The following is a 144,179-nucleotide window of genomic DNA, read 5'->3' as shown; positions in this document are numbered from 1 at the left end:
AGACTGGTGTAAATAGTAACGGTTGGCCTACCTGAAAACCATCCATAGAGACATAGAAACATAGAATATAGGCCATTTGGCCCTTCGAGCCTGCAACACCATTCAATATGATCATGGATGATCATGCAACTTTAATACCCCATCCCTGCTTTCTCTCCATACCGCTTGATCCCTTTAGCCGTAAGGGCCACATCTAACTCCCTTTAATTTGCTCTGCCCAGCGGCCAGCCGAGATGATGATGCCTTCTCTTCCTGCCGTTGTTCATGCCCAGGGATAGAGCAGGGGGTGAGGAGCAATTTCACATCCTGGGTGGTAACGTGGCACTGCGCACCTTATGACATCATGATCTGCGAGGCGCTAGAGGCCCCGGCAGTAAGAGTTAGACGTCCCCCAGGCCCTAACGGGAGGCGTTAAACAGCCAAATTTATCCCCCGTATGTCCCATTGAGAGGGCAGACACGACTTCGGAGAACACCCCTGCTCCTTTTTGAAATGAGAAGTTACTGCGATCTTCAAACAAATGTAAATGAAATAAAGCCTATGAACTCACGTACACGCAGGTTTCCTGGTGACACAGGGACAAGTTGAATGTCAGGTTAATGTTTGAGAAGGTGCTAGTCCTTTTACTGCCCACCTCACACCGTGTTAAAACTATCTCGTTCGATATGTGGTGTGGACTGTATATTAATGTCCTTTCCTGATGCATCATTACATGTATCCTTTCTTAAAAAAAATAAGATCGGAAAAACATCCGAATCCCTTCCAAATACAATTCAGTACATTTTGGATGGACTGGAGTATATAATTTGTTTAACTGTACATCCCTAATTTCTATTTGCTGAAATATTTTGGCTGAACACAGTCAGATATTGTGACAAATTGGTCGCAGGCTTTGCAGAAAATTACTGTATCGTGCTGCTTTTTGAGTCACTGCCTTCTTTATTTAGCTGCATGTGTGTCTAATCTATCCAACCAGTTTATCAAGTTTACGGTTCTGGTAAAATACAGATATTAATCACATAATAGAGCTACAAACAACATACTTTATCCTGTAGGGCAAGCGCATATTTCATGCCTTGTGAACTGACCCAGAGTCAATCTTCAGGGATGTCTGAATGATAGCTGAGCTCACATTCAGCAGCGATGTCAGTTATCTATCATTTTTATTATCCATTCTCTGGATATAGGCGTTGCTGGCAAGGCCGGCATTTATTTCCCATCCCTTAATTGCCCTGTGAAGGAGGCGGTGAGTCTCGCCCTTAAACTGTTTATATCGAGTCACATCGTGTCTGCAAAAGGACATAGACAGGCTAAGCGAGTGGGCAAAAATTTGGAAAAGTGTGAGGTCATGCACTTTGGTGAAAAAAAATCAAAGAGCAAGTTATTATTTAAATGGAGAAAGATTGCAAAGTGCCGCAGTGCAGCGGGACCTGGGGTTACTTGTGCATGAAACACAAAAGGAAAGTATGCAGGTACAGCAAGTGATCAGGAAGGCCAATGGAATCTTGGCCTTTATTGCAAAGGGGATGGAGTATAAAAGCAGGGAAGTCTTGCTACAGCTATATAAGGTATTGGTGAGGCCACACCTGGAATACTGCATGCAGTTTTTGTCATGTTTGTAACCTTCACATAACTGTAACTAATATGTAACAACACTGTATACTGTATACAACTGTGAAATACGCACCTTGACCACAGGGGGTGAACTTGTGGGAGACACTCCTTACCTCGTCAGACAGGTACTTAAAGGGAGGTTCCACGCAGGCTCAGCACTCCTTGGTCCAGTGAATAAAGGTGCAGGTCATGAGTGACCTTGTCTGCAGTATATGCCTCGTGTAAATATGTTCTAGAGTTGAGTAGTCTACATCTGGCGACGAGAAACGGGAATCACTGAACCACAAGGATGGCCAGTGGTAGCACAGAGGAACGTTACTGTGTGGGTGAGGACTGGGACGATTTTGTGGAGCGACTCCAGCAGACCTTTGTCACAAAGGACTGGCTGGGAGTGGAAGTGGCTGACAAGCGGAGGGCGCATCTACTGACAAGCTGCGGGACAAAAACGTACGCGCTGATGAAAGACCTGCTTGCACCTCTCAAGCCGGCCGACAAGTCCTTCGAAGACTTCAGCCAGCATATCAGCGAACATCTGAAACCGGCGAGCAGCGTACACATGGCCCGGCACCGGTTCTACACACACAGGCGTCGGGAAGGGCAAAACATCTCGGACTTCATTGCAGACCTGAGGCGCTTGGCCAGCTTCCGTAAGTTTACAGACGCCTGCAGGGGGGAGATGTTAAGGGATTTTTCATTGAGAACATTAGTCATGCCGGTATTTTCAGGAAGCTTATTGAGGACAAGGACTTGACTTTGGAAAGGGCAGCTTTGATAGCTCAGACCTTCTTGGCAGGGGAAGAGGAGACCAAGGTAATTTACGCAAGCAGCCCTGATAGTAAAGTTGCGATGTACCAGGGAGTTAATGTTGTAAAAGTGATGCAGAACCCCGCAGGCAGGCAAGGGCAATTCGACACCGCCCAGGCAGCAACAGACTCTAGGGTGGGACAGCAACAGAGACAATGGCAGGAGGATCGGCAGTTCATGCCATCAAGAGGAACAATGCGTCCCGTGAAAGGGACCACTGACACTCAGCAACAGAGTGCTTAGAAACAACCAAGGGGACAATCAGAGAGGAATGCCTCGTAACAACCCCTTTGTGAACAACAATCTCAGCCAATGCTGGAGGTGCGGGGGTAGACATACTGCTAAAAGCTGCAAGTTCCAGCAGTTCACCTGCAGGAAGTGTAATGCCAGAGGACATTTGGCTAGAACGTGCCAAAAGGCTGCAGCGAGGCTAATCTATGAAAGAGAGGACTCAGATGAGGGGTCTGCAATGCAGGATGACGCCTGGGGCCAAGCCATGGATGCTGAGGTTCAGAGGGTTCATGTGGCTGACGTCCATAGATCATACACTAAAACGCCACCCATGATGATGAAAGTTTTATTGAATGACCCAGCCAGCCTTATGAGCGTCCAACCCTTTGAGGGACTATGGCCACACAGAGCTAGCAGGCCCAAACTGGAACGCATTGACACGCAGCTACGCACGTACGCCAAAGAAATCATCCCAGTGCTGGGCAGTGCAAACCTGGTGGTAACACACAATGGATCACAGAACCGCCTGCCACTCTGGGTTGTTCCGGGAAACGGCCCCGCGCTTTTGGGAAGGACCTGGCGAGTCAAGATGAACTGGAAATGGGGAGAAGTGCACGCCATTTCGTCTGTGGAGCGAAGTTCATGCTCGCAGGTCCTACAAAAATTTGGGTCACTGTTTCAACCCGGTGTTGGAACGTTCAAGGGCACCAAAGTAGTGATACACATCATCCCGGACGCCAGATCAGTGCACCACAAAGCCAGAGCGGTGCCGTATGTGATGCGTGAGCAAATAGAGAGTGAATTGGACAGGCTGCTCAGAGAGGGCATAATTTCGCCCGTTGAATTCTGTGACTGGGCAAGTCCCATCGTTCCTGTCCTTAAAGTGGATGGCTCGGTCAGGATCTGCGGCGACTATAAAGCCACCATCAACCGAGTGTCGCTGCAGGACCAATACCCGCTCCCAAGAGTGGAGGACCTCTTTGCCACGTTGGCAGGTGGTAAGCTGTTCACTAAGTTGGACCTCACTTCGGCCTACCTGACTCAGGAACTGGCTGAAGAATCTAAGCTTCTGACCACCATCACGACGCACAAGGGATGATTCATCTACAACTGGTGTCCATTTGGCATTCTTTCAGCGGCCGCAGTCATCCAGAGGAACATGGAAAGCTTGCTCAAATCTATATCCGGCACAATCATATTCCAAGACGACATCCTAATAACGGGTCGAGACACCGAGGAACACCTCCACAATCTGGAGGAGGTGCTATGCCGACTGGACCGGGTAGGCCTGCGGCTGCAAAAGGCCAAATGTATGTTTTTGGCCCCAGAGGTCACGTTTTTGGGCAGGAGAGTTGCCGCAGACGGGATCCGGCCTACCGAATCCAAAATGGATGTGATCCATCGTGCGCCCCAGCCCAGCAACACGTCGGAGTTGCGATTGTTCCTGGGACTTTTGGACTATTTCGGGAACTTCCTGCCTAACTTAAACACATTGTTGGAGCCGTTATGTGTGCTCCTGCATAAGGGTTGTGACTGGTTCGGGGGGGGGTCTGTCAGGAACGGGCTTTCAACAGGGCGTGGAACCTGCTTTGTTCTAACAAACTGTTGACTTTGTATGACCCCTGTAAAAAAACTAGTTTTAACATGCGATGCATCATCATACGGGGCTGGGTGTGTGTTGCAGCAGGGAAATGATGACAGCCGATTAAACCGGTGGCTTATGCCTCCAGGTCACTCTCCCAGGCAGAGCGTGGGTACGGCATGGTCGAAAAGGAAGCACTCGCTTGCGTTTATGGTGTGAAAAAGATGCACCAGTAACTTTTCGGCAGACCGTTCGAGTTAGAGACGGACCAAAAGCCGTTAACATCCCTGTTGTCTGACAGCAAGCCTGTCAATGCCAATGCGTCAGCTCACATACAGCGATGGGCTCTCATGCTGGCTGCGTATGACTACACCATACGGCACCGGCGAGGCACTGAAAATTGCGCTGACGCGCTCAGCAGGCTTTCGCTGGCCACCACCGAGGGGGCAGCGGAGGAAAGTGCTGAGATGGTCATGGACGTTGAGGTTTTTGACACCGCAGGCTCCCCCATCACAGCCCGCCAAATCAAACTCTGGACCAACAGGGACCCCCTCCTATCCATGATAAAGAAATGCGTCCTGACTGGGGATTGGGCGCCCACACACGGGGCGTGCCCCGAGGAGGTCAGGCCGTTTCACAGACGGATGGATGAACTCTCCATCCAAGCCGACTGCCTGCTATGGGGCAGCCGGGTGGTCATGCCCCTGAAAGGAAGGGAAGCATTCATCAGGGAACTCCACAGCGAGCACCCTGGCATTGTGTTAATGAAGGCCATTGTCCGGTCCCATGTATAGTGGCCGGGGATTGACTCAGACCTGGAACACTGGGTTCGCAGGTGCACGACGTGTGCCCAACTGGGCAATGCCCCCAGGGAGGCCCCGCTCAGCTCGTGGCCCTGGCCAACCAGGCCATGGTCACGCATTCACGTAGACTATGCGGGGCTGTTCATGGGAAAAATGTTCTTGATTGTAGTCGATGCATACTCGAAATGGATCGAGTGCATCATATTAAACTCATGCATGACATCCATCACCGTGGAGAGTCTGCGCACTGTTTTCGCGACCCACGGCTTGCCGGACATTCTGGTCAACGACAATGGCCCGTGTTTCACCAGCCATGAATTCCAGGAGTTTATGTCGGGTAATGACATTAAACACGTCCGGACGGTGCCGTTCATGCCGGCTTCCAATGGCCAGGCAGAACGTGCAGTCCAAGTCATAAAACAAGGCATGCTCCGTATCCAGGGACCATCTCTTCAGTACCGCCTATTGCGCCTCCTACTGGCCTATAGGTCCCGCCCGCACTCGCTCATGAGAGTCCCGCCAGCGGAACTCCTCATGAAACGCACACTCAAAACGCGGCTGTCCCTCATTCACCTAAGCCTGGCAGACATTGTTGAGGGCAAGCGCCAGTCCCAAACCGAGCTCCATGACCGAAACTCAAGGGGGAGGTGTATAGAAATAGATGACCCGGTATTTGTTCTTAACCATGCTTTGGGACTCAAGTGGCTTGAGGGCACCGTAATTGGTAAAGTGGGAAATAGGTTCATAGTGGTCAGACTAAACAATGAGCAGATATGCTGCAAACATCTGGACCAGGTAAAGAAAAGGTTCAGCATGGACACTGAGGAACCTGAAATAGACCATGGGATGTCAACCACACCACTGCCAGTGAACGAGCAACAAGGACAGTCAACAGCATGCACAGTCCCTGTGGCCAGCCCGGACAGGCCGGAACCAACTCAGGCAACAGAGACGCAAGCCACGGCTCAACCACCAGAGCCACAACTGCGGCGCTCCACGAGAGAGCGTCGACCACCTGAAAGACTCAATCTTTGACCCAAAGACATTGGGGGGAGGTGATGTTATGTTTGTAACCTTCACATAACTGTAACCAATATGTAACAAAACTGTACACTGTATACAACTGTGAAATACACACCTTGACCACACGGGATGAACTTGTGGGAGACACTCCTTACCTGGTCTGCCAGGTACTTAAAGGGAGGTTCCACACAGGCTCAGCACTCCTTGGTCCAGGGAATAAAGTTGCAGGTCATGAGTGACCTTGTCTGCAGTATATGCCTCGTGTGAATATGTTCTAGAGTTGAGAACTCTACAGTTTTGGTTTCCATATTTACGAAAGGATATACTTGCTTTGGAGGCAGTTCAGAAAAGGTTCACAAGGTTGATTCCGGGGATGAGGGGGTTGACTTATGAGGAAAGGTTGAGTTGGTTGGGTCTCTACTCATTGGAATTCAGAAGAATGAGAGGTGATCTTATTGAAACGTATATGATTATGAGGGGGCTTGACAAGGTGGATGCAGAGAGGATGTTTCCACTGATGGGAGAGACTAGAACTAGAAACAGGCCATTCGGCCCATTTGGTTCTTGCTGACGTTAATGCTCCACATGAGCTTCCTTCAATCCCTCTTCATCTCCACCCACAAGAACATAAGAACTTAAGAAATAGGAGCAGGAGTAGGCCATACAGCCCCTCGAGCCTGCTCCGCCATTTAATACGATCATGACTGATCCGATCATGGACTCAGGTCCACATCCCTGCCCGCTCCCCATAACCCTGTATTCCCTTATCGGTTAAGAAACTGTTTAACTCTGTCTTAACTTTATTCAATGACCCAGCTTCCATAGCTCTCTGAGGCAGTGATTTCCACAGATTTACAACCCTCTGAGAGAAAAAATTCCTCCTCATCTCAGTTTTAAATAGACGACCCCTTAGTCTAAGATTATGCCCCCTAGTTCTAGTCTCCCCTGTGAGTGGAAATATCCTCTCTGCATCCACCTTGACAAGCCCCTTCATAACTATTTTGCGTTTCGATAAGATCACCTCTCATTCTTCAGAATTCCAATGAGTAGAGGCCCAACCTACTCAACCTTTCCTCGTAATTCATCCCCCTCATCTCCGGGACCAACCGAGTGAACCTTCTTTGAACTGCCTCCAAAGCAAGTTTCTCCCTCATATATTTATCCAGCTTCCCCTTAAATGCACTGATATTATTCGCCTCAACTATTCCATGCGGTAGTGAGTTCCACATTCTAACCGTTCTCTGGGTAAATATGTTTCTCCTGAATTTCCTATTGGGTTTATCAGTGATGGTCTTATACTGACGGCACGTAGTTTTGGTCTTCCCAAAATGGAATAATTTCCTCCATATATATATATCCTATCACACCCTTTCATTGTCTTCAAGACATCAGAATAATTATGCATTTCGAAGAGTTTCAAGGCACCTCCTTCACATCAGGAGAAATTTGCTGCAAATCAAAATTAGGGCGAGAGTCTTTAAATAAATGAAATCCAAACAATTTCATTGATTACACACCCAACGCTGGGAAAATGGAAGATATGATGAAAGACTTGCATTTATATAGCGCCTCTCATGACCACCGGACGTCTCAAAGTGCTTTACAGCCAATGAAGTACTTTTAGAGTGTGGTCACTGTTGCAATGTGGGAAATACGTTTCCCAACTTGCGCGCAGCAAGCTCCCACAAACAGCAATGTGATAATGATCAGATCATCTGTTGATTGAGGGATAAATATTGGCCTGGACACCGTGGATAACTCCCCTGCTTTTCTTCAAAATAGTGCCATGGCATCTTTTACCTGAGAGGGCAGATGGGACCTTGGTTTAATGTCTCATCTGACAGTACAGCACTCCATCAGCACTGCACTGGAGTGTCAATCTAGAGGAGGCACCTACAAATTTCAACACAATATATGACGTAAACTCCATTGCATTAAAACGTCCATGCAGTGAACGTTATTCGCTCTACGTATATATGATCCATGGATTAAATATCCATGTTTATTTTAAACAACCTGTTTTGTTCATTTTTCTCTCTTGAGAGCAGCTGACTTGTGCTAGTTCCGTTCACTCATCACCCCTGTGCTCGCTGACCTACATTGGCTCCCAGTCCAGCAACGGCTCGATTTAAAAATTCTCATCCTTGTGTTCAAATCCCTCCATGGCCTCGCCTCTCCAAATCTCTGTAACCTCCTCCATCCGTACAATCCTCTTGGATCTCTGCGCTCTGGCAGTTGTAGCCTCTTGTGCATCCCTGATTTTCATCGCCCCACCGTTGGTGGACTTGCCTTCAGCTCCCAAGGCCCTGAGCTCTGGAATTCTCTCCCTGAGCCTGTCTGTCTCTCTACCATCCTCTTCTCCTTGAAGACGCTCCTTAAAATCTACCCTTTTCACCAAGCTTTTGGTCACCTATCCGAATATCTCCTTATTTGTCTCAGTGTTCAATTTTTTTGATAACGCTCCTGTGAAACGCTTTGGGGCATTTTACTATGTTAAAGGCGCTATATAAATGCAAGTTGTCGTTGTTGTTTAAACCCTCCTTCCCCCCATAATACTGCAACCCTGGCTGAGACTGAACACAGATAGTCTTCCCTGGTCTATATGGCTGCGTATCACATCAGACAGCATAGTGCACCACGAGCCATTCAGGATGATATCTTTTGATGTATTATGAATATATCCCATAATGCCGGAATTGAGGGCCCATGGTTAATTCTGTTGCTTCTCTCGCTGTTTCTTTCTTTGGTGACGAAGAGAAAAAAAAAACTACCAATTAAGATTAAGCATTTTGCAGCCTTCCTGCCTCAAAATCATAGAACCATAGGGCTAGACTTTCCACTTTCAGGCTAAGGCCCAAAAAAATGGGCCTTGTTCCAGCGATGCGGGAACTATTGCCCATGCTAATCGCCAGCTCAAGGCCCATTTATTTTTTGTTGCAATTTTCTACTCGGCCTTAGCCCAGCGATGTCAAATGGGCAATGTCATTTCTCGCTGATCTCCTGATCGCCCAAAGAAAACGGAAGTGAATGAAAAAAAAAGCTTCCCGAGCAATGCATTACGGCGCATGTGCAGCTTGATTTTTTTTTCAGGTTGATGCTTCTTCCCGCATTTTGAGAGGTCAAGGGTCTTCACACATGCTCAGAAGCTCTAGGTGGGTCTGGGAGAGAGAGAGAGAGAGAGAGGAGAAAGGAAGCAGGTCAGAAAGTCTTATCCAAATTACAGATAAATTTAAAGAATGGAGGGAGGTGCAGAAAAGAGAAGGGCCAAATCCTTCAGCGAAGAGGCAAATGAGGCCCTCGTAAATGCTGTCAGCTCCAGGTGGGAGGATCTGACACAGGGTAAGCAGGGGAAACCTCCACCCCGTGCAGATCGCAGGATTTGATCCGAAATAGCCGACGTAGTCACATCGGCCTCCAATGAAACGCGCACACCGGACCAGTGCTGCAAACGGTGGAACAGCCTACTGGCAGCTGCGAGAGTAAGTTGAAATTTATATTTATATATTATTTAATGATCTAAATAGTAACTAGAATCTGCAATGTTATTGGGTTACATTTAAACATAACTAAATTTTAAGCAACCCAGCATAAATTTAAATGTTGTAGTGCGAAATATGCAACGTAATGCTAATTTGTAACAGAGCATTTAAATCTGTCAGTCTTCAATGTCTTCAATGTCTTAAATTGCCTGATCCATTTGCTTATGCCATGCAATGTTATCGTATCATTTACAGAAGGGTGGGGGTGTTGCCATGATGCACACACTAAGCCAGTACGAGGAGCTCGCGGTGTCCTTGGTGGAGCCAGAAAACCGTTTGGTCACATCCCATGGTGTGGCCGAACCCACCCTTGAGACATGTGAGTAATGAGAAATGTGCATTGTGCAATGTGTGAATCATTAGTAAATATTGAAAATATCATAGTTACGCATGTAATGTTATGCAATTATAATATAATCTGATATATAATTGTGATGTACTATAGATCTTCGAATGAGGTCATTTTAGGTCATGTTAAACCTTGTGATCACTTGTGCATATGGGGTAATGGAAAGCATTGCAATGTTTTCAGTTGGAGAAAAATTGTAATGCAATGATTTGAATTGTTAAACGTTGTTTTATCAAATTAAAGGTCAAGTGGTCGTCGAGTTGGTGAAATCCATTACCACCACCACAGAGACTTCGCCGAGATCGCAGGAGACTGAGGAGAAGGGGAGCCACTGCGGACTCCTGCTGCTGTGGTATTTCAACAGGCGGAGGAGGAGATTGACGAGACGGAAGAAGAGGAAGAGATTTTTGTGGGCGGGGGGGGGGGGGAACAACCTGCGGCCATATCAGTCGAGATGGAAGGAGCACCGGGACCAAGGCACGTCATATTGCAAACGCCGACCCCACGGAGGTCCGGTCAGCATGGCGAGCAATCGCCTACCATGGAGGGCCAGGCAGAGAGCTTGATTTCCCTGTGCGGGGAGACGGTCACGATAGGTCGCAACCTTATCCAGGGGTTCGCCGGGTTCTCTGCGAACTGGAGCCAGTTCTCTGTGAACTGGAGCGATGTTCTGCCAGAACTTCTCAAACTGGTCTTCCGAGCAGTCACAGACCGGTCGGGAGACATTGGAGGCCATTCGGCAGCAGACAGCTGCAACCAATGCCCTACGGCATGCGTTGCTGGCTGGACACGGCGCTGCGCCCCAAGGCGTGTGTCTGCTCGCAGCGAGACCCCAAGCACGCAAGCGAGCACGGAGGACACAGTTCCTCCGGACTCGGAAGGAGCCTCAGGCTTCCACTTCCTCTCCGTTGCCTCCACCACGGCAGGAAGTCTTGACATCCCACTCTGCACGACGTCTTGGTGTCGGTCTGCGTAGATCAAAACGGGCGGGTGGGATGCGAACACCGGGTGGGATAGGATCTGGAGGGAAACGTGGCCGCAGGTAGGGAGGGGGGAGCGCTTCTCTATAGTTCACCTGTTTTAAAATGTTCACTTGTTATTACCAATTTATTATACTCTGGTTATTGTAATTGTTATTGTTACTAAATTGGCCAATTGTATTCAATAGTTAAATGTTCACTTGTTATCATTACTTAACTGTTCCCTTTTCATTCTTTCTGAAATAGTCACTTGTTATCATCACTGAAATGATCACTTGTTAGCATCACTGAAATGGTCACTTGTTATCATCACTGAAATAGTCACTTGTTAGCATCACTGAAATGGTCACTTGTTATCATCACTGAAATAGTCACTTGTTAGCATCACTGAAATGGTCACTTGTTATCATCACTGAAATGATCACTTGTTAGCATCACTGAAATGGTCACTTGTTATCATCACTGAAATAGTCACTTGTTAGCATCACTGAAATGGTCACTTGTTAGCATCACTGAAATAGTCACTTGTTAGCATCACTGAAATAGTCACTTGTTAGCATCACTGAAATGGTCACTTGTTATCATCACTGAAATGATCACTTGTTAGCATCACTGAAATGGTCACTTGTTATCATCACTAAAATGGTCACTTGTTATCACCTCTGGTTGCGATACTGGCGTGAGTTTTGACCCTTGTCCGACTATTATGCCTGGAAGCATGCCCCACAGTGAACGCCTGGGAAATCAGGGTGGCCCAACAGTGCCGACTGCAGAGGTAAGCCATGGACTCCGAAGGTGTGTGTGATTCGTTTTTCTTTTAATTTTTTTTGTTGCGATTTGTGTTGTGGTGGCGTGGGGAATGTTTTGGGAAAGTTTTTGTGGCTTTGTAAAAAGTTGCCCCCCCCCTCCCCCAACTGCCCAGGCGTCTCTCGGAGTGCTCCGATCCGGCTCTTTAGCTCGGGAGCTTCCCGTGCTAGTGCCCAAGAGAGGTGTATAAAGCCTCCCTTAGTGCTGCGCTCCCTGACCCAGGGCCCAGCTGCCCAATGTTACTCATTGAGGCGCAAACTGTTCCCGGGCGCTAACTTTACCGCCCCATCGCCATTAACGCTGAAAACCCAGGCCACAGGATGGGCCGAACGGCCTCCTTGTGTGCAGTACGATTCCGTACTTCACAAGTGAGCGCTCTTCACCCAGATGGACCTCACATTAATTCTACACAGTTCATGGAGCTGATGTCTGGGGGTTCTGCATATGATCCCAGGCTCCATTAGCGGTTTTGACTGACCTAATTGCTCATTGAGCATGCAGACTTCAGCTCGAAATGGCAGCGCTAATTATCCCTTCACTGAAATGAAATACTCACCCCCGCTGTGAAAAGGGTTCCGACTGCTCCTGGTTGGAAAGGTTTCTGAAAACCGCTGTCAAAAAACAACCCACAGTTTGCTTTTCGCGAGGGTCTGATTAGAAATTCTAATCGACAGAAGTTTTAAATAATTGGTTTATTAAAACTTGCCTGGGTGACAGAGGGAGAGAGACGAAAGCGGCAAGTGTGACAGCGAAAAATATTTCAGGCGAATATTCAGATCCGCAGATGGCTGCTGACTATCTGTTCGCAGCACAAGGGCTGCAGCGTATTTTTCGGGGGCATTTTGTTCATTGACTAGGTTAATCGACATCTGCATTGGCTTCAGTGTGGGGAGATTAACATACTGCTGCTATGCAAGACAATGAACATACGTTTAATTAGGCATTGCTGTCGGGTTAAATGTGCTGTAAGGTACATTGTCAGGTCTGTGAAAGGATGTGTGTGCAATCATTTAGGCGAGGCAACAATCACACAAGCCTCTACAAGCTGGTCCTTTCTATGTTTGCAGGTATTGTACCAACAACAACAATCTGCCTTTGTATACGGCAACAGCTTGGATTTATATAGCACCTTTACCGCAGTCAAATGTCCCAAGGTGCTTCACAGGAGCGTTAGCAAACAAAATTAGACACTGATCGAGATAAATGTACACACCCTCCACTATCGGCGCACCGCAAGATGCACTGCAGCAACTCGCCAAGGTTTCTTCTGCAGCGCCTCCCAAACCCATGACTTCTACCACCTGGAAGGACACGGGCAGCAGGTGCACGGGAACACCACCGCCTCCACATTCCCCTCCAAGTCACACATCATCCAGACCTAGAAATATATTGGCCGCTCCTTCATTGTCGCTGGGTAAAAATCCCGGAACTCCCTCCTTAGCAGCAATGTGGGAGTACCCTCAACGCACGGACTGCAGCGGTTCAAGAATGCGGCACACTACCACCTTCTCAAGGGCAATTAGGGATGGGCAATAAATGCTGGCCTTGCCAGCGACGCTCACATCCCGAGAATGAATAAACAGCAAAAAGGAGATATTAGGATAGGTGACCAAAAGCTTGGTAAAAGAAATAGCTTTTAAGGAGCATCTTAAAAAAAGGAGAGAGGTAGAGAGGTGGAGAGGTTTAGGGAAGGAATTCTAGAGTTTAGGGCCTAGGTAGCCAAAAGCTCGACCACCAATGGTGGGGCGATGAAAATCACAGATGCGCAAGAGGCCAGAGTTGAAGCAAACCAACAGAGATCATCGAAGGCTGTAAGGCTGGAGGAGATTACAGAGGTAGGGAGGGGTGAGGCCATGGAGGGATTTGAACACAAGGATGAGAATTTTAAATTCCGACCAGGAGCCAATGTAGTTCCACGAGCACAGGGCTGTAGGGCGAACTTGATTCTGGCACCTGCTTTAGGGTGGCGGTGAGAGTTATACTGCCAGCTGCGGTTCATCGTTCCCTTGGCCGACCTGGAGCTCTTTGCATGCTTGTGCAAAGGCCATGTGCGGAGGCCCACTGAGGGAGCTTTTAAGGTTAGTGGCGAGCTGGCTGTCTTGTTGGTGCTTTGAAAATGTACAGGCACCTTCCCTGGACGGTCAGTGAGGTTAGTCAGGAAATAGCCAGGCTGTGTGGCCCTGGAAGGCCCAAGCCTCAATCTCCAGACTATGCTGATATCAAAGCTGACAGGAGGGGATCTACAACTGGCCTCAGTGCCACTGGATTGGGGGAGGGAGAATTCAGTCAGGGATGTTCCTGGTTCTGATTGATAGCCAATGCATCCTTATGCAGGGGTGCGTGTGTGCATGTGCTTGCATGCATGTGTGTTTTTGTGTGTGTACATGTGTGTGCTCGTGTGTGTGCACATGTGAGCGTGTCCATATTTGCATGCGTTTTTGCATGCATCTGTGTGTCTGTATGTGTGTGTGTACATGTGTGTGTGTGCGTGTGTGTGTCCGTGTGTGTTTTTTTGCATGCGGGTGTGTGTGTGTGTGCGCGGGTGTGGGGGTGTGTGTGTGGCAGGTGTGTGACCATGTGTGTGTGTACGGGCGAGGGCAGGATCACACTCAGTTCAGATATCTCCCTTGCTCCCCTCACCCCACCAAGCCCCAATAGCCCATCTGCACTCGCTGTCCAGGCTGCCGTATACAAGGCCCAGCGGGGATGGCATCGTAGCCCAGCATGAAGAGCATAAAAGTGCCCCCACTCCGCAGTACCCTTAAGCTTTAGTATTAGAGTTTAATGAGCTGGCTTTGTAACTGTTGCAGCCGTTATAAAGTCCAAGAAGTGCAAAGCTTTTCCTTGAAGCAAGCCCATTCAGAGCAGCTTCCGATTGATGCAGTCGTCGTTACGCTGCACAGACCTCATTTATCCTGCAGTGTCAATAGAATAACTGGTGTTATATCAACTTGAAACTGCAGAAGAACTGACTTCATTGGCTTCATAGATAACTGAGCCCCCCGCGCCGCCCCCCCCCCCCGCCCTCTCCTCACCACACCTGAAAAATAGAAGGCAGATCATGCTGCAAATGCTTATTCACTCCATAAAAAGAATCGTAGGATCATACAGCACAGAAAGAGGCCATTTGGCCCATCGTGCCTGTGCCGGCTCTTTGAAAGAGCTATCCAATTAGTCCCACTCACCCCGCTCTTTCCGCATAGCCCTGCACATTTTCTCCACTTCAAGTATTTATCCGTTGAAACTATGTAGGCACCTTCCCTGGACGGTGGGTGTGTGTGTCTGTGTGTGCAACTCGTCAAGGCTTCTTCGATAGCATCTTCCAAACCCGCGACCTCTACCACCCAGAAGGACAAGGGCAGCAGGCGCATGGGAACACCACCACCTGCACCTTCCCCTCCAAGTTACACACCATCTTGACTTGGAAATATATCGCTGTTCCTTCATCGTTGTTGGCACAAAATCCTGGGTCTCCCTCCCTTCAGACATTACAACAATGACTACAGTCGAAGGGCTGGATTTCCGGCACCCTAGCGCCTGTGTTACCATCCCAGAGGGGCAGCAAAGGTGTTCCTAGGCGTTACAGCGGGCGTCCAGCTTTTATCACCCGGTTGGCAAATTCGGCTCATGGTTTGCTGCGCCGCAAAAACTTACCATCCCGCCCTTTAGTTTCACTGAGATCATGACGTCAATCGTTGTGCGGTGCTCCACTAGTGACCTGAACGCCTCATTAAACGCCCGCTCCTGGAAAAACCTGAAAAAACAGGCATTCCCAGGGTGCAGCAGGCGGTATTGGCGGCGTATTCAAATGGAGACAGGAGGATCTTACATCGCAGGTCACATCGACTGCAACGGTTGCGTGAAGCTCCGACTTTAAAGCAGCAGTTTTATCTCCCATTAAAGTGTCCTTACAACAGTGAGAGAGTTTAATGGGGGCATTACTAGTTCGCCAGCATATCATGCTGCATGCTATTGCCAGGTGGCATCAAGCTAGAAGAAGGGCTCTTGGCCATGTCGGCCCACGGATGAGGAAAGGCCAAAGACATCTGGGGAGGAGGTCTTACAACCCACGGGTTTACAGGCATCAACGCTGATACCTCCAGCTCTCTGAGGAGCAGTGTGTATGAAGGCTGCGCTTCCAAAAGGAAATGCTGACAGAGATATGCCATCTCCTTTAAACAGAGCTACAGCCTTCCAGCGCCAACAGCACTGCATTGCCCGTCGCAATGAAGGTCACTGTGGCGCTGGCCTTCTATGCCTCTGGCTCCTACCAGGCTGCAGCAGGGGACATATGCACCATCTCTCAATACGCTGCACATCGCTGCATTCAGCATGTGACAAATGCTATGTACTCCCACACAATGGACTTTATAAAACTCCCAATGAGCAGGGACATCCAGATTGATTGGGCATGTGGGTTTGGCAGGATTGCAGACTTCGCGAGGGTTCAAGGAGCCATTGACTGCACACACGTGGCCTTGCGAGCACCATTGCACAATGCAGACGTATTCAGAAATCGAAAGGGTTACCACTCCCTAAACGTCCAGCTGGTGTGCGACCACACGCAGCGTATCCTCGCAGTGAATGCACATGATGCATTTATGTGAGAGCACTGTGCCACACAAATGTTTCAGCGACAAAGGGAAGGGCGTGGCTGGCTGCTCGGGAACAAAGGATACGGCCTAGACCCCTTCAACATGATTCCCCTCGCAACCCCACCACAAAAGCCGAGCAGGGCCACAATGAGAGCCAAGCGGCCACCCGCAATATCATCAAACAGACAATTGGGGTGCTCGAGCAACATTTCTGGTGCCAGGACCGCTCTGGAGGCAGCCTTCAATACTCCCCTCAATATGTTTCCTCATTCATTGTGGTGTGCTGCATGCTAGACAACTTGGCCATCATGAAGGGCCAGGCATTGCCACTGGGGATTGCAGGCCCACCTCAGGAGAAGGAGGACGACAAAGAGGAGCCTGGTGAGGTCCCGATTGGATCGTCACACCATCCGTGGGGAAGGCCGCATTCAGATGCTGATGGACCAAGAGCCGCATGTCGGCAGCTCACAATGGACCAGATCTCTTGAATGGAGGAAGCTGAGGGATGCAGCGAAAACTGGCCATGCTATGTGCAACCATAAAGGCACATCTGTGGTGAACTTATAATGATACACACAACACCAATGGCAAATAGTCAAAGTGAAAATTTACTCCCACAAAGTAACAAACAGTCACCACCGCCGGCCCTCCGCCCCCCCCAACCCTGCCAACAAAACAAAACAGTGCAATAGACAGCCTTCTGCTGCAAGGCAGTCAAGAACAATGCATTTGATTACTTCAACTGAACTATTTACAAGCATCATCACAATACGTGAGGGCATCGACACAACATTCTCACACCCCTTAAAGGGACATGCCCTGAGATTTTCCATCCTTTCCCTTCATCCGCCTCCCACGCCTGCTGCTCCTCCTCAATGAGGGCTCAGTGCCTGCAGCAAGGCTGCTCGAGGGCTGCTGTGTTGGTGGGCCAGACATTGCAGGCAGTCTGGGAGGATGCCTTGGACCAGCCCTGGGCCTGGAAGGCCCGGCTACGTACTGCTGCGCCGCAGCATCGGCGGAAGCAGTCTCCGATGGCTGGGGTGTGGACCGCGTAAGGTGCACGGTGGGAGGGTCAGTGGTGGGAGCCGGAATGTTGTCACCCTGAGGAAGGATAGCACCTATGCATTTCCTGGTCACCACGGACACTCACACGGGGCTGGGCCTCAGCATCCGGAGTACGATGTGTCAACACAACTTGTTGGCCTGCTTCGGCACTGTCACTTCCCCGTTGGACAGTGGGGAAGACAGAGAGGATGGCAGCAGTCAGTGACTGCATGATATCACTAAGCTGGAGCACGGCTTGTGCCTGTGGCACGTGCCACACACTCTGGCACGCCACTGTTGCTGCTGGTGGCCACCTGCCTCGGTGAGCGGGCAAGGATGGCTGGCGTCCTCAGATGCAGGGACAATGCATGAGGCATCCTCCACAACACTCGCAGCAAGTTTGTCGATGCTCTCATAGGTCCTACCCAATGCACCCATGAGCTCGCGTCGCATTTCCGTCTTCTCCCTGGACATTGCCGCCAAGTCCAAGTCTACGTCTGCCTGTTATTCAGCAGGACTACTGTGCTGACTCACCCACCGGGGAGCTGGCCTCCGAGGTTCCTCTCCTGCTCGACGCTGCTGTGGGCCACTGGGGCCAGGAGCCTGAGAGTCCTTAAACTCATGTAAGTCTCCTTCTTCCCCCGATGGTATGACTGGTGGGCCCTGACGCTCAGGCAGCAGACTGTCGTCCCCTCCCCCATCATCTCCCCCCGGCCAGATGTCGATGGCTTATGGGAAGGCTGCCGCACTTCTGGCTGCTCATCTGTGGGCCAAAAGCAACAGACGTTTGGTTCGCAGTAGGGGAGCGGGCAGGGTGATAGCAGAAAGGTGGCATTTGACATGTATATTTAAAGGGGCTACGCCACTTCATATTAGGGGTCAATGAAGTCACATCAGTCGCAAGTTCCATTCACATACCCCCACTACCTGAATGGGGCTCAGCATCGCCCCCGGCCACTGTGCAAACTGGGGTGCCGATAAAGGTCGACGCTCGCTGCTCCATCTCGATGAGCTCCAGCACTCTGGCTGTCCTCCTCCTGTTCGACGTTGTTCCCATCCGTTATGGGAAAACTTGGCCTGCAATAAGAGCAAGAAAAAGGATTCAGCGAGGGTCCATCTCCTCTTGTGCCACATCTGCCTTCCATGGTTCAATAGCTGCCACTGTATGGGTGTGCAAATGTTGTTCAATCTGTGTGGCTGGTGACTGAGGTTTTTCGAAGAGTGGGAGGAGGTGAGAGGTAGATAGCATAGCAGCTCAGGGTGATGTTTGGAAAACACATATCAACAGAGGGAGTGAAGCGCGAGAAGGCTTGACAATGATTAGGGGACAAAAGGGTATGTGTCGCCTGGAGAAGTGAGCCTCCAGTTTGCTGCTGGGTTCACCAACCTACACCATGGCCTGCAACGCATTGAGAAGGGCAGTTTCATCAAAGGCTTAACATTGTGTGAGACATTGATCCTACATATATGTGAAGGGTACTCACCCTGATGATTCTCGTGAGGTCATTGAACTTCTTGCGGCATTGTGTGCCTGTTCATCCCACCGTGTCTATCGCTGACACCTCCTGGGCAATCTCCCTCCAAATACTCCGCAAGATACTGGACACGAGCCTCCTTCCTCCCCCAGATGGAGTGCAGGCCACCTCCTATCAATGCCCTGCACTCTCACCTCAGCAACCACTGGAGAGTGTCGCCTAGCTCGCTGTCTGCCCACTCACTGCGCCATCTCTCCTGCTGTGCTGTAAGTACATAAGGACATAAGAACATAAGGAATAGGAACAGGAATAGGCCATACGGCCCCTTGTGCCTGCTCCGCCATTCAATAAGATCATGGCTGATCTGATCCTGGACTCAGCTCCACTTCCCACCCGCTCCCCATAACCCCTTGTTCCATTTATCATTTAAGAAACTGTCTATTTCTAGCTTAAATTTATTCAATGTCCCAGCTTCCATAGCTCTCTGAGGCAGTGAATTCCACAGATTTGCAACCATCTGAGAGAAGAAATTTCTCCTTATCTCAGTTTTAAATGGGCGGTCACTGATTCTAAGATCATGCCCTCTAGTTCTCGTCTCCTCCATCAGTGGAAACGTCCTCTCTGCATCCACCTTGTCAAGCCCCCTCATAATCTTATATGTTTCGATAAGATCACCTATCATTCTTCTGAATTCCAATGAGTAGAGGCTCAACCTACTCACCTTTCCTCATAAGTCAACCCCTCATCCCCGGAATCAACCTTGTGAAACTTCTCTGAACTGCCTCCAAAGCAAGTATATCCTTTCATAAATATGGAAAACAAAACTGCATGCAGTATTCCAGGTGTGGCTTCACCAATACCTTATATAGCTGCAGTAAGACTTCCCTGCTTTTATACTCCATCCCCTTTGCAATAAAGGCCTTGATACCATTGGCCTTCCTGATCACTTGCTGTACCTGCATACTATCCTTTTGTGTTTCATGTACAAGTACCTCCAGGCCCCGCTGTATTGCGGCACTTTGCAATCTTTCTCCATTTAAATAATAACTTGCTCTTTGATCTTTTCTGCCAAAGTGCATGACTTAATTATACTCCAACATTATACTTCATCTGCAAAATTTTTGCCCACTTACTTAGCCTGTCTATGTCCTTTTGCAGATTTTTTGTGTCCTCCTCACACATTGCTTTTCCTCCAATCTTTGTATCGTCAGCAAACTTGGCTACGTTACACTCAGTCCCTTCTTCCAAGTCGTTAATATAGATTGTAAATAGTTGGGGTTCTAGTACTGATCCCTGTGGCACCCACTAGTTACTGGTTGCCAACCAGAGAATGAACCATTTATCCCGACTCTCTGTTCTCTGTTAGTTAGCCAATCCTCTATCAATGCTAATATATTACCCCCAACCCCATGAACTGTTATCTTGTGCAGTAACCTGTTCTGTGGCACTTTGTCAAATGCCTTCTGGAAGTCCAAATACACCACATCCACTATTCCCCTTTATCCACCCTGTTCATTGCATCCTCAAAGAACTCCAGCAAATTTGTCAAACATGACTTCCCCTTCATAAATCCATGCTGACTCTGCCTGACCGAATTATGCTTTTCCAAATGTACTGCAACTGCTTCTTTAATAATGGACTCCAACATTTTCCCAACCACAGATGTTAGGCTAACTGGTCTATTGTTTTATGGTTTTTGTCTGCCTCCTTTTTTAAATAGGGGCGTTACATTTGCAGTTTTCCAATCTGCTGGGACCTCCCCAAAGTCCAGAGAATTTTGGTAAATTACAACCAATGTATTTACTATCCCTGATGCTACTTCTCTTAAGACCCTAGCATGCAAGCCATCAGGTCCAGGGGATTCATTTGCCTTTAGTCCCATTATCTTACTGAGTACCATCTCCTTAGTGATTGTGATTGTGTTAAGTTCCTCCCCCCCCCCCCCCCTAGAGCCCTTTGACTATCCACTGTCAGAATATTGTTAGTGTCCTCTATTGTAAAGACTGATACAAAATATTTGTTTAGAGTTTCTGCCACTTCCATGTTCCCCAAAACTAATTCTCCAGTCTCATCCTCTAAAGGACCAACATTTACTTTAGCCACCCTTTTCCTTGTTATATACCTACAGAAACTCTTGCGATCTGTTTTTATATTTTGTGCTAGTTTACTTTCATAGTCTATCTTCCCTTTCTTAATCATATATTTAGTCATTCTTTGCTGGCTTTTAAAAGCTTCCCAGTCTTCCGTCCACCCACTAATTTTGGCCACTTTGTATGCCCTTGTTTTTAATTGGATACCATCCTTTATTGTTTTAGTTAGCCACGGATGGCTATCTTTTCTCTTACACCCTCTCCTCCTCACTGGAATATATTTTGCTTGAGTGGACCGGGTCATCTGCGCATGCGCGAAGGGAACCGCTGTATCCTGAAGTACCACCTGCACCTGGACAAATTTAAACGCGTCTGCGCATGCGCTAATTTTTTTAACTGTTTTACAGCTATGATTTTCGGCTGGGGCACAAAAACGTCCTTGTGCAACGCCTCATTTAGTGTCCCTGATCATCGAATCTCATTTCCTGCCCAATTTTTCAGATGAGGGTGCAAACTTTTTCCAGGTGGTATCAGGACCGCCCCGCCTCCATTACCGCCCCGAAATCATAAAAACCAAAAATCCAGCCACATAAGTACTTCATTGTCTGCAAAGTGCTTTGAGACATCCGGTGGTCATGAAAGGCACTATACAAATGCAAGTAATTCTTCTAACAGCACATGGACTGCAGCGGTTCAAGAAGGTGGCTCACCATCACCTTCTTAAGGGCAATTAGGGATGGGCAATAAATGCTGGCCTTCCCAGTGATGCCCTCATCCCACGAACTAATGAAAAAAAAAGTATTTATCCAATTCGCTCTCGAAAGTTACCATTGCATCTGCTTCCACTACCCTTTCAGGCAGTGCGTTCCAGATCTTAATGATTACATCATACCTATTTGTGAGCCAATCCCAGCAAGTGTCAGGACAATATATTGAGACGGGTTGCTTTATAATTATTTTAATGATGACTTTATATATCCGAACATCCAATTCATCATTTTGATTAGCAAAATAATTGACCAGCACAACCCCAGTTTGTTAAAAAAAATATATAGTGGTAATGCATTATTTTAATGAGAATACTTAATAACATTCTAATGATCCCACCAAAATTATCAAGTAATTTCGTGCTAATGTGACATAACAAATGATCATTGTATTAATAAAAAAATATTGTCATTGTAAATTCTCTCTGTTTTTCAATCCCCCGCTGTACGATCCACACCCCACCCAAATCTTTTATACTTTACCAGAAACTGGAGCACATTATCTTGGCAGACATGCCAGTGCAGTACTGAGGGAGTTCTGCACTGTCGGAGGTGCCGTATTTGAGAAGAGACGTTAAACCGAGACCCCGTTTCACCTCTCAGCTGGACATAAAAGATCAGGGGCGTTGTCCCCTAGTCTCCTGGACAATATTTATCCCTCAACCAACATCACCAAAACAGATCATCTGGTCATTATTGTATTGTTGTTTGTGTGAACTTGTGTGCAAATTGGCTGCTGTGTTTCATACATTACAATCCTATGAGGTCAGATCAAGTGGATTAGGGCTATACTCTCTGGAGTTTGGAAGGATGAATGGTGATTTCATTGAAACACAGAAGATTCTGAGGGGGATTTATAGGGTAGAAACTGAGAGAATGTTTCCCCTGGAGAGTCTATAAACTAGGGGCATAGTCTCTGGATAAGGTGTCGACCATTTAAGATTGAGATGAGGAGGAATTTCTTCACTCAGAGTTGTGAATCTTTGAAATTCACTACCTCAATGGGCTGAGGATGCTGAGTCATTGAATATATTCAAGGCTGAGATCGCTAGATTTTTGGACTCTAGGGGAATCAAGGGATATGGGGATCGAGCAGGAAAGTGAAGTTGAGGTCGAAGATCAGCCATGATCTTATTGAAAGGCAGAGCAGGCTCGAAGGGCCGTATGACCTACTCCTGCTCCTATTTCTTAAGTTCTTATGTTCTTATGTACAGCATTGACTGTACTTCAAAAGTACTTCATTGGATGTAAAGCACTTTGGGACATCCTGAGTATGTGTCACATCATAGGCGGTCCCTCGAAACGAGGATGAACTTGCTTCCATGCCAAAAAAAAGGATGAGTTCACAGGTGTTTCGAAAGAAGAACCCGAACTACATCCTCAAGGGTGGAAGATGCCTGTGCGTGGAACTTTTAACGTGTAGTGGCCGTTGCACACCAGCCACCATATGGGCTTGACAGAGCTAGGTCTTGTTCCAGTGGCAAGGATTACCCACGACAACTGGAGACCTGCTCTGCTGCACGGACCCAGTGTGCACACATTTCACAGTGTGGGCTGGCCTGTGCTGCCCCTGGGCCCCTGACCCCGACTGAGTATGTGTAAGGCGCAATAGAATTGCCAGTTTTTTTCTTTTTCTCCTGAAGGTGCTGACTCTAGCCAGTGTTAAGATCCACAGACAGTGCCAATGGTCTAGTACCTCACCCAAGCATCCACACATCATGAGGGAGCCTGGACTATGAACCTTGTCCTCACCTAAAGTTCACACACACACACACACACACATACACTTTTCTGGATTGCGATCAGGAGCGGGAACCCTGTCCAATTTCTTCCCCTTTCCTACTCCAGGGGAGTAGGGACCAATTCTAGTGTCTCTAGAAGCTGCCTCGGCTGAGATCTGCGAACTCAACACAGACCAGGGAGCAACTCTGGGACTTTCAAACTCACTATAACACCAACCAAGGGCTAGGCCACTAGGGGATGTTCTCTGTGATTTTGAGTTCATCGCTTTTATGTTTTTTAAGCTGAAATAGACGGTGAGAGGTGGAATTAAAACTGAAGATGTTACGGATAAGAGAGGAAATAAAACACAGAAATACTGGGAATCTGAGATTAATTCTTCCTCTGGAAACAATCTAGCTCAATTAGCTCCCAAACTCATAGGCAGTCCCTCAAATCGAGGAAGACTCTAAAAATGAATTGTTAGGTGACTGAACAGTCCAATACGGCAATTACAGTATCTGTCACAGGTGGGGCAGACAGTCGTTGAAGGAAAGCTCCCAAACTAGAGAAGAGAGGTTGACGTTTCTCCCGGACTAGTTTTGACCGTTTAACATAGAAACATAGAAACATAGAAAATAGGTGCAGGAGTAGGGCATTCGGCCCTTCGAGCCTGCACCGCCATTCAATGAGTTCATGGCTGAACATGCAAATTCAGCACCCCATTCCTGCTTTCTCACCATACCCCTTGATCCCCCTAGTAGTAAGGACTACATCTAACTCCTTTTTGAATATATTTAGTGAATTGGCCTCAACAACTTCCTGTGGTAGAGAATTCCACAGGTTCACCACTCTCTGGGTGAAGAAGTTTCTCCTCATCTCGGTCCTAAATGGCTTACCCCTTATCCTTAGACTGTGACCCCTGGTTCTGGATTTTCCCAACATTGGGAACATTCTTCATGCATCTAACCTGTCTAACCCCGTCAGAATTTTAAACGTTTCTATGAGGTCCCCTCTCATTCTTCTGAACTCCAGTGAATACAAGCCCAGTTGATCCAGTCTTTCTTGATAGGTCAGTCCTGCCATCCCGGGAATGTCTGGTGAACCTTCGCTGCACTCCCTCAATAGCAAGAATGTCCTTCCTCAGGTTAGGAGACCAAAACTGTACACAATACTCCAGGTGTGGCCTCACCAAGGCCCTGTACAACTGTAGCAACACCTCCCTGCCCCTGTATTACAATCCCCTCGCTATGAAGGCCAACATGGCATTTGCTTTCTTAACTGCTTGCTGTACCTGCATGCCAACCTTCAATGACTGATGTACCATGACACCCAGGTCTCGTTGCACCTCCACTTTTCCTAATCTGTCACTATTCAGATAATAGTTTGTCTCTCTGTTTTTACCACCAAAGTGGATAACCTCACATTTATTCACATTATACTTCATCTGCCATGCAATTGCCCACTCACCTAACCTATCCAAGTCATTCTGCAGCCTCAAAGCATGCTCCTCGCAGCTCGCACTGCCACCCAACTTTGTGTCATCCGCAAATTTGAAGAGACTACATTTAATCCCCTCGTCTAAATCATTAATGTACAATGTAAACAGCTGGGGCCCCAGCACAGAACCTTGCGGTACCCCACTACCTGCCATTCTGAAAAATACCCATTTACTCCTACTCTATGCTTCCTGTCTGCCAACCAGTTCTCAATCCATGTCAACATACTACCCCCAATCCCATGTGCTTTAACTTTTCACATTAATCTCTTGTGTGGGACCTTGTCGAAAGCCTTCTGAAAGTCCAAATATACCACATCAACTGGTTCTCCCTTGTCTACTCTACTGGAAGCATCCTCAAAAAATTACAGAAGATTTGTCAAGCATGATTTCCCTTTCACAAATCCATGCTGACTTGGACCTATCATGTCACTTCTTTCCAATGCGCTGCTATTACATCTTTAATAATTGATTCCATCATTTTACCCACTACCAATGTCAGGCCGACCGGTCTATAATTCCCTGTTTTCTCTCTCCCTTTCTTTTTAAAAAAATGAGGTTACATTGGCTACCCTTCATTCCATAGGAATTGATCCAGAGTCAAAGCAATGTTGGAAAATGACTGTCAATGCATCCGCTATTTCCAAGGCCACCTCCTTAAGTACTCTGGGATGCAGACCATCAGGCCCTAGGGATTTATCAGCTTTCAATCCCATCAATTTGCCAAACACAATTTCCCGACTAATAAGGACTTCCCTCAGTTCCTCCTTTTTACTAGACACTCTGACCCCTTTTATATCCGGAAGGTTGTTTGTGTCCTCCTTTGTGAATACTGAACCAAAGTACTTGTTTAATTGGTCTGCCATTTCTTTGTTCCCAGTTATGACTTCCCCTGATTCTGACTGCAGGGGACCTACGTTTGTCATTATTAACCTTTTTCTCTTTACATATCTATCGAAGCTTTTGCAGTCCGTCTTAATGTTCCCTGCAAGCTTCCTCTTGTACTCTATTTTCCCTGCCCTAATCAAACCCTTTGTCCTCCTCTGCTGAGTTCTAAATTTCTCCCAGTCCCCGGGTTCGCTGCTATTTCTGGCCATTTGTATGCCACTTCCTTGGCTTTAATACTATCCCTGATTTCCCTTGATAGCCACGGTTGAGCCACCTTCCCTTTTTTATTTTTTACGCCAGACAGGGATAACGGGGTATGAGAGGAATTTCCCAAATGTTTCCCCAATTGGAATGGGTTTTCACTGGTCTTTGCGCCTCCCCCAGGAGATCACATGGCTTTTGGGTGGGGTGAGGAGTCTATGGGGTAGAAAATCATCTTAAGCAGCAGCACTTAGCAGGCGGTATCAAATCCCCCACCCCCATGTACAGCCTGCCCGATATTCAGTTCGATTGGCTTCAGAGCAACTGAACTTCGGACGAGGCATATAACAGGCGGTCAATGCAGAACTGTCTGCTTTGGGCTTCCACCCAGGGTGAAATCTGTCCCAATATGTGGCGATGCACAAGCTATTTTGCAGCTGTGGGTGAGACAGGCCGGATGAACCGGGGGGTCTTTTCCTGTCCATCATCGCTCGTGTATGTTGCTGTTTAACCCTTCAGAATGGATGACGGATCGTACTAAAAACATTAACGGGGACCGATTTTCATCAGCTCACCGCCCGCTGCCGTCGACTGCTGCCCACTGCCACTGACATTCCTCCTGAAGATCCGCCCAGTGCCACTTTCAGGGTGGCCTGGAGCGGGCGCAAGGGGAGAGCCGCTGGGAACCGCCCGCTGATGTTGGCGGATGGCCGAGTGGCGCAACTGAGCTCCCGCCCGCTGACATCACAGATTCCTGCGGGCGGGAGTCGGCGGCAGAATGGGCGTGGAGCGCTGGCTGCAGGCTGGTCTGTCCCCGACGGTGAGAGTGAAGAACTGGAAAAAAAAGGTAAGTGAAGATTTTAATACTTTTTTTCAACAGCGACTTACCTGGATGGGGTCCCCTGAAGGTCTTCGGTTACGTTTTTTTATTTTTTGCTGTTGTTTTTTTTTCTTCTGCACTTCGACCCTCCGTGGGCCCGACTCCATCCTCGGCGGCACTTGGGCAGCAAGCGCCTCTGCCGCCGAGGATGTGACCTCCCGCCCGCTGCCGCCCAGATTGGCGGCATACGTCGTCCATTTGCCGCTCGCCGACCTTCGAGGGACCTCGGCGATGAATATCCCGCCTAAAGTACCGTCCGGTACTTCAGTGGCCATCAGCGGCACTTTGGGCAGAGGGAGACCTTGCTGAAAATTGGCCCCCATGTATCATAAAATCATTGAAACTTGCAGCCCAGATTGGAGGCTATTCAGCCCATGGTGCCTCTGTTAGCTCTTTGAAAGGGCAGTCGTCCTTAGTCCCACAACCCCTGCTTTTTGTCTGTAACCCTGTAGACTCCTCATTCTAAAGCTCCCCTTTTACAATGAATTAGGGAATCAACCTCCAGCACCGAACATATCTTTCTTTTCCAGATGCAGATCAACATGCAATTCTTATTTTTTTAGAAAGTAACCACAGTGAGTGGGAGGGATTGGACCAGCAGTCGCTGTGTAATAATGTCACCCTGTGCAGGTCCCTTGCAAGAGTCGCTGTCAAACATAACATTTTGAGCGAATTCAGGGAAGAACTGTCAGAGATTGAGCGTTCCTTGCATTCGCACACTGTGGCTTATCAGGTGCAGCAATCAATTGTGGATTGTTCTGACAGACTGAGAAAGGACGCTGAAATAAAAAAACAGAAAATGCTGGAAATACTCAGTGGGTCAGGCAGCATCTGTGGAAAGAGAGAGAAACAGAGTTAACGGTTCGGGTCAGTGACCCTTCGTCAGAACTGGGTTCCAACGGAGCCATTTCTGACAAAGGGTCGCCGACCTGAAACATTAACTCTGTTCCTCTCTCGAAAGATGCTGACCGATCTACTGAACATGTCCCCCGTTTTCTGCTTTTATTTCATATTCCAGCATCCGCAGTATTCTGCTTTTGTATTTGTGTGCGAAAGGACTCTGCTGTGGTCAATGCACCACCTTGAAATTATCCTCTCTGGCTTCTTCTAAACTCCAAATATTCATCCTGAGTGTTAATGTTAGGCTGTTCAGCGACATTGTCAGGAAGCGCTTCTTCACACCAAGGGTAGTGGATCTCTGGAACTCTCTCCCCCCACCCCCAAAAAGCTGTCGAGGTTGGGGGGGCGTCAATTGAAAATGTCAAAATTGAGATTCTGGAATGGAGAAACATAGAAACATAGAAACATAGAAAATAGGTGCAGGAGTAGGCCATTCGGCCCTTCGAGCCTGCACCGCCATTCAATGAGTTCATGGCTGAACATGCAACTTCAGTACCCCATTCCTGTTTTCTCGCCATACCCCTTGATCCCCCTAGTAGTAAGGACTACATCTTAACTCCGTTTTGAATATATTTAGTGAATTGGCCTCAACAACTTTCTGTGGTAGAGAATTCCACAGGTTCACCACTCTCTGGGTAAAGAAGTTTCTCCTCATCTCGGTCCTAAATGGCTTACCCCTTATCCTTAGACTGTGACCCCTGGTTCTGGACTTCCCCAACATTGGGAACATTCTTCCTGCATCTAACCTGTCTAAACGCGTCAGAATTTTAAACGTTCTTCTGAACTCGAGTAAATACAAGCCCAGTTGATCCAGTCTTTCTTGATATGTCAATCCCGCCATCCTGAAAGAAGTACTTTTGGAGAGCCAACTTGTGGGAATGTGGGGAAGAGTGAGAGGCCTTCAATATAAGACAGTGACCAAGAAATTTAATAGGGAATTCAGAAGAAACTTCTTTACCCAGAGAGTGGTGAGAATGTGGAACTCGCTCCCACAGGGAATGGTTGAGGCGAGTAGTATAGATGCATTTAAGTGGAGGCGAGACCAGCATATGAGAGAGAAAGGAATAGAGGGTTATACTGATTGAGTTGGATGAGAAAGGATAGGAGGAGGCTCGAGTGCAGCATAAATGCCGGGATGGGCTGGTTGGGCCGAATGGCCTGGTCCTGCGCTGTATATTCTCAGTAACATAGAGACATAGAAAATAGGTGCAGGAGTAGGCCATTCGGCCCTTCGAGCCTGCACCACCATTCAAGAAGATCTTGGCTGATTATGCAACTTCAGTACCCCATTCCTGCTTTCTCTCCATACCCCTTGATCCCTTTAGCCGTAAGGGCCACATCTAACTCCCTTTTGTATATATCTAATGAACTGACCTCAACAACTTTCTGTGGCAGAGAATTCCACAGGTTAACAACTCTCTGAGTGAAGAAGTTTCTGCTCATCTCGGTCCTAAATGGCTTACCCCTTATCCTTAGACTGTGAACCCTGGTTCAGTAAATGTGTGTAATTATATGAGATTGATAGCTTTTGTTAGGTATTAAGGATTATGGAACCAAGGTGAAGCTGGGGTTGAATGGCCTACTGTTGTTCCTATGTACCTATGTTATTTGCTCTCTACTTTTCACTATTAAAGTCAAAAAGGTACGACCACCAATGATTGAGCGATTATAATCAGGGATGCTCAAGCAAGCAGAATTAGAGAAGTGCAGACATCTCAGGAGATTGTGGGGCTGGAGGAGATTACATAGATAGGGAGTGGCGAGACCATAGAGGGATTTGAAAACAAGGATGAGAATTTTTTAATCGAGGCATTGCTTAACCGGGAGCCAATGTAGGTCAGCAAGTACAGGGTGTTGGGTGAGCAGGACTTTTGGATCACCTTTAGTTTACATCGGGTAGAATGTGGGAGGCCAACCAGGAGTGCATTGGAATAGTCATGTCTAGTGGTAACAAAGTCATGGATGAGGGTTTCAGCAGCGGATGAGCCGAGGCAAGGACGGAGACGGGCGATGTTATGGAGGCAGAAATAGGTGGTCTTAGTTATGCTGCGGATATGTGGTCGGAAGGTAATTTCAGTATCAAACATGACACCAAGGTTGCGAATAGTGTGGTTCAGCTTCGGACAGCAGTTGGCGAGAGGGATGGAGTCAGTGGCTAGGAAACGGAGTTTGTGGCTGTTCTTGCACTGAGAAGCTATAGGGATGGCTGGTGCAGAAAAACTCTCAATGGTACAGAAGGTAGAGTTTGTTTGAGGTTGATATTGATGGACGAAGAGCGCCCTAAGTGGAGGAAGAGCATCCGGGAGGTCGCTGAGCACCTCGAGTCTCGTCGCCGAGAGCATGCAGAAATCAAGCGCAGGCAGCGGAAGGATCGTGCGGCAAACCAGACTCCCCACCCACCCTTTCCTTCGATGACTGTCTGTCCCACCTGTGATGGAGACTGTAATTCCCGTATTGGACTGTACAGTCACCTGAGAACTCACTTTTAGAGTGGAAGCAAGTCTTCCTTGATTTTGAAGGACTGCCGATGATGGTGATATCAATACACATTGTTGGAACAGAGCAGAGAGAATTTTACATACCTCTGGCTGTGCTTGGAGCTGTGCAGGGAGTGCTTAATACACACACAGGTTCTGAAAAGTGGATAAAACATTCTGCTCCTCAGCATAATGTTCACCAAAAAGTTCAAGGTAAGAGTTATGGACAGACAATTGGTTATTCACACTAGCTAGTCATAACACTTCAGTTCTTTCATCTCCATTTGTTATGTCACTGACCAAGAGGCCAGTCAATAAAATCACCAAGTGTGAAGTTGACCGGTAGTTGAACCATTGTGCAGCCACCTGGAAACTTCAATTATAACTGAATGCAACCAAGTGGTTATTCATAGCTGTCAATGGTGAACTTTTGAGAATAATCAGTCATGTCTTGCTGCCTTTATACTGCAAGTAGAGTTTGACACTGGGACCTGTTTGATAGCAGCGCAAACTGACAGCTCTGAGCATTATTGGTGGCACCACACTGCTGTCAAACAGTGGGGAGAACATCGCACTGTGCATGAGCACTTAAATGTAAGCATGATGCTCTGCGAACTCCGTATCTCCCTGTCTTCCCTTCCCTTCCTCCTACAGTCTGAATGATTACACAGGATTACCTGGAATATACAGCACAGAAACAGGCCATTCTGCCCAACCAGTCCATACTGGCGTTTATGCTCCACTCGAAACTCCTCCCGACTTTCCTTCTCTAACCCCATCAGCATAACCCTTTATTCCCTTCTCCCTCAAATGCTTATCTAAACACCCCCTAAATGCATCTATACTATTCGATTCAACCACTCATTGTGGTAGCGAGTTCCACATTCTCACCACTCTCTGTGTAAAGGCTTGTAAAACCCAACCTTGCTGTCATCTAACTCAGTGGTTCCCAAAGTATTTCTGGTTGAAGGACCTCTTTTCAAATGGATTAATAATCATGCAACCCCCATCTAAATTACAATACTGTATAATACTGAATGTGCTGCATGTAAAGAGTGTTTTAATAATGCTTTTCGGAAAACAGGTATTTACTTACATATATCAGTGAGATGGGTGTTCCTCCTTCTCACACCAATTCTGGGCACTCCGCACCAACACATGGCCACTATTAGCTGCTGGGTACTGGACAGTTTTTAAAGCCGTCAGCAGGCGGACCAAGGTGGGTGAGGACAGGGGCATCCATGCCCATGCTGCTGGAGGCACAGCTCAGCACCACACTGTCCCACTGGCATGTCCTGTAACAGCTGCACTGTGGGATTGTACGTGTTTGCCTGAACATGTTCAGGCGTGTGTTTGAAGAGCCCCGCAGGCGCTCTGATCACGTGTCGGCACGATGGCCTGGGGTCGCGGGGCCAGGGAGAGGAATCGGCTCGAGCGGCCCGGAGCGTTCATTGCAGAGTGAGTGAGAGCTGTGGACCTCTGTGAGGAGCTGGGCCCAGGCACCATTGAGGATAACTCACAAGAAGTGGAATCAGTGCCGGTTTTATAAAGGGGAGCAGGCTTGAAATTACCTCCAATCATGAAAGGCGCTATATAAATGAAAGTCTTTAACTGGTATTCAAATGCTGCTGGGATGTTTAATGTTGACACAGACTCGATGGGCCAAATGGCCTCCTCTGTGTTATAATATGCTATGATTCGATTCCAGTGACAATCCAACAATTCAGAAAACTCTTCACTAACACTAAAAATTGAAAGATAGTCCAGTGCATCGGATTGAAACTTGAAAATTAAGTTTTCAAATAATGGCTTCACATCCCTAGCAGTTACACCCCAGGCAGCGCAAAACCAAAGTGGTGTGTATTATGTATGTAGGCACTTTGGTAATGACTCCACGAGGCAGAGGTGTGGTACATAAACTGTGTACATTGTAGTCCTTTATTTGCAGCTCCTCGAGTGAGGACACCAAGCTGTGAGCTCCCTTTTATACTGGGTTACCTCCAGCAGTAGCACCCTCTGGTGTACAGGTAAGGTGTGTACAGTGTAAAGGTACATTCCGTGTTACAGACATCATATAACAATACAAGCATGCATACACAACAACACTCCCTCCCAAGCATTTTTCAAGTCCTTATTGTCATGACTTGGGGAGGTGATCAGTGGTGGGCTATGGGAGGTTGTGGTGAGGGTTGTGTGGGTGCCAGGTGTGATCCCTGTACTTGAGGCTGGCCTCATATATTTCCCCTCACCTCACACACAGACCATATGGCTGTCACTGCTGTCAGTGGGGTAGCCGGTACAGCAGTGGGTAGGGTCCATACTCTGTGGTGTGGGTGAGTGTGTGTTGGTGGGCAGGGCCACAGGACTGTGTGGGCTCCTTGTCCTCCATTTGGGAGGAGGGTCTGGTTATCCCATGGTTTGCCAGGAAAACTGGAGGGTACTGGCCTCTCGCTCCTGGTGCTGACCCTGGTGGCCAGGTGGTATATGGCCAGTCTGGGGCATGAATCCCAAAAAGTTAGTTTGCAGGTGCAGCAGATAATCAGGAAGGCGAATGGAATGTTGGCCTTCATTGCGAGAGGGATGGAGTACAAAAGCAGGGAGGTCCTGCTGCAACTGTACAGGGTATTGGTGAGGCCGCAGCTGGAGTACTGCGTGCAGTTTTGGTCACCTTACTTAAGGAAAGAGGGGGTACAGAGACAATTCACTAGGCTGATTCCAGAGATGAGGGGGTTACCTTATGATGATAGATTGAGTAGACTGGGTCTTTACTCGTTGGAGTTCAGAAGGATGAGGGGTGATCTTATAGAAACATTTAAAATAATGAAAGGGATAGACAAAATAGAGGCAGAGAGGTTGTTTCCACTTGTCGGGGAGACTAGAACTAGGGGGCACAGCCTCAAAATACGGGGGAGCCAATTTAAAACCGAGTTGAGAAGAAATTTCTTCTCCCAGAGGGTTGTGAATCTGTGGAATTCTCTGCCCAAGGAAGCAGTTGAGGCTAGCTCATTGAATGTATTCAAATCACAGATAGATAAATTTTTAACCAATAAGGGAATTAAGGATTATGGGGAGCAGGCGGGTAAGTGGAGCTGAGTCCACGGCCAGATCAGCCATGATCTTGTTGAATGGTGGAGCAGGCTCGAGGGGCTAGATGGCATACTCCTGTTCCTAATTCTTATGTTCTTATGTTTGCCAGTGGTGGTGGCTGTTCTGCCCATTGACCACTTTCCCTATAGTGGGTCTGCTCCCACTGGGTGTGTGTGAGTCCTCCCTGGGATATCACATTTGTTCCAAATGTCCAGGCTACATGGTCTGGTAACCCGTTGGACCTGAGGGTCTCCCACGGGGGAATTCCTCTAGCATTTACATTGTCCCTGTACAACCCAGTGTCCTTTAACAGTCTCCTACCTGTATACATGACACCTTGGCTCCTATCATATCTAGTCGAGTCTACATTATTAACTACCTTTGCATTGTTAATTGCAGCATTTACATCACTTTCTTGTATCATGGTCTCCCCATACATGGTTACATTAAACATTTTGAATTTACTACCATAATCATTTGACCTTACAAGCTTGATCTTACCCTTACTTACATAGGCATTCATTTCATTTTTCATATCAGTTACACGAGCATCACAAATCCTCATTACATTGGCATACCTGCACCCATTTACTGCATTTTTAGCTTCAAAGTCACTGTCATCTATTTGTTGAAACTGTCACGTTAAATTTTTTTGGTTACTGGTCTCCTTTAAGGGAGCCTTCCAATCTGATTCGCTGGTCGGTGCCACGTGTCGCACCTCCAAAGCTGCCCCTCGTGGTGCGGCCGCCATCTTCTGGCTCTCCTCCAGGTAGGCTGTGGTGGTCTTTTCTTCCTCAGGGTCAGCTACGGACATCGGGAATCCACTTCTCTCGGTGATGTTCACCTCTTGGAGTCCTGCCCCGGCCCGAAGGTGAAGTTTGGACTTTCGGACCTGAAGATTTCGCCACGGTGTTGTGAAGCCTTCGCCGTGCAGTCGAGCTGGGCGTTGGGATCTCTAGATGCATCAATGGATCCATGTTCATGGCTGCATTGGATATCGATTGCTGAGCCTGGAGGCCGTCGTCACTTCGATCGACTTGGACTGGGTTCATCCAATTTCTTCCTGGCAGCATGGGACCATCGCCGGCAACGATCCACAGGGGGAGATTGTTCGTCATGCCGCCCTGGGAGACCTGGGCGTCCACGCTGCCAACGACCGGGATATTACCTTTGGTGTGGGTGAGCAGCTTCGCTTGGACAGGAGATAGTTTTGGTCAATTGGCAGGACTTATCCAAATTTTTTCAAAGGTCGTTTGGCTCATCATAGACTGGCTCGCCCCTGTGTCGATCTCCATAGAAACTGGGACTCCGTCGATGTCTACTTCCATCGTCCACGGAGAACTTTCGGTGGAGCAGGTATAAATTCCATACTCTTCTTCCAGGGTTTGCGCAGCTTCATCTTCATCTGTGTCAGAGCCCCGGTGATCAGTCAACTCTTCAGAGACGCGGTGAGTAAAGCTTTTTCTGCACATTCTCTGGAGGTGCCCTTTCTCTTTGCAGCCTTTGCATGTGTCGTCTTTGTAGTGGCACTGGTGGACCCTGTGATTTCCCCACAGCGCCAGCACGGGGCCATCCGGTTTGCCCCATGTGATGGAATCAGGGTTGCGGGACTCGGGGCAGCATTTCTGCCTTGAGAAGTAGCCATTCGGTGCACAGCGTTCGCCGGTTTAGAGTCCTGGGTCAGTATTCGCCTGGACTCGCCGGCCGAAACCATGTAGGCCTGGCTCACTTGAATTGCTTTCTGCAGCGTGACTGATGTCTGCAGAGAACAATGTGTGTAGGAGGCCCTCGTGGCCGATTCCGATGACAAATATGTCCCTTCGTGCTTCATTAAGGTGGTCACCAAAATCACATGGTGCAGCTAGTCTTCTTAGCATACTTAGCAATTTCTTGGCCTTCGGGTCGCCGGTAAGTGTAGAACCAGTGCCTGGCTGTGAGGATGCTTTATTTTAGTTGTAGTTGCTCTTGTATTCGTGTTACAAGTTCCATTAGCTCTTGGTTGTTGTCTTCTCCGGGGCTCGCAAGACCCTGATGGGACAATGGATGGTGGGCCCACAACTGCTAAGCAGGATGGCCCTGCGCTTGTTCGGTCATGTAGCCGTTGTGTCTCCACCCAGGTCGTTGGCTGTAAAGAAATGTTCCAATCTTTCTACAAAAGCATCCCAATCTTCCCCATCAGTGAATTGCTGAAAGTTGCTGAGATTCGACATGCTGAGTATGTAGTTCGTGATCTCGTCGCCAATTATTATGTATGTAGGCACCTTGGTAATGACTCCACGAGGCAGATTTATGGTACTTAAACTGTGTAGACTGTAGTCCTTTATTTGCAGCTCCTTGAGTGAGGACACCAAGCTGTGAGCTCCCTTTTATACTGGGTTACCTGCAGCAGCACCCTCTGGTGTACAGGTAAGGTATTTACAGTGTAAAGGTACATTCAGTGTTCTCAACATCATATAACAATACCAGCACGGATACATAACAGTGTGAGTCTATCTTGAGGTAGAAAGAAAGAAAGAAAGAAAGAAAGAAAGAAAGAAAGAAAGAAAAGGAAGAAAGGAAGAAAAGGAAGAAAGGAAGAAAAGAAAGGAAGGAAAGAAAGAAAGAAAGAAAGAAAGAAAGAAAGAAAGAAAGAAAGAAAGAAAGAAAGAAAGAAAGAAAGAAAGAAAGAAAGAAAGAAAGAAAGAAAGAAAGAAAGAAAGAAAGAAAGAAAGACTATGATGTCGAGAAATGGATATAAGAGGCACAAATTACCCCAATTTCTCTCCCGCTGTTTTTAAGGAATGTCTTAGAAAAGAGAGACAGAGAGGTGGCAAGGCAGAAAGTTTTAGCGGAAGTATTACAGAGCTTGGGACCTGGGCCACTGAAGGCACGGCCGCAAATGATGGGACAAAGGAAGTGGGGGATTGTGGCAATGAGGTGGAACTTCACTCTAACTCAAGTGCAGTCAATGTAAATGCATTCCTTTGTGTTGACATTTCGCACAGCACCGTTTTGTTCTTCATATGCGAATCTGCTGAATATTAAGTGGACCCAGGTGTGTTAAAACAAAGCCAAGTATAATTCTACGAGTTTGAGATTGCCTTTTAGATCATCAGTTCCTTTTGTTTTTCATGGATTTCCCGTGGTAGATTTTTAATGAAGTTATAATGGATGTATGTATTGCCTCAATGGTACAGATCACAGAACATTGAGGCTGAATGTCAAGTCTTCCAGCTTCAATCAATTTGCAAAGGTATACTTTAATGTAATATTACTGCTTTAATATATACAGAAATGCAAATATTCTGGTAAAACATTGTTAAAACTAGAACTAATCTTATTAAACTGCCACTTCCACTCACACAATAACAGAGTTTAATGTTACTTTTGCAATACATATGTAGCCAGGTTTCGTGCCTGATGATTTAAACTAATTCAAGGTCCAGAATTAAGATAATTCCCTCAATGACAACAACTAGCAGCGTCCCTTGAAACATCTAGCCTATTGATGGAATCTGGCGTCTTAACCTTGCTGGAAAGAGAGCCTCCTTGAAACCTGAGCTGGCTATGCGACATCTCATACCTACACAGCAGTTCCACTGGGAAGCATGCTTCATCGTACTCTGTTCCTTATCTCCCTCAATGTCATCAAAAGTACTGTTGTTCTACTTAGTGGAACATCGGAACAAGAGTAGGAACAGGACAGGAGTAATTCTGCCATTTGATTTGATGAATGGCTGTGCTGATGGCATCATCTTCGATGGAATGATTAACTTCTTAACTGGTGACGGAATAGTACACGCAGACAAAAAAATTCCCGCAATTTCCTGATCTCCCGGCAGGACCATTAAAAAAATAGGTGCAGGAGTAGATTTTTAAGAACATTAAAAAATAGAAGCAGGAGTCGGCCATTTGGCCCTTCGAGCCTGCTCTGCCATTCAATAAGACCTTGGTTGATTTTCTATCTCAACTCCACTTTCCCATCCTATCCCCATATCCCTTAGTATCCAAAAATCCATCGATCTCAGTCTTGAATATATTCAACGGCTGAGCATCCACAGCCCTCTGGGGTAGAGAATTCCAAAGATTCAGCATCCTCTGAGTGAAGAAATTTCTCCTCATCTCGGTCTTAAATGGCCGTCCCCTTATCCTGAGACTGCGGCCCTGGTTCTACATGCTCCAGCCAGGGGAAACAACCTCTCAGCATCCACCCTGTCAAGCTCTGTAAGAATTTTATATGTTTCAATGAGATCATCTCTCATTCTCCTAAACTCCAGACAATATAGGCCCATTCTACTCAATCTCTCTTTTCATAGCACAGCCCTCTCTCTCATACCAGGGATCAATGTAGTTTCCATGGGTTTTCTGCCGATCTCCCACAGCGGGAGATTAAGAGAACACCCACAGGAATTCCAGGTGCAAATCAGTGAATCTGTCATGAAAGACTGGCCAAAATTTGCTGGTCCACCTCTATTCCATAAAGGGTTACCTACTCTCTCCATATATGCCTATCCAGTACAAGGGTATAACTGGCACAATCATCATCATCATCATCATCATCAGAGGCAGTCCCTCGGAATCAAGGAAGACTTGCTTCCACTCTAAACATGAGTCCTTAGGTGGCTGTACAGTCTAATACGAGAGCCACAGACTCTGTCACAGGTGGGACAGATAGTCGTTGAGGGTAAGGGTGGGTGGGACAGATTTTCCGCATGCTCTTTCCGCTGCCTGCCCTTGATTTCTGCATGCTCTCGGCAATGAGACTCGAGGTGCTCAGCGCCCTCCCGGATGCACTTCCTCCACTTAGGGCGGTCTTCGGCCAGGGACTCCCAGGTGTCAGTGGGGATGTTGTACTTTATCAGGGAAGTTTTGAGGGTGTCCTTGTAACGTTTCCTCTGCCCACCATTGGCTCGTTTGCCGTGAAGGAGTTCCGAGTAGAGCGCTTGCTTTGGGAGTCTCGTGTCTGGCATGCGGACAATGTGGTCTGCCCAGCGGAGCTGATCAAGTGTGGTCAGTGCTTCAATGCTGGGGATGTTGGCCTGGTCAAGGACTTTAATGTTGGTGCGCCTGTCCTCCCAGGGGATTTGTAAAATCTTGCGGAGATAGCGTTGGTGGTAATTCTCCAGCAACTTGAAGTGTCTACTGTACATGGTCCATAACCCTGAGCCATATAGGAGGGCAGGTGTTACTACAGCCCTGCAGACCATGAGCTTGGTGGTAGATTTAAGGGCCTGGTCTTGGAACACGCTTTTGCTCAAGCAGCCGAAGGCTGCACTGGCGCACTAGAGGTGGTGTTCAATCTCGTCATCAATGTCTGCTCTTATTGATAAGAGGCTCCCAAAGGTATGGGAAATGGTCCACGTTGTCCAGGGCCATGCCATGGGTCTTGTTGACTGGGGGGGGCGGTGCTGTGTGGCGAGGACAGGCTGGTGGAGGACCTTTGTCTTACGGATGTTTAGCATAAGGCCCATGCTTTCATACGCCTCAGTAAATACGTTGACTATATCCTACAGTTCAACCTCAGTATGTACGCAGACACAGGCATCATCCGCTTACTGTAGCTCGACGATCCCTGGGATGAGAGGGCTGTGCTACGAAAAGGGAGATTGAGTAGAATGGGCCTATATTGTCTAGAGTTTAGGAGAATAAGAGGTGATCTCATTGAAGCATATAAAATTCTTACAGGGCTTGACAGGGTGGATACTGAGAGGCTGTTCCCCTGGCTGGAGCATGTAGAACCACAATACCACTGTGCTGACGACCCTGCACCAGGCTTAGATATTGGAGGCAAGAATACAAAATGCATGCATCTCGATCCGCTGTATTAATGCGAAAGGTGGCCCCAATGTTATATGAAGATTTTAATAGTGGAACCCATTACCAGGCAGTGAGAGAATGGATGCACAGGGGAGTAAGAAGAATATTAAAAATGCAATAGGAAGGATTGCAAATGTGCGTCTTGCTTGCTAGGCTACCTCTTGAGGAAGGATGTCAAGACCTTAGAGAGGGTGCAGGGGAGATTAACTAGAATGGTACCAGGGATGCATGAGTTCACTTACGTGAGCAGACTGGAGACACTGGGGTTGTTCTCCTCAGCGCAGAGAAGATTTAGGGAAGATGTAATAGAGGCGTTGAAAATCATGAATGTTTTTGATAGAGTAAATAAGGAGGCAGAACTGCCAGGAACCAGAAGACACAGATTTATGGTAATGGTTAAAAGAAACAAAAGTGATATGAGCTGAATTTTTTTTACACAGTGAGTTTTTATGATCGGGAAGGCACTGCCTGCAAGGGGCGATGGAAGCAGATTCAATAGTAACTTTCAAATGGGAATTGGATAAATACTTGAAGGGGAAATTATTGCAAGGCTAGGGGGAAGGGACTAATTGGATAGCTCCTTCAAAGAGGGAAGGTGGCTCGAATGTCTTCCATCTGTGCTGTATCATTCTATAATTCTATGATTATGGGCCCAAGTTTCCACACGATATAAAACGGGCGCCCCTCCGCGCCACAAAGTGTGCGTAAAAAAAACCTCAGTATTCTCCACCTCCCTGCAGGTCCTCTGGCCCTCGGCGCGGTGCAGCAGGAGCTGTAGGGGGGCGGAGCCAGGTCCCTGCACCGAAAACAGTGCCGGGACCTCTGCACATGCGCACTACAGTGGGCACGCAAGTGCAGTAGCTCCAGGCGCCCGAAACTGTGTGGGAGGGGCCCGAAGCACGCAGCCCCTAGCCCTGGCCCAATGGCCTCACTGGGGCTGTGTGAATAAGGCTCCTCCCACGGCCAGCTCCTGCTTCCTGCCGACTCCCGCTCCTGCTTCCCCTCCCGCCGCCCCCCGCCCCCGCCCCGGACCGGACCCGACCCGACCCGTCTGCCGCTGCCGCTCCTGCTTCCCCCCCCCACCGCCCCCCCCGACTGGACCCGACTCGACCTGTCTGCATCTGCCACTGCCGCTCCCGCTCCCAGTCGACTCGACCCGACTCTACTCCCGCCCCCGCCCCCGGACTGGATCCGACCTGACCTCCCCCTCCCCGACCTGACCTCCCTCTCCCTCCCTCCCTCCCTCCCTCCCCCTCCCTCTCCCCGCCCACCCCCCCCCCCGCCGACCCGAACCGAACCTCTCTCCCCGACCCGACCCAACGCCACCTACCTCTGGTGCTGGGGACGGGCCCTGCCCGAAATCTCGGGCCCGGCCCGTTCAGCCTTCGGTCCCGACGGCAAACCGCTTCCTAAAGGCCTGCCTGAAGAACTTTCACACAGGTAGGAACATGGTTTATTTAATCTTTTCTTTGCTTATAAATGTTTATTCAGGTTGGATTTATTTGTATAATATTTGTATTAGTATAACTAAGGATTTATTGTAGAATTTAATGACTTCCCTTCCCCCCCCCGCCCCCCTCGTTCCCTATGCCTAATTTGTAACGTGCGCCTGATTTTTTAATGTGTAGAACAGGTTTTTTCCGTTCTACAAAAATCTTCACTTGCTCCATTCTAATTAGTTTGGAGTACGTTTTCACTGTAGAAACTTTGAAATCAGGCGTCAGTGGCCGGACACGTCCCCTTTTGAAGAAAAAATTCTGTTCCAAAGTGGAACTGTTCTAACTGACTGGAACTGCAGAAAAAAAAATGTGGAGAATTGCGATTTCTAAGATAGTCCGTTCTCCACCAGTTGCTCCGAAAATCAGGCGCAAATCATGTGGAAACTTGGGCCCTATATAACTGAGTTCAAGACAGAGGTGGCTCAGTGGGTAGTGTCATGTATTCAACTATCATTGTAACCCATGTATAAGCTGACCTAAGTTGTACACCTTGAGAACATTGATCACCGGGGGCGAAATTGTGGGAGACACTCCTAACCTGGACTCTCCGGTATAAAAGGGGAAGCTCCACCCACCTTCGCCCTCTTGTGGTCTTGGTAATAAAGGTAACTGGTCACAGAGTGACCTTCTCTCAAGTATGGGCCTCGTGTGCATTTATACTGTATAGTAAGGATATATTATTGGCGACGAGAAACTGGGATTTAAACCACGCGAGCATGGCCACGAGCAGCACAGAAGAGAGATAATGGGCCCAAGTTTCCACACAATAAAAAACGGGCGCTCCTCCGAGCTGGGCGCCCGTTTTTCGCGCCTAAAACGGCGCCTAAAAAAAAAAATTGCGATTCTGGAGCGTTCTGCAGCTCCTTGTCTGCCTGGCGTGGCACCCAGAGGGGCGGAGCCTACACTCGCGCAGATTTTGTAAGTGGGAGGGGGCGGGTACTATTTAAATTAGTTTTTTTCTGCCGGCAACGCTGCGCGTGTGCATTGGAGCGTTCGCGCATGCTCAGTGTGAAAAAAACATTGGCACTCAGCCATTTTTGTAGTTCTTTGCAGCTGTTTAATTTTTAAAATTTTTTTTAATAAAAGCACATTGCCATCAGCACATCTCACTGCAGCCTTCTCACTGTCTCCTTCCCCCCCCACCCCCCGCGAAAGAACGGGCGCCTCCTCTCCCCCCCCGCGGGAAAGAACGGGCGCCTCCTCTCCCCTCCCCCCCCCCGGCGGGAAGAACGGCGCCTCCTCTCCCCCCCCGCGGGAAGAACGGGTGCCTCCTACCCCTCCCCCGCGGGAAGAACGGGTGCCTCCTACCCCTCCCCCGCGAAAGAACGGGCGCCTCCTCTCCCCCCCCGCGGGAAAGAACGGGCGCCTCCTCTCCCCTCCCCCCCCCCCGGCGGGAAGAACGGGCGCCTCCTACCCCCCCCCCACGGGAAGAACGGGTGCCTCCTACCCCTCCCCCGCGGGAAGAACGGGCGCCTCCCCCCCACCACGGGAAAGAACGGGCGCCTCCTCTACCCTCCCCCCCCCCCCCCCACGGGCAGAACGGGCGCCTTCCCCCCCCCCCGCGGGAAGAACGGGCGCCTCCTCTCCCCTCACCCCGCCCCCGCGGGCAGAACGGGCGCCTCAGGCTGACTGCAGAATTCTCTGTGCCTGAAGCACTTTCACACAGGTCGGAAGATGGTTTATTTAATCTTTTCTTTGCTTATAAATGTTTATTCAGGTTGGATTTATTTGTATAATATTTGTAGAATATAAATAAGGATTTATTGTAGAATTTAATGAGTTCCCTTCCCCCCCCTCCCCCCCACCTCGTTCTGGACGCCTAATTTGTAACCTGCACCTGATTTTTTAATGTGTAGAACAGGTTTTTTCAGTTCTACAAAAATCTTCACTTGCTCCATTCTACTTTAGTTTGGAGTACATTTTCACTGTGGAAACTTTGAAATCAGGCGTCAGTGGCCGGACACGCCCCTTTTTGAAGAAAAAATTCTGTTCCAAAGTAGAACTGTTCTACCTGACTAGAACTGCAGAAAAAAAATGTGGAAAATTGCGATTTTTAAGATAGTCCGTTCTCCACCAGTTGCTCCTAAAAATCAGGTGCAAATCATGTGGAAACTTGGGCCCACTGTGTTGGTGATGATTGGGACAACTTTATTGAGAGACTACAGCAAAGTTTTGTACTAAGGAATGGTTGGGACAGGATTCGGCCGATAAACACAGGGCTCATATTCTGATGGTTTGTGGATCCAGAACGTACTCCCTGATGATGGACTTTCTAGCGCCAGAGAAGCCGGCAGACAAGACGTTCGAAGAGCTCAGTAAGTTGATTGGGAAATACCTTAAATCAGCGAGCAGCATGCCCATGGCGAGACACCGGTTTTACATGCACCGGCGGTGAGAAGGGCAAAGCGTTCCAGACTTTGTGGCAGATCTCCGGCGACTGGCAAGCCTATGTAAGTTCCCAGATGCATGCAGAGCGGAGATGCTGCGAGACTTTTTTATTGAGGGCATCGGGCACACTGGGGTTTTCAGGAAACTGATTGAGACCAAAGACTTGACCTTGGAAGCGGCAGCTCGGATAGCCAGGACAATTATCTCAGGGGAGGAAGAGACCAGAATGTTGTATGACAAAAATCTTGGTACAAATGCGGCAAACGACCAGGGAGTCAACATTGTTAACGCGTCACACAGTTCTCTAGGCAGACAAGGCAATCGGACATGCCCCAGCATGTAGTCAAACCCAAAGGGGGAATTCAACAGAGGCAATGGCTAGCTGAATGGCGATTCCTGCCATCGCAATGGACAATGCGGCCAGTAATGAGGCCATCAACACCTGTTAATGGTGCGCTTAAGGACAGTTACAGAGACAGTCAGAGACGATCGACTAGTAATGGACCTTTTGTTTCCAGCAATGGGACCTCTAGCTCATACTGGAGGTGTGGAGGCAAACACCCAGCCAGAGCTTGCAGGTATCATTAATATACCTGCAGAAATTGCAATGTCAGCGGTCACTTGGCGCGTATGTGCAGGAAGCCTGTAGCAAGGTTGATGTACAAGGAGGACGGGCCCGATGTAAGCCCTACGAGGCCAAATAAATACTGGGGGAAATCGCTGGAAGCTGAAGTTCAGCGAGTTCATGTGAAGCACATATACAGTTCATATACCACGACGCCACCGAGAATGATGAAAGTGCTCCTCAATGGCATCCCAGTATTAATGGAGCTAGACACGGGGGCCAGCCAGTCCCTGATGAGTATCAAACAGTTTGAAATGTTGTGGGTGTCCAAGGCCAGAAGGCCAAAATTATTGCCGATTGACGCACTGCTACGGACATACACAAAGGAGATCATTCCAGTGCTAGGCAGCACCACGGTAGTCGTGCCCACAAAGATTCGGAGAACAGGTTGCTACTCTGGATTGTCCCGAGGGATGGTCCCGCACTACTGGGGAGGAGTTGGCTTGCTGTCATGAATTGGAAATGGGGCGATGTCAATGCAATTTCTTCTGTGGAGTGAGTATCATGCTCCTGGACAAATTTGACTCATTATTTCAACCCGGCATTGGCACTTTCATGGGGACCAAGTAGTGATTCACATAAACCTGGACGCCAGGCCAGTACACCACAAGGCCAGAGCGGTGCCATACGTGATGTGGGAAAAGATAGAATGCGAATTGGACCACCTGCTGAGGGAAGGCATCAACTCGCCAGTCGAATTCAGTGACTGGACGAGCCCGATCATGCTGGTGCTCAAGGCGGATGGGTCGGTCAGGATATATGGCGATTACAAGGCCACTATCAATCGGGTGTCACTCCAAGACCAGTACCCGCTACCGAGAGCGGAGGATCTCTTTGCGATGCTATATGGTGGCAAACTTTTTTCAAAATTGAACCTGACCTCAGCTTACATGACCCAGGAGCTGGCGAGTGAGTCAAAGAAGCTGACCACCATCACGACACACAAGGGGTTGTTTGAGTACAACAGATGTCCGTTCGGGATTCGTTTGGCCACCGCGATCTTTCAGCGAAATACGGAAAGTCTCCTCAAGTCGATTCCAAGGACGGTGGTTTTTTAAGCTGACATCCTCATCACGGGTCGCGATACTGAAGAACACCTCCACAACCTGGAGGAGGTGCTATGCAGACTGGACCGGGTCGGGCTGCGACTGAAAAAGGTGAGTGCATCTTCTTAGCTCCAGAGGTAGAATTCCTGGAGAGGAGGGTAGCAGCAGACGTGATCAGCCCTACTGCGTCCAAAACGGAAGCGATCCAGAGAGCACCCAGACCCCGCAACACGACAGAGCTGCGTTCGTTCCTGGGGCTCCTGAACTATTTTGGTAACTTTCTTCCCAAAGTGAGCACGCTGCTTGAGCTGCTACACGTGCTCCTCCGCAAAGGTCACGATTGGGTCTGGTGGGACAGCCAGGAAAGGGCTTTTGATCGAGCACGCAATTTGTTATGCTCCAACAAACTGTTAACATTATATGACCCATGTAAGAAACTAGTTTTAACGTGTGATGCATCGTCCTATGGGGTCAGGTGTGTGTTGCAGCATGTGAATGCCAATGGTCAGTTACAGCCGGTAGCTTATGCCTCCAGAAGTCTGTCCCAGGCAGAAAGGGGCTACAGAATGTTAGAAAAGGAAGCACCAGCATGTGTATATGCAGTAAAAAAAAATGCACCAGTACCTGTTTGGCAGGAAGTTTGAGCTGAAGACAGATCACAAGCCCCTCACGTCCCTGTTGGCCGACAACAAGGCCATAAATGCAAACACATGGGTCCACATACAGAGGTGGGCACTTACGTTAGCCGCCTATGACTACACATTTCGGCACAGATTGGGGCACTGAAAACTGTGCCGATGCACTCAGCAGGCTGCCACAAGCCTCCACTGAGGGGGCAACTGAGCATGATGCTAAGATGGTCATGGCTGTTGAAGTTTTCGAAAGCCAAGGCTCACCTGTGACAGCCCGTCAGATTAAAGTCTGGACAAATAAAGACCCACTACTATCTTTAGTTAAGAAATATGTCCTGAATGGGGACTGGGCAGCCACGTACGGGCCATGCCCTGAAGAATTTAAACCATTACATAGGTGCAAGGATGAACTCACGATTCAGGCTGATTGCCTACTGTGGGGAAACCGAGTAGTCATGCCCCAAGAAGGGCAAAGGTGTGTTTATCAGAGAACTTCACAATGAGCACCCGGGCATTTTCATGATGTAGGCAATTGCCAGGTCACACGTTTGGAGGCCAGGGATAGATGCAGACCTGGAACTTTGTGTTCACAGGTGCAACACGTGTGCTCAGCTGGGCAACGCACCCAGGGAAGCCCCCTTTAGCCCCTGGTCCTGGCCCGCCAAGCCATGGTCACGCATCCATGTGGACTACGCAGGTCCTTTCCTGGGAAAAATGCTTTTGGTTGTAGTAAACGCCTAATCTAAATGGATTGAGTGTGCCATTTTAAATTCACGCACATCCTCTGCCATGGTAGAAAGTCTACGGGCAATGTTCGCCGCCCATGGTCTACCGGACGTCTTGGTCAGCGACAATGGCCCATGCTTCACAATCACTGAATTCCAGGACCTCATGGCATGCAATGGAATCAACCATGTCAGAACGGCACCGTTCAAGCCGGCCTCAAACGGCCAGGCGGAACGAGCAGTGCAGATAATCAAACAGGGGATGCTCAGAATCCAAGGGGGTTCCCTACAAAGCCGCTTATCATGCCTCCTGTTGGCCAATAGATCCCGACCACACTCGCTCACAGGGATTCCATCCGCAGAGCTGATAATGTAATGGGCGCTCAAAACCAGGTTATCCCTTATACACCCTACTATGAAATAAATTGTTGAGAGCAGGAGTCAGTCACAATGTGACTACCATGACGGGAATGCGAGGGCGCGATGTATTGATGTCAATGACCCTGTTTTTGTCCTTAATTACGCTGCAGGGCCCAAATGGCTTGCAGGCACTGTGAGTGCCAAAGAGGGGAATAGGGTTTTAGTGGTTCAACTTACCAATGGACAAATCTGCCACAAACACGTGGATCAAACTAAAAGGAGGTTCAGCAACCCCATTGAAGAGGCAGAGGAAGAACACGACGTAGCATTTATTCCACCACAGGTGACCGAACACCGGAACCAAGTGGAGGAGAGCCCAAGCACTGTGGGCAGTCCGGACAGGCCTGAGGCACCGCAAACAGTAGACACTCAGGCCAGCGCCCAACATCCGGAGCCCCAACTCAGGCACTCTACAAGGGAGCATAAACCACCAGAGAGACTTCACCTGTGATCCCAATAAGACTTTGGGGGAGAGGTGATGTCATGTATTCAACTTTCATTGTAACCCATGTATGAGCTGACCTAAATTGTACACCTTGAGAACATTGACCACAGGGGGCGAACTTGTCGGAGACACTCCTAAACTGGACTCTCCAGTATAAAAGGGGAAGCTCCACCCACCATCTGTCTCTTGAGGTCTTGGTAATAAAGGTAACTGGTCACAGAGTGACCTTCTCTCAAGTATGGGCCTTGTGTGAATTTATACTGTATAGTAAGGACATATTAGGTTGCACCCTCTCCTCTGAGTCAGAAGGTTGTGGGTTCAAGTCCCACTCCAGGGTCTTGAGCACATAAATCTCGGCTGACAGTCCAGTGCAGTGCTGAGGGAGTGCTGCACTGTTGGAGGAAGGGATGTTAAACCGAGGTCCCTTCTACCTTCTCAGGTGGTCGTAAAAGTTCCCATGGCACTATTTCAAATAAGAGCAGGAGAGTTATCCCCGGTGTCCTGGGCAATATTTACCCCTCAATTAACATGACAAAAACAGCTTATCTGGTCATTATCACATTACTGTTTGTTGGAGCTTGCTGTGTGCAAATTGGCTACCGTGTTTCCCACATTACAACAGTAACTACACTTCAAAAGTAGTTCATTGGCTATCAAGCGCTTTGAGATGTCCGCTGGCCATGAAAGGCGCAATATAAGTGCAAGTCTTTCTTTATTTCTTTCAAGCAGTGCTGATTGATAGCATCAGTCTAAGTCTTTAGTAATCAAGCGGAGCTCGCATTTAATGGTTCAATAATGTTATTGGCTGTTGTATTTAAGCAAAGTGCTATTGGATGTGCATGGATGAAAACCCAAGTGGTATAATTCAGAAGTTATGTCCATGACCTGTGGATCACACTAAAAGCCAGAGGTACGTGACCATTCCTGGACACCAGGTGCAGTTTAAATACAGTCCAATGCAAAGCCAAGTTTGAAGCTCTTTTTGAATGGTTTGAATGCTGGCCGACCACACATGCCCCTGTTGACTATCGCCAAACTGTAACTGAACCAGTGGCCGGAAGGCAGTGAGCAAGCGCACCTGCATGGAGCTCCGCTGTCCTTCAGCACAGATCAACGTGGGAGCCAGAAGTATAACTTAGACCTGCCAAGCCTGCATCCGCCATGTAGGATAACATTACTTAACGCGATAGAAAAGGATGAATCTTGCATTTATCTGGCATCCAATGAAATACTTTTTTGAAATGAAGTCACTGTTGTAGTGCAGGAAACGCGACAGACAATTTTGGCACAGCAAGCTCCCACAAACAGAAATTACCAGATAATCTGTTTCAATTGTGGACCATTTCCCATATCTCGGGAGCTCCTTATCAAAGGCAGACAGTGATGTGGAGATTCAACATCGCCTCATTGCGCCAGTGTAGCCTTCGGCCGTCTGAGGAAAAGAGTGTTTGAAGACTTGGCCCTCAAATCTACCACCAAGCTCATGGTCTGCAGGGCTGTAGTAATACCCGCCCTCCTGTATGGATCTGAGGCATGGACGATGTATAGAAGGTTACTCAAGTCGTTGGAGATATATCACCAACGATGTCTCCGCAAGATCCTGCAAATCCCCTGGAAGGACAGGTGCACCAACATCAGTGTCCTCGCTCAGGCTAACATCCCCAGTATTGAAGCATTGACCACACTTGATCAGCTTTGCTGGGCAGGCCACATAGTTCGCATGCCAGATTTGAGCGTAAGCAAATGCTTTCGCGGAGCTCCTTCATTGAAAACAAGCCAAAGGTGGGCAGCAGAAGTGTTACAAGGACACCTTCAAAGCCTCCCTGGAAGGTGCGACATCACCACTGACACCTGGGAGACCCTGGCCGGACACCGCCCGAGGTGGACAAAGTGCATCCGGGAGGGCGTTGAATTCTTCGAATCTCAACGCAACGAGCGTGAAGAGGTCAAGCGCAGATAGCGGAAGGAGTGAGCGGCAAACCAGCCCCACCCACCCCTTTGCTCGACGAATGTCTGTGGCTCTCGTGTTGGACTGTTCAGCCATCAGAAAACTCACTTTGGGAGTGGAAGCAAGTCTTCCTTGATTCTGAGGGACTACCTATGATGATGATGGGTTGAGGGATAAATATTGGCCAGGTCACCGGGGAGAACTCCACTGCCCTTCTTCAGAACAGTGCCGTGGCATTTTTACAACCAGGTGAGAGGGCAGACGTGGTTTAACATCTTACGTGAAAGACGGCACCTCCGATGGTGCAGCACTCCCTCAGCACTGCACTGGAGTGTCAGCCTAGATTTATGTGCTTAGGAGTAGGACTGGAGCCCACAACCTCCTGACTCAGAGACGAGAGCGCGACCCACTGAGCCACGACTGACATCTTTCAGTAATAACAACAGTATTAGACACACAAACCTGTGAAGTTATACATCAGATATTAAGGTAATGATTTGTAGTATCTCCTAAAGGCTGCCTCGATGTGTTGGATTAGCTGATCATTGGCTTTCATCTGGTGAAGCAGATTTAAGTGGCACAAGTTATTGCAGTGTGTTAATTTATTAAAAACATAATTAATCAAGCGATCATGAGCAGCACTTCAATCATAAATGCAACACACTTGCTTTTATTAATTTATTCATTCTCAAGATGTGGGCATTCGCTTGCAAGACCGGTATTTTTTCCCCATCCCTAGCTGCCGTGATAAGGTGGGGCAACTGGCTCGGACACTTTAGAGGGCGGTTAAGGCTCATGCTGCATTGCAATAGGAAACTAGATGAAATTAGACCTTACTATGTGTTGCCAAACATCAACAGCCAGTCTCTAACCCACTTACACTAACGGCTGAGTGGCAGGAAATGGCAGCCACGCTTCAGAATCAGGGGCCATTCAGAATAAGGGGTCGCCCATTTAAAACAAAGTTGAGGAGGAATTTCTTCTCTCAGAGGGTCGTGAATCTTTGGAATTCTCTGCCCAAGAGAGCTGTGGAGGCTGGGTCATTGAATATATTTAAGGTGAAAAAGACAGATTTTTGAGCGATAAGAGAGTAAAGGGTTATGGGGAACGGGCAGGGAAGTGGAACAGAGGCCGTGATCGGATCAGCCATAATCTTATTGAATGGCTGAGCAGGCTCGAGGGCCAAATGGCCTACTCCTGCTCCTATTTCTTATGTTCTTATGTTTCCCAACTCTTTAAGCTCACACCCTCCACAAAATCTAATTGGACTTGATGATGTAACTTTTCTTCCAATTCTGGTTCGTTGGCCTACCTGTGCAGCCGGCTCGCTTGGTGACTCAGTCTGCCGATTGCAATTGCCCCAACCTACCAGAGTGTTAACTGACAACACTGTGTCACCCAATGAGATGCACTGTGTCACCCAATGAGACGCACTGTGTCAACCAATGAGTCTCAATGTGTCAGCCAATGAGATGCACTGTGTCAGCCAATGAGTCTCACTGTCATCCACTGAGTCTCACTGTGTCACCCAATGAGATGCACTGTGTCAGCCAATGAGACGCCCTGTGTCAGCTAATGAGACGCACTGTGTCAGCTAATGAGACGCACTGTGTCAGCCAATGAGACATACTGTGTCAGCTAATGAGATGCACTGTGTCAGCCAAAGAGTTGGAGGTGGGGCAGAACTTACGCCAAGACTCAGAGCAAATGGTCTGCAAAATCTATTTAAAAAGAGTCCCTTCGAACTACTGCCTCCACTTAAATGCATTGATACTATTTGCTTCAAAATCCACATTCCCACCATCCTCTGGGTGACGAAAATTATGTTGAATTCCCTATTTGATTTCTTGGTGACTATCTTATATTGATGGCCTCTACTTGCTCTTCCCCACAAGTGGCAACACCCTCAGCCATATATTTTAAGAGAAAAGAGACCCAGCCAGTTCATTCTTTCCTGATCTGTATACCCTCGCATTTCTGGTATCATCTTTGTAAAACTTCTCTGCACCCTCCTCAGTGCCTCCATATCGTTTTTATAACATGGCGACCAGAACTGTACGGAGTACTGCAAGTGTGGTCTAACCAAGGTTCGATATAGGTTTAGTAAAACCTCACTACTTTTCAATTCTACCCCTCTAAAAATAAACCCTAGTGCTTGCTTTGCTTTTGTAATGGCCTTATTGACCTTCGTAGTACCTTTCAGTGATCTGTGTATTTGTATTCCCAGATACTTTCGTCTACCTGTTATGTATGGAACACCTTGAAACCAGCATTCTACCGCCACCAGAGGGCGCGTCTGTTGGAGTCGCAAGGGATCCCAGCATCCCTTGGGAGCACTGCATATAAGCAGGCCTCCCATTCTGTGCCAGCACTCTGGAGTCAGGATAAAGAGACTGTCACACTTACTCAAGGCTACAGGAGTCAGTCACATTGCTTTAATTGAGACATAAAAACTGGCGACGAGTAATAGATAATGAACCATCACGCGAAAATGCAGAGTACTGTTGGTATCCTGGAGAAATTCTCAGAAGATGATGATCGGGAAGCCTTCATGACTCGACCAATACTTCGTGGCCAATGAGCTGGAAGGGAATGAGAACGCTGCCAAATGGAGTGCGATCCTTCTCACCGTCTGCGGTTCCATATGCCTCAGTCAGCTCAACTACCTCAAACAAAGGCCTCATGAAGAATCTTCGTGCTCCGGTGAAACCAACAACCAAATCGTATGAAGAACTATGTACGCTGATCAGAAGCACCTAAATCCGAAGGAGAGCATTCTAATGGCAAGGTATCGATTTTATACATGTCAAAGGTCTGAAGGCCAGGAAGTGGCGAGCTACATCGCCAAACTAAGGCACCTTGTAGGACATTGTGAATTCAATGGATTCCTGGAGCAAATGCTAAGAGACTTTTTTGTGCTTGGCATTGCCATGAGGTTATGCTTCGCAAACTATTGATTGTTGAAACACCGAACTTGAGTAAAGCCACAACGACAGCCCAGGCATTTATGTCTACCAGCGATAATACCTAAACAAATTTCGCAGCATAAAGTTGCATCGGCAAGTACTATACACAAAGTAACGTCATTTTCAGGCAGCAATGCATATGGCAGAACGTACTCGCCTGCAGTTGTATGACCTCCGATGACTCAGAGTCCGGCATCAAGTGTGAATGCGAGGCAATTAGCACTTTGTTGGCGCTGCGGAGGTGATCATTAAGCCCATCAATGCCGCTTCAAACATTATGCATGCAAAGGTTGTGGAACAATGGGACACCTCCAGCGAATGTGCAGATGAGCTGCAAACCCTGCAAACCACCACTTTGCAGAGGAAGACGATCCATGGCAGATCAAACTGAACTAGAGACTTGAACCGAGGAGGCAGAAGTGTACGGGGTACACACCTTCACCAGAAAATGTCCACTGATCATGTTAAAAGTTGAACTGAACAGAATTCCAGTATCCATGGAATTGGACACGGGTGCGAGTCAGTCTATCATGAGCAAAAAGGCCTTCGAGAGGCTGTGCTGCAACAAGGCACAAAGGCCCAAGCTGAGCCCTATTCATACCAAGCTGAGAACTTACACTAAAGAGCTGATCCCTGTAATTGGCAGTGCAGCAGTAAAAGTCTCCTATGATGGAGCTTTGCACGAACAACCACTATGGATTTTACCAGGAGATGGCCCCACACTGTTCGGCAGAAGCTGGCTGGGAAAAATCCCCTGGAACTGGGACAACAGCCGAGCGCTTTCGTCCATCGACGACGCCTCATGTGCCCAGGTTTTGAGCAAGTTCCCATCGTTGTTTGAGCCAGGCATCGGAAATTTCTCTGGGGCGAAGGTGCAGATCCACTTGGTTCCCGGTACACGACCCATCCACCACAAGGCATGTGCGGTGCCATACATGATGTGAGAGTAAGTGGAGATTGAGCTGGACAGGTTGCAACGAGAGGGCATCATTGCGCTGGCTGAGTTCAACAAGTGGGCCAGTCCGATTGTTCCGGTTCTCAAGGACGATGGCACAATCACAATTTGTGGGGACTATAAAGTAATGATTAACCGTTTTTCACTGCAGGACCAGTACCCGCTACCCAAGGCAGACAACCCATTTGAAATGCTGGCAGGAGGGAAGACATTAACCAAGTTGGACATGACCTCGGCCTACACGACGCAGGAGCTGGAGGAATCTTCAAAAGGCCTCACCTGCATCAACACGCACAAAGGTCTGTTCATCTACAGTAGATGCCCATTTGGGATTCGATCGGCTATTTTTCAAAGGAACATGGAGAGTCTGCTAAATTTGGTTCTGCGCACCGTGGTTTTCCAGGATGACATATTGATCACAGGTTGGGACACCATCGAAAACTTGCAGAACCTGGAAGAGGTTCTAAGTCGGCTAGATCGTGTGGGACTCAGGTTGAAATGCTCAAAGTGCGTTTTCCTGGCACCAGAGGTCGAGTTCTTAGGGAGAAGAATCGTGGCAGACAGCATCAGACCCACTGATGACAAGATGGAGGCCATCAAGAACGTGGCGAGACCACAGAACGTGACGGAGCAGCGGTCGTTCCTGGGACTCCTCAATTATTTGCGTAATTTCCTATCTGGGTTAAGCACCTTGCTAGATCCGCCACATGTGTTGCTGCGCAAGGGAGATGACTGGGTATGGGGGAAATCATAAGAGACTGCTTTTGAGAAAGCCAGAAATCTGTTATGTTCCAACAACTGCTTGTTCTGTATGACCCATGTAAACGTTTAGTGCTAGCTTGCGATGCGTCTTCGAATGGGGTCGGGTGTGTGTTACAACAAGCAAACAACTCATGAACATTGCAACTGGTCGCTTATGCATCCAGGAGTTTGTCCAAGGCCGAAAGGGCCTGCAGCATGCTTGAAAAAGAAGCTCTGGCATGCGTTTACAGGGTGAAAAAAATGCACCAGTATCTGTTTGGGCTCAAGTTCGAGTTAGAAACTGACCATAAGCCACTCATATCGCTATTCTCAGAGAGAAAAGGTATTAATACCAACGCCTCTGCTCACATCCAAAGATGGGCGCTCACGCTGTCTGCATATAACTATGTAATTTGCCACATGCCAGGCACAGAGAACTGCGCTAATGCTCTCAGTCAGCTACCATTGCCCACCACCGGGGTGGAAATGGCACAACCTGTAGACTTGCTCTTGGTGATGGATGCATTTGTGATAGAGAGTTCAAGCTCTGCAGCCCGGCTACAGTTTTGAAAAAACACAGACGACATTGCATTAAGTCATCAATCAACTTGGCATTTTAGGACCTTTGGGTAGCGAGCCAATTAAAGGTTAACAGACTAATCAATTGAGCCAATAAGGTCAAAGAAGGCGAGTTCTTTTCTGTAAATTGAACCAGGTTTCAGTACAGCCATTTTGGCCATGTGGTCTCAGAAGGAAAAAGGCCTGGTTTAAAGCCAGAAGCTTGTTGCTGCTGCCAGAATAAAGTTACATTAAAACTACAATCGGAGTTCGTATTTCATTGGGAATTAAGAGATCTAACAATTTGAAAAGGAAAAGTCACCCGTTATGGCCCGCCAGATCAGGAACTGGGCCAGCCATGATCCTTTACTGTTCCTTGTAAAAAACTGTATCCTCCATGGGAGCTCGTCCAGCGTACCAGCGGAGATGCATGAAGAGATCAAGCCTTTCCAGCGACCGAAAGACGAAATGTCCATACAGGTGGATTGTCTTTTGTGGGGTAATCGCGTGGTTTTGCCTAAGAAAGGCAGGGAAACATTCATACACGACCTACACAGTACCCACCCAAACATAGTAATGATGAAAACTGTAGCCAGATCCCATGTGTGGTGGCCCGGCATCGACTCAGATTTGGAGTCTTGCGTGCGCCAATGCAACACTTGCTCTCAACTGAGCAATGCACCCAGGGAGGCACCGCTAAGTTTGTGGTCAATGTCCTCCAAACCGTGATCTCGGTTCTACCTTGACTTCGCTGTCCCATTTCTAGGTAAAATGTTTTTGGTTGTTGTGGATACTTATTCAAAATGGATTGAGTGTGTAATAATATCTGTAAGCATGTCCACTGCCACCATCGAAAGCCTACGAGCCATATTTGCCACGCACGGCCTGCCTGATGTCAGCGACAATGGACCATGCTTCACCAGAGCTAAATTCAAGGAATTCATGACCTGCAATACGATTAAGCACGTCACATCTGCCTTGGTCAAGCCCGCATCTAATAGCCAGGCAGAACGGGCAGTCCAAACCATCAAGCAAAGCTTAAAACGCGTATTGGAAGGTTACCTGCAGACCTGCCTGTCTCGAATTCTGCTCAGCTACCGCACAAGACCCCACTCGCTCACCGAGGTTCCCCCTGCCAAACTGCTCATGAAAAGGGCACTCAAGACAAGGCTCTCTCTAGTCCACCCTGATCGCCATGATTATGTCGAGGGCAGGCGGCATCAACAAAGCATGTACCGTGATCGCGCAAATTTGTCATGTGATATTGAAGTCAATGATCCTGTATTTGTACTCAATTATGGACATGGTCCCAAATGGCTTGCTGGCACTGTTGTAGCCAAAGAAGGGAGTAGGGTGTTTGAGGTCAAACATGAAAATGGACTAACTTGCAGAAAGCATTTGGACCAAACCAAACTGCGATTCACAGACAGCCACGAGCATCCTGAAGAGGACACCACCAACTTCGACCCTCTGATACACATACAAGTGGCAATCGACATCACGGTTGACCCCGAAGCTGAACTCATCATCCCCAGCAGCCCAGCAAGGCCACCTGCGCAGCAGCCAAGTGAAGGCCCAAACAACTCACCTGCACCTGTGTTTGTACCGAGACGATCGACTACGGAGCGGAAAGCCCCAGATCGTCTCACCTGTAATTAAGCGTACTATTGATTTTGGGGGGGAGTGATGTTATATATGCAACACCTTGTAACCAGCATTCTACCGCCACCAGAGGCCACATCAATTGGAGTCCCAAGGGATCCCAGCATCTCTTGGGAGCACTGCATATAAGCAGGCCTCCCATGCTGTGCAGGCACTCTGGAGTCAGAATAAAGAGACTAAGGTCACACTTACTCAGGTCTACAGTACTCAGTCACATTGCTTTATTTGAGACATAACATACCCCATTTAGATTCTTCTTTTCGAAGTAATTTGTGACCTCCTTATTTTTCTTAACAAAATGTAATACTTCACATTTATCGATGTTGAAATTCATTTTTCAACTATATGTCCATTCTGCAAGTTTATTAATCTCTTCTTATAATTTATTGCAGGCCTCCTCAGTTTTGACGATCTCCTCCCACCAGCAACCCCAATTTGGTGTCATTCGCAAATTTAGAAATTGTGTTTTTGATTCTAAAATCTAAATCAAGAATGTAAAATGTGAACAACAGTGGTCCCAGTGCTGATCCTTGTGGAACACCATATCCTGACTTCTGCCACTAATGTTATCCTTACCAATAGCTACCCTTTACCTCTAATCTCTGCTTCTTTTAGAAACATATAAAATTCTGATGGGACTGGACAGGTTAGATGCAGGAAGAATGTTCTCGATGTTGGGGAAGTCCAGAACCAAGGGTCACAGTCTCAGGATAAGGGGTAAGCCATTTTGGGCCGAGATGAGGAGAAACTTCTTCACTCAGAGAATTGTGAACCTGTGGAATTCTCTACCACAGAAAGTTGTTGTGGCCAGTTCGTTAGATAGATTCAAAAGGGAGTTAGATGTGGCCCTTACGACTAAAGGGATCAAGGGGTATGGAGAGAAAGCAGGAATGTGGTACTGAGGTGAATGATCAGCCATGATCATATTGAATGGTGGTGCAGGCTCGAAGGGCCGAATGGCCTACTCCTGCACCTATTTTTCTATATTTCCTGTCTTTCAGCCAGCCAGCTATCCATTATGTACATAAAATCAATGCCAGTCACATACAGCAGTGCAGTCCCCGGGGGTGATTGATGGTGGGATTTCTCAATCATCGTCATTCTTGCCAGGGATAGTGGTGTCACTATTTGCTGCCACAGGCATTTTTTTCTTTGTTTAAAGATGAGGTCAAGGCTTGATTTTCCCCCCCTCAGTAATTAAACATTCACTAAGGAGCTTGTGGAAACAATCAGCTTTGGACGCTGTCTAATTTCTGATTTTATTCACAGGCCATTATTTACAGAGGAAAATCTGACAAGTTCCCACCTTTTCTTCAAAGAGGGCTTTCACATCCTTTGGATTGCATTGCTTGAGAAGAGCACGAAAAGAAACAATTGTTTTCAAACTGCCATCTCCAGATGTAGTGTCAAACCTGCTTGGAAGCAACTGTGCTGTATTGCTATTGGCTGTGGCTCAGTGGTTGTGGGTTCAACTCCCAATCTCTGCCGCTCACTGAGCTGGGTGCAGCCCTGTGCAGTGCAATGACAATGTGAAATACAAACAAAAACTGCTGGAAACGTTCAGCAATCAGGTCAGGCATGCATCTGTGGAGAGAGAAACAGAGTTTGCGTTTCAGGTCAAAGACCTTTCTTCGTTTTAAGCAAGTACAGAGGCAGGGAAAAGTGAGCAGAGAAAGAACAAAAGGGTACATCAGCAATTCAACAATAAGTGCTCTACACTCATCACTTCGTATCATAGCATTTACAGCACAGCAGGAAGGCATTTGTCCCATCACATGCCCGAGTGCCCATGTTCAGCTCCTCCATTCTTCTGATGGAGGTGAGATAGCGTTGCTAGTTCAAGAGAAGGTTAACACAATAGTAAGGAAGGACATTAGCGTGGATGAGGTGGAATCTGTATGGGTAGAGCTGCGGAACAGCAAAGGGCAGAAAACGCTAGTGGGAGTTGTGTACAGACCACCAAACAGTAATAGTGAGGTTGGGGATGGCATCAAACAGGAAATTAGGGATGTGTGCAATAAAGATACAGCAGTTATCATGTGTGACTTTAATCTACATATAGATTGGAGTAACCAAACTGGTAGTAATACGGTAGAGGAGGATTTTCTGGAGTGTATAAGGGATGGTTTTCTCGACCAATATGTCGAGGAACCAACTAGAGAGCTGGCCTCCTGGACTGGGTGTTGTGTAATTAGAGAGGATTAATTAGCAATCTTGTTGTGCGAGGCCCCTTGGGGAAGAGTGACCATAATATGGTAGAATTCTTTATTAAGATGGAGAGTGACACAGTTAATACAGAGACTAGAGTCCTGAACTTAAAGAAAGGTAACTTCGATGGTATGAAACGTGAATTGGCTAGGATAGACGGAAAAATGATACTTAAAAGTTTGACGGTGGATAGGCAATGGCAGACATTTAAAGATCATATGGATGAACTTCAACAACTGTACATTCCTGTCTGGCGTAAAAATAAAACTGGGAAGGTGGCTCAACTGTGGCTTACAAGGGAAAGTAGGGATAGTGTTAAATCCAAGGAAGAGGCATATAAATTGGCTAGAAAAAGCAGCAAACCTGAGGACTGTGAGAAACTTAGAACTCAGCAGAGGAGGACAAAGGGTTTAATTAGGAGGGAAAAAATAGAATATGAGAGTAAGCTTGCAGGGAACATAAAAACTGACTGCAAAAGCTTGACAGATACACGAATAGAAAAAGATTAGTGAAGGCAAATATAGGTCCCTTACAGTCAGAATCAGGTGAAGTCATAATGGGGAACAAAGAAATGGCAGACCAATTGAACAAATACTTGAATCTGTCTTCACTAAGGAAGACACAAATGACCTTCAGGAAATACTAGGGGAACGAGGGTCTAGCGAGAAAGAGGAACTAAAAGAAATCCTTATTAGTCAGCAAATTGTGTTCGGAAAATTGATGGGATTGAAGGCCGATAAATCCTCAGGGCCTGATAGTCTGCATCCCAGAGCACTCAAGGAAGTGGCCCTAGAAATATTGAATGCATTGGTGGTCATTTTCCAACATTCTATAGACTCAGGATCAGTTGCTATGGACTGGAAGATAGCTAATGTAACCCCACTTTTTAAAAAAGGAGGAAGAGAGAAAACAGGGAATTATAAATCGGTCAGCCTGACATTGGTAGTGGGGAAAGTGTTGGAATCAATTATTAAAGATGTAATAGCAGCGCATTTGGAAAGCAGTGACAGGATCGGTCCAAGTCAGCATGGATTTATGAAAGGGAAATCATGCTTGACAAATCTTCTAGAATTTTTTGAGGAAGTAACAAGTAGAGTGGACAAGGAGAAGCCAGTGGATGTGGTGTATTTAGACTTTCAAAAGGCTTTTGACAAGGTCCCACATAACCGATTAATGTGCAAAATTAAAGCATATGGTATTGGGGGTAATGTTCTGACGTGGATAGAGAACTAGTTGGCAGACAGGAAGCAGAGAGTAGGAATAAACTGGTCCTTTTCAGAATGGCAGGCAGTGACTAGTGGGGTACTGCAAGGTTCAGAGCTGGGACACCAGCTATTTACAATTTACATTAATGATTTGGACGATGGAATTGAATGTAATATCTCCAAGTTTGCAGATGACACTAAGCTGGATCACAGTGTGAACTGTGAGTAGTATGCTAAGAGGCTGCAGGGTTAGGTGAGTGGGCAAATACATGGCAGATGCAGTATAATGTGGATAAATGTGAGGTTATCCACTTTGGTGGTAAAAACAGGAGGGCTGATTATTATCTGAATGGTGACAGATTGGTAAAGGGGAGGTGCAATGAGACCTGGTACATCAATCATTAAAGGTTGGCATACAGTTGAAGCAGTTGGTGAAGAAGGTAAATGGCATGTTGGCCTTCATAGCGAGAGGATTTGAGTATAGGAGCATGGAGGTCTTACTACAATTGTACAAGGCCTTGGTAAGGCCACACCTTGAATATTGTGTACAGTTTTGGTCTCCTATTCTGAGGAAGGACATTCTTGCTATTGAGTGAGTGCATCGAAGGTTCACCAGACTGATTCCCGGGATGGCAGGACTGACATATAAAGAAAGACTGGGTTGACTAGGCTTGTATTCAATGGAATTTAGAAGAATGAGAGGGGATCTCATAGAAACATATAAAATTCTGATGGGATTGGACAGGTTAGATGCAGGAAGAATGTTCCCGATGTTGGGGAAGTCAAGAACCAGGGGTCACAGTCTAAAGATAAGAGGTAAGCCATTTACGACCGAGATGAGGAGAAATTTCTTCACTCAAAGTTGTTGGGGCCAGTTCATTAGATATATTCAAAAAGGAGTTAGATGTGGCCCTCATGGCTAAAGGGATCAAGCGGTATGGAGAGAAAGCAGGAATGGGGTACTGAAATGCATGATCAGCCATGATCATATTGAATGGTGGTGCAGGCTCAAAGGGCCGAATGGCCTACTCCTGCACCTATTTTCTATGTTTCTATGTTTCTATGATAACTTTGTGTAAAAACATTTCTTCAAACACCTCCTTCTCATGATCCAGTTCTGGATGAGCAGAAATTTCCTCCAATTGAATATTGGGAAGACCGAAGCCATTGTTTTCGGTCCCCGCCACGAACTCCGTTCCCTAGCCACTGACTCCATCCCTTTCCCCAACTTCTGTCTGAGGTTGAACTGGACTGTTCACAAACTTGGTGTCATATTTGACCCTGAAATGAACTTTCGACCACATAGGGTAGAAAGACTTTGGGAGTCAGGAGCTGAGTAACTAACTGCAGAATACTCACCTCTGACTTTCTCTTGGTGCTACAGTATTTATGTGGCTGGTCCAGTTAGGCTTCCAGTCAATGGTGACCCCCCCAGAATATTGATGTTCGGAGATTCAGCAATGGTTATGCCATTGAATGTCAAGCTGAGGTGGGGGTGGGAGGGGTGGAGTGGTGGCGGTGGTTAGACTTTCTCTTGTTGTAGATAGTCATTGCCTCGCACTTGTTTGGTGCAAATATTACTTGCCACTTATCAGCCCAATCATGAATGTTGTCTACATGTTGCTGCATGCGGGCATGGACTGCTCCATTGTCTGAGAAGTTGCAAGTGGAACTGAGCACTGTGCAATCAGCTACATAGCAATAATCATTGCACTTTCGAATAATTAATTGGCTGTGAGGTACATTGGGACATCTTGAGAATGTGAAAGGTGTTATATAACTGTTTCATACAAGTTCTTTCTTGATATGTGGAATTGGAACATTTGCTGCACTTGTTTTAGATCTGTTGTCCCAGAAGGCTCGGGCCATGCAAAGGCTCCATTTATGCGATTAAGAATTCCATCACTAGTTTCATGATTTGAGCATTATATTCTGTGAAAGCACAATACTTAATACAACGAAGCCCAACTTACAGAGAAGTAATGACCACAGGGAATGCATCTGTTTAGCACACACTCCAAAGAAAACGACAAGTTGTAATGGATTATTTTTTAGCAGCAATGCAGAGATGAGGCTGGTGTCTTAAAAGATTTGGAGCGAGGCACTGATCTAATCAGGAATCCTCTCTTGCGAATAGCCATCCTCTGATAGATTATTGTTGGCTCTGGGTTGAGCATTAATTTCTTCTGAAACTTGGAAGGTTTCGAAGACATTACAGAGATTGCATTCTGGTACCACAGGTGGCCATTGGATGATGAGACACACTCAATTGGAAAAAAAAGACTTGCATTTATATAGTGCCATACACAACCTCGGGAAATCTCAAAGTGCTTTACAACCAATGAAGTACTTTTTTGAAGTGTAATCACTGTTGTAATGTAGGAAATGCAGCAGCAAAACTGCGCAAAGCAAGGTCCCAGAAACATCAATGTGTTAATGGCCAGACAATCTGTTTTAGAGATGTTGGTTGAGGGATAATTATTGTTCAGGACACCGAGGAGAACATCCCTCCTCGTTTTCAAAATAGTGCATGGAATCTTTTACATCCACCTGAGAGGGCAAAAGGGGCCTCGGCTTTACGTCTGATATGAAAGACTGCACCTCCGACAGGGCAGCACTCCCTCAGGGCTGCGCTGAAGTGTCATCCTGGCTTATGATCTCAGAGCTCTGGAGTGGGGCTTGAACCCACAACCTTCTGATTCAGAGGTGAGCCATCGCTAGAGGGGCATGTTCTAGCTTACCCCTCATTATAGTGGCATTAGTTATTTTGGAAAATCCTGAGGTACAAATGGCAAAATTTAAGACTGATTACATCATCCGGATCTAAACTAATCTTTTGAATGGGAGCACCTTAGCTCGGGCAGATACATCTTCCACACTCCCTCACTTCTAATAAGATTTAGGACAGAGCTTATGCATAATACTGGTTTAACTAAGTCCATTCTAGGCTTAAGCCCGACCAAACCTTTGTAATTTGGGACTAATTTTTAAATAGGTTTCATATGTGCTATCCACAATTGTCAGCTTGATGTAGTGGTAACATTCCACCTTCAGTCTAATTGCTCCTGGATTTTATTTAAGCACATAATCTCGACTGAAACTTTAGTGCATGACTGAAGGGTTGCTGCGCTGTCTGAGGTGCTCAATTTCAGATGTGACATTAAACCGAGGTCCTGTTCAGGTAGAAGATCCTATGACACCATTCAGGGAACAGCAGGGAACGTCTCCTGGTTTCCTGGCCAACATTTGTCGCTCAAACAAATCAGGTTAATGAGGCATTTATCTCATCGTTGTCTGTTGGGTCTTGCTGTGGACTAATTAGCAGCTGTGTTTACCAATGTAAAAAAAGGTGCCTACACTTTTCAAAAGTAATTCATTGGCTGTGAAGTGCTTGAAGATATGAAAGGCACTTTATAACTAGAATCATAGAATAAAATCATAGAATCATAGAACGGTTACAGCACAGAAGGAGGCCAATCAGCCAATCAAGCCCATGCCGGCTCTCTGCAAGAACCCTTCAGCTTGGCCCACTCCGCTGCCCTTTCCCCATAGCCTTACCATTTTCTTTCTTTCCAGGATGTAATGTATGCACCTGTGAGTATGCTCACAGGTTTGTAGAGCTACGAACCAAATTTTAATTTGATTTTATATGTTTTAAAGTTTAATTTGTTTTAATTGCCAGTGTTTTTAGTGTCCCCCTCCCCTTTTATAGGGGGCACTTGTAAAATTTATGATTTTATTGCCCCCCCAAAAAATCAAAAAAAAAAACAAAAAAAAGTTTTAAAAAACTCCCCAAAAAAACAAAAAAAAGGGCAGTTGAAAAATGTTTGGAGTGTCCCCCAGATTGGAGGGCACTTGACTTAACTGTTTTATTGTTATCCAACCAAAAGAGTTGTAGAGCTACGAACCAAATTTTAATTTGATTTTATATGTTTTAAAGTTTAATTTTTTTTAAATGCCGGTTTTAGTGTCCCCCTCCCCTTTTATAGGGGCACTTGTAAAAATTATGATTTTAGTGCCCAAGAAAAACAAAAAAAAACTACAAAAAATACAAAAAAAACAAAAAAATAACACAAAAAAGGCCTTGAAAAATGTTTGGAGTGTCCCCCAGATCGGGGGGCACTTGGTTTAATGTTGATTTTTGTCCCCAAAAAGAGTTGTAGAGCTACGCTCGTAGTCTTCCGTGAGAGGTGGGCGCCGGAGGGACTGGAGTGCATCATCACCGCCGACAACTACATTTTAATTTGATCTATTCAATGTTTAAAGTTTAATTTGTTAATCTGTTGGTTTTAGTGTTCCCCCCCCGCCCCCCCGTTTTTAGCCAGGGGGCACTTGTATAATTTGTGGTTTTTGTGCCCTCAAAAAAAATCAAGGGGGCACTTGAAAAGTTTTTGGAGTGTGACCCCCCCTTTAATCAGGGGGCACTTGATTACTGAAACAACACAAAATAATTGTAAAGCTATGCTCGCGGCCTTTCGCGAGAGGTGGGCGCCGGAGGGACTGGAGTGACTGGAGTGCAGCATCACCCCCGGCAACTAAATTTTAATTTGATCCATTTAATGTTTAAAGTTTAATTTGTTAATCTGTCGGTTTTAGTGCCCCCTTTACTCAAGGGGCACTTGATTATTGGTTCTACAAAATAGTTGTAGAGCTGTTGAGTTGAGAGTGTCTTAGCCAGTCACGTGATGTTCACAGACTCAATAAAACCCCAGCCAGTTAGTTGTGTTCAGGGGATGCATGATGAGGCAGGTGGTTGTGAACCTGGTGGATGAACTGGTAATGTGTAGTGTGATTGATAAACCTTTGCTAATCAACCAACTATTTCTTAATAGCAATGTGTTGCTCGGGATTCTTAAGCAAAGAACCCATGAAGCAAATTCATTACAAGGGACTTATCCAACTCCCTTTTGAAAGAAATGATTGAGTCTGCCTCCTCCGCCCTTTCAGGCAATGCATTCCAGATCCTAACCACTCTCTGTGTAAAAAGGTTTTTTCTTATGTCGACTTTGGTTCTTCTGCCAATCACCTTAAATCTGTGTCCTCTGGTTCTAGACCCTTCCACCAATGGTAATAGTTTCTTTCTATCTACTCTGTCTTAGACCCATCATGATTTTGAACACCGGTATCAAATCTCTTCTCAACCTTCCCTGCTCTAAGGAGAACAAAGCCAGATTCTCCAGTCTATCCACGTAACTGAAGACCCTCATCCCTGGAGCCATTCTCGTAAATCCTTTCTGCATCCTCTCTAAGGCCTTCACATCCTTCCTAGCATGTGGGTGCCCAGAATTGGACATAATACTTTGTTTTGTTGAGGTTCATCATAACTTCCTTGTTTTTCATTTGCAAGTCATTTTTTCAACAAGAGGACAGAGTACCTTTTGACTTAGCCCTCTCTAAAGCATTGTGTTAGTATTGATCATTGTCTCTCTATATATAGCAACGTGCACAGGAAGCATACTTTCTAAAGTTCCCATTGTCCTTTAAAGTATGCTCCAAGTGGTCAACGTACAAATGTTTATCTAGTACGTGTAAAATTCATTTGCTGATTATTTTAACGGGTTAACACCTCCACTAAACAACCAAAGGAATCTATATTTAAAGGGTTTATTCTGCGAGGCTCCAGTCCCAGCCAGAGGGAAGCATGTGTTGCAGAATCAGTTTTATAATATTATAGCCCAGTTCTGACGCATGCTCCCACTCCATTACCAAAAGGTAGCAGAATTATGCTTTATTTCTTCATATGCTACAATCTCACAATGTAATTTAAAAGACTTTGTATTGAGGAACTGATGGCCATTATGGAGAACTCTTCCGATGTACATTGTAATTTGTATTTATATTTGAGGACCCCAGGTGAAAGTCCAAAAGCCATAGAGGAAGATATGATGCTCCATCTCGCGTTCCTCCTTAAAATCTACCTCTTTGACCAAGCTTTTGGTCACCTGTCCGAATGACTCCATCTTTGGCTCGGTGTCAACATTTTCTGTCTGATTATGCTCCTGCCTTGGGACATTTCACTATGGTAAAGACCCTGAGGAAAGAGTGAACAGGCTGGGTCTCTTTGCTCTTGAAAAGAGAAGGCTGAGAGGGGACGTAATAGAGGTCTTTAACATCATGAAAGATTTTGATAGATTGGATACAGAGATAATATTTTCACTTGTGGGGCAGAGCAAAACTAGAGGCCATCAATATAAGATAATCGCCAAGAAATCAAATAACGAATTCAGACGAAACTTCTGTACACAAAGAGTGGTGAGAATGTGAAACTCGCGACCACAGGGAATGGTTGAGGCGAATAGTACAGATGCATTTAAGGGGCTATATAGGCATATGAGGGAGAAAGGAATAGAGGGTTAGGCAGATAGAGTTTTTAAAAATTCATTCATGGGATGTGGGCTTTGCTGGCTAGGCCAACATTTACTGCCCATCCTAATTGCCCTCGAGAAGGTGGTGGTGTGCCACTTTCTTGAACCGCTGCAGTCCCTGTGGTGAAGGCACTCCCACAGTACTGCTAGGTAGGGAGTTCCACAATTTTGACTCAGCGGCAATAAAGAAACGGCGATATACCTCTAAGTCAGGATGGTATGTAACTTGGAGGGTAACTTACAGGTGATGGTGTTCCCAGGCTGCCCTTGTCCTTCCAGGTGGTAGAGATCGGGAAGTGCTGTCGAAGAAGCCTTAGTGAGTTTCTGCAGTGCATCTCGTAGATGGTCCACACTGCAGCCACAGTGCACTGGTGGTGGAGGGAGTGAATGTTTAAGGTGGTGGATGGGGTGCTGATAAGAATACAAAACATAAGAATATAAGAAATACAAGTCTGCTCCGCCATTTAATACGATCATGGCTGATCTGATCATGGACTCAGCTCCACTTTCCTGCCCGCTCCCTATGACCCCTTATCGTTTAAGAAACTGTCTATTTCTGTCTTAAATTTATTCAATGTACCAGCTTCCACAGCTCTCTGAGGCAGCGGATTCCACAGATTTACAACCCTCTGAGAGAAGAAATTTCTCCTCATCTCAGTTTTAAATGGGCGACTCCTTATTCTAAGATCGTGCCCTCTAGTTCTAGTCTCCCCCATCAGTGGAAACATCCTCTCTGCATCCACCTTGTCAAGCCCCCTCATAATCTTCTACATTTCGATAAGATCACCTCTCATTCTTCTGTATTCCAATGAGTAGAAGCCTAACCTACACAACTTTTCCTCATAAGTCAACCCCCTCATCTCCGGAATCAACCGAGTGAACCTTCAAAGCAAGTATATCCTTTCATTAATATAGAAACCAAAACTGCATGCAGTATTCCAGGTGTGACCTCACCAATACCCTGTATAGCTGTAGCAAGACTTCCCTGCTTTTACACGCCATCCCCTTGAGAAAGAAGTAAAAAGTAATCGAAGTGTGTCATCACAACCAAGAGGGTAAATGATTGGCTGGTTGATTGGTGAGTAGTTTTCTTTATCGTTTTCTTTTTTCTTTTTCTTATCAGTAAGAAACCTTTGGCATTGCGGCACTGGGGCTGCGCATGGATTCATTCTGGAGCATCCGAGATGCTGAGGATGTCGTGAATAGTATGTTTAGTGAACTGTTCACATTGCAGGTAAAGGTTACACAGGAAGATAGGGAATGGGTGACTATCAGGCAGAGCAGTGGAAGGAAGGTAGTGCAGGGCTCCCCTGCAGTCATCCCCCTCCAAAACATATACACCGCCTTGGGTGCTGTTGGGAGGGATGACTCATCAGGGGAAGGCAACAGCAGCCAAGATCATGGCACCATGGGTGGCTCTGCTGCATAGGAGGGCAGGAAAAAGAGTGGGAGAGCTATAGTGGTAGGGGATTCTATTGTAAGGGGAATAGATAGGCGTTTCTGCGGCTGCAATCGAGACTCCATGATGGTATGTTGCCTCCCTGGTGCAACGGTCAAGGATGTCTCGGAGCGGCTGCAGGGCATTCTAGAGGGGGAGGGTGAACAGCCAGTTGTCGTGGTGCATATAGGTACCAACAGTAAAGGTAAAAAGTGGGATGAAGTCCTACAAGCTGAACTTAGGGAGCTAGGAGTTAAATTAAAAAGTAGAACCTCAAAGCAGTAATCTCAGGATTGCAACCAGTGCCACGTGCTAGTCAGAGTAGAACTAGCAGGATAGTTAAGATCAATATGTGGCTTGAGGAATGGTGCAAGAGAGAGGGATTCAAATTCCTGGGACATTGAAACCAGTTCTGGGGGATGTGGGACAAGCACAAACCGGACGGTCTGCACCTGGGCAGGACCGGAACCGATGTCCTTGGGGGAGTGTTTGCTAGTGCTGTTGGGGAGGAGTTAAACTAATAAGGCAGGGGGTTGGGAACATAAGCAGGGAGATAGAGTGAAGTAGAATGGGGGCAGAAGCAAAAGGTAGAAAGGAGAAAAGTAAAACTGGAGGGCAGAAAAATCAAAGGCAATAATCAAAAAGGGCTACATTACAACATAATTCTAAAAGGACAAAGAGCATCAAAAAAACAAGCCTGAAGGCTCTGTGTCTCAATGCGAGGAGAATTCATAATAAGGTAGATGAATTAACTACGCAGATAGCAGTTAACATATATGATGTAATTGGGATTACAGAGATATGGCTCCAGGGTGACCAAGGCTGGGAACTCAGCATCCAGGGGTAATCAACATTCAGGAAAGATAGACTGAAAGGAAAAGGTGGTGGGGTAGCATTGCTGGGTAAAGAGGAGATTAACACAATAGTAAGGAAGGACATTAGCGTGGATGAGATGGAATCTGTATGGGAAGAGCTGTGGAACAGCAAAGAGCAGAAAACGCTAGTGGGAGTTGTGTACAGACCACCAAACAGTCATAGTGAGGTTGGGGATGGCATCAAACAGGAAATTAGGGATGCATGCAATAAAGGTACATATTGGGTGAATTAATCTACATATAGATTGGACTAAACAAACTGGTAGCAATACCGTGGAGGAGGATTTCCTGGAGTGAAAAGGGATGGTTTTCTCGACCAATATGTCGAGGAACCAACTAGAGGGCTGGCCATCCTAGACTGGGTGATGTGTAATGAGAAAGGACTAATTAGCAATCTTGTTGTGTGAGACCCCTTGGGGAAGAGTGATCATAATATGGTAGAATTCTTTATTAAGATGGAGAGTGACACAATTAATACAGAGACTAGGGTCCTGAACTTAAGGAAAGGTATCTTAGATGGGATGAGATGTGAATTGGCTAGAATAGACTGGTGAATGATACTTAAAGGGTTGACGATGGATAGGCAATGGCAAACATTTAAAGATCACATGGCTGAACTGCAACAATTGTACAACCCTGTCTGGAGTAAAAATAAAATGGGGAAGGTGGCTCAACCGTGGCTAACAAGGGAAATTAAGGATAGTGTTAAATCCAAGGGAGAGGCATATAAATTGGCCCAAAAAAGCAGCAAACCTGAGGACTGTGAGAAATTTAGAATTCAGCAGAGGAGGACAAAGGGTTTAATTAGGAGGGGGAAAATAGAGTATGAGAGGAAGCTTGCAGGGAACATAAAAACTGACTGCAAAAGCTTCTATAGACATGTGAAGAGAAACAAATTTGTGAAGACAAATGTAGGTCCCTTGCAGTCAGAATCAGGTGAAGTTATAATGGGGAACAAAGAAATGGCAGGCTAATTGAACAAATACTTTGGTTCTGTCTTCACAAAGGAAAACACAAATAACTTTCCGGAAATACTAGGGGACCGAGGGTCTAGCGAGAAGGAGAAACTAAAGGAAATCCTTATTAGTCAGCAAATTGTGTTAGGAAAATTGATGGGATTGAAAGCCGATAAATCCCCAGGGCCTGATAGTCAGCATCCCAGACCACTTAAGGAAATACCCCTAGAAATAATGGATGCATTGGTGATCATTTCCCAACAGTCTTTCGATTCTGGATCAGTACCTATGGACCGGAGGGTAGCTAATATAACACCACTTTTTTAAAAAAGGAAGGAGAGAGAAAACAGGGAAATATAGACCGGTTAGCCTGATATCAGTACTGGGGAAAATGTTGGAATCAATTATTAAAGATGAAATAGCAGCGCATTTGGAAAGCAGTGACAGGATCAATCCAAGTCAGCATGGATTTATGAAAGGGAAATCATACTTGACAAATCTTCTAGTATTTTTTGAGGGTGTAACTAGCAGAGTGGACAAGGGAGAACCAGTGGATGTGGTGTATTTGGACTTTCAAAAGGCTTTTGACAAGGTCCCACACAAGAGATTAGTGTGCAAAATTAAAGCACATAGTATTGGGGGTAATGTATTGACATGGATAGAGAACTGGTTGGCAGACAGGAAGCAGAGATTCGGAATAAATGGGTCCTTTTCAGAATGGCTGGCAGTGACTAGTGGGGTGCTGCAGGGCTCAGTGCTGGGACCCCAGTTATTTGCAATACAAATCAATGATCTGGATGAAGGAATTGAGTGTAAAATCTCCAAGTTTGCAGAAGCTGGGTGGCAGTGTGAGCTGTGAGGAGGATGCTATGAGGCTGCAGAGTGACTTGGACAGGTTAGGTGAGTGGGCAAATGCATGGCAGATGCAGTATAATGTGGATAAATGTGAGGTTATCCACTTTGGTGGTAAAAACATGAAGGCAGTATATTATCTGAATGGCGGCAGATTAGGAAAAGGGGAGGTGCAACGTGACCTGGGTGTCATGATACATCAGTCTTTGAAAGTTGGCATGCAGGTACAGCAGGCGGTGAAGAAGGCAAATGACATGTTGGCCTTCATAGCTAGGGGATTTGAGTATAGGAACAGGGAGGTCTTACTGCAGTTGTACAGGTCCTCGGTGAGGAATATTGTGTTCAGTTTTGGTCTCCTAATCTGAGGAAGGACGTTCTTGCTACTGAGGGAGTGCAGTGAAGGTTTACCAGAATTATTCCAGGGATGGCAGGACTGACATATGAGGAGAGACTGGATCGACTGGGCCTGTATTCATTGGAGTTTAAAAGAATGAGAGGGGATCTCATTTAAACATATAAAATTATGACAGGACTGGACAGATTAGATGCAGGAAGAATGTTCCCGATGGTGGGGAAGTCCAGAACCAGGGGTCACAATCTAAGGATAAGGGGTAAGCCATTTGGGACTGAGATGAGGAGAAACTTCTTCACTCAGAGAGTTGTGAGTATGTGAAATTCTCTACCACATAAAGTTGTTGAGACCAGTTCATTAGATATATTCAAAAGTGAGTTAGATGGGGCCCTTACGGCTAAAGGGATCAAGGGGTATGTCGAGAAAGCGGGAATAGGGTTCTGAAGTGTATGATCAGCCATGATCTTATTGAATGATAGTGCAGGCTCGAAGGGCCGAATGTCCAACTCCTGCACCTATTTTCTATGTTTCTATGGGCTCAAGTTTCGGACCCCTGCTAGAATGGCGCACACCGGAGTGGCCCGCCTAATTTGTTGATCAAAAATTGTGCCGAATACTTACCTCGCGATTCTCTGATATCTGTAGATCCATTTCCAGCTCGGCGTGGCACAGCAGGATCTGCTGGGGGCGGAGCTACAGACCTGCCCCAAAAACATTGCTGGCAGCTGTGCGCGTGTGCAGTGGAGGCTGGGCGTGTGCGCAATAGCTCCTGGCCCTCCCAGTGCGCCCTGTCTCCGGGCGACGGCCCTATCCCTGGCCGAAGGGACGTCGCCCCTACCCCGGGCCGAGTGGCCTGACACATCTTACCTCGTCGGCCCCACCCGAAGTTTCGACGGCTGCGACCCGGCATCTTCTCCGTGCGGGCCCCCCCCAAAGTCCTGGGTGGCGGCCAACCCCACCTGACCAGCATCTCCTGGGGGGTCCCATCCCAGCATGCTTTTGGAGGGCTCCTGGTGCTGCAGTAGGTGAGTAGAAACTTATTTTTTTATTTATTGATTGATTTTTTTAAAAACTTTTTAATTTTTTTTGTTTGATTTATTGGTTGATTTATTGATTTATTTTCATTTATTATTGATGATGGCTCTTTATTTTAAAAGTTAAGTGTTTAACGTTGTAAACTTCCCTTTCCCCCCCATCTCTCATTCCCTACGCCTGATTTATAAGTGTAGGCAAGGTTTTTCTGAGCGTACAAAAATCTACACTTACTCCATTCTAAGTTAGTTTGGAGTAAGTCTTCGCTGCCTAACCTTGCAAAACAGGCCTAAGTGGCTGGACACGCCCCCTTTTGAAAAAAAAATTATCTTCTAAAATGAAACTATTCTAACTCACTAGAACTGGACAAACTAAATGCCGAGAATTGCAATTTCTAAGATGTTCCATTCTAAACTAGTTGCTCCAAAAAAATAGGAGCAACTCAGACCGAAACTTGAGCCCATTGTTTCTAAGATTCCATTGGCCTTCCTGATCACTTGCTCTACATGCATACTATCCTTTTCTGTTTCATGCACAAGTACCCCCAGATCCCGTTGTACTGCAGCACTTTGCAATCTTTCTCCATTTAAATAATAACTTGCTCTTTGATTTTTTTTCTGCCAAAGTGCATGACCTCACATTTTCCAACATTATATTCTATCTGCCAAATTTTTGCCCACTCACTTCGCCTGTCTATGTCCTTTTGCAAATTTTTTGTGTCCTCCTCACACATTGCTTTTCTTCCCAAATATGTATCGTCAGCAAACTTGACTATGTTACACTCAGTCCCTTCTTCCAATTCGTTAATATAGATTGTAAATAGTTGGGATCAGCACTGATCCTTGCGGCACCCCTCTAGTTACTAATTGCCAATCAGAGAATGAACCATTTATCCCGACTCTCTGTTTTCTGTTTGTTAGCCAATCCTCTATCCATCCTAACATATTACCCCCAACCCTGTGAACTTTTATCTTGTGCAGTAACCTTTTATGTGGCACCTTGTCAAATGCCTTCTGGAAGTCCAAATACACCACATCCACTGGTTCCCCTTTATCCACCCTGTTCATTACATCCTCAAAGAATTCCAGCAAGTTTTGTCAAACGTGACTTCCCCTTCATAAATCCATGCTGACTCTGCCTGACCGAATTTTGCTTTTCCAAATGTCTTGATCAAGCGGACTGCTTTGTCCTGGATGGTGTCGCGCTTCTTGAGTGTTATTGGAGCTGTGCTCTTCCAGGCAAGTGGAGAGTATTCCAGCACACTCCTGCCTCGCGCCCTTGTAGATGCTGGAATGGCTTTGGGGAGTCAGGAGGTGAGTCACTCGCCGCAGAATATCCAGCCTCTGACCCGCTCTTGTAGCCACAGTATTTATATGGGTCGATATCCAGCGGAACACTCGTGGTGGATGTGGGTGGACCTCTGCCTCATCCTAAGATTGTGGGAGCCCAAAAAAGCCTCATGTCCGAGAAGACGTATTATCCTATTGCCTAATTCAATAATGGTGATCTCCCTGGAAGGAGAATTCAGATCAGCCTGTCACACTGTTTAATCGGCCTGCAAACCCTTCCACTACTTTACTGTATTCTCCAAGGGTAGAGCACAAAGATATGAAAAACAACAACAGCCTCCTTGTTACCGAGTCATCAGCCAGTTGATCTAATTTTTTAAATTATTTTCCTTCTTAATCCGGTCATAATTTTTGATCGCATCTGTTAGGTTCCTCTGAGCCTCCTCCACTCCAGTAAAGCCTACCTTAATTTTGGCAAACTATATTGGGAAAGTAAGGCGATGGTTAACAGTTTTTTATGATCTAAGCTATTGACCGCAATGATGTGATTTAGGATGAGAACAGTGCTGCACTGTAGGGGAGAGCAGTAGTGCTCGGAGAGTAAGTTCAGCATTAAATTCTGAAATCAATAATGAATTTCTGGGACCTGCAGTCATATTTAGACCATATATAAAACACAGCACATAATAGAGGTGATGGCTGGCTATCATCCCTTGTACAAGTGCAGCATGATAAATAGCACAGAGTTATTACCTGTTCGAGTCGCTGGCATAAATTTTCTTATGCATTGTAAGCTATTTTATTCAGATTAAAATGGCAATGATCTTAAACTGCTGCTGCTTCCTTCCAAGGCTACCGAAAGGCGTAGGATTTGGAAATACTGCGGGCTGTGATCGCAGCAGGTGGCCTGGCCCGGAAATCGGCACGGTCCCAGCCTGCAAGACCATCAGCAGGCCGGGGCCATTGAAGGGAGCAGAGTGACGCAGCCCGGCCTGGAAATCGGCACAGTCCCGGCCTGCAAGACCATGAGCAGGCCGGGGCCATTGGAGGGAGCAGCGTGCAGCGGCATACCACTGCAGGGAGCAGCGCGTGCTGCTGCAGGTGGGCGACGGCTACGAAGTCAGGTCGCTGTTTGCAGTGCGGGCAGGCACAGCAGGAGGGGCGAAGAGCGGCAAGAGTCCGTAGAGGGAAGTGACCGGGGCTCAGGAGAAGCATGAATCTGGGGTGCGGAAGAGGCGAGGGCCCAGGGGCAGCACGGACCAGCCCACACTGCGATATGTGTGCGCGCTCGGTCTGTGCAGCAGAGCTGGTCTCCAGTTAGTCTTGGTTAACCCTTGCCACTGGACCCAGACCTAGCTCTTTCAAGCCCGTGTGGTGGCTGGTGTAAAACAGCCACCACACGTTAAAAAAATCCACGCACAGACATCTTTCACCCTTCACGATGTAGGTTGGGATCCGGAATATTAGGTCTTTCATTGAAACACCTGTGAACTCATCCCTTTTTGGCATGGAAGCAAGTCATCCTCGCTTCGAGGGACTGCCTATGATGATGATGATATGTTGGGTTTATGCCCACCGCTGCCCCCAACCTGCCAGGGTTTGCAGGATCACTGTGGCGGTGAAGCGGGGAGCAGGGAGGGGGCGGGGGTGGGCATCTCATTTGTATGGCGCCTGCAACACAAAGGGCTGGATTTTCGGTTGTCCAACGTCTCAGTTAGTACCCAGAGGGGGGCGTTAATGTGAGCGATGGAGCTTCGTGACCGAGCGCACAGCTTTTAGCACCTCGACGGAAAATTCGTTAGAGGCTCACTGAGGGCGCAAACCATTAGCGCCTGGTTGCTGACGATGACTCCGATCATGACATATTGCTGGTGCCCCGGTCGGTAAATTAGGTGCCTGCGCCTCATTGAGCACCCACCAAAAACAATGTCTGGAAAAACAGTCGATGCAGACTTGCAGAGTCGTCAACATTTAAACAGAGCACGGTGCGTGAGCTTCCGAGTTTGCAGCGGCAGACAGACATAACAGTGCAGCTTGAAAACAAGTGGTTTGGAAAACTTTAATGGGTGCGTTACTATGCCCCGCCTTTAAGACTTGGCTTTTTCCGGCTTCTGATTCGGAGTTTCGCTCATGCGCAATGGGTCGGCAAAATGTACTGATCAAACTTTCGTTAGCGCCCCCACCCCCAGCTCTGGTGTGCAACGACTGATTTATCGCCCCGTCAGCTCTTCAACCGATTCTGCCGACTTCATGGGAGGGAGGCGCAAGCTTTTTCAAGACGCTAAAAGTACCGCTCCACCTGGATTAATGCCGCAACAGAGACGCGATCCCATTTTTCCCCCAAAGTGTTAGACATTTGCCTTCGGTGGTAGAGAACTGACAGCCCATTTTACACAATGCCCAGCAGCAGGACAAATTAAGAAGGCTGCCAAAGTAGCATACGGGATCCTCAGCTTATTATAAACAGAGGCGTCGGAAGGAAGTTACACTAAACATTCATAAATCACTGTTTAGGCCCCAGCTGGAATATTGTGCCCAATTCTGGCCACCACACTTTAGGAAGGATGACAGGGCCTTGGAGAAGGTGCAGAAGAGATTTACCAGAGGGATACCAAGTATGCGGGACTCCAGTTACCCGGAGAGACTGGAGAAGCTGGGGTTGTTCACCTTACAACAGAAAAGTGTGGTGTATTCATTATGACATCACAAACACACCTGTGCACAAGATGGCTCTACAGGAACTTGTCATGTGACCTTGTCACATGACTCTTATTATATGCATCAACAGTTGCATTACCACAGTAGTCCACTAGGTGCAGCCATAGACCGCTAGGGGCAGCTCTATATTACAATATTATGAAGGGTTATTTGGATAAAGAGCTAGTACGATGGGCCAAATGGACTCCAGCTGCGTCATTCTATAATTCCTTGAGTGTACAAGCTGCCGATTCACTGTTGCCCGTTACCACCAAGCCCGAGATGAATTTTTTTCCCCTTATGTGTGGTCACCTGCCCCGTAGTGATGGAAACACTGGTGCCTGGTTGTCACTGCGGGTAGAAGGACGGGGGGGCACTTGAGGATGCCCAGCCCCTCCCCTCTGCCGGACGTCCTGTACAATCCTCCTTTTTGGTCACCTTATGTAAAGCAGCTATTGCATGAGTTTTGTCTACCTTCTTTGTGGGTCACTAATGGAATCAGGAGATATGGTGATAGGATAGGAGGGTTGACTTGAGGTCGATGATCAGCCATGAATCTTATTGAATGGCGGGGCAGTCTCGAGGGGCCATATAGGCTACCCTTGCCCCGATTGCTTATGTTTTTATGTGGAGGACCCTTGCAGCCCTCACCAGGGATATCAATCTCAAGTCTTACACTGGGCCACAGCACAGGGATTTTCTGTCCCCGGCTCTCCGCCCTCCACATAACTAGCCGAGTAAGCTGCATATCAAGGCCACACCACGTAAAAGACTGAGCGGCTACTTAAAAAAAAACATTTACTCTTAGGCTATGGGGCATCGCAGGCACGGTCAGCATTTATTGCCCATCCCTAGTGAGAAGATGGTATCGAGGCAGTTAGGGAGGGAGTTCTGGGATTTTGACCCAGCGACAATGGTGGGGCGATGAAAATCAGGGACGCGCAATAGGGCAGAATTGGAGGAACGCAGGGATCTCGGAGGGTTGCGGAGCTGGAGGAGGAAGACAGGATAAATTGTAAGGTAGCAAGGCAGATTTGCCAGTCTAATGGGGTATCTGCTGCCTGTATCCTAACTCGCATCAAGTCCCGTTCAGCTATTGCCCCTTGCTCATCGACTGACATTGGCTCCTGGTCCTCAAATTATGTCTTAAAACATTCCTGTGAATCGCCTTTGTCATGTATCCTACATGGTTACTGCTTGTACTATTACAAGGCGTGCCACCAGGGGGCACCTCAGTGGGAGACTTGTAAGTTACCTGTACAGGTGTTCCAGGCCCAGTATAAAAGGCAGGCCACCAGGTGTGATCCTCACTCTGGAGTTATCAAGAAAGGACTAAGGTCACGACAGTTCAAATACAACACATTGCCTCGTGGAGTCATTATCAGGGCATCTAAAGACAGAACAGCCTTGGGATGTTTTACTACTTTAAAAGCGCTATATAAATACAAGTTGTTATAGTTTCAAAGCCCGTAGATTGTAGAATGGAGTGCTGACTGAAGTCAGGAAAAGAACACCACAGTTTTGAGGACCTGTGAGAGAATGGGCGAGTAGGGGTCGGTGCAATGTGTCTTCATTTCAAGACAATGAGGATGCAGATGGGATTTAAGATGTTTTAACAAATATTAAGCACTCTATTGTGTGAGTGAGGAAAAGTAAAATGACTTGACTGGCCTTGTTAAGCAGAGAAATAGAAGGCCGGAGGTCGGTGAATATTACTTCTATCAGACAACAAGTACTGTTGAAGAGGGTTTGTCGTATAAATAAACCTTAAAAGGCCGTAATGTCGTGCCCTCCTGGGAGACTGTCACATGTACATCCACTTAGAGGCACAATTAGAGATAACGGTCAGCTGGGAAGGTGTCACAGGAACTCCCTTGTGTTCTACCAATTAAATCTAGAAATGCTAAGGCATTGTAGAAGGTGTCATGTGCGCTATTTCAGCTGGAAGCCCATGGGGCAATTAAAGAGTGTGCAGCTTTGGAGGTTGAAGGAGCAGCGTGTTGACAGGAAGCTGTTTTTTCCCACTGTCAGAAGGTTGCAGTCTTTGGTTAGGGCTACAAACTTCAGTTGTGCACCAGTTGCTCCCTCAGATCCACCGTCACCGATTCTCATTCCTGTGTTTGAATCGCTCCGTGGCCTCTCCACTCACTGTGGGCTCAAATTTCCCGAATGCCATTTTTGGCATATTGCCAGAGTCACGCCTGTTTTTTTTGGACCCGACTGCTCCCAAAAAATAACTAGCAAGTTTCCCCGTTCTATTTTTGAAATTGGCGCTGCGCAGCCTGTCCTTTAGCTTCGGGGGGGGTGGAGACTATTGTCTGTGAAGAAAAAAACAATGGTCACCGCCCCCCCCCCGCCAACCCCACTTCTGCGCATGCGTGAAAAAAAAATGATGTTTTTGATGTGATTGCTATGGGCGCGCATGCCCAGGACAGCTCCTGGTCTGCATTCGGCCATTTTTAAAGAGCCAGTTGTGTATGAGAACTTTAATTCTCAGTGGAAAAATCGCAGCGGCAGTACAATATGCAAACCGGCTCAAGGACCAAGAATTTCTCACAGGATGAAGTGGAGGCGCTAGTTACTGTAATTGAGGCCAGATGGCATGAGCTGGACACCAGCAGAGGTCACATAAGTTTCACCAAAAGAAATTAAGAAACACTGGAACCAACTTGCAGAAGATTACTGTGCAATGGTGAGCACCCCGAGGTCTGGAGGCCAGTGCAAAAAGGACCTTGGTCAAGTAGCTGGTGGAAGTAATATTTTTATTTATTCACTGGAATTCAAATTGTAAATGTGACCATCTGTATGCGTCCCAGAAAAAAGACACCCTCTCTAAAAAGTTATATTTTCATCTTTGCAGAGGAAGGTGGCACACAACATAAGGGAAAGAACTCGAACTGGAGGAGGCCCGGCAACTCTGCACCCACTGACACCCTTGGAAGAGAGGGTCGCTGCTTTGATGGGTTCTACCTGAGAAAAGCAACCACCACTGCACAGGCTGGTCCCACATTCAAGGAAGAGGTTAAGTCCTACAAATTCCACAGTCTGGCTTTGCTAAATGTTAAGTACTGTGGGGGCTAACCATGCTTTGGTTCATGGGGACGTCCTGGTTGATGCAATGTGCTATCATTCATTGTGGTCCTTCAAATCAACCTGCTGCCTGCGCTATGTGTGACTACTCATGCCACCCACCCTGTCCCCTCCTCTGCTGCTAACCATTTGTCTGTTCTGTTATATTTTGCAGAAATTGAATTCAACCCAGACAAGGCTGAAGCCGATGCAGAAGAGGAGTCAGATGCGGACGAGCCTGAAGAGGAGATCATCTTCCAATCCCACCTTCCAGACCAAGAGCATGGGGGTGAGGGGGAGGGGATGGATGAAGCACCCACTGTTGTACTCACTCTGCAGGAGGGGCAAGTGCCGCCCATTGAGGTGCCAGGCCCTTTCCTGAGTGGTACGAGTGTTGGGACAATCCATGGTTTCTCACATTCCGAGGCTGGGTATTCCAGTGGGGTGCAGCAAGGCACAACCAGGGTCACACCATCTGAGGCTGCGGGTCCCAGAGGGATGCAGCGAGGCACACCCAGGGTCACACCATCTGAGGCTGCGGGTCCAAGAGGGATGCAGCGAGGCACACCCAGGGTCACACCATCTGAGGCTGGATATTCCAGTGGGGTGCAGCGAGGCACACCCAGGGTCACACCATCTGAGGCTGCGGGTCCCAGAGGGATGCAGCGAGGCACACCGAGGTCCCCAACGTTGAGGCTGCGGGTCACACTCAGGGTGAGGAGGGGAAGGAGAACTCGACAGCGCTCTCCTGAGGTGCAGGTTCTACCAATGTGATTCAGATGATAGCAATGTGTGCGGAGAGCATTGACCTTACGCGATCACTGCTGGACACCATCAGTGGAGTGGGTGATGAGGTAGCGGGACTGTCGGGAGAAGTAACAACACTCTCGCGAGAAATGGGAACACTGTCCAGGCACATTGGGGATGGAATGTCGCGTTAGCTGATACACTGTCCGGGCACATGAGGGAGGGAATGTCGTAGGCAGCTGATACACTGTCGGTGAACATCAGGGAGGGAATGTCGTAGGCAGCTGATACACTGTCGGTGAATATCAGGGAGGGAATGTTGCAGGTAGTTGAGATACAGTCAGGGCACATGAGGGAGGGAATGTTGGAGTTAGCTGCTGCAATAAGGGAACGCGCCCAGACTCCGCGCCCATTGAGAGAATCAACTGCCACTTCCACTCCAATCCCCAGACTAGTCTCTGAAGAGGCCCAAGCCGGGCCTTCCACATTACCACCTGCAGCCCACCCCCCCCTTCAAGAAGTGCGCATTACCCGAGATGTTCGAAAGAATAAGCTTGGTACCAACCCAAGAAACACTGAGCCACCGCCTGCGGGCAGGGGTGCAGTCAACAAGACCAAGCACAGCAGGCAGTCTTAGAATAAGATACAGGAATTCTTTGCTGCTGCTGTTGTTGTTGTTGTTACTGTTGTAACTGTACTCAAATTATTATTGTTGTTACTGTTGTAACTGTACTCAAATTAAATGTTTTTTGTAAGTTATGTAAATTAACAAGTTTAAAAGTTTGTAATTGATCTTAAAGTTTGTAAATGATCTTCACTGAAAACTTTAGAGTTTGATACAAGAATATTTTTATTAAAATTATCTAAGTGCAAACAAGTGTTAAACTTTTGAATAAAATATATCTTAAATTATTGCTGAAACATTTCTATTATTTGTTCCATTATTAACACAACTTTTTGAACTAAAGAAGAATCATTTCCATCATTTGTTCCATTAACACAACACAACATTACGGAACAGGTCCAAACAGTAAGCATGGTCCAATTGGAATAGTTGCCACTGAGCCTTCAAGCAGTGAAGCGTTCACGGATGAACTGCTGGCGCAAGGCTCGAGTAATCATTAAAGAGGCACGACGGCCTGCCCTCCTCCGCTGTCGTGCTCCGGGTTCAGGTAGTTGTATGGCTTCCTCGTCCTCCTCATCCTCCTCCACCTCCTCCTCATCGCCTGCATCTTCCCCCTCACCTTCAGCCACTCTCACCTCAGGCGAGTCTTCTACAATCAGCTGCCGTTGCCTCATGATAGCTAATTAATGCAGCATGCAGCATATAACAGTGAACTGACCGACAATCTGAGGGGAGTATAGGAAGTACCTTCCGGAACGGTCCAGGCATTCGAAACAATGTTTCAAGATGCCAATGGTCCTCTTTATTATGCTGCGCAACGCAATGTGCGACATGTTGTATTGACGGTCAGCTTCTGTCCGGGTTACGCACAGGGACATCATGAGCCAGGTGGCGAGGCCCTACCCCTTGTCTCCAAGTAGCCAGCTCTGCCCTTCTGGCTCCTGCTGAAACATGACAGATATAACGCTCTCGCGTAGGATGAATGCATCATGGGTGCTCCCAAGATATCTCACATCAACTGACATGATATGATGCATGTCGTCACACACGAACTGCGCATTCATGGAATTGAAGCCTTTTCTGTTCCTGTACATCTCGGATTACTCCAAAGGTGCTTGCAAGGCGATGTGGGTACAATCAATGCAGCCCTGCACCTTTGGGAAGTCAGCAAACCTGGAGAAGCCCACAGCCCTGTCACACATTGCCTGGGTGGTCATGGGGATCTTTATATCGTCATTCCTCTGGGCATATAATGCAGCAGTCACCTGCCAAATGCACATATGTGTTGTATGTTGAGAAATGGCACATACATCCCCAGTTGTGGCCTGGAATGATCCAGATGCATAGAATGGAACTGCAGCTGTAACCTTCACTTCAACTGACAAAGCAGTCCTCCTGACGCTTCTAGGTTGCAGGTCTGCTTTTACCAACTCACAGATCACAGTTACAACTTCTCACACAGTCTGCATCACTCAAGTGCACGGACAAATGCCTGTCTCGATATAACCGACGTGGGTAAGGCCTCCTGCCCATCATCCTACATGCTCTGAGGCTCTTCATGCGATGATGTCGAATCAATCATCTCCTCCGCAGCACCATCATGCAGAAGGCTTGCTCGAGGTATGGCATTGTCAGTATTGCCCCCATAATTAAATTGTACCTTTGCAAGAAGCTCAAAACAGCAGGACAAGGAGTTAAAGTTTCTCTGCTCACTCTCTCCCCAAGGTCGACACCCTAGTATGAACCACACCCTGGTCTGCGCATGCGCAATAGACTTGCTTAGAATGGGAAGTTAGGCATTCAATGAAGACAGTTGGGGCAACGAAGTCTAATGCAATTCTTGAATTTTAGATTTTTTTCGAAGTATCACCTCACTACTGACCGAACGTCTCCTCACTGGGCTCGAGGGTCGGCCGGTAGAATCGCTCCCTCGTCCGGACACGGGCTTGTCAAATACCCATCTCCTCCTCCCCGCCCTCCGGGCTTCTTTTGAAACTGCTGCATAGTGTAAGTCTTCTCATGCCTTCAGTTCGGATTCCAGCCCCTGCCCCACCACCCCCCTCCCGGGCTTCTTTTGAAGCCGAGCGCGAAGCCCCTGTGTCCGGGCGAAGGAGCGATTCTGCCGGCCGACATTCCGACCCTCGAGACCGGTGAGGAGATGTTCGGTGGTGGCATGGCACTTTGAAAAAAATCTAAAATTAAAGAATTGCATTCGACTTCCATTTTCTCCATTTTAATTTTGAAAAAAATTAAGCTTCATGATGTATATTTAATGTCTTCTTGGCTCCCTTCGATACTATGCATAAAAATAATGGTGTCTATCTGTGCCGATTTTTTAATATGCACTGTTTTTGCTTAAGTGCCCAGAAGGTTTTTTGGGAATGGTCACATACGCCATCCTAGGAGAAATGTAAGTTGGCCAAACTTGCATAAATCTGAAAAACTGGTGCAGACATTGGGTTATGACACAAAAAAAACTAATCTAATAAAATCGTAATTAACCGAGTTACGCTGGTGCACAAACTTTGGGGAAACTTGGATATTTTAATTTAGGCCAAAAAAACGGCGCAGGTAACTGGGGAAAATTGAGCCCTATATCTGTAACCTCCTCCAGCCTTGCACCCGTCCGACATCTCTGTGCTCCACCGGTTCTGGCCTCTTGCACGTCCCCTGATTTCCATCGCTCCACCCTTGGTGGCTGTGCCTTCAGCTGCCAAGGCCCCAAGCTCTGGACTCCCTCACCGAAATCTCTCCGCCTCTCACTTTCCTCTTTTGAAGATGATCCTAAAAACCTACATCTTTTGACCAAGCTTCTGGTCACCTGACCTAATGGGGGCGAAAGTTACCTTGGCCGGAAACGGAACGCACCTTCCTCTCCTGAACTGGTTTTCATCCGTCGCAACGGATGAGGTCGCTTCTTTACGTAAATTCAGCCCTTTGTCCTTTGTTTTTCGCAGAGGACAGGAAGTCGTCATAATGGGGGCGGAGGTGGGGCGGTACGTGCTGTAGTGGGGCTGAGGTGGAGACGGGACGGACTCTCCTCCGCTGTCAGTCAGCAGCGGAGCGGAGATGACGTCACCACGTGTGTGCGGCACCATGGCTCTCCCCTTCACTGAAAGGGGAGAGCCCTCGGCATTTTGAAACTTCGGTCCACTGGGCCACCAGGGAGGGTTTCGGCCAGGCCAGTGGTCTGGCACCCAAGAGGGGGTGCCAGGCTGCCTGTTGGCGGACTGTCCGAACCCGGGGGCATAATTATTGGGTCGGCCAAAAAAAAAGACATGGCGGCTCCAGCAGTGCACCTTCCCCTGGAAGGGCCGGCGTGTTAACATGGCTCACAGAGTCATGAAGGATCTGGGCAGAGTAGATCGAGAGTAACTGTTCCTGCCATGTATCTTACATTATTATATATAACTGTATCCTAACATGCTATACATGACTGTAATAAGATATGACCTGTAACCACCAGCATACCTTACCACCAGGGTCGAGAACCAGAGGACACAGATTTAAGGTGATTGGCAAAAGAACCAAAGGCGACATAAGAAAAACCTTTTTACACAGCGAGTGGTTAGGATCTGGAATGGACTGCCTAAAAGAGTGGTGGAGAAGGACTCAATCGCAGCTTTCAAAAGAGAGTTGGACAAGTAAAAAAGAAGAAAGATGTACATTTTTATATAGCGCCTTTCACGATCACCGGACGTCTCAAAGCACTGTACCTGAAGAAGATAAATTTGCAGGGCTACAGGGGGAGAGCGGGGGTGTGGGATTAGCTGAAGTGCTTTTGCTGAGAGCCAGCATGGACTCGACAGGACAAAAGGCCTTCTGCTGTGCTGTAATTATTCTATAATTCTATGGGCCCAAGTTTCCAATATCCGTTAGAATGGCGCACCTCCGAGAGGCCCGCCTATTTTGTAGAACGAAAAGTGCGCAAAAAACTTACCTCGCGATTCTCCAAGTACAGCAGGCCTGTTCAGCAGTCAGCACGATGCAGCACAACAGAGGGGGGGGGGGGAGGCGGAGCTACAGCCCTGGGCCAAAAAGAGTGCTGGCAGCTGCGAGCATGCGCAGTGGAGTCTGCGCGCATGCGCAGTAGCTCCTGGCCCCCAGATTCTGTATGCCTGTGCTGCTGGCTGTGTGGGAGTGGCCCGAAGCACGCCGACTCAAGCCCTGGCCGAATGGGCTCCTGGAGCGGGCAGAGTGCCGATTTCCAGCCTGCAACACGCAGCCCCTAGCCCTTGCCGGGCTCCCGGTGCTCCCGAATGGGTAGGTGAGGTAGAAACTTTGAATTTTTTATTTATTGATTTATTGAATGATTTTTTAGTTTTTATGTTATTTATTTTTTATTTTTTATTTATTGATTTATTGATTAATTTATAATTTATTATTGATGATGGTGCTTTACTTATAAAAGTGAAGTGTTTAATGCTTTGGAAAATCCCCTAACTTCCCTCTAACTTCCCTTCCCCCCCCCCACTCGCAATCTCTGGCTACCTGCGCCTAATTCTACAGTGTATGCAAGGTTGGTTTTTCTGAGCGTACAAAAGTCAACACTTACTCCGTTCGAAGTTAGTTTGCAGTAACTTTTCGCTGCCTAAGCTTGCAAAACAGGCGTAAGAGGCTGGTAACGCCCCCTTTTGAAAAAAAAGGAACTATAACAAAACTAAACTAACTCACTAGAACTGGAGCAAACTAAATGCCAAGAATTGCGATTTCTAAGGTATTCCAAAATAAACTAGTTGTTCCAAAAAATAGGAGCAACTCCACCCGAAACTTGGGCCCAGAGAGTCTAAGATTACCATGAAACTTTTTGCCAACCCAACATACCTTACCCTCTTCCACTCAACCTCCTGTTGAGTAAGCCTCTTGAAACAAACTCCCATTAGTTAGATACAACTGTACTTTCAAACTTCCTATTGTCTATTCTATTTGGCCTCCATTTGACATGATGTCTCTGATTTGCTCAACAACTCTTTCACCTCTACCTTTGATGACCTTGCCCCTGACACAACCTTAACTGTCTACCATCCTAGTTGTTCCTTGCAGTACAGCCCCCATCTTTGCCCTTTCAGCTCCAATTAGCACAGACTTGAGCATATCTGCCGCACAACTGGCTTAGCTGTCCATTGCCAAATCTGGAGGGACCACATTCACCTTCATCGCAGCTCATTCATCTCTGCCAGGTCCATCCAGTATTCTAGGATTATCCTGGTGAGCACAGATAATGTGGCCCCAAAGGCAATCAATTGTTTAAAATCAATTGCGGGTAAAAGAGTTAATTCAGGCTTGGATGTCCTTGAAAATAGAAAATTAAGAGGTGATCTAATTGAGGTGTTTAATATGATTAAAGGAATTGATAGGGGTAAATAAATATGACTTGCATTTATATAGTGCCTTTCACGCTGCAAGGACGTCCCAAAACAGTTTCCAGCCAATTAAGTATTTTTGAAGTGTAGTCACTGTTGTAATGTAGGAAACGCAACAGCCAATTTGCACACAGCAAGCAGCAATGTATGTTTCTTGAAATTGAGGGATAAATATTGGCCAGGACACTGGGGCTATCTCCACTGCTCTTCTTCAAAATATTGCCAGGGAATCTTTTATATCCAACTAAGAGAGCCAACAGGGCCTTGATTAACGTGTCATCTGATACAAAGCACCTCTGACAGTGCAGCACTCCCTCAGTAATGCACTGGAGTGTCAGCCTAGATTTTTGTGCTCAAGTCTCTGCAGTGGGTCTTAAATCCACAACATTTTGACTCGGAGCCATGGTTTTCACCCAAGGTCGGTAGAGAGAAACTATTTCCTCTGTTCTTAACATTAGAACTAGAAGATTTAGGGATGAAGTCAGTAATCACTTCTTCACCCAAAGGGTAGTGGAAATCTGGAACTCTCTCCCCCTAAAAACCTATTGAGGCTGGGGGTCAATTGAAAATTTCAAAATTGAGATTGATTGATTTTCGTTAGGTAAGAGTATGAGGGTTTACGGAACCAAGGCAGGTAAATGGAGTTAAGATACAGACCAACCCCGATCTAACCGAATGGCAGAACAGGCTTGAGTGGCTTAATGGCCCAATCCTATTCCTATGTTCTTATTAATCACCCAAGCATCAACCCATAGTGCTTTTTTAACAGAAGGCTTATGCACTCTGCCACTGCTCCAACTGTACAGGGCATTGGTGTGACCACACTGGAGTTTTGGTCTCCTTATTTAGAAGTGAAGTTAGGAAACACTTCTACATGCAAATGATGGTCGAAGTTTGCAACTCTCTTCCGCAAATGACAATAGATACTGGCTCAGTTGTTAACTTTAAATCTGAGCTGGATAGATTTTTGTTAGCCTAAGGTATTACGGGATATGGAGCAAAGGCAGATATTTGGAGTTAGGTCACAGATCAGCCATGGTCTCACTGAATGTTGGAACAGGCTCGAGGAGCTAAATAGTCGATTCCTATTTCCATGTTTTAGTCTGTTTATAAAGAGGAATTTCATCCTCTGGTGTGTTTGTCCCTCCTAAGCCTGTAAGCATCTTATTTAGGCAGCTCGCTGGTTAATTTAGTGTGGCATTTTGTTCATTATTATGCAACGGATAACACTGTGGGACTATGAACAAAAGCCAGCATTACATATTCAGCTTGATTGAGTTAAAGTTCATGCAATGGATAGCTCCAGGCAAAAGGAAATCCACTCCTGACAAGCATGCCTCAGAAAGAAAAAAGACTAACAGCATCATAATGACATTTGGATGGTTCCTTCCACAAGATAGGGGGGGGAAAGAATCAGAAAAGCAAATTGCATTGTACCACACAATTCACAGCACAACCAATGACGCAATCTCTTTCAATTTGCTACTGTTGGCTAGAGCTGATAAACCCAGCCAAAAAAAAACTCTTACTTTTTTATATTCCCTTCCTCTCCACAAGCAGCTTGCAGCATTGAGTAATTGTTGAGTACACAGTTCCAATGGTCGGAACATTGATTCCGGAGAAGATGAAATAATTCAATAATGGGATGTGATGGCTAACATCTAGGTGCTTACCCTTCTGCCTTGTTTCTGTAGCGAGTGACATCATCGCGGCGAAAACACAAAAGAATGAAGATGTAGTTCAACTGGCAGATTTTGCCCTCAATTAACACTGGCGGGCACACTTCAAACAGGGGAAACGGGTTTGACTTAAAAGGAAATGACAGGCCTATCTGAGCTGAATACCTCTTACTTAGATAGTTTTCCAATCTTTTTTTTTTTAAGTACCATTCCTTGACTTGTCTTGACATTTGGTTGGTTACAGTTGGTTCTTTTAGGTCCAAAATAAACTAAAGGCCAATTCACTAAATATATTCAAAAAAGAGTTAGATGTAATCCTTACTACTAGGGGTATGGCGAGAAAGCAGGAATGGGGTACTGAAGTTACATGTTCAGCCATGAACTCATTGAATGGTGGTGCAGGCTCGAAGGGCCGAATGGCCTACTCCTGCACCTATTTTCTATGTTTCTATGTTTCTAAACATTCCTTGGAGAAATGTTTTTTCCTGAGAAACCCATAATGCAGGACACAACAAAGAGTTAAAAAGTGTAGGAGAGAATAAAAGTTAGGTTAAAAACCTGGTGTCTTTCTTTGGTTAACCATTAAAAGTTTGTAGATTGCCGAAGGCAGGGGAGACAGAGGGAGATAAGGACATCTACCATTTTGAGGTCCGAAGAAAGAGGGAAAAAGACTTATACTCACATAAAAAGAAAGGCATGCATTTCTATAGCACCTTTCACAACCTCATGATGTCCAAAGCACTTTACAGCCAAATAAGTCGTTTTGAAGGGTAGTCACTGTTTTAATGTAAGAAATGCAGCAGCCAATTTACACACAGCAAGCTCCCACAAAAAGCAATGTGATAATGACTAGATAAGCCGCTTTATTGTTCTTGGTTGAGGGATAAGTATTGGCCAGGACACTAGAACACACTCCTGTGCTATTCACTCAAAGTAGTGCCATGGGATCATTTATGTACAGATGAACATCTCGTCTGAAAGACCTTTGACAGTGCACTGGAAGTGTCAGCCAGTCTCAGGAGTGGGACTTGAACCCACAGCTTTCTGACACTGAGGTGAGAGTGCTACCCTTCTTCTTCTTCTTAGGCAGTCCCTCGGAGTCGAGGATGACTTGCTTCCACACTAAAAATGAGTTCTCAGGTGACTGATGAGTCCAATGCGGTACCTACAGTCTCTGTCACAGGTGGGGCAGGCAGTGGTTGGAGGGACGGGTGGGTGGGGAGCCTGGGTTGCCGCACACTCCTTCCACTGTTGACGCTTGGCTTCAGCTTGCTCTCGGCGAAGAGACTCGAGGTGTTCGGCGCCTTCTCGGATGCTTTTCCTCCACTTTGAGCGGTCTTGGGCCAGGGATTCACCAGTGTTGGTGGGGATGTTGCATTTTTTCAAGGAGGCTTTGAGGGTGTCCTTGAAGCATTTCCTCTGCCCACCTGGGTCTCGTTTGCCATGTCGAAGCTCCGAGTAGAGCGCTTGTTTTGGGAGTCTCGTGTCAGGCAGACGGACGATGTGGCCCAAACAATGGAGCTGATCGAATGTGGTCAATGCTTCGATGCTGGGGATATTGGCCTGAGCAAAAGCACTGATGTTGGTGCATCTCTCCTCCCAATGGATTTGCAGGATCTTGTGGAGACAGTTTTAGTGGTAATTCTCTAGTGCTTTGAGGTGCCTGCCGTGCCTATACTATGGGCTAGATTTTCCCATTTTTTTGCATGCTTAACGACCACTTAACATCCATTTTACTGCTGGAATGACTTATAACGCCCATATATCGCCCATTTAGCCACAAAATGGAAACTGACGGGCATTTTTCGGAAACTTATCGCCGAGCATTACTTTCCCCATGTGGATAACGCCGGGAAAAAATAATACCGCCCGTCCACTTTTTTGGGGCGGAATCATCAGAATGGGCGAAATCAACGGCCATAATATCGGCCAGCATTACTTTCCGCACGGAATTAACACCGAGGTTCAATAATATCACCCGCCCACTTTTTATTGTCGTAAAGAGCACATTTGGCGAAACTAACGCCCAGGAGATCGCTCACAATATCGCTCACCCAAAAAACCGCCCGGAAAAATGGGAACTGTTCTGAACGAAATCCAGTGTGGGTGCCGCATTTAAAATCACAGGTCACTTCATTCAAAAGGCTGCTTCAACTTCGGGGGAGTTTTGATTGACTCTGGAGTTCTTCTCAGTTGAAGTGACCATCTCAAAAGACATATTTTCAGACTCTGGTGTATTGGGGGTTTCATCTCGGTGTATTTTAGTAAGGAAATTATTGCTTCTGATCAATCGCTATTATACTTTCATTGCAATGGGGCCAGCCATTTCTCAGCCTGCACCGATTAATACGCAGATGCTGCAGAGTGCAGATGACTCAATGTGTGATGCACATAATTATGTCCCCAATTTAAGACATGCAAGAATGAGGAGGAGGGCCAGACCATACACACCCCACATGTACCGGGAAAAGAGGTCTTACCTCGCTGTGTCCGACCACACCTGCCTTCAGAGACTGCGCTTCCACAAGGTGGTGATCAATGAAATATGTGAGCTCATCAGGCCACATATGCAGCCTGCCATCAGGACATGAATGTCGATCGAGGTCAAGGTCACCGCGGCACTGTCTTTCTAAGGTTCCGGTTCCTTTCAGGCCTCCGCGGTCGAGGTTTCCCCTCTGTCTTACCATGCCACCCATCACTGAATTAGACGGGTCACGGAGGCCCTGAACGTGCGAAGGATGGACTTTATCAGTTTCCCCATGAACACAGGGCTGGAGCATTCGACCGCATTGCTAAGTTCCCCAGGGTGCAGGGAGCTATACAGTGCACTCACATCGCCACGCGGACACTTTCTCCGGACCCAGAGCTTTTTCGTAACAGAAAAGAATTTCACTCCCTGAAGGTCCAACTAGTCGTCGACCACAACCAGATCATACTGGCAGTGAATGCTAAATGTCCGGGCACCTTCGATGAGGCTCACATCCTGTGTGAGAACACTGTCTCTGACATGTTTACCAGTCAGCCACAAGGACAAGGCTGGGTGCTTGGTGACAAACGATATGGCCTAGCCACCTGGCTGATGACACCCCGCGTGACACCCACACCGAGGCCAAGAAGCGATACAACCGGAGCCACAGAGACACAAGCAATGTGGTCAAGAAAACAATAACTGTGCTTAAGCAGCACTTCAGATGTCTGGACCACTCAGGAGGGGAGCTACAATACAACCCTGAGCAAGTAGCTAAATTCACGGTCATGTGTTCATGCTGCACAACCTGGCTATCAGGAGGGGACAAGAATTGCCAGAAGGGACTGATGTTCCATCTCAGGAGAGAGAGGAAGAGGACGACGAGGGGCTGGACGCTGACCTAGGGCCAGACAATCAGGCTGGCTATGCAACCATGCCCAAGACCCCCTCCAGAACACAGGAGAAGGCCCGTGGTGGCTACATAGCTGCAAGACTCTTAGTGAGGAGCTGATATCTGAACGATTTGCCTGAAAGAACTTTGCTGTGAGTGACAACGCTGACACACTGCTGTGTGTGTGCAGCTCAGACATCAATGGTGGGCATCACCTTGGTGCCAATTAAAGTTTACATTGATTGAAGGTAAGTTTTATTTAACCCTTTCATGTTAAGGAATCAACAGTGTGTAACGGTCCAGCTATCTGAGATAATGCGCAACAAGGTTATGTTCAATAACAAAAATTCTATACCAACATTGGTGTGAAATCATAAGTATCACTGGCAAAAATACCCAACCACCGCCCACACCCTACTTTTTTCACCATTGACATCAATCAAATGTTCAACATGTCCAGCAACACAGAATACAAATGCCAAGCAAGAGGGTGTTCCCCTCCCCCCATACATTACAACAAATTGCATACACCCAGATGGAGATATAATACAGCCATCACCTGCGGACATGCATCTCACTTTCCTTCCCCCCTCCCCTTCTTTTCCCCACCTCTATCCCTTCCCCTCCTTGCTCCAAGGCACCTGGCCGAGGAGCTCCTCAGGCAGTGCTTCATTGGGGGGGATGAAGGCAGAGACGATGGTTGCACAGGTATGGGAGCGGGGGTACCGAGGGGGCAACATTCTCTGATCCATAAGTAGGATCTTGGTCCTGCCTCTCATTTGTTGTTCACAGTGGTGGTGCTGAACCTAAGGGAGGAGTGCCATGCTCCGGGACAACTGGGAGGCCTGGCAGTGTTCCTGGCTATCACCTCCAGGGCCTCCGGAACATACTCAGTCATGGTGGCCAGCTGTCGGGATATGCCCCCCAATACTTCGAGGAGCTGGTCACCAACGTCCACAGTCCTCCTGGACAACTGTACCACCTCTCCGCTCTCATGTCGCGCTCGTGGACCAGACCTGCCGCGTCCACGAAACCTCCGCGGGGTTGGCGCAGTCCTGGGGACAAATGGGGTGCCCTGTGGCATGGTGCTTGGGGCCGGTACCTCCAGACTGGAGGCAGGAATGATCTGTAGGAGCACTAGACTCGATGGCCTTGGGGTGGAATGGCTTCTGGAGAGTGGCGATGCAGGTTCCTCGAAGTCGGCGCTCTCATCCTGAGAGAACAGACCCAGCAGATTGACGGGCGACAATCGGAGCTCCTCAGCACCAGATGTTGAATCGACTGGAGAGTCGGGACACGTGCCCCCACCTTCTGGCCTCTGTGGTCTTGCCTGGGGCCGCGCTGCTGGTTGAGCTGCAAAACTCAAATGAGGTTATGAGAGGAGAAGGGGGTTTAGGGTCACAAGGTGAGTCCAGCGCTACACACAGCATCTGAACGACAAAAGCACCACCACTATCAAGATCATCACAGACATCGCATTTCATGACCATCAACACATGGTGCATTGCAATGATTTTCATTAGGCCAGCATTATTTCGAGGACAATTTTAGAAATCATTTATCATATATGATTGTTTGGCTATGAGTGGGTGCGGCATCTATTGACTTTACATCATGCAATGGTGTAAGCTTTACTCACATGGCATCACTTCAGGGTGTGCAGATGCTTGCGTGGCTGTCCGGGGGTGCTTCCCCACGAGTGTGAGCACTCGCTCCTCCATCTCAGTGATGTTGCTGGGAACTGGTGAGCCCCCACCTGTTTGCCTCATCATCGATAGCTTCTTCTGTAAAAGGTGACAGTATGACATGTGAGGTCTTTCACTATTACTGGGAATGTTGTATTCAAAGCCTGCGGTCACGGTGTACGTCTTTAGTCACCCATGACTGTTACAAATCAAATTATATAAATACATAAGTTCATGTAAATAAATGTAATGCTTACTCTTGCGAATCCCACGAGGTCGTTCCATCGTTTGCGGCATTGGTTGCCCTCACGCACCTCGTTGGTCGCCGATGAGACCACCTCTGCTATCTCGGCCCATATCTTCTGGTAGGCCTTTGGGGTGGGCTTCCCACGCCCTCCCTGTGTCAAATCACCCCAGCATAACTCGACCTCCTGCAGGAGGGAGGCATTTGCCTCATCCGAGAACCTCCTCGCTCTTTTGCGCCCTGCAATGTGCTCCTCTCCCAGCTCACTGCTCGCGCCAGTTTCAGTCTCCACAGCGTGCTGTGATGCCTCCTCCTCTCCCTCCATCATAGGACAAATTCAGGCAAATATCTGGCTGGTAACAGCTAATTTTTGTTTCCCTATTTGCCCTAAAGCTCTAAACTCTCCCTTCCTCCTCCCAAAGCAGCCACACCACACACACACACGCCTTCAATCCCTCTCAGCTCCCTCTCACTCTGTCTCCTCTTCTGCGCATATTATGATGACCCTTGACCTCCTGAATTGCGGGAACCGAGCGTTGCCATGCCGTTGTTGAGGACGGCTACACTTTACGGCAGAAGGTCAGAGAGATTTAACACTACAGCCCATTTCCTATCGCTTGTGGTAATGCCCAATTTAAAAAATGGCGACTAGTTGTTTTGAGAATGGGCGAGAAGCCAGCGATCTGAAAACCCATTTTTACCGCCCACACCGGAAATAACACCCATTTTTGGGCGATCTGCACAAAAGTGTAAAATCTAGCCCTATGTCTCTTAGTCATATAGAAGGGCAGCTATCACTCCTATATGATATTGAGTCATTGGCTGACACATTTGCACTACATCAAGTCTCTCAGAATATACACTGAATTATTTTGAAATGTGTTTTTATGTACGTAGTGTTCTAATCATTTCGTGCACAAGATCCCACAAACAACATTGAGATGAATGCCAAATTCAGTGGCTTTTGATGGTGTTGCCTGAAGGATGAAAGTTGGCCAAGACACCATCAAGGTTCCGGAGGGCAATTTTCATTTCAACGCAGTGAGTAGGACATGGAGGACAATATATTTTAAGTTCAGATGGAATGAAAGAAGAATATTGGGAGGAGTAGTACTAAATATGGAATTTCTTTACCCAGAGAGTGGTGAGAATGTGGAATTCACTCCCACAGGCAGTGGTTGAAGTGAATAGTATAGAGGCATTTAAGGGAGGCTAGACAAGCATATGAGGGAGAAGGGAATAGAGGGTTATGCTGATACATTTAGATGAGGAAAGACGGGAGGAGGCTCGAGTGGAACATAAACACCGGCATAGACTGGTTTGCCGAATGGTCCGTTTTTGTGCCATATATCCAATGTAATCCTATGTCACATAATAATAAATTCACTGGTCTTAAGCTCCCGTTGGGAATTCCATGGGGCTAGAATTTCCTCAGCCTAACGCACGTTTTATCGCCATTTTATGGCGTTAACATGTTTTTTTTAGCGTTAAAAAAGTGAAAGGACATTTTTCAAATTTGGCCAGTCCTTTAATGTCGTCATTAAAAAATAACAATGGCCTTTTTTCAGAATCGTTTTTATGACATCACCAGTAAAAATAAAGATATCGCCGTTTTTGTGAATTTGGCCAATAACGACATTTTTAAGAACAGTGATAAATACCGAACTGAAAACGCTTGTCTGGCCTGGTCGAGTCGGATCGAAATCGGCGATAAATGTGCCATCTTGGAAAACGGAGGACTTTTAAGGGAATTTAAGGGCATTTAAAGGCATTTAAGGACATTTTAAGAATGGGGCTTATTCTATCAGTGCCATATTTGGTGACTGCTTATGCTATCCAGGATAATCATAGAAGAAGACGCATTCGACAACCTTGCATCGGCAGCTGATACTTCACCGGTTTGCATGAAGACCGAACGGCACGATTCATCATGGACTGCCCACCGGATCCCTGCATGTTGACTATGTCCCCTGTTATTCTGCAAATGAGACCCTGCATAAGTTTGGTTTGGTTGAAAAAATAATTTGAACTTTATTAAGCATTTGTACACTTGTACTTATCTTGAACAAAACCTTTTGGTATTATATTAAACTTTTAAATTAACATCACTTAAATCATCATCATTATCATCATAGGCAGTCCTTCGGAATTGATGAAGACTTGCTTCCACTCTCAGAATGAGTCCTGTAAACAACCAACTACAACAACAACAATAGAAGAACAAAACAACAACAACAATAACAACAACCGCAGCAAGCAAACTGCAGCTGCAGCTACCTCTCCCCCCACTCCCTTGTTTAAACACCGCCGTGCCACCCGCCCTTTTTGCCCTTGCCATCAGCCTTGCCCGTTACCACAGGCTTAGCCCTACTGCCGATGAGCCCAAGGTTCTTATTAGCTTCTCGGGTACGGTGTTCTGCTTGTTGGGGGACAGACGAAGGAGATGCCAATGGAAGCCCATGAAACCTCTGGCTGCGGAGGGCCCGGCTTCGGACTCTCCAGCCTGTGGATCAACCTGCACACTGACTGGTCAGGGTGGTCTGAGGATTGGAGTGGCATCCCTCAAGACCGTCAATTGCCACTGGGCAATGACAGCCTCGGTGTTTTCCCGAGTTGCAGCGACTATCTCAGACATGCCCTCCCTGAGGTTAGCAGATAGTAATGCTGTGGCTCCCGACATGCCCTCCCTAATTTCACGAGGTAGGCGTGCCGAGATCCCACCCATGGCCTCAAGGAGTGATTTTGTGAGCTGGACGCTCTCCCCGGTCATTCCTAGCAGCTCTACCACCTCCCGTGGAGCCTGCATCTCGGGAAAGCCCTCTTCACGTCTCCGCCTCCGTACGGATGGGCCTGCTGCTGGCCTGGGTGTGGGTTCCTGCAACCCACTGGGACCCGAGACCTTGGATGGTGCACAACCGACATATGTCCCCTCCTGCGTAGGGCAGGGTAAAACACTTTCTAGCTCCGTGGCTTCGACCTCCTCCAAATTCAAAACCACCATCTAATCATCCTCCCCCGAACCCCCTACAAAAACATCAATTGAAGCATCATCCTCGCCCTGGTCCACCTCCTCCTCCTGTGGAGGTTCAGCAGGATGGCTAAGTTGGGTGTCGCGCACTTTCGCTTCTGGGGAACTGGCGGGGTCTTCGTCATTGGATCTATCTGAAACATCTGCAAAATATAAAAGAACAGACGACTGGTTGGCAGCAGGGGAGGGGGAAAGGTGTCATGAGTAGGCCCACATAAGTGCAGGCTCATTTGAAGCACCACGACGAATGGTAGTACATCGCATAAACCGTAGCCTAACCCACACAGTAATTTACATTGTGCCAACCCAGACATTTTGCAGGACTTACCCTCTCTCTGGAACCTGGGCTCAGCGTCCGCACAGGTGGTCGATCTAGGCGATGTGCCAATCAGACCTGCAATCCGACTTTCCAGGGCTGTGCTTGGGAGCAGACTTGCCAGACCCCCACCAGTTTTCCGTTGCTGTCGTTGGTCCTCAGCCAACTTTCTCTTCAAAGATGGCAATAGACATTTTTAAGAGAGGGGCCTTCTGCTGTTGTGGCACATACAGATAATGATCAAAACACTTATACCATACTGTGTGCATTTAATTAAGTGATCTGGATAATATCCCTTTACCTGCATGCGTTCTTCATAAAATCATCGAAGTGCAATGCATAAAAAAAGCAATCTTTACGATCAGAAGCCTAGCGATACCAAGATGGGCCACATTTACAATTTAAGTAATTGTAGTGCATAAATAAAAATATTACTTACTCTGGTTGTCCCGCAAATGTCATGCCACCTCGGCCTGCAATGCGGATAGGTCCTCCTGGTAGAGTCCACTCAGGAAATCAGCTCCGCAACGCGTCGCCAAGCTCCAGCCATTGCAGATGGGTACAGTTTAGCAGCACCCTTCTTCCAAATTTGGCCCCATCATTTCTACCGCGCCTACCAGGGCTTCATTTGCATCCTGGCTAAACTTCCTAGCCCCCTTCCTGCCCGAGTCAATTTCCATTTTTGATCTTGTGTGTCAGTATTGAGAAGTCTCCTGCAACTTCCAATTACCTGCAAAATGGCTGCTACAGACCAGGAAGTGTACTGCGCATGCGCATCACATGAAAAGCAGGCGATTTTTTTTCAGCGCATGTGCAGAACGGCTGTTTTTTATATCGTGAAAATTTTTTTTTTTGGTCTTAAAAATGGCGACTTTTTAACGCGTCGCCAAAAGATAGAAACCACTTGGGGAAATTTAAGCAGTTTTTTTTCGTGTTATTTTGATGACAAAAAGCCAGCGTTAATCTCGAATAACGCCAAAAAATTGTGATATTCTTGATTGTGGAAATTCTAGCCCCATGTTTAAAATTCATGTAATAGGGCTCAAGCACTGAAATGCTGACCCTTTAAAATACATACCATGTACACACACCTCCTCAATGGCGAAGCAGAATCTGTATATATAAGCTACAGATACAGAACAAAAAATGGTGTCAATGGTACAAGAGAGTGCTCAGAGAGTAGTGGTGAGTGAGGGATTGCCATTCTGATGGTAAAGCTTGACTTGTATCCTCTCTAGGTAGCAGTTAGAAAGGCCTCCTCTGACACAGAGCTGGATTTGGGGGCGGATTGCTTTTCAACTCATAGAATCATGGAACCATAGAAACTTACAGCACCGAAGGAGGCCATTTCGGCCCATTGTGTCCGCGCCAGCCAACAAAGAGTTATCCAACCTAATCCCACTTTCCAGCTCTTGGTCCGGAGATCTGTAGGTTACGGAACTTCAAGTGCACATCCAAGTACTGTTTAAATGTGATGAGGGTTTATGCCTCTATCATCCTTTTAGGCAGTAAGTTCCAGATACCCACCACCCTCTAGGTGAAGACATTTCCGCTCAAATCCCCTCTAAATCTCTTATCAATTACTTTAAATCTATGCCCTCTGATTGTTGTCCCCTCTGCTAAGGGAAATAGATCCGTCCTATCCACTCTAACTAGGCCCCTCATAATTTTATACTCCTAACTTTGGTCTCCCCTCAGCCTCCTCTGTTCCAAAGAAAACAATCCCAGTATATGCAATCATTCCACATAGCTAACTTGTCTCTCTTTCACCGTTGCAACCTTACTTGTCTCTGGGGTAATTGAATGTGCACTTGCATTGAAGAGCCATGTGTAAATCATAGAGTCAGCATTACAGTGTTTGAATCCTAACTCTGAATTTCAAGCATGGCTTCCTACTGGGAGCACAGGACCGGTTAATTTACCCATATGTCCTATTAGTACCGCTCCTTCCAACATTCTTTTTTTTCATTCCTTGTAAATAATTGCAACATAGAATATCCACGTGGGACTAACTAATGGAAAGTCGAAGTGCTTCCTCCCTTCCCACGCCAATTAAGAATTATATATGTCTGTTCCCAGTCTGTTGGAACATCTCTACAGTTTATTGACGGTGGGATCTTGCTGTGAACAGTAGGCGTGGCTGTTGGAGATGCCTGCTGGAGATGTCACGAAGCTCTACATAAACATAATTTTTTCTTGCTTGCTTTTCCTCTGGGGGTTTCCTGCCCACTCGTCCGCCATCTTTCAAAAGTTTATGATGCACTTCCATCAAGGTTACGGTAGGTGAGCAGGAAAACTTCTGGAGAAATTCAACCCCACCCATTTTTCCTTTCAGCCTTAGTGTTGTCCTGGATAATGGATCTTAGGTATTGATCAAGGCGTCTCAAGACTTCACGCTTGAGTGAAAAGAGAGCAAAATAGTGTGCAATCAACACACTTGTTAAGATATATTCATCATAGGCAGTCCCTCAAAATCGAGGAAGACTTGCTTCCACTCCTAAAGTGAGTTCTTTGGTGGCTGAGCAGTCCAACACAAGAGCCACAGACCCTGTCGCAGTGGGACAGATATTCGTCGGGGGAAGGTGGGTGGCGGTATTGATTTACCACACGCTCCTTCCGCTGCCTGCACCTGACCTCTTCACGCTTGCAGCGTTGAGATTCGAAGAGCTCAACGCCCTCCTGGATGCACTTTCTCCACCGAGGGCGGTCTTCGGCCAGGGTCGCCCAGGTGTCAGTGGTGATGACGCACTTCACCAGGGAGGCTTTGAGGGTGTCCTTGTAACATTTCCGCTGCCCAACTTTGGCTCATTTGCCATAAAGGAGCTCCACATAGAGCAATTGCTTAGGGAGTCTCGTGTCTGAAATGCGAACTAAGTGTCCTGCCCAGCGAAGCTGATCGAGTGTGGTTAGTGCTTCAATGCTGGGGATGTTAACCTGGGCGAGGACACTGATGTTGGTGCGTCTGTCCTCCCAGGGAATTTGCAGGATCTTGCGGAGATATCGTTGGTGATATATCTCCAACAAATTGATGTGTCTTCTGTACATCGTCCATGCCTCTGATCCATACAGGAGGGCGGGTATTACTACAGCCCTGTAGACCATGAGCTTGGTGGTAGGTTTGAGGGCGTGGTCTTCGAAAATTCTTTTCCTCAGGCGGCCGAAGGCTGCACTGGCGCACTGGAGGTGATGTTGAATCTCCGCATCAATGTCTGCCTTTGTTGTCAAGAGGCTCCCGAGGTATGGGAAGTGGTCCACGTTGTCGAGGGCCGCGCCGTAAATCTTGATGACTGGGGGGGCAGTGCTGTGCGGCGAGGACAGGCTGGTGGAGGACCTTTGTTTTACCGAAGTTAAGCATAAGGCCCATGCTTTCATATGCCTCAGTGAATACATTGACTATATCCTGGAGTTCAGCCTCAGAGTGTGCGCAGACGCAGGCGTTGCTTGCGTACTGCAGCTCAACGACAGAGGTTTGGGTGATCTTGCACCTGGCCTGGAGGCGGCGTAGGTTAAACAGCTTCCCACTAGTCCTATAGTTTGGTCCCACTCCAGCGGGGAGCTTGTTGACAGTGAGGTGGAGCATGACAGTGAGGAAGATTGAGAAAAGGGTTGGAGCAAGGACGCAGCCCTGTTTGACCCCGGTCCGGACGTGGAATGGGTCTGTAATGGATCCGCTGTTAAAGATCACGGCCTGCATGTCATCGTGGAGTAGGCGAAGGATGTTGACAAACCTTTGGGGGCATCCAAAACAGTGGAGGATGCACCATAAGCCCTCACGGTCGACAGTGTTGAAGGACTTTGTAAGATTGAAAAAGGCCATGTATAAGGGCTGGCGCTGCTCCCTGCATTTTTCCTGCAGTTGTCGTGCTGCAAAGATCATGTCCGTTGTTTCCTATAGGGGATGAAATCCGCACTGTGACTCCGGGAGGAGCTCCTTGGTCACAGGGAGAAGACGGTTGAGGAGAACTCTAGCGACAACCTTCCCAGAGGTTGATAGCAGGGAGATTCCCCTGTAGTTGCCGCAGTCGGCTTTGTTCCCCATTTTAAAAATGGTCTCAATCAATGCATCTATGAGATCTCCCAGCATGCTCTCCTCCCTTCAGATAGAAACGTAGACATAGAAACATCGAAAATAAGTGCAGGAGTAGGCCATTCGGCCCTTCGAGCCTGCATTGCCATTCAATGAGTTCATGGCTGAACATGCAACTTCAGTACCCCATTCCTGCTTTCTCGCCATACCCCTTGAACCCCTAGTTAAGGACTACATCTAACTCCTTTTTGAATATAGTTAGTGAATTGGCCTCAACAACTTTCTGTGGTAGAGAATTCCACAGGTTCACCACTCTCTGGGTGAAGAAGTTTCTCCTCATCTCAGTCCTAAATGGCTGACCCCTTATCCTTAGACTGTGACCCCTGGCTCTGGACTTCCACAACATTGGGAACATTCTTCCTGCATCTAACCTATCTAAACCCGTCAGAATTTTCAACGTTTCTATGAGATCCCCTCTCATTCTTCTGAATATCCAGTGAATACAAGCCCAGTTGACCCAGTCTTTCTTGATTGGTCAGTCCCGCCATCCCGGGAATCAGTCTGGTGAACCTTCGCTGCACTCCCTCAATAGCAAGAATGTCCTTCCTCAAGTTAGGAGACCAAAACTGTACACAATACTCCAGGTGTGGCCTCACCAAGGCCCTGTACAACTGTAGTAACACCTCCCTGCCCCTGTACTCAAATCCCCTCGCTGTGAAAGCCAACATGCCATTTGCTTTCTTAACCGCGTGCTGTACCTGCATGCCAATCTTCAATGACTGATGTACCATGACACCAAGGTCTCGTTGCACCTCCCCTTTTCCTAATCTGTCACCATTCAGATAATAGTCTGTCTCTCTGTTTTTACCACCAAAGTGGATAACCTCACATTTATCCACATTATACTTCATCTGCCATGCATTTGCCCACTCACCTAACCTATCCAAGTCACTCTGCAGCCTCATAGCATCCTCCTCGCAGCTCACACTGCCACCCAACTTAGTGTCATCTGCAAATTTGGAGATACTACATTTCATCCCCTCGTCTAAATCATTAATGTACAATGTAAACAGCTGGGGCCCCAGCACAGAACCTTGTGGTACCCCACTAGTCACTGCCTGCCATTCTGAAAAGTACCCATTTACTCCTACTCTTTGCTTCCTGTCTGCCAACCAGTTCTCAATCCACGTCAGCACACTACCCCCAATCTCATGTGCTTTAACTTTGCACATTAATCTCTTGTATGGGACCTTGTCGAAAGCCTTCTGAAAGTCCAAATACACCACATCAACTGGTTCTCCCTTGTCCACTCTACTGGAAACATCCTCAAAAAATTTCAGAAGATTTGTCAAGCATGATTTCCTTTTCACAAATCCATGCTGACTTGGACCTATCATGTCACCTCTTTCCAAATGCACTGCTATGACATCCTTAATAATTGATTCCATCATTTTACCCACTACCGGTCCATAATTTCCTGTTTTCTCTCTCCCTCCTTTTTTAAAAAGTAGGGTTACATTGGCTACCCTCCACTCCATAGGAACTGATCCAGTCTATGGAATGTTGGAAAATGACTGTCAATGCATCCGCTATTTCCAAGGCCACCTCCTTAAGTACTCTGGGATGCGGTCCATCGTGCCCTGGGGATTTATCGGCCTTCAATCCCATCAACTTCCCCAACACACTTTCCCGACTAATAAGGATTTCCCTCAGTTCCTACTTCTTTCTAGACCCTCTGACCCCTTTTATATCCGGAAGGTTGTTTGTGTCCTCCTTAGTGAATACCGAACCAAAGTACTTATTCAATTGGTCTGCAATTTTTTTGTTCCCAGTTATGACTTCCCCTGATTCTGACTGCAGGTGCCCTATGTTTGTCTTTACTAACCTTTTTCTCTTTACATATCTATAGAACCTTTTGCAGTCCATCTTAATGTTCCCTGCAAGCTTCCTCTCGTACTCTATTTTCCCTGCCCTAATCAAACCCTTTGTTCTCCTCTGCTGAATTTTAAATTTCTCCCAGTCCCCGGGTTCGCTGCTATTTCTGGCCAATTTCTATGCCCCTTCCTTGGCTTTAATACTATTCCTGATTTCCAATGATAGACACGGTTGAGCCACCTTCCCTTTTTTATTTTTACGCCAGACAGGGATGTACAATTGTTGTAGTTCATCCATGCGGTCTCTAAATGTCTGCCATTGCCCGTCCAGTGTCAACCCCTTAAGTATCATTCGCCAATCTACCCTAGCCAATTCACGCCTCATACCTTCAAAGTTACCCTTCTTTAAGTTCTGGACCATGGTCTCTGAATTAACTGTTTCATTCTCCATCCTAATGTAGAATTTCACCATATTATGGTCACTCTTCCCCAAGGGGCCTCGCACAACAAGATTGCTAATTAATCCTCTCTCATTACACAACACCCAGTCTAAGATGGCCTCCCCCCAGTTGGTTTCTCGACATATTGGTCGAGAAAACCATCCCTTATGCACCCCAGGAAATCCTCCTCCACCGTATTGCTTCCAGTTTGGTTAGCCCAATCTATATGCATATTAAAGTCACCCATGACAACTGCAACACCTTTATTGCATGCACCCCTAATTTCCTGTTTGATGCCCTCCCCAACATCACTACTACTGTTTGGAGGTCTGTACACAACTCCCACTAATGTTTTTTGCCCTTTGGTGTTCTGCAGCTCTACCCATATAGATTCCACATCATCCAAGCTAATGTCCTTCCTAACTATTGCATTATTCTCCTCTTTAACCAGCAATGCTACCCCACCTCCTTTTCCTTTTATTCTATCCTTCCTGAATGTTGAATATCCTTGGATGTTGAGTTCCCAGCCCTGATCATCCTGGAGCCACGTCTCTGTAATCCCAATCACATCATATCTGTTAATATCTATTTGCATATTTGCACAGTTAATTAATCCACTTTATTACAGATACTCCTTGCATTAAGACACAAAGCCTTCAGGCTTGTTTTTTAACACCCTTTTTCCTTTTAGAATTATGATGTAGTGTGGCCCTTTTTGTTTCTTGCCTTTGTTTACTCGGCCTTCCACTAATGCTTTTTACCTTTCTACCATCTGTTTCTGACTCCATATTACTTTGCCCTGTCTCGCTGCATAGGTTCCCATTTCCCTGCCATATTAGTTTATACATTCCCGAACTGCATTAGCAAATGTTACCCCTAGGACATCAGTTCCAGGCCTGCCCAAGTGCTGACCGTCCCTTTTGTACAGGTCCCCCTTCCTCCAGACCTGGTTCCAATGTCCCAGGAATTTGAATCCCTCCCTCTTGCACCACTGCTCAAGCTACGTATTTATTCTAACTATCGTGCTCCCTCTACTCTGATTTGCATGTGGCACTGGTAGCAATCCCGAGATTACTACCTTTGAGGTCCTACTTTTTAATTTAACTCCTAGCTCCCTAAATTCAGCTTGTCGGACCTCTTTCCGCTTCTTACCTATATCGTTGGTACCTACATGTACCACGACAACTGGCTGTTCACCCTTCCTCTCCAGAATGCGCTGCACCCTCTACGAGACATCCCTGACCCTTGCACCAGGGAGGCAACATACCATCCTGGAGTCTCAGTTGCGGTCGCAGAAACTCCTATCTATTCCCCTTACAATAGAGTCCCCTATCACTATAGCTCTCCCACTCTTTTCCCCACCCTTTTGTGCAGCAGAGCCACCCATGGTGCCATGAACCTGGCTGCTGGTGCCTTCCCCTGGTAAGTCATCTCCCCCAACAGTATATCTGTTTTGGAGGGAGTTGACCGCAGGGGACTCCTGCACTACCTTCCTGCTCTTGCCTTGTCTCTTGGTCACCCATTCACTATCTGTCCTAACCCTTACCTGCGGTGTGACCAACTCACTAAATGTGCTATCCACAACATTCTCAGCATCGCGCATGCTCCAGAGTGAGTCCATCCGCAGCTCCAGTGCTGTCATGCGGTCTGTCAGGAGCTTCAGCTGGACACACTTCCTGCACACATTGTAGTCAGGGACACTGGAAAAGTCTCTGAATTCCCACATAGCACAGGAGGAGCATGACACGGGTCCGAGCTCTCCTGCCATGACTTAACCCTTAAATTAATTTACTTACTAAAATTTACTTAAACACCAAACAGCTACTTAGTAGTTCGCTGCCAATTAAGCCAATCTAAAAGTCAGTCTAAAAGAGAGTTATAATTACCAGTCGAACAACCAACCACTTACCAGCTTGGCTGTGATGTCACCTCTTGATTTCGCATCCCTCTATCTTTGTCTGCAGCTGGTTTGGCTGATCTCTGGGCCTCCGTCTCCTACTCTCACACTCCTGATCAGCTGCTCTAGTGTCAGCACTGGTAGGAAAAACAGGACAAAACAGTACCAGCCACACCCACTTACCAAACTCACAAATGCCACTCTATGCTGCTGCACTCCCTGGTCTGCACGAGATGCCTCTTTTTCAGATGAGGTCATGTATCCGCACCAACAGCGCCTCTCCGCCATATTTTAGCGCCTCAGCAGGAATTCCATCCGCACCCCGTAGTCTTGTTATTCTTGAGCTGTTTTATGGCTTTGCCTTCCTTGTGCAGTGTTGGGGTTTCACTGAGGTGGTGGCGGGTTGCATGCTGCAGGATGGAGTTGAGAACACTCGAGTCAAAGGCAGAGTCTTGATTGAGGAGATCTTCAAAGTGTTCCTTCCAGCGGGCCCTGACAGCCTCGGTGTTCTTGATGAGTGTTTCTCCATTCTTGGCCAGTTTGGACTGTAGGTGGCCTTGACTGCAATGAAGAATCCTCGCATGTCGTGGCTGTCAGCTAGTTGTTGTATCACCTGCGCTTTCTCCATCCACCACCTGTTCTTTAGGTCCAGGGTTTTTTGTTGGACCTCAGCCTTGAGCCGTCTGTAACGTTGCTTTGTAGCTCCCGAGTGGGTTGTTGCTTGAGGCTCAGAAATGTACTGCGCTTATGATCTGTTAGTTCTTGGATCTCCTGATTGTTTTCATCAAACCAGTCCTGGTGTTTTCTGGTTGAGTAACCAAGTGTCTCTTCACAGGCACTGGTTATGGAGGCCTGGAGGGCAGACCAAGCGTTATGGGCATTGAGCATCTCAGGGTCATCAAGGCACGCCAGATTGGCGTTAGGAATGGCCCGATCATCATTGGAGGGATGGAGGCCCAATCGCCACTGGAGGGGGTCCGATCGCAGCTGGAGGGAGTCCGATTGCCGCTGGAGGGGCCCAATTGCCTGGTCAGAGGCTCACCTGGTTCATCGTTCGTCGCTGGTAATCCGGTCATCGTCGTCGTTGTCGATGAGTGGTGTGCAGGTTAGGGGGGAAGGTTCGCGCCTTTAAGGGGTGGTTTGCAGGGGGTCAGCTTTCCCTTCTGACCTTATATGAGCGGTTCCGAATCGCTCCCACACCCTTGGTTCTAGACACTGGAATTATGAAGGGACTGTGACAGACTTGGACAGAGAATCAGTTTCAAGGTAGGAAGCAGGTATGGCTTTATTGTGTTTAAAAAGAAGTAAAAGGCTCACCTTTAATAACACACACAGACCAATGCACACTGAGGGGTACAACACATTGAATAAAATGTCAAATTACAGCCTGTGGGGAAAAGAATACAGCTTAAACTCTAAATGGGGTAAAAAGGAGAATGCAGATACATTTACACAAGTTATCCCAGCCTCCCCCCTCCCAATTCCCGTAACTAACTAAGTTATAGCTCTGAGGGTTCAGGGACTATGCTCAATAATCCCTTTAGACAGTTGCCGGTGAATCACGGTTTCGGGGTTCGCTGCACTTGGCTTTCTAGGCGAGGCCGCACCCCGGATGGAGGAGCGGACTTCGGACTGCGTAGTCTTCGGTTGGGGTGCATCCGTTGATGCGCTAAGTAGCGTTTTGGATGTATGAGATAAGTACCCACTTTCTTTGGTTAGGAATAGTTTTAGTTAGTTCTTTTTGGTAATTTCTCACCCGTTGGGCCATTCAGAAGTAGATTGTAGAGTGGTTGTCAATTTGGTTCCTGACAACCTTCCATTTCGTGCGCCTCGTGCTCGGTCGGTCCTTGACGATTTCTTGTAGTTTCCTTCACTACTCCATTTCTTCACTCCCCAGCTCCAGCTGCTTGTTTCTGTCTGTGTTCCTTTCGAGTCTGTGTTCTGTTCGAGTCTGTGTTCTGTTCGAGTCTGTGTTCTGCTAGTTTTGTGTTCTGCTTCTCTCCTGTGTTCTGCGAGTTTCTGTGTTCTGCTAGTCTTTCCTTGTAAAACTGGGGGATAGATATATCCCCCCAAAAAAACTCTGTTATCTCCCATCAAATCTCTTGGGCTCTGTTTAAACTGTTCCATCCATTGATTTTCAAATGTCTCCTTTGTCAGCAGTAACTCGATTAGGATGTGAGAATGTGCTATCACTGGTTTTGCATTGTTTTAGGATTGTCCAGTTTCTTGACCATGATTTCCATTTTGCTTGATTGGGTAATTCGATTATCTCTTAGAGGGTGAATAGCTTGGGGTCCTTAATGCATGAATTTGGCCCCACCTCCTGTATTTGATAACTCTTTTTCGCAGCCAAAATGTTGTAGAATCTTAAAATTGATATGCTCCTTCCCATAGATGTTTAGGGGATCTCAAGCTTCTGTAATTTAGGTCCATTTTGAATTCCCTTTCTTATGAGTCCAAACACTGGGGGGGGGGTCTCCATGAATGTATCCCCTTTTATCCCCCGCAGGCTTCGTCTGCCCCTTTAAACTCATTTTAAAAGCCCAGAAAGGGATTCTTCTCCTCTTCAGGGGAAAGGTACCTGGAATCTTTGCGAGATATTGGTAAATTCTACATGCCCGAGGTAGGCCCAAATTTATGGGGATTTTAGGATTAGGGTTTAAGGTAAAGTTTAAGAAAATGTACCTCCTATTACGGTCTATTAAGGTTAGGGAAAGTTTAGACAGTGGGAGGGGAGGAGATTGAAAGTGAAAAGTTGTTGGAAGGCGCAAGATTGTAAGGTTAAATTTGTTTTGTCAGGGGAGCTACCCAGGGAGCTGCCATCCCGGCGGCCATCTTGTACACACATATAATCCATCTAATATACATAAGATATATTAGTCACAGGTCATAATACTTATAAGTAATTGTTCCCTGAACGTCTCTTACAAGCCAAATGTCCAAAAATGAGTAAAACTGGTCCGATAATGCTTTGCACTCATACAGAACAAAAACAATGTTTGACTGAAATTATTTAGAACCTCCACTGGGTCAAATATTGGTTTTAATACCCTTACTTAATTGAAACATAGAAACATCGAAAATAGGTGCAGGAGTAGGCCATTCGGCCCTTCGAGCCTGCACCATCATTCAATAAGATCATGGCTGATCATTCACCTCAGTACCCCTTTCCCGCTTTCTCTCCATACCCCTTGATCCCTTTAGCTGTAAGGGCCATATCTAACTCCCTCTTGAATATATCCAATGAACTGGCATCAACGGCTCTCTGTGGCAGGGAATTCCACAGGTTAACAACTCTCTGAGTGAAGATGTTTCTCCTCATCTCAGTCCTAAATGGCCTACCCCTTATCCTAAGACTGTGTCCCCTTGTTCTGGACTTCCCCAACATCGGGAGCATTCTTCCCACAGATAACCTGTCCCGTCCCATCATAATCTTATACGGTTCTATGAGATCCCCTCTCATCCTTCTAAACTCCAGTGAATAAATGCCCAGTTGATCCAATCTCTCCTCATATGTCTGTCCAGCCATCCCTGGAATCAGTCTGGTGAACCTTCGCTGCACTCCCTCAATAGCAAGAACGTCCTTCCTCAGATTAGGAGACCAAAACTGAACACAATATTCCAGATGAGGCCTCACCAAAGCCCTGTACAACTTAAGTAAGACCTCCCTGCTTCTATACTCAAATCCCCTAGCTATGAAGGCCAACATGCCATTTGCCTTCTTCACCGCTTGCAGTACCTGCATGCCAACTTTCAATGACTGATGAAACATGACACCCAGGTCTTGTTGCACCTCTCCTTTTCCTAATCTGCCTTCATGTTTTTGCCACCAAAGTGGATAACCTCACATTTATCCACATTATACTGCATCTGCCATGCATTTGCCCACTCACCTAACTTGTCCAAGTCACCCTGCAGCCTCTTAGCATCCTCCTCACAGATCACTCTGCCATCCAGTTTAGTGTCATCTGCAAACTATTTTCGATATTCAAGTAGAGTAATATCCTACAGCCTTCTTCAAAGGAGGGAGATTAGAATGCATTGTTGATAGAGGAATGGATTTAACACATGGCGCTCACTCAACTATTTAAAAAAAAAAAAAATTTCGTAGCCAATCTTTCCAATTCTTTGTCAGATCACAAACGCCAGAGGTCACCTTGCACACATCAAGGATCACTCTGCGCTAATGCTCTTAGCCAAAAGGCCTAGAGCCCAAGGACCATTCCTGGAAGTACTGCAATACCAGGTTCGTGCCATGGAGGTGGATGGGTCAGCAACCCCACACACCTCCGTGGAGGTGGATGGGCCAAGCCACCCCACCCACCTCCTATTTCCAAAAAGCATAGGAGAACCACCTTCCTGATCCAGGGAGAACCACGTTGGGATCATGGTTACTCCCCTGTCAGGTCAGTTACGCATGATCTTAGCCAAAAGGCTGAGAGCGATCGCTCATTCAACTATTAATACTGAATTACCAACTGTTTACACATTCAGAATGATTGTGTTTAAACGACCGAAGGACCCAAAGTGGAACTTCCACACCCACTCCACTGTTATAGGTGTTTCCAAGAAAGGCAATATTAAAGCAAAATACTGCGGATGCTGGATTCTGAAATAAAAACAGAAAATGCTGGAAATCTCAGCGAGTCAGGCAGCATCTGTGGAGAGATAAACAGAGTTCATGTTTTGGGTCGATGACCCTTCGTCAGAACTAGTGAATTTTCTAAATGAACAGATTCTTAAGGAGCACTGAAAGGGGGAGGGGAGGAAAGAACAAAAGGGAAGGTATGTGATAGGGTGGAAGATAGGAGAGATTTGAGAGACAAAAGGGGTGATGGGCTGACTTGAGATGGTAATGGCAGAAGTTAGAAAAAGGTTAGCCTAGATAGGGTGTGAATGGCAGGATAATTATCAGCTGCCATGGGAAACAACGAGAGAGAATATTATCCTCTTTCACAACAAACATTTTCTTTCCATTCAACAATTCAACACTCCAGGGACTTGAGCATAAAAATCTAGGCTGACACTCCAGTGCTGTACTGAGGGAGTGCTGAATTATCAGAGGTGCCATCTTTTGTATGATGTGTTAAACCAAGGCCCCGTCTGCCCTCTCGGGTGGATGTAAAAGATCCCACAGCAATATTTCAAAGAAGAGCAGAGGAGTTCTCCCCGGTGCACCGGCCAATATTTATCTCTCAATCAACATCAACTAAAAGAGATTATCTGGTCATTTTCAGATAGCCATTCTGGGAGCTTGCTCTCTGCAAATTGGCTACCGTGTTTCCCACATTATAACAGTGACTACACTCCCAAAGTACTTCATTGGCTATAAAGTGTTGGGTTCGTACTCTATTTGTTTGTAACTGGAAACTTGACAGGCATTAGGACCCTGCGGGAGCTAGTCACAGTTGCTCTAAACATTCTGGTTCATGCTGCTTTTGGAACACCATTTTGGGGAGTTGCTATAAAGGACACAGTTAAGTTACTTTATTCCTGTTTCAGTTAGTCTGTTATTTACATACACAACATAATTTGTCGATGAGGATAAATCAAATTAACCTCCCTACCCCCTGCCTTTCCTCTCCACAGGCGGGGACCTTCCAAGCCCATGGCCAAGATGGATAAAAAGTTTTTCTATGTACATCATGGCGATTGGGTCAGACGGCAACAACATAACACCACCTCGCCGCCTGCAATACTTAACCACTGCCTCGGCACCAAAGGCCAATGCATCTTTGGCCAAATCGAAGACACGGAGTGCTATGACAAAGCGGTAAGTGCCCTCGAGAAATATTTTGGGCCAAAGACAAGTATCATGTCGGAGAGATGCAGATTTTGACAAAGGGGACAAGGAACCGGTGAACCAATCAAACAGTATATCATTTCATTAACTGAACTGACCACTGCGTGTAACTTTGGAGCACTCACAGAGGAAATGATCAGGGATCAAGTTATTGAGAAAACAACGATTCCCCGCATTCGGGAACGCTTGCTAATGGAGGATGACTAAATGACTTTGGACAAAGCAACTAATTTGGCCATCCAAACCGAATCAGCGTTTTCTGATTCAAAAGCGATCAGATCCCCTGCTCCCCCTGTGCAGCAGACTGCAGCTACAGCCCATGTGCAAGTTATTCATCCAAAGCAGAAATCACAGCAGAGACCCAGGGCTAGTAATAAGCCACCCACTATGGATCGCGGGCCTAACTTCCACTGCTTTAACTGTGGGGACAAATCACATTCAGCAAAGAGTCCTAACTGCCCTGCACGTGGGAAGAAATGCTCTGCATGTGGTAAAATGAACCATTTTGCCAGTGTCTGTCGTTCATTGCAGCATATTCGACATGTGGGTAACCCCAATAATGATGAGCTCAGTATGGTTTACACCGTTAGTGACATTTCACACATCGGTTCGGGTAAATTCAAGAACTGTGATGTAAACATTGACGGCACGCCCATCTGCCTCCTCTTTGACCTTGGAGCCAAAGTCTCCACAATGAGCAAGGCTGTGTACAAAAGCCACTTCACGCAACTTCCACTCTACATGTTTACTCTGACTCCAAAATTGTGGTACTTGGGGTCATATCTGTCCCGATATACTACAAGAACATAACATTGGAGAACTTTTTTTCATGTCGCGAAGGGACGAAGCCTCATGGGCATTGATCTTTTTGACAAGCTTAGGTTCAAAGCTAATGACCCAACCGGCATACTTGTGTACACAGTGGAATTTGACAAGCAGTATCCCTCAATCTTCACAGGGTTTGGAGTGACAACAAAATTCTGCCATCGTGTCCACATTGACCCTTCTGTCAAACTGGTTAACAGCGTATCAGAACATGGCCTGGCTATCTCAAGGACTTTGTCTTTTCGTAGACTGTGTTTTCAGAAGGGGGGAAATATGTTGTGTTCATACTCTATTTGTTTGTTACAGGACACTAGACAGGCATTAGGACCCTGCGGGAACTATTCACAGTTGCTGTAAACATTCTGGTTCATGCTGGTTTGGGACACCATTTTGCGTTGTTGTTATCAAGCACACAGTTAAGTTACCGTACTCCTGTTTTAGTTAGTCTGTTATTTAGGTACACAACATAAAGCACTTTGGGACGTCCTGAGGTCATGAAAGATGCTTTTTAAATGCAGGTCTTTCTTCCTTTTCTATTAACCCACAGAAAACATTTTTAACTTACCGCCCACTGATGAAACTGGCTTTGCAGATCAGCTACCATTTAGAGAAACCACACGAGTATAATTTCCATTGGAATTTATGGAATTAAAAGTCAGGCAACTTCTATAATGGGCAGCAGATCCACAACATGGATTTCAGACTATAATTATTTTATTATCTATCTTTTACAGGTATTTTTTCCTTTTTTGACCCTGGATTTTTTTCTCTGTGTTTTTCCCAGGAGATGACATTGCTGCAAGGATTGGGGGAGGGGGCACGGGGAGGGTTGGTGGGATGAAGTATCTAGTCATGATGCTCCAGTTATCGCTGTGTCAGGCAGCTTTGATGCACTAGATGGTCTTTACCTGCTCCGATATGTTTGTATGTTTATCTTTTATTATCTTTTTTTGAGACATTGCTCTCTTTATCTACATATTAACATACAAAATAGGAGCAGGAGTAGGCTATTTGGCCCCTCAAGCCTGCTCCACCATTCAATAAGATCATGGCTGATTTGATCTTGGCCTCAACTCCACTTCCCTGCCCGCTGCCCATCACCCTTGACTCCCTTATTGTTCAAATATCTGTCTACCTCCAAATTAAGTATATTCAATGACCCAGCCTCCATAGCTCCCTGGGGTAGAGAATTCCAAAGATTCACGACCCTCTCAGAGAAACATAGAAACATAGAAATTAGGTGCAGGAGCAGGCCATTCGGCCCTTTGAGCCTGCACCGCCATTCAATAAGATCATGGCTGATCATTCAACCTCAGTACCCCTTTCCTGCTTTCTCTCCACATCCCTTGATCCCTTTGGCCACAAGGGCCATATCTAACTCCCTTTTGAATATATCTAACGAACTGGCCTCAACAACTTTCTGCGGTCGAGAATTCACTTTCTGCGGTAGAGAAGAAATTCCTCCTCATTTCTATTTTAAATTGGTGAACCCCTTTCCAAACTATGCCCCCCTAGTTCTAGATTCCCCCACGAGTGGAAACATCCTCTCTGCATCTACCCTATCAAGCCCCCTCAGAATCATATATGTTTCAATAAGATCATCTCTCATTCTTCTAAACTCCAATGAGTATCGACCCAACCTACTCAATCTTTCTTCATAAGACAACCCTTTCATCTCAGTAGACAACCCCTTCATCTCTTTTTCTTTCTCAATTCATGTCTTTCTTTTACTCAATACCAATTAGCTACAAGAGTCAGCCATGTGGGGGTCACAACATATGTCGCTTGACTTCAACACTACATGTATTGAAGAAGAAAATTGCTAGAAAATCAATATTTGTTTCAGCAGAGCAGAGTCACTGATATCAAATAATTTGCCCTATAATTCCGTCTTTTAGCTTCCTGCAAAGCTAAAAGTATAAAATGCACAAAAATAATGAAAATTATGATTCCTTTGAAAGCTTAATAGAGAAGAAGATTATAGAAAGTAAGATTGCATTCAGTAGGTATCAACTAAGCAGGCTGTTGCATCTTTCTGGATGGTAGGTTTTTAGAGTGAGAATCAGCAGCCCAAAAGATGACCCAAGCTAACAAGCCACTATGTCAAATTACTTAGATACAGCAAAGGCTATGGGCCCAACAACATCCCGGCTGTCATGCTGAATAATTGTGCTACAGAACTAGCCGCGCCTCTGGCTAAGTTATTCCAGTACAGATACAACACTGGCATCTATCCGACAATGTGGAAAGCTACCCAGATATGTCCTGTCTACAAAAAGCAGGACAAATCCAATCTGGCCAATTACCGCCCCATCAGTCCACTCTCAATCCTCAGCAAAGTGATGGAAGGTGTCATTGACAGTGCTATCAAGTGGCACTTATTCACTAATAAGCTGCTCACTGATGCTCTGTTTGGGATCCGTCAAGACCACTTAGCTCCAGACCTCATTACAGTTTTGTTCCAAACATGGACAAAAGAGCTGAATTCCAGAGGTGAGGTGAAACTGACTGCCCTTGACATCAAGGCAGCATTTGACCAAGTGTGGCATCAAGGAGCCCGAGTAAAATTGAAGTCAATGAGGATCAGGGAGAAAACTCTCCACTGGCTGGAGTCATACCTAACACAAAGAAAGATGGTTTTGGTTGTTGGAAGCCAATCATCACAGCCCCAGGACATCACTGCAGGATTTCCTCAGGACAGTGTCCTTGGGCCAACCATCTTCAGTTGCTTTATCAATGCCCTTCCATCCATCATAAGGTCAGAAGTGGGGATGTTCACTGATGATTGCACAGTGTTCAGTGCCATTCACAACTCCTCAGAAAATGAAGCAGTCCATGCCCACATGCAGCATGACCAGGATGACATTCAGGCTTGGGCTGGTAAGTGGCAAGTAACATTCGCACCACATAAGTGCCAGACAATGACTATCTCCAACAAGCGAGCATCTAACCACCGCCTCTTGACAGTCAACTGCATTACCATCGTCGAATCTCCCAATATCAACATCCTGGGAGGTCTCCATTGACCTCCAGAAACTTAATTGGACCAGCCACATAAATACTGTGGTAACAAGAGCGGTTCAGAGGCTGGGTATTCTGCGGAGAGTGCCTCACCTCGTAACTCCCCAAAGCCTTTCCACCATCTACAAGGCACAAGTCAGGGGTGTGATGGAATACTCTCCACTTGCCTGGATGAAGTCCAGCAACATTCAAGAAGCTCTACACCCACCAGGACAAAGCAGCCCAATTAATTGCTAGCAGATCCACTACCACCTAGAAGGGCAGCAGGCACAAGCGAGCACCATCAGCTGCAAGTTCCCCTCCAAATGACACACCATCCTGACTTGGAAATATATTGCCATTCCTTCATCATCACTGGTCAAAATCCTGGAACTCCCTCCCTTATCACACTGTAGGAGTGCCTTCACCACACGGACTGCAGCTGTTCAAGAAGGCGACTCACCATCACCTTCTTGAAGCCAATTAGGGATGGGCAATAAATGCTGGCCTTGGCAGTGACACCCTCGTCCTGTGAATTAATTTTTTTTAAATCACAAAAGAACTGCCTTTTAAAATCTAAAATGATGGGGCAGACGGAGCCTTGCTTTTAATACTCATCGAAAAGACAGCTCCTCTGACGCTGACGGCACTCCCTCAGAACTGCGCTGGAGCATCAGCTGAAATCTCTGGGTTGGGAATTGAACCCACAACCTTCTGACCCAAAGGCAAAAGTGCTAGCCAGTGAGCCACTGTTGATGTTAAACTAAAAGGGACAGAGGAGTCTGGAGAGGCGACCAAGATATTATAATGGCAGCTCAACAGCATTTGCACCTTGGTTGATCAGTGGGAAATTAAGTTTAACAGGGTCCAATGCAAGGCACTGAATATTGGGAATAACAACTGGAGGCTGATGTACTCCATGGGTGGGATAGAATTTACTTCAGGAAATCAATTTCCTTAATACAATTCCTTCCTCCCTATAGGGAGGAAGGAATTGTATTCGGGAAATTGATGCGAATGAAGGCCGATAAATCAGGCCTGATAGGCTGCATCCCAGATTACTTAAGGAAGTGGCCCTAGAAATAGTGGATGCATTGATGATCATTTTTCAACATTCTATTGAATCTGGATCAGTTCCTATGGACAGGAGGGTAGCTAATGTAACACCACTTTTTAAAAAAGGAGGGAGAGAGAAAATGGGGATTTATAGACCGGTTAGCCTGACATCGGTGGTGGGGAAAATGTTGGAATCAATTATTAAAGATGAAATAGCAGCGCATTTGGGAAGCGGTGACAGGATCGGTCCAAGTCAGCATGGATTTATGAAAGGGAAATCATGCTTGACAAATCTTCGAGAATTTTTTGAGGATGTAACTAGTAGAGTGGACAAGGGAGAACCAGTGGATGTGGTGTATTGGGACTTTCAAAAGGCTTTTGACAAGGTCCCACACAAGAGATTAGTGTGCAAAATTAAAGCACATGGTATTGGGGGTAATGTATTGATGTGGATAGAGAACTGGTTGGCAGACAGGAAGCAGAGAGTTGGAATAAACGGGTCCTTTTCAGAATGGCAGACAGTGACCAGTGGGGTGCCGCAGGGTTCAGTGCTGGGACCCCAGCTATTTACAATATACATTAATGATTTAGATGAAGGAATTGAATAGAATATCTCCAAGTTTGCAGATGACACTAAGCAGGGTGGCAGTGTGAGCTGTGAGGGGAATGCTAAGAGACTGCAGAATGACTTGGACAGGTTAGGTGAGTGGGTAAATGCATGGCAGATGCAGTATAATGTGGATAAATGTGAGGTTATCCACTTTGGTGGCAAAAACAGGAAGACAGAATATTATCTGAATGGTGACAGATTAGGAAAAGGGGAGGTGCAACGAAACCTGGGTGTCATGGTACATCAGTCATTGAAAGTTGGCATGCAGATACAGCAGGCAGTGAAGAAGGCAAATGGCATGTTGGCCTTCATAGCTAGAGGATTTGAGTTTAGGAGCAGGGAGGTCTTACTGCAATTGTATCGAGCCTTGGTGAGGCATACCTGGAATATTGTGTTCAGTTTTGGTCCCTAATCTGAGGAAGGATGTTCTTGCTATTAAGGGAGTGCAGTGAAGGTTCACCAGACTGATTCCCGGAATGGCAGGACTGACATATGAGAAGAGACTGGATCAACTGGGCTTGTATCCACTGGAGTTTAAAAGAATGAGAGGGGATCTCATAGAAACATATAAAATTCTGACGGGATTGGACAGGTTAGATGCAGCAAGAATGTTCCCGATGTTGGGGAAGTCCAGAACCAGGGGTCACAGTCTAAGAATAAGGGGTAAGCCATTTAGGACCGAGATGAGGAGAAATTTCTTCACTCAGAGAGTGGTTAACCTGTGAAATTCTCTACCGCAGAAATTTGTTGAGGCCAGTTCGTTAGATATATTCAAAAATGAGTTAGATATGGCCCTTACGGCCAAAGGGATCAAGGGGTATGGAGAGAAAGCAGGAAAGGGGTACTGAGGTTGAATGATCGGCCATGATCTTATTGAATGGCAGTGCAGGCTCGAAGGGCCGAATGGCCTGCTCCTGCGCCTAATTTCTATGTTTCTATGTACTCACCTAGCTTCCCCTTCAATGTGTCGATGATATTCGTCTCGATCACTCCACGTAAACTCCCTGGGTAAAGATGGTTCTCCTGAATTCCCTGTTGGATTGGTTGGTGACTATCATACATCCATGACCCCTAGTATTGCTCTCCCCCCCACAAATCTAGCCTATCAATATCCTCTATCAGGTTACCCTTCAACATACTCTTTTCCAGAGAAAAGAGCCCCAGCCCGTTCAACATGGACACTGGGTCAGTCAGCTTCTGTTCAGAGAAAAGACAGATTATGATAGTTCGGGTCTAATCATCAAAACTGAATTACATTGTCCAATGAGTTGTGTTCAGATCTCCAGACGACATGTTGAAATTGGACAGTGCCCTGCTGAGTATAGCTGTGACTGCTGTGGCATGAGGGCCATCCAGATTCAAGAGGTATTGCAAAGAAGAGCAATGAGACTGACTCCGAGAGCAAAAGTTTAGCAAATTAGGACATTGTAGCCCTTAAAAGGGACATCTCAATGGTATTTTTATGAAGACATATTGTTATATATGCATGCTTGTATTGTTGTATGATATCTGTAACATTGAATGTATCCTTACACTGTACACACCTTAACTTTACACCAGAGGGTGCTGCTGCTAGAGACCTAAGGGTTAACTGCACACTGCAGGTAACCCAGTATAAAAGGGAGCTCACAGCTTGGTGTCCTCACTCAAGGAGTTGCAAATAAAGGACTACAGTCTGCACAGTTTAAGTACCATACCCTGCCTCGTGGAGTCATTGCAAAAGGTGCCTACATACATCACACATGTGATACTTGATAGATTTTTGGATATTAAGGCAATCAAGTGATATGGGAACAGTGCAGGAATGTGGAGTTGAGCTGGAAGATCAGCCATGGTCTAATTGAATGGTGGAGCAGGCATGAGGGGCAGAATGGTCTACTCCTACTTCTTGTGTTCTTATGTACAGTGACTGGTGTCATCATCATCATAGGCAGTCCCTCGGAATCGAGGAAGACTTGCTTCCACTCTTAGCATGAGTTCTTAGGTGGTTGTACAGTCCAATACAAGAGCCACAGTCTCTGTCACAGGTGGGACAGATAGTTGTTGAGGGAAAGGGTGGGCAGGGAGCCTGGTTTGCCGCACAATTCTTCCGCTGCCTGCGCTTGATTTCTGCATGCTCTCGGCGACGATACTCGAGTAGCTCAGCGCCCTCCTGAATGCACTTCCTCCACTTAGGGCGGTCTATGGCCAAGGACTCCCAGGTGTCAGTGGGGATATCGTACTTTATTAGGGAGGTTTTGAGGGTGTCCTTGTAATGTTTCCTCTGCCCGCTTTTAGCTCGTTTGCCGTGGACGAGTTCCGAGTAGAGTGCTTGCTTTTGGAGTCTCGTGTCTGACATTCAGACTATGTGGCCTGCCCAGTAGAGCTGATCAAGTGTGGTCAGTGCTTCAATGCTGGGGATGTTGACCTGGATGAGGACGCTAATGTTTGTGCGTCTGTCCTCCCAGGGGAATTGCAGGACATTGCGGAGGCATCGCTGGTGGTACTTCTCCAGTGACTTGAGGTGTCTACTGTACATGGTCCATGTCTCTGAGCCATACAGGAGGGTGGGTATTACTACGGCCCTGTAGACCATGATCTTGGTGACAGTTTTGAGGGGCTGGTCTTCAAACACTCTTTTCCTCAGGCGACCGAAGGCTGCACTGGCGCACTGGAGGCGGTGTTGGATCTCGTCGTCAATGCCTGCTCTTGTTGATAGGAGGCTCCCGAGATACTCAAAGACTGAGCCTCCACAGCCCTCTGGGGCAGAGAATTCCAAAGATTCATCACCCACTGAGTGAAGAAGTTTCTCCTCATCTCAGTCCTAAATTTGTGACTGACCGCATGGTTCTAGACTCGCCCAGCCAGGGGAAACATCCTCCCTGCATCTACCCTGTCAACTGAAGAATTTTGTATGTTTCAATGAGATCAACTATTCTCCTGAATATAGGTCTAGTCTACTCAATCTCTCCTCATAGGACAATCCCCCCATCCCAGGAATCAGTCTGGTGAACCTGTGTTGCACTCCCTCAATCGCAAGTATATCCATCCTTAGGTAAGGAGACCAAAACTGTACATAATACTTTATTGTGGTCTCACTATATAATCAGCAGGCTAGGGCCATTAGAGGGAGCAGCGTACGGTGACCCGGCCCGGAAATCGGCACGGTCCCAGCCTGCAAGATCATCAGCAAGCCAGGGTCATTGGAGGGAGCAGCGTGCGGCGGTATAGCACTGCAGGGAGCAGCGCGTGCAGCTGCAGGAGGGCGACGGCTACGAAGCCAGGTTGTTGATTGCACTGCGGGCAGGCACAGCAGGAGGGGCGAAGGAGCGGCAAAAGTCCGTAGAGGGAAGTTACTGGGGCCCAGGAGAGGCGTGAATCTGGGGCCCAGAAGAGGTGAGGGCCTAGGGGCAACATGGGCCAGCCCACATTGCGATATGTGTGCGCGCTTGGTCTGTGCAGCAGAGCTAGTTTCTAGTTAGTCTTGGGTAATCCTTGCCACTTGACCAAGACCTAGCTCTGTCAAGCCTGTGTGGTGGCTGGTGTGCAACGGCCACCAGACGTTAAAAAAATCCATGCACAGACATCTTCCACCCTTCATGATGTAGTTCGGGATCTGGAATATTAGGTCCTTCATTGAAACACCTGTGAACTCATCCCTTTTTGGCGTGGAAGCAAGTCATCCTCGCTTTGAGGGACTGAATATGATGATGATGATATGATATTTGCTTCTTGGGTTCGTTGCTTAAGAACTCATAGCAACACATTGCTATTAAGAACTAGTTGGTTTATGAACAAAGGTTTAACAATCAACCTGCACATTGCCAGTTCATCCACTCGGCTCACAACCGCATACTTCATCGTGGATCCTACGAACCCAACTGGCTGGGGTTTTATTGAGTCCTGTGAACTTCCTGTGATTGGCTCAGCTACTCAAAATGCAACAGCTCTACAAATCTGTGAGCACCCTCACAGGTGCATACATTTCAATACTGAATAGCAGAGACCAAGTAAACTCAAAAAACATGCTTTCAGTTAGGTCAGGTTTCGGGTTGTGGAGAGAAACTTCATGGCGCATCATGAAGAATTTCTTAACACAGGGATCATCAAAAAGTAGGATTGTGTTGTCAAGAAGGATGGCTAAGGCCAGGATGCTGGACACACTAATGAAACAGCTGGATCCTGTAATGGGAATGATAAAATGATACAGCACAGAAGGAAGCTATTTGTTCCATCGTACCTCTCCCAGCACTTTGAAAGAGCTATCCAATTAATTCCACGCCCCCTGCATTTCCTCCAAACACTGTCAATTTTTTATCCAGTATTTATCCCATTCTCTTTTGAATGTCACCATTGACTCTACTTCCAGACTTTGCATTCCAGCTCACAACAACTTGCTATGTAAGAAAATGTTTCCTCGTTTCGCCAATCACCTTAAGTCTGTGTCCTATGGGTGTCGACCCTTCTGCCACTGGAACCAGTTTCTCCTTTTTTTTATTCATTCCTGGGACGTGGGCATCGCTTGCAAGGCCAACATTTATTGCCCATCCCCAATTGGCCTTGAGAAGAAGATGGTGAGCTGCCTACTTGAACCACTGCAGTCCGCATGGTGAAGGTACTTCCACAGTGCTGTTCGGGAGGGCATTCCAGGATTTTGACCCAGCGATGATGAAGGAATAGCGATATACTTCCTGGTCAGGATGATGTGTGACCTGTAGGGGAACGTGCAGTTGATGGTCTTCCCATGCGCCTGCTGCCCTTGTCATTCTAGGTGGTAGAGGTCGCGGGTTTGGTAGGTGCTACCGAAAAAGCCTTGCTAGGTTGTAACAAGCAGGAGGTTTCCTTGCCCATGCTTGACCTGAAGCCATGAGACGTCATAGGGTCTGGAGTCAATGTTGAGGACTCCCAGGGCCACTGCCTCCCAACTGTATACCACTGCACCACCCCTTGGTGCGTCTGTCCTGCTGGGGGTACAGGAGATAAACAGGGATGGTGATGGAGGAATCTGGGACATTGGCCGAAATGTATGATACTGTGAGTATGACTATGTCAGGCTGTTGCTTGATTAGTCTTTGGGACAGCTCTCCCAATTTTGGCACAAGTCCCCAAATGTTGGTGAGGAGGACTTTGCAGAGTCGACTGTGCTGGTTGTGCCCTTGTGGTGTCCGTAGCCGGTGCCGAATGGTCCGTCCTGTTTTATTCTTATTCATAGCGGTTTGGTACAACCTAGTGGCTCGCTAGGCCATTTCAGAGGGCAGTTAAGAATCAACCACATTGCTTTGGCTCTGGAGTCACATATAGGCCAGACCGGGTAAGGAGAACAGATTTCCTTCCCTGAAGACAATTGCTCGTACACAATTGCCCACAGTTAATGTCCCGAAAGGACATTAGTGAACCAGATGGGTTTTTAACGACAATTAGGTCGTTTCAAGATCAGCATTACTGATATTGGTTTTTATTCCTAATTAACTACATTTAAATTCCCCAGCTGCCATGTGGGATTTGAACTCATGTCTCTGGATCATTAATCCAAGTCTCGTTCTGGATTGCTACTCCAGTGATGTTTCCACAATACTGCCGTTCCCTTGATGAGGTTGGTTTTTTGGGTAGGATGGGATCAAATAGGCCGAAGGGCCTTCTTCATCCAAACCTATCTCGAGGTATTAACTGGTAAATGAACTGACGTAGCGAACTACATTGAGCTACACCGACACTAACGCCAATTAGTTAGACTTGCTCGTACATAATTGCTCACTGTTAAGCTCCTTGCCCTAGATTTCTGTTGCCCAAGTGGCTTTATTGAATCGCATCATTCAGGCAAATGGTTACTTAACCTGTCCATTTCTGTTCATTTCAACCCGACACCGCAGAGACACTTTAAACTTTTCCAAGCCAATTTTCAACTGACATTGAAACCTTATCTTATTTTCAAAGTAATGATTTTTTTTTAGCACCAGCAATTTCCAGTAATATTTTGGACAGTTCAGCAAAAACATATTAGACACACTATATATTGTGTATCTAATCCATTATTCTGCTTTCACAATAAAAATAGCAAGAGAAAAACTTAACTACAGGAATTTGTTTTAACTCTCTTACTCCTGAGAAAACCATTGTTGTGCTGACTCTGATTAGAGTTCTCCCAAACCCGCGACCTCTACCACCTAGAAGGACAAGGGCAGCAGGCGCATGGGAACACCAGCACCTCTAAGTTCCCCTCCAAGTCACACACCATCTTGACTTGGAAATATATCGCCGTTCCTTCATCGTCGCTGGAACAAAATCCTGGAACTCCCTCCCTAACAACACTGTGGGAGTACCTTCACCACACGGACTGTAGCACTGGCCTTGCCAGGGACACCCTCATCCTTAATATAATAAAACAAATTAAAAATATATATTTTTAAGTCCAGATGAGACAATGAGATTTTTGTTCAACCAGTGTCTTGGGAATATATTCTGCAATTGTGTCCACTTTTAGGTATCAGCTGTGCATCACTGGGTCTCAACCTTGCCTCTGTGTCTGATAGGGGTTGTGGCTTCGAGTCCCACTCCAGACACGTGAGTACAAGATCCAGGCTGGCACTCCAGGGCCGTACTGAGAAAGTGCTGCACTGTCGGAGGTGCTGCCTTTCAGATGAGATGATAAACCAAGGCCCTTTCTGCTTTCTCGGGTGGATGTAAAAACCACGATAGAAGAGCAGGGTGGCGGGCGGGCGGGGGGAGTTCTCCCTGTTGTACTGGCATATCCCTCAACCAACACCTAAAAAAAGATGATCTGGTCATTATTACATGGCTGTTTGTGGGAACTTGCTGTGTGCAAGTTGGTAGCCCTGATTCCTATGTGGCATTGTGACTACACATCACAAAGAAAGTACTTCATTAGTTTTAAAGGGCTGAGGTCATGAAAGACACCTGATAAATGTAAGTCTTTTCTTTGTAAACTGCTAACAAGTGGCATTGTGTACGAGAACATTCCCTATTCAGATGGCTCACCGTTTATTCTTTGCGTCAGTACGCACGGCACTCAGTTCAACAATCTCAAGTTTCCATCCCTGTCGTAGCTACCATTTCAACATAATTCTCTTTTTATCGGATGAAATTTGCAAGTTCTTGGCAGATCCACCAGAGGGAGCATTGTGCGGAAACCAGGAGCCCTTCTCAGGGAGGAGAACACTGGTAGAATAATTTCCATTCCAATTGGACCTGTTGGTCAATTATTGAGTGGATTTCAGCGTAGTCACGTGCTGTTGCCAAATCTTTAAAATTGTTCAGTGATTGAATAATAGTCATTGTTAATAAAACAAAGAAAGAATAACTAGTGTCTTTCACCTCCTCGGGACCTCCCAATCCTCTTCATAGCCAATAAAGTACTTTTGAAGTGTAGTCACTGTTGAGTGCAACAAACATCTGTTTTGTCATGTTGATTGAGGGATAAATATCGGAACTCCTTCATGGCAAACGAGCCAAAGGTGGACAGAGGAAACGTTACAAGGACACCCTCAAAGCCTCTCTGATAAAGTGCAACATCCCCACCAACACCTGGGAGTCCCTGGCCAAAGACCGCCCTAAGTGGAGGAAGCATCCGGGAGGGCGCTGAGCACCTCGAGTCCCATCACTGATTGCATGCAGAAATCAAGCACAGGCAGTGGAAAAAGCATGCTGCAAACCTGTCCCACCCTCCCTTACCCTCAATGACTATCTGTCTTACCTGTGACAGGGACTGTGGCTCTCGTATTGGACTGTACAGCCACCTAAGGACTCATTCTAAGAGTGGAAGCAAGTCTTCCTCGATTCCGAGGGACTTCCTATGATGTTGCTGATGATGAAATATTGGCCAGGACACTGGGGATAACCACCCTGCTCTTCTTTAAAATGCTGCCGTGGGATCTTTAACCTTCACCTGAAAGAGTAGACGGAGATTTGGTTCAACGTCTCATCCGAAAGACGGCACCTCCGACAGTGCAACACTTCCTTGCTAACGCACTGGGGTGTCAGCCTAGATTTTCGTGCTGAAATCTCTCGAGTGGGACTTGAAACCACAACTGCTGCCTCTGAGGGAGAAGAGTGCTACACACTGAACCATGGTTGAAAAAAGAAAAAGGTTAAAAAGATTACATTGATATAGCGCCTTTCACAACCACCAGGCATCTCAAAGCACTTTACAGCCAATGCAGTACTTTTGGAGTGCAGTCATTGTTGTAATGTGGGATACACGGCAGCCAATTTGCACACAGCAAGCTCCCACAAACAGCAATGAGATAATGACCAGGTAATCTGTTTCACATCTCATCTGAAAGACAGCACCTCCAATAATGCAGCTCTCCCTCAGCACTGCACTGAAGTGCTCGAGCTCCTAGAGTGGGACTTAAACCCACAACCTTCTGACCCAGAGGGGAGTAGCTACCCACTGAGCCACAGTTGACACTTGACCCGAACAATAGCTCTCTAAATCAAGCCATATTCATATACAGCCCAGTGGATTTGGTGAATTAGAGATCGAGTATTTTTTTTTACAGGTATTACAGGAGGTATTAAGCTGTCCTTCAAATGCCCAGAGACAGAAGCAATGAAAAATGTGTACATAATGCTTAAAAAAAGGCAATTCAATATCGTTACTGGATATCATATACTCTTTTTCTGCCAAATTATTTCTGGGGATAACACTTAACAACTATAATGAATTGACACAAATTTGGACTTTGCCATTATTAATGCCGAGATTATATGTCATCATCATCATAGGCAGTCCCTCAGAATCGAGGAAGACTTGCTTCCGCTCCTAAAGTGAGTTCTTTGGTGGCTGAACAGTCCAACACGAGAGCCACAGACCCTGTCACAGGTGGGACAGACATTCGTCGGGGGAAGGTGGGGTGTGACTGATTTGTCGCACTCTCCTTCCGCTGCCTGCGCTTGATTTCTGCATGCTCTCAGTGATGGGACTCGAGGTGCTCAGCGCCCTCCCGGATGCTTCCTCCACTTAGGGCGGTCTTCAACCAGCATCTCCCAGGTGTCAGTGGTGATGTCGCACTTCACCAGGGAGGCTTTGAGGGTGTCCTTGTAACATTTCCGCTGCCCACCTTTAGCTCGGTTGCCATGAAGGAGCTCTGCGTAGAGCAATTGCTTAGGGGGTCTTGTGCCTGGCATGCGAATTAAGTGGCCTGCCTAGCGAAGCTGATCGAGTGTGGTTAGTGCTTCAATGCTGGGGATGTTAGCCTGGGCGAGGACACTGATGCGTCTGTCCTCCCAGAGGATTTGCAGGATCTTGCGGAGACATCGTTGGCGATATATCTCCAGCGACTTGAGGTGTTTTCTGTACATGGTCCATGTCTCTGATCCATACAGGAGGGCGGGTATTACTACAGCCCTGTAGACCATGAGCTTGGTGGTAGGTTTGAGGGCCTGGTCTTCGAACACTCTTTTCCTCAGGCGGCCGAAGCCTGCACTGGCGCACTGGAGGCGGTGCTGAATCTCCGCATCAATGTCTGCCTTTGTTGACAAGAGGCTCCCAAGGTATGGGAAGTGGTCCACGTTGTCGAGGGCCAAGTCGTGAATCTTGATGACAGGGGGGCAGTGCTATGCGGCAAGGACAGGCTGGTGGAGGCCCTTTGTTTGACGGATATTAAGCGTAAGGCCCGTGCTTTCATATGCCTCGGTGAATACATCGACTATATCCTGGAGTTCAGCCTCTGAATGTGTGCAGACGCAGGCTGCCCCCTCAAATAAGTTTGTGTCGGGGAATATCAGCAATGGTGAACTCACACAAAGGTTCAATCCACCCTTAATTTTTTAGTGTATCATTTAATGAAAGCAATGCTTTAAGATAATGGCAAAAGCCACAAAAACAAGCCTCTAGTGATTTATATGCACAATCTCAGGCCCAGCATTTGCATTACTGCTTTTAGTTTCTTCTTGTCTCTATTGTTTATTGCGCCTCGATTACTATTTTTTCCTATCGTCAAGATGAAAATGATTCTGAATTATTGGCTATCGGACACAGAGCTGTGAGGAGAAAGGGTGAGATCAGTGAGCGCGGTTAACGAAAACAAATGGGGTAAAATTCATCTTTTAAGAAGGAAGGAAGAATCTGTATTTGCATAGCACGTTATCGCGACGCACTTCACAGCAAATGAATCACTGGTGTTATGAGAACAAATAAATGGGAGAATGTTTTTTTTTTCTCTCTAATTAGAAACAGGCCATCAAAGTGGCTGTCAAGTGTGCAAGGTGTTCAGGGATACGAGGGAAGAGCAGGGGAGTGGAACTAATTGGACAGCTCTTTCAAAGAGCCAGCTCGGGCACGATGGGTGGAACGGCCTCATTCTGCATTGCAAGATTCTACGTAATTAATTCTGAAAATGCAATTTAATATTTTGTGATTTCTTTTGTGAGGGGTCATCGGCCTGCACTATTTTTGCATTGATACCGCCCACTTAACGTCCATTTTAACACTGAGATGAGGTATAACGCCCAGATATCGCTCATTTAGCAACAAAATGGAAACTAACGCCCATGTATCGCTCACTTATCGCCCAGCGTTACTTTCGGCAAGTAGTTAACGCCGAGAAGTAATAATACCGCCTGCCCACTTGTTTTTGCCGTAAGGATCAGAATAGGTGAAACTAACGCCTATAATATCACCAAGCGTTACTTTTGGCACCTCGTCCACATATCGCCGAAAATATCGCTCGCCGGAAAAAACGCCGGGAAAAAGTTGTAAATTGGAGGTCGGCTCAGAAAAAAGGCTGCTTCAAGTTCTGGGGAGTTTTGATGTACTGTGCCGTTCTTTGAAGGTGATTTGAACTTCTGAACAAACATCTTATCATAATGTGGGTGATTTAAATTTATTTTAGGTGTTTTAGTAATTTATTGGCCCTGAAAATCCGGCCTCCCCGAGTCCATACAGAGTTCCTACGGGAAGGCATCGGAAATGGCGGTTTCCAGCTCGCATTGCGCATGCGCTGGAAACCGGTATTTCCGATCTGTCGAGTTTCTGGTTTGCTAGATGGCCGCATCTGGGCAGCGAGGACACTTGTAAGTGGAAATTTCCGATGTTTACGCTGACAAATGTCCGAAAAAATCTTGCGCCTGAAAAAGCAGGTGCATAGCTTACTTTTACAGGTGCAAGTGTTTTAAAAAAACACAAAAACATATAAAAATAAAGTTATTGAAACATATTTTATCATTAAAAACCCTCCCCACATCGGTAAGTTTATTTTAAAAAAACTTTAAAAAAAAATCAGGAAATTACTTTTTTAAGACATTAATAACTTTAATTTAAATGAATATAGTGTAATTATTTTCTATTTTTTATTCATGTTTTGGGTGTTTCAGGCTCTATCACAATCATAGTCATCGGAATTTAGGACCCTGCGGAACTCCTCTGACTATGATACTTTTCCTGATTGGCTGCCCAGAGCCATGTGACTCCAGCTCGAGACCTGCGCATGCGTCAATGTGCACGCACTGCGAATCGCAGTCGAAGGAGCCCACAGCACCGGAAAGTTGAACGTGGGTAGCAGTTTAAGGTAGGTGCGTATTTTTTCTCTTAAAATGCCCGCGGGAAGCCCAAACCGGAATTTCAGGGCCAATGTTTTGAACAATAGGTATAATATTGATTGTTATTGTAATGGGGCCTGTACTTTCTCAGCCTGTCTTGATGACTAGTCTGCAGCGTGTGCGCAGAGATGGCAGAAGGTATATTCAACAGCATTATGTGCCCAATCAAAGAGGTGGCATACTGAGGAGGAGGGTAAGAACTTATACTCCACACACTTACAGGGAGAAGCAGCCTTATCTGAAACAATGCGCAACAAGGTTATGTGAAATAAAAAACATTTAATGATAACATTTGTATTAATTCATACTTATAACTCTAAAAAGCACCCCACCTCACAACAAATTTATAACATTTAGATCAATCAAATGTTCAACACTTCCAACAACACAGAACACAAATCCCCTCCCCCCTTCCCCTAAACCTCCCAACAAAATAGCAACAACAACATCAAAATATGACCAAGACATGTGGCCATGCACCTAACTTTCCTTCCTCCCCCCTCTCCCCCCCCCACCCCCCCCCGCTTCTCCTCCCCACCTCTGCCCCTTCCCCTTCCCCTCCTGACTCCAAGCCACTTGGCCGAGGAGCTCCTCAGGCGCTGCTCCATTGGGGGGGATGACGGCAGAACACCTGGTTGGACGGATACAGAAGAGGACGGTCCCGAGGAGGGAATATACTCCGAGCCAGAAGCAAGATCTTCCTCCTGGCTCTCGTGTGTCGTTGGCAATGAGGGTGCGGCACCTCGGGGTGCAGTGCCGCGCTCCCGGACCACGGGGAGGCCTCTGCCCGCAGTGCTCCGGGCTATCACCTCCAGGGTCTCCGCCATCCACAGCACGTACTCCGTCGTGGCGGCGGACATGCTGGCCAGCTGGTGGGATATGCCCCCCATTGTCTGTAGGATCTGCTGACTTATGTCAACACTCCTCCTGAACAAGTCTACCATGTCCCCACGCAGATCTGCCGCTTCAATTGGTCGGCGCCTTCCTGGAGACATCTCGGGTGCCCTGTGGCAAGGTGCTTGGGCCCGGTACCTCCACGATGGAGGAGGGAATGGCTGCAAGAGCAAGAGCACTAGATAGCATGAGATCATTGCGTGAGATCATTGCTAGGTACTGTCATAGAGACTGATAGATGTAATCATGATTATTATGAAAATTATCATTCTTTACCTAAAGATGTACACTGTCAACGCAGGCTTTGAGTAAAACATTCCCGGTATAAGTGCACGACATCACATCTGATTTTATTCACTCATTACATTTACAATTTAAATTATATGAAGTACATGTAAATAAATGTAATACCTACTCTGGCGGATCCGATAAGGTCATTCCAGCGCTTGCGGCACTGGTTGCCTTCACGCACCTCGTTGGTCGCCGGCGAGACCACCTCGGCTATGTCGACTGCATTATGGAGCTTGGCAATGCAGGCTCCTCAAAGTCTGCATTGTCATCCATGGAGAAGGGACCCTGCAGCTCCACGGGTGAGAATCGGATCTCCTCAGCACCAGATGTAGGATCGTCCGGTGAGTCCGGCCCTGCGCCCCCACCTTCTGGGCTCGGTGGTCTTGCCTGGGGCCGCACTGCTGGTTGAGCCGCAAAACACAAATGAGGTTATTTGAGGAGAAGTGGGCGCTAGGTTCACAAGGTGAGTCCAGCGCTACACACAGCATATGCACGGCAAAAGCACCACCGCTATCAAAATCATCACAGACATCACATTTCATGACCAAATTCTGCATTGCAATGATTGTCATGAGGCCATCATTATTTAAAGAACACTTTTATCAATCATCTATCATATATTATTGTTCGGCTTTGAGTGGATGTGGCATCTGCTGACTTTACATCACGCAATGGTGTATACTTTACTCACGTGGCATCACATCAGGTTCTGTAGCTGCATGCCTGGCCGACCGGGGGTGGGTCCCAACTAGTGCCAGCACCCGCTCCTCGATGTCGGTGAGCTCGATGATGACTGGTGGCCTGCCACCCGTTCGCCTCTGCTCGGCTCCATTCTTCGAAAGCTTCTTCTGTAAAGGGTAACACCAGCATGACATGGCATGAGATCATTGTATGAGATCATTGCTAGCTACTGTCATAGAGACTGATAGATGTAATCATGATTATTATGAAAATTATCATTCTTTACCTAAAGATGTACACCGTCAACGCAGGTTTTGAGTAAAACATTCCCGGTTTAAGTGCACGACATCACATCTGATTTTATTCACTCATTATATTTACAATTTAAATTATATGAATATATAAGTGCATGTAAATAAATGTAATACCTACTCTGGCGGATCCGATAAGGTCGTTCCAGCGCTTGCGGCACTGGTTGCCTTCACGCACCTCATTGGTCGCCGGCGAGACCAACTCGGCTATGTTGTCCCATATCTTCTGGTAGACCTTTGGGGTGGGCTTCCCATGCCCACCCTGGGTCAACTGACCCCAGCGTGACTCGACTTCCTGCAGGAGGGAGGCACTTGCCTCATCCGAGAATCTCCTCGCTCGTTTTCGTCCTCCCAGTTGTTCCTCTCCCACCGCACTGCTTTTGTCAGCGTCAGTCTCCCCAGCGTGCTATGTCGCTTCCTCCATCTCTTCCATTGTAAAGAAATGTTTTTCGCCAAACACTGAGGGAACAACGTTCCTTGTGCTCACAAGACATTTTGCTGCTAGAAATTCTCCCTCCTACCTTCCTCAGCAGCCAAACAAGCACACATCACACCCACACACGCTTTCAGTTACCCTCTGATCCCTCTCCCTCTCTCTCCTCTTCAGCGCATGTATTGATGACCGCTGACCTTCTGAAATGCAGTAAACGACCGTTGCCAGAGCGTTGCTATGGACGGCGACACTTTACGGCAGAAGGTGAAAAAATGTAACGCTAACGGCCATTTCACATCGCTCGCAGTAACGCCCATTTTATAAAGTGGAAAGTTGGGATTTTGAAAATGGCCGATAATCCGGCGATCTCAAAACCCATATTTACCACCAACGCTGGAAATAATGCCCATTTTTGGGCGATCTGCGCTAAAGTGGAATGTCTATCCCGTAGAATCATAGAAATTTATGGCACAATGAAGGCCATTCAACCCATTATCGGCTGGTTGGTGCGGGGGGGGGCCTATAAGGCGGGCGGGAAACTCCGGGAGGCCGCAGGCCCAGCCGACTGTAACGGCACGGCCTGAATTGAATGCCATGCCTCGGATTCCCACCCGCGGGCAGCCAGATTGCGAAGTCGGCTGGCTGCAGGCTAGTGGGCCTCAGATAGGAGGGCGGGGGTCAGCCAATGGCCAGGGTCGGGAGGGCGGGGGTCAGCCAATGGCCGGGGTCAGGAGTCGGGGATTGGGAGGGGGTGGGGGGGAGGATCGTCATGGGTCGGATATCAGAAAAGCGGGGGAGGGGGAAACAATCAGGGATCACGGGGAGTGGGATACAGGGTCGGCCAGGGATTGCGGGGAGTATCGGCCGGGTTTCGGGGGGGTCGGGGGGGGGGGGGGGAATGCAGGAGAGAGAATCGCGGCCAGCCACCGGAGGATTGTGGCCGGCCTCATTGTTATCGTTGAGGGGGAGAGGCCTGGTAGGGAGTAGGCCTGTGTGGGGCGGGGGGAGTGAGAGGGAGTGTGGGGAGAGGCCTGGGAAGGCAATCGGAGGCCCAGGGGTGGGTGGGGGGCGGTTCTGGTCTCCGATCACAGGTGGGTGGTCAGGATCCTGAATCCAGGAGGTAGGTATATACACACTTACCTCCTGGATGAAGCAATACCTGCCTCGGCTTAACTGCCGTCCACAGGCAGTTCAACACAAAATGGATGGAGAGAAAGAAGCTACCAGCCTCACTACAATATTTACATTGAGACAATGCCCCCCGGGAGTGGGTTGGTCACCCAACTCCCTCGTCCCGCCCCTACCTCGCCTCTAGTAAAGTCGGAAGTGGTTGGGTTGTCGGCCGGATCAGGTCAAGAATCCCATTTTTAACACTTTAACTGCACCCACACTCCAACCCCATCTGCTTTTCCAGGGGAAAACTTTGGCTACGTCTGTGCCGGCCTAATCCCACTTTCCATCTTCAAATGCATACCCAAGTATTTTTTAAATGCGATGAAAGTGTCTACCTCTACCGCCTTTTCAGGCAGTGAGGTCCAGAACCCCACCATCCTCTGCGAGAAAACAATTCTCTTCAACTCCCCTCTCATCCTTCGACCAATTACTTTAAATCCATGCCCCCTGGTTATTGACCTCCCTGCTGAGAATATAGGTCCTTCCTATCCACTCTATTTAGAACCCCAATAATTTTATACATCTCCCCACTGCAGGAGGGTTTGCAAATTGCTGGTCTTGGTGTAATAGATTTGAAACCTAAAATCCATTCCTGAATGCTATATTTTGTTCATATCAGTGCTGCTTAACAAAACTTTTATGAGTGTTTTTTTTATAAATGATTTCCGGGATGTGAGCATCGCTGGTAAAGCCAGCATTTTTTGCCCATCCCAAATTGTCCCTTGAGAAGGTGGTGGTGAGCCGCCATCTTGAACTGCTGCAGTCCGTGTGGTGAAGGTACTCCCACAGTGCTGTTAGGGAGGGAGTTCCAGGATTTTGACCCAGCGACGATGAAGGAATGGACGATATATTTCCAAGTCAGCATGGTGTGCGATTTGGAGGGGAACTTGGAGGCGATGGTGTTCCCAGATGCCTGCTGCCACATGTACATGAACGACACTCAGTTCTACCTCTCCACCACTTCTGTCGACCCCTGCTTGGTATCTAAATTGTCAGATTGCTTGTCCGACATCCAGTACTGGATGAGCAGAAATTTTCTCCAATTAAATATGTGATTTTTTTGGGGGGCATTAAAATCATATTTTACAAGTGCCCCCTATAAAAGGGGAGAGGGACACTAAGACCGGCAATTAAAACAAATTAAACTTTAAAACATATAAAATCAAATTAAAATTTGGTTGGCTGGGGTAACGATGCACTCCAGTCCTTCCGGCGCCCACCTCTCGCGGAAGGCCGCGAGCGTACCGGTGGACACCACATGCTCCATCTCTAGGGACACCCTGGCCCGGATGTCGGCGCGGAAGAGAGGCAGGCAGTCGGGCCGAACGACCCCCTCGACCGCACGTTGCATGGACCGGCTGATGGCACCCTTGGCCGTGCCCAGGAGCAGTCCTGCAAGGAGGCCTTCGGACCTACCCGCTCCCCTCCGTACAGGGTGCCCAAAGATCAGGAGTGTGGGACTGAAGTCCAACCACAATTTGAGGAGCAGCCCCTACAGATATTGGAAGAGGGGCTGCAACCTTGCACACTCAACATATACGTGGAACACGGACTCCTCTTCAACAGCTGTACAAGCCTGTGAGCATCCTCACAGGTGCATACGTTACACCTTCCTTATTTATTCCTTTTGATACCAGAAAGCTGGGTAATTAGATATCAATCCTCACGAATGTTTGCATTTTCAGGAGTAAGGATTTCACCTGAACAAACAACGAATTGGAGGATGTGCAACTGTAACAGGTCCATGCCTTGGAGCAGTACAGAATCGTTGGAAGAACAACTGTATTATGAACCTTTAGCCTGGACCCGGTGATGCTGCCATGTTGTCTCAGTGGGTGATTCTGTCGATGTACATGTAACGAGCTACACTTCTTGATCTGTTTTTGTACTTTCTGATCAATGAGCAAATTTTTAGAAAGCGCGCTTCCCAGACAGCTGCCTGGGTCACAGTGGTCAGCCTCATAATGAAACAACTTGCGTTTACTGAGAGTCTTTCACAAGCTCAGGATGTCCCAAAGCACTTTGCAGCCAATGAAGTAAGTTTTGAAGTGTAGTCGCTTCTGTAATCTAGAAAGCAGGCAGCTTGTGCACAGCATGGTCTCCCAAACAGCAATGAGGTAATGACCAGATCAGCCGTTGTTATTGAGGCCTATGATGAAGACTAAGGGTGGAGTACAGGACTTTCTGGAAGCCTGCTGATAATTGTCTTCCCATGTCTGTGCCTCTAGTGTGCAATCATCTCAACAGGAGCCCTCTTCTCTATGGAGGGCCTCAAGCAGTAATTCCAATGTTTGGACAAGTTATAGAATCATAGAATCATAGAATCATAGAAATTTACAGCACGGAAGGAAGCCATTTCGGCCCATCGTGTCTGTGCCGGCCGACCAAGAGCTATCCAGCCTGATCCCACTTTCCAGCACTTGGTCTGTAGCCCTGTAGGTTACGGCATTTTAAGTGCACATCTAAGTATTTTTTAAATGTGGTGACGGTTCCTGCCTCTACCACACTTTCAGGCAGTGAGTTCCAGGCCCCCACTACCATCTGAAATTTCCCCTCACATCTCCTCTAAATCTTCTCCCAATTACTTTAAATCTATGTCCCCTGGTTGTTGACCCCTCTGCCAAGGGAAACAGGTCCTTCCTATCCACTCTATCCAGGCCCCTCATAATTTTATACACCTCAATCAGGTCTCCCCTCTGCCTCCTCTGTTTCAAAGAAAACAGACCCAGCATCTCCAATCTTTCCTGATAGCTAAAATTCTCCAGTCCAGGTAACGTTCTTGTAAATCTCCTCTGCACCCTCTCCAGTGCAATCACATCTTTCTTGTAATGTGGTGATCAGAACTGCACACAGTACTCCAGCTGTGGCCTAACCAATGTTTTATACAGTACAAGCATAACCTCTTTGCTCTTGTCTTCCATGCCTCGTCTAACAAAGACAAATACTCCATATGCCTTCTTAACCACCTTATCTATCTGGCCTGCTACCTGCAGGGATCTGTGGACCTGCATCCAAGGTCCCTTTGTTCCTCTACACTTTTCAGTGTTGTACCATTTAATGTGTATTCCCTTGCCTTGTTAGACCTCCCTAAATGCATTACCTCACACTTATCCGGATTGAATTCCGTTTGCCGGTGTTCCGCCCACCTGACCAGTACATTGATATCTTCCTGCTTTCTTCTTCATCATCAACCACACAGCTTATTTTAGTGTCTGGTGTCTTCCTGTAATATAGCCAACAAAGAGCATCCCGTATGATCGTGGTTTGTTTTAAGGTGCACAACTTTGCTCCGCAATGTGGCCAATGCATTGAGCCACAATTGGATGAGGACCTTCACCAGAATCAGAGAGAGGACACACATGGAATAAAGTAAGATGAAGAACCAGGAGGATGCCATCTCCTGCCTGCCACCAGAACTCTTCGACAGAAGATCACTGAAGAGTTCTCCAACTGAACAATCCTTGCTGCCCTGCATTAAAAGTCATATCCAATATCTCTCCCATTCATAGGAATATAGAAATAGAAATGTAATGTCTGTAAGCTTGTAATGTTTGTAGCTCCACACTGTGGATGTGGACATATTGTGTACTGCAAATGCAGAGTTAATAATAAACAGAACCAGGCAGATTCCGGAGGCTTCCAAGAGAGAACTGCCTGCCATGTTAGAAGCTGTGTGTGCTGTGCTCTGTGAAGATATCATATTTAGCGATGAGATGGGATTTTTCGGATGATTTAAAGCTTAAATTTTGTTGGGGAAGGATTCAGCCAGCTGACAGAAAGACTTTGGAACTTTCTGTCTTTGGAAAAAAGCTACAAAATCTGAGGTAAAATAGAGCACACGGTGTGAACAGCTAGAGATTAAAATGGCAGGTGTAATGGGACATTTGGGGGAATATAGACACGACCGGGAATGTTTTAAAGTGTATGTGGATCAGCTATAAATGTATTTCACTGCAAATAACATAATCGAAGTTCCAGATAATGCAGTCCAGAACCGGGCTGTGTTGGAACGTAAGAACGCGATCTTCTTATCGGAGGCGGGTCCGGCATTGTAAATCTGCTTGTGCCTGACGAGCCAAAGGACACAACGCTTAACGAGATTTTAATGAAGCTGGAGCAGCACTATAACCCCAAATCGTTAGAAATTGATGAAAGCTATCATTTTGGGATTAGGAATCAAACGGCTGATGAAATTATCAGTGATTACATCGTAGCATTAAAAAAGCTATTGATGCACTGTTATTTTGGAAACTTTCAAAACCGAGCATTACGGGATCGTTTTGTTTGTGGGGTGAAAAATGATGCGATCAGAAGGAAGTTATTGACGACAGATGATTTTACATTTGAGATTGCTTGTCAGACAGCGAGGTCGATGGGCATGGCCGAACAATATTCCTGAGAATTAAATAATAATTACGGTCGTCAGTCAACCGAAGTAAATCACCTGCAGTTCAAAGTAAAAAACGGTGGGGGCCTCAGTCTCAGAAACTGTAAATTCTACCAGAGCGTCGAAGTTGTACTATAGTTGCCAGGGACAACACATTGCTCAAAGTTGTACATACGTGAAGGCAGAGTGTTTCTTCCGCAGGAAGACTGGGCATCTTGCAAAGGCATGTCGACTGAAGGGTAAACCAGCTTTCAAAGCTATGAATCCAGCGTTCAAAGCTATGAGTAGAAATACCAAGAGACTACATAGCACTGTATAGGGTATTGGTAAGGCCGCACCTGGAGTACTGCGTGCAGTTTTGGCCACCTTAATTAAGGAAGGATATACTGGCTTTGGAGCGGGTACAGAGACGATTCACTAGGCTGATTCAGGAGATGAGGGGGTTAACTTATGATGATAGATTGAGTAGACTGGGTCTTTACTCGTTGGAGTTCAGAAGGATGAGGGGTGATCTTATAGAAACATTTAAAATCATGAAAGGGATAGACAAGATAGAGGCAGAGAGGTTGTTTCCACTGGTAGGGGAGACTAGAACTAGGGGGCACAGCCTCAAAATACGGGGGAGCCAATTTAAAACCGAGTTGAGAAGGAATTTCTTCTCCCAGAGGGTTGTGAATCTGTGGAATTCTCTGCCCAAGGAAGCAGTTGAGGCTAGCTCATTGGATGTATTCAAGTCACAGATAGATAGATTTTTAACCAATAAGGGAATTAAGGGTTACGGGGAGAGGGCGGGTAAGTGGAGCTGAGTCCACGGCCAGATCAGCCATGATCTTATTGAATGGCGGAGCAGGCTCGAGGGACTAGATGGTCTACTCCTGTTCCTAATTCTTATGTTGTTATGTTCTTATGTAGAACAACAACAGGACGAGGAGATGTTAAAATTATACGTCATCAGGAGCACGAGGTTAATGGACAGCGATTCGGAAAGCATCAAAATCCACATAGATGTTGCGGGATTCAAGATACCAATGGAAATTGACACGGGTGCATCCGTGAGTGTAGTACCGGAGTCACTGTACCTCGACAAATTGCGTGATTTCCAACTGGAAAAATCCAAGATAGAGCTGCGAGGCTAATCGGGAGAGAAAATTCCTGTGGTAAATCGTATCACCGTATCGGTGAAATATAAAGATCAATTTCAGAACTTGCCTCTAATAGTAGTGAAAGGAGACAAGCCTGCCTTAATTGGAAGAAATTGGTTGAGCTCACTGAAGCTGGATTGGAGTAAGATTTTCTGTGTGGAAGCGAGATTTTCATCAATGGATGAGGTTATCAAGAAGTATCCGAAGGTGTTCTACGAACGGGCAGTCTGATCCAAGGCTTCAAGACGAGTGTCAGGGTACAGAAGGGCGCTAGATCGGTTTACTACAAGCCACGTTCCGTACCATATGCACTCAAGGAGAAAGTTGAGCAAGAACTCAAAAGACTAGAGACTGAGAACATTATTTGTACGATAGATCGATGTAATTGGGCTACACCCATTGTTGTTGTACCGAAGTCTGATGGTAAGGTAAGATTGTGTGGTGATTATAAAGTAACCGTAAACCAGGTTCTAGATGGTAATGTCCCCAATACATTGTCGAATATAGAAGATTTGTTCACAACACTGACAGGTGGTCAGATCTTCTCAAAACTGGATCTTACGAATGCCTACTTACAGCTTGAACTAGATGAGGAGTCCAAGTCTTTTAACTATAAATACTCATCGAGGCCTATATCAATTTAATAGGCTACCGTTTGGAGTGTCTTCCACCCTTGCCATATTCCAAGGGGTGATAAACCAGATTTTGCCAGGTATTGAAGGGGTAGTATGTTATTTGGATGACATACTAATTTCAGCAGCAAATAGGCAAAATCATAAAAACATACTGAATGAAGTCCTCAAACGGCTAGAGAAGCACAGAGTCTGGGTGTCTGCTCGTAAGTGTGAGTTATTTAAAAACTCAGTGGAGTACTTAGGGTACAGAGTAGACAAAGATGGTTTACATCTAACCAAGGAAAAATTGGATGGAATTAGAAATGCACCCACTCCCAGGAATATCATGGAACTTCGTTCATTCTTGGGTCTTTTGAACTATTTTGGGAAGTTCCTTCCAAATTTGGCTACAGTATTACATCCACTGAATGAACTTTTGAAAAAACAGGTCCATTGGAAGTGGTCAAAAGAATGCGATACAGCATTCAAGGAGTGTAAAAGCCAATTGGTAGAGAGCACCATGTTACATAGAAACATAGAAAATAGGTGCAGGAGTAGGCCATTCGGCCCTTCTAGCCTGCACCGCCATTCAATGAGTTCATGGTTGAACATGCAACTTCAGTACCCCATTCCTGCTTTCTCGCCATACCCCTTGATCCCCCTAGTAGTAAGGACTTCATCGCACTCCTTTTTGAATATATTTAGTGAATTGGCCTCAACAACTTTCTGTGGTAGAGAATTCCACAGGTTCACCACTTTCTGGGTGAAGACGTTTCTCCTCATCTCGGTCCTAAATGGCTTACCCCTTATCCTTAGACTGTGACCCCTGGTTCTGGACTTCCCCAACATTAGGAACATTCTTCCTGCATCTAACCTGTCTAAACCCGTCAGAATTTTAAACGTTTCTATGAGATCCCTTCTCATTCTTCTGAACTCCAATGTTAGTTCACTATGACATTTCTAAACAGATTAAGCTAGCATGTGATGCCTCTCCGCATGGAATTGGAGCAGTGATCTCTCATGTATCACATAGTGGGGAGGAGAGAACAATCGCTTTTGCTTCACACACTCTCAGTGCCAGTGAGAGTAATTATGCGCAAATTGAAAGGGAAGCTTTGGCATTAATTTTTGGGGGGTCAAGATGTTTCACAAATACTTGTATAGTCGTAAGTTTACTCTCGTTACAGACCATAAGGCCCTACCAGCAATCCTCCATCCAAAGTCCCCAGTTCCACCATTAGCTGCAGCCCAAATGCAGAGATGGGCTTTGATTTTGTCAGCATATACATATGATATTGAATACAGACGATCAGCTGATCACAGTAATGCTGATGCAATGTCTAGATTGTTTTTCCCATCACAAGTTACAACCGATAGGGAAGAAGTGTTTTATTTTTCATACATTGATGAACTGCCAGTCACAGCTGAAGAGATTGGTAGAGCAACCTAATGTGACCCAGTGATGTCAAAGGTGTATGAGTATATTGCAAATGGATGGCCAAACCAGGTAACAGACAAAGATACACCTCCATTCTTCATTCGTAGGAATGAATTATCAGTCGATAAAGATTGTATCATGCGGGGTGCAAGAGTGGTTATACCAAATAAATTCAGGTCCAAATTATTAGGAGACGTCCATGACCAACACCTGGGAATGTGCTTGACCAAGAGTTTTGCACGCAGTTATTTATGGTGGCCAGGTCTTGATAAAGATATAGAGTACACTGTGAGTCAGTGTACGACATGTCAATCGGTAAGCAAGCAACCACCATCAGTACCATTACAGCCATGGAAATGGCCTCCCAGTTTGTGGCAAAGGCTCCATATTGATTTTGCTAAGCTTGAAGGACAACAATTGTTCATTGTGATTGATAACCATTCGAAGTGGGTTGAGGTGTTTCCAATGTGGAAAATAGCAACAAGTAAGACATTGGACATTTTACGAAAATTATTTTCTTCATTTGACCTCCCTGAAGAGATTGTTTTGGATAATGGACCACAATTTCGTTCAGAAGAATTTGCACAATTCACGAGAAAAATGGTATGAAACATACCAAGGTTCCACCATACCATCCTGCTTCGAATGGTATAGCAGAGTGCATTGTACAAATTGTAAAACGTGCCCTCATAAAACAAATGTTAGCTCCAAATCCAAGAAAATGACAGTTGTCATTGGATCACAAATTGGCTAATTTTTTTGATTATATATCGAAATACTCCTCATACAACTACTGGTAGAACACCAGCAGTTGTTTCTCAAACGACAGCCACGAACCCGATTCTCATTGTTAAAACCAAATTTGGCACAGTCCGTAGAAGAGACACAATTAAGACAGAAAGAGAATCATGATAGAGGTAGAGTAAAAGAGGGAAGTATGAAATTAAACCAGAAGGTGAGAGTGGTTAAAGAGGTTACCCAGAAGAGTGGTGAAGATATGTGGTTCTCGCACATATTTGGGAAAGATGTTTGATAATGGACAGGTTAGGTTTATTCATATTGATCATATTTTATCTACAGACATGGAAGGAGTTGAAGGTGGGAATGATTCAATTATTTCTGACTCATCAGATAGTATTGATACACCTGTAGCAAATCCTAAATCCAATGTACTGGAAACAAAGCCAGGAAAGAATCAGAATGAAAGTTTGAGTCTGAGTCAGGAAAACAAAGAGCCTGAAGTTAGAGTGAGTGCAAATGAAAATCAAGGAAATTCCATGGAGGAAAACGTTCCTCAGGCTGAGCCTCGAATGAGTGTGAAATCGCACCATGTTTGGAAGGTTCTGTTCGAGAGTGAAGGTATCCTCTTCAAAATAGAAAACAAGTGGTCAAGTTAAATTTGTATATATGGAAAAAAATAAGTCTATATCCTGTGTTATGTATAAACATGAAAGTTATGTATGATGTCTGTTATAATAATTTGTTCATTAAGGAGGGAGAAGTGTAATGTCTGTAAGCTTGTGATGTTTGTAGCTCCACACTGTGGATGTGGATGTATTGTGTCCTGCAAGTGCAGAGTTAATAAGAAACAGAACCAGGCAGATTCCAGAGACTTCCGAGAGAGAGCTGCCTGCCATGTTAGGAGCTGTGTGTGCTGTGCTCTGTGAAGGTATCAAAAGAAGTAGGCCATTCAGCCCCTCGAGCTTGTTCCGCCATTCACTGAGATCATGGTTGATCTATCCGACTGCGGCTCCAACAGGGAAAGTTGTCGCGAAAGTCCTTCTCAACTGTCTTCTCCCTGTGGCCGAGGAGCTCCTCCCGGAGACACAGTGCAGATTTCGTCCCCTACTGGGCATACCTGACATGATCTTTGCAGCACGACAGCTGCAGGAAAAATGCAGGGAGCAGCACCAGCCCTTATACATGGCCTTCTTCGACCTTACAAAGGTTCTTGACACTGTCAACCGTGGGGGTCTATGGAGCGTCCTCCTCCGTTTCGGATGCCCCTAAACGTTTGTCAGCATCCTCCGCCTGCTTCACGACGACATGCAGGTCGTGCTCCTTACCAAAGGATCCATTACAGACCCAATCCAAGTCCGGACCGGGGTCAAGCAGGGCTGTGTCATCACCCCAACCCTCTTCTCAATCTTCCTCGCTGCCATGCTCCACCTCATAGTCAACAAGCTCCCCATTGGAGTGAAACTAAACTACAGAACCAGTGGGAAGCTGTTCAACCTTCACCGTCTCCAGGCCAGGTCCAAGACCAGCCCAACCTCTGCCGTCGAGTTACAGTACGCGAATGAAGCCTGCGTCTGCGCACATACAGAGGCCGCACTCCAGGACATAGTCGACGTATTTACTGAGGTGTACAAAAGCATGAGACTTACACTAAACATCAGTAAGACAAAGGTCCTCCACCAGCTTGTCCTCGCCACACAGCATTGCCCCCCAGTCATCAAGATTCACGGCGCGGCCCTGGACAACGTGGACCATTTCCCTTACATGGGGAGCCTCTTATAATCAAAAGCAGACATTGATGAGGAGATTCAACACCATCTCCAGTGCGCCAGCGCAGCCTTGGGCCACCTGAGGAAAAGAGTGTTCGAAGACCAAGCCTTCAAACCTATCACCAAGCTCATGGTCTACAGGGCTGTAGTAATAGCCGCACTCCTGTATGGCTCAGAGACATAGACCATGTACAGTAGACACCTCAAGTCACTGAAGAAAAACCACCAAAGATGCCTCCGCAAGATCCTACAAATCCCCTGGGAGGACAGGCACACCAACATTAGCGTCCTCGACCAGGCCAACATCCCCAGCATTGAAGCACTGACCACACTTGATCAGCTCCACTGGGCAGGCCACATTGTCCGCATGCCAGACAAGAGAACCCCAAAGCAAGCGCTCGACTCTGACCTCCTTCATGGTAAACGAGCCAAAGGTGGACAGAGGAAACAGTACAAGAACACCCTCAAAGCCTCCCTGATGAAGTGCAACATCCCCACTGACACCTGGGAGTCCCTGACCAAAGACCTGTGGAGGAAGTGCATCCGGGAGGGCACTGAGCGCCTCGAGTCTCATCGCCGAGAGCATGCAGAAAACAAGCGCAGGCAGCGGAAAGAGCGTGCGGCAAACCTGTCCCACTCTCCCTTACCCTCAGCGACTGTCTGTCCCACCTGTTCAGGGACTGTGGCTCTCATATTGGACTGTTCAGCCACCTAAGGACTCATTATATGAGTGGAAGCAAGTCTTCCTCGATTACAAGGGACTGCCTATGATGATGGGATGATGTATATCTTAATTCCATCCACCTGCCTTGGCTCCATATATTTGTCGAGCAAAAAGCTATCGATCTCAGATTCAAAATTATTACTTGATCTAGGATTTCTTCCACCCTGAAGTAAACTGTACTTTCCCAAAGACCAAAATTGATATCCATGTCAATCTGATATTGCAGGTTCAGTAGCTACTTTAGGAACACAAAGGTTTCAAAAATGTTGCAGGCTTGCACAGATACTGGCACACGACTTATCACCCAGGTGTGTACCCCAATTGCCTAGCGCAAGTGCTCTCGTACCTACTCCGCTGTTCCTACAAGGTGGTTCCAGCATGGGAGGTGGAAAGAAAGAAAGACTTGCATTTATAAAGCGCCGGATGTCCCAAAGCCCTTTACAGCCAATGAAATACTTTTTGGAGTGTAGTCACTGTTGTAACATAGAAAATGCAGCGGTCAATTTGTGCAATGCAAGCTCCCACAAACAACAATGTGATAATGACCAAAGAATCTATTTAAGTGATGCTGATTGAGGGATAAATATTGGCTCAGGATACTGGGGATAATTCCCCTGCTCTTTGAAATAATGCTATGGGATTTTTTTACCTCCACTTGAGGGAGAATATGGGGCCTTGGTTAACATTTCATCTGATACACAGCACCTCTGACAGTGTAGCACTCCTCTGTGCTGGGCTGGAGTACCCGCCTTGACTTTTGTGCTCAAGTCCCTGGTGTGGGATTTAGAACCCACAACCTTCTGACTCAGAGGCTTGTTGCTTCCAATTGAGCCGCAGCTGACACTCTAAGCAGCTGCTGTGGGTCAGTCATGGGCTCTTGAGATGCTTGTGGTCAATGACCTCTAAGAGCTCAAAAAAAGAAAAAAGAAAGACTTGCATTTATATAGCACCTTTCACAACCACCGGATGTCTCAAAGTGCTTTGCAGCCAATGAAGTACTTTTGGAGTGTAATCACTGTTGCAATGTGGGAAATGCGGCAACCAATTTGCGCACAGCAAGCTCCCACAAACAGCAACGTGATAATGACCAGATAATCTGTTTTTGTTATGTTGATTGAGGGATAAACATTGGCCAGGACACCGGGGATAACCCCCCTGCTCTTCTTCGATAGAGTGCCATGGGATCTTTTACGTCCACCTAAGAGAGCAGATACGGCCTCGGTTTAACTTCTCATCCGACAGACGGCACCTCCGACAGTGCAGTACTCTCTCAGCATTGCACTGGAGTGTTAGCCTAGATTTATGTGCTCCAGTTCCAGGAGTGCGATTTGAACCCACAACCTTCTGACCCAGAGGCACATGTGCTACCCACTTAAAAAAAATATATTATTAATAATTAATATTTATTGAACATTACGAACATTTACAACTTTGTGATAATTCCATTGTATCATACAAATCCATTCCGCCCCTCTGCACAGCCGTTCCTCCAACACATATTAACATTAAAATCTGAAGTTCAATTTGTCTCCTTTATCATATATTAATCTATTCTACTTTACAAATTGATTAAAAAATACGATCTTTAAATTCTTTTCTGAAAACATCCACAGAGCCTTTTAATGATCTTTTAGCTTATATTTAAAATACTCTTTTAGCTTTATTCTTCTCCTCTTAAAAAACAGAGCATTCCTTATTTGCATAATCACAAATCTAGCCAAATTGAACATTAAATTAATTGCCGCTCCGCTAGACTTGGGCAGACTCTCCATCTCAAAATTGAGTCCCACGGGATTCCCATTCTTGCTCTTCGGTCCTCACCCAGCAAGAAAACCTCACACAATGTCGAACATAGTAATTAAAATTCTTTTAACTGCAGACATAACACCAGTAAATGGGACAGAGTCTCATCCCGCATCCCACACACTGGGCAAGTTGCCACCTTTACTCGCGCAATCTTACATAGGACTATCATGGTAAAAATCCGGTTATGAGCCAATTTGAAATCTAGTTCAATCCACTCTGGACATTTAAAATACCCCCACACTCCCTTGCAAACACTGTTGGAGTCCAGCTGTGGGTATATATTTTGCCTAAACTCCTGACCAGCAGGTGTCTTAAATCTCCATTCTCGAAATACCCCATAGAAATCTCGAGTATTACAGTTGTCACATTAAACTAACTCTTCCCCTTTCTCCAGCAGAAAGCTTGGAAAAGCAGGACACATTATGCCAACCTTTGGAGATTTGCGTATTTATTTCTTCCACCCAATCCTGTGGCATTTCCCTCACAATCTTCTCATACATGATCATAATTGCTTTTTCCTCTTCCTCCTGATCCGCCTTCCAAACCGTGTCCCTCACTACCGCTTCTGGCAATCGACCAACCTGGAATTACCCCAAATAATACATCTTTCACATTTATAATTACACCTTTTATAAAAGCTTGATTAAATAACACCACTTCTTCAATGCTGATCGTTTTTTGTGATTAAAGCTCTGGAGTAGGACTTGAACCCACAACCTTCGAGGCGAGAGTACTACCCACTGAGCCACAGCTGACACTGCATTAAATAGAGTGCTCAATCCATTATTAAATATAGTGATCACCCTGTCATTAAACACAGTGGAAATCACCCTCCATTATTAAAACATAACACAATCACCCTCTGTTATTAAACATAACATAATCATCCTATTATCAAACATAGCGCAATTACCATGTGTTATTGTAAATGGTACAATCACCCCCTTATTAAACATAGTATAATCACCTTTCTGTTACAAAAATATCATGCAAATCACCCAATGTCATTAAACATTCTGCAATCACCCAGTTATTAAGAACATAGGAACATAAGAAATAGGAGCAGGAGTAGGCCCAATGGCCCCTCGAACCTCCTCCACCATTCAATAAGAACATTACTGATCATCGACCTCAACTCCATTTTCCCGCACCATCTCCATATCCCTTGATTCCCCTAGACTGCAAAAAATCTATCTATCTCAGCCTTAAATGGATGCATTGGTTGCAATTTACCAAAATTCCCTGGATTCTGGGGAGGTCCCAGCAGATTGGAAAACTGCAAATGTAATGCTCCTATTTAAAAAAGGAGGCAGACAAAAAGCAGGAAACTATAGACCAGTTGGTTTAACATCTGTGGTTGGGAAAATATTACAATCCATTGTTAAAGAAGCAGTAGCAGGACATTTGGAAAAGCAAAATTTGGTCAGGCAGAGTCAGCATGGATTTATGAAGGGGAAGTCATGTTTGACAAATTTGCTCGAATTCTTTGAGGATGTAACGAACAGGGTGGATAAAGGGGAACCAGTGGATGTGGTGTATTTGGATTTCCAGAAGGCATTTGACAA

At 46.7% G+C, this 144,179-nt stretch overlaps 1 non-coding gene across 1 annotated transcript; it reads right to left on the bottom strand.

The window, feature by feature from the left end:
• Positions 1–107,631: 107,631 nt before the first annotated feature.
• LOC139263639 (U2 spliceosomal RNA) lies at positions 107,632–107,827 on the bottom strand. Its single transcript, XR_011593181.1, has one exon. It is a non-coding gene; the product is annotated as a U2 spliceosomal RNA (small nuclear RNA).
• Positions 107,828–144,179: the final 36,352 nt, after the last annotated feature.

This window comes from Pristiophorus japonicus, chromosome 4 (genome assembly GCF_044704955.1).
Source record: "Pristiophorus japonicus isolate sPriJap1 chromosome 4, sPriJap1.hap1, whole genome shotgun sequence".
Classification (NCBI taxonomy): Eukaryota; Metazoa; Chordata; class Chondrichthyes; family Pristiophoridae; genus Pristiophorus; species Pristiophorus japonicus.
This window is presented reverse-complemented; position numbering and strand designations above follow the sequence as displayed.